The sequence below is a fragment of the Papaver somniferum genome, chromosome 2 (assembly GCF_003573695.1).
Source record: "Papaver somniferum cultivar HN1 chromosome 2, ASM357369v1, whole genome shotgun sequence".
Taxonomy (NCBI): Eukaryota; Viridiplantae; Streptophyta; class Magnoliopsida; order Ranunculales; family Papaveraceae; genus Papaver; species Papaver somniferum.
Window position 1 is genome coordinate 47,171,912 of NC_039359.1, and position 144,179 is coordinate 47,316,090.

At 36.1% G+C, this 144,179-nt stretch overlaps 7 protein-coding genes, 1 long non-coding RNA gene and 3 pseudogenes across 30 annotated transcripts; 4 read left to right on the top strand and 7 right to left on the bottom strand.

Moving 5' to 3' along the window:
* The first annotated feature begins 7,262 nt into the window (after positions 1 to 7,262).
* On the top strand, positions 7,263 to 11,247 carry LOC113353191 (putative potassium transporter 12). Of its 3 annotated transcripts, XM_026596877.1 has the most exons (9): positions 7,263 to 7,769; positions 8,303 to 8,528; positions 8,648 to 8,893; positions 9,148 to 9,198; positions 9,277 to 9,528; positions 9,616 to 9,783; positions 9,867 to 10,121; positions 10,200 to 10,249; positions 10,338 to 10,471. In XM_026596877.1, the coding sequence occupies exons 1-9, from the start codon at positions 7,668 to 7,670 to the stop codon at positions 10,341 to 10,343; spliced, it is 1,356 nt and encodes a 451-aa protein (XP_026452662.1). In that variant the 5' UTR covers positions 7,263 to 7,667; the 3' UTR covers positions 10,344 to 10,471. The 3 variants fall into 3 exon arrangements, with proteins under 3 accessions (XP_026452662.1, XP_026452660.1, XP_026452661.1); XM_026596875.1 differs by having other exon boundaries at positions 10,200 to 11,247; XM_026596876.1 differs by having other exon boundaries at positions 9,885 to 10,121; positions 10,200 to 11,247.
* A 5,889-nt stretch (positions 11,248 to 17,136) lies between these two features.
* On the bottom strand, positions 17,137 to 21,755 carry LOC113347554 (serine/threonine-protein kinase TOR-like). Of its 17 annotated transcripts, none has more exons than XR_003359066.1 (11): positions 21,333 to 21,755; positions 20,923 to 20,962; positions 20,785 to 20,827; positions 20,582 to 20,677; positions 20,354 to 20,506; positions 19,911 to 20,137; positions 18,338 to 18,884; positions 18,164 to 18,233; positions 17,959 to 18,057; positions 17,583 to 17,671; positions 17,137 to 17,438 (listed from the first exon to the last, which is right to left on the bottom strand). XR_003359066.1 is itself a non-coding variant. In XM_026591236.1 (7 exons), exons 2-7 carry the CDS (start codon positions 21,060 to 21,062, stop codon positions 19,947 to 19,949), a joined length of 486 nt encoding a protein of 161 aa, XP_026447021.1. In that variant the 5' UTR covers positions 21,063 to 21,147; positions 21,333 to 21,755; the 3' UTR covers positions 18,896 to 19,946. The 17 variants fall into 17 exon arrangements, 2 of the variants coding, with proteins under 2 accessions (XP_026447021.1, XP_026447020.1); XR_003359063.1 differs by having other exon boundaries at positions 19,911 to 20,268; XR_003359071.1 differs by adding an exon at positions 21,049 to 21,147 and having other exon boundaries at positions 19,911 to 20,506; positions 20,785 to 20,790.
* Positions 21,756 to 23,541: 1,786 nt separating this feature from the next.
* LOC113350930 lies at positions 23,542 to 26,381 on the top strand (annotated as a pseudogene).
* An 8,199-nt stretch (positions 26,382 to 34,580) lies between these two features.
* Positions 34,581 to 38,415, bottom strand: LOC113353192 (potassium transporter 10-like). 3 transcript variants are annotated; one of them, XM_026596878.1, is made up of 8 exons: positions 37,795 to 38,415; positions 37,320 to 37,545; positions 36,971 to 37,216; positions 36,783 to 36,833; positions 36,409 to 36,660; positions 36,150 to 36,317; positions 35,815 to 36,069; positions 34,581 to 35,676 (listed from the first exon to the last, which is right to left on the bottom strand). In XM_026596878.1, the coding sequence occupies exons 1-8, from the start codon at positions 37,930 to 37,932 to the stop codon at positions 34,616 to 34,618; spliced, it is 2,397 nt and encodes a 798-aa protein (XP_026452663.1). In that variant the 5' UTR covers positions 37,933 to 38,415; the 3' UTR covers positions 34,581 to 34,615. The 3 variants fall into 3 exon arrangements, with proteins under 3 accessions (XP_026452663.1, XP_026452664.1, XP_026452665.1); XM_026596879.1 differs by lacking the exon at positions 36,783 to 36,833; XM_026596880.1 differs by lacking the exons at positions 37,320 to 37,545; positions 37,795 to 38,415 and having other exon boundaries at positions 36,808 to 36,833; positions 36,971 to 37,204.
* A 1,851-nt stretch (positions 38,416 to 40,266) lies between these two features.
* On the bottom strand, positions 40,267 to 43,378 carry LOC113353193 (F-box protein At3g59000-like). Of its 3 annotated transcripts, XM_026596883.1 has the most exons (6): positions 43,223 to 43,378; positions 42,375 to 42,530; positions 41,721 to 42,151; positions 41,311 to 41,491; positions 41,060 to 41,215; positions 40,267 to 40,785 (listed from the first exon to the last, which is right to left on the bottom strand). In XM_026596883.1, the coding sequence occupies exons 2-6, from the start codon at positions 42,378 to 42,380 to the stop codon at positions 40,507 to 40,509; spliced, it is 1,053 nt and encodes a 350-aa protein (XP_026452668.1). In that variant the 5' UTR covers positions 42,381 to 42,530; positions 43,223 to 43,378; the 3' UTR covers positions 40,267 to 40,506. The 3 variants fall into 3 exon arrangements, with proteins under 3 accessions (XP_026452668.1, XP_026452666.1, XP_026452667.1); XM_026596881.1 differs by having other exon boundaries at positions 41,721 to 42,530; XM_026596882.1 differs by having other exon boundaries at positions 41,721 to 42,546.
* Positions 43,379 to 47,213: 3,835 nt separating this feature from the next.
* LOC113350931 (cold-responsive protein kinase 1-like) lies at positions 47,214 to 48,435 on the bottom strand. Its single transcript, XM_026595032.1, has 4 exons — positions 48,399 to 48,435; positions 48,084 to 48,312; positions 47,567 to 47,717; positions 47,214 to 47,474 (listed from the first exon to the last, which is right to left on the bottom strand). Exons 1-4 carry the CDS (start codon positions 48,433 to 48,435, stop codon positions 47,214 to 47,216), a joined length of 678 nt encoding a protein of 225 aa, XP_026450817.1.
* Positions 48,436 to 63,400: 14,965 nt separating this feature from the next.
* LOC113353194 (peroxidase 27-like) lies at positions 63,401 to 74,391 on the top strand. The gene is made up of 5 exons (XM_026596884.1): positions 63,401 to 63,423; positions 73,067 to 73,262; positions 73,373 to 73,561; positions 73,671 to 73,836; positions 73,982 to 74,391. The coding sequence occupies exons 1-5, from the start codon at positions 63,401 to 63,403 to the stop codon at positions 74,389 to 74,391; spliced, it is 984 nt and encodes a 327-aa protein (XP_026452669.1).
* On the bottom strand, positions 70,505 to 71,423 carry LOC113353195 (putative germin-like protein 2-1). The gene is made up of 2 exons (XM_026596885.1): positions 71,227 to 71,423; positions 70,505 to 71,103 (listed from the first exon to the last, which is right to left on the bottom strand). The coding sequence occupies exons 1-2, from the start codon at positions 71,348 to 71,350 to the stop codon at positions 70,565 to 70,567; spliced, it is 663 nt and encodes a 220-aa protein (XP_026452670.1). The 5' UTR covers positions 71,351 to 71,423; the 3' UTR covers positions 70,505 to 70,564.
* A 4,229-nt stretch (positions 74,392 to 78,620) lies between the features above and the next one.
* LOC113353196 lies at positions 78,621 to 79,211 on the top strand. Its single transcript, XR_003361138.1, has 3 exons — positions 78,621 to 78,692; positions 79,016 to 79,094; positions 79,186 to 79,211. It is a non-coding gene; the product is annotated as an uncharacterized LOC113353196 (long non-coding RNA).
* A 12,417-nt stretch (positions 79,212 to 91,628) lies between these two features.
* Positions 91,629 to 93,196, bottom strand: LOC113350932 (annotated as a pseudogene).
* Positions 93,197 to 142,072: 48,876 nt separating this feature from the next.
* LOC113347556 overlaps positions 142,073 to 144,179 on the bottom strand; it is a 2,172-nt pseudogene continuing 65 nt past the window's right edge.

The window sequence follows — 144,179 nt, forward strand, 5'->3', positions numbered from 1 at the left end:
CTTCTTAATATCCAATCTATGGCATGCGACAGACGGATCTATTCCTGGAATTTCTTCCATTCTCCACGCGAAGACATCATTATATTCTCTTAAAATGTTTATCGTTCTTTATTCTTCTTCTTTTCCCATCCTAGTTCCGATTTTCAATATTTTTGGTTCTTCATTTGTACCAACATTTGTTTCTTTTGTTGGTTCTGCTGCATTAAAATTTGGTTTTGGATCTCCCATTGGTGTTGACTCTTTTATCTCTTGAATTGGTTCACCTTCTTCTATTGGTATTTCTCTCGGGATTCCTTTTACTTCTTTCGCTCTATTCATGTATATGCGAAATTCTTCTTCCTTCTTTAATTCTTTTTCCCTTATCCAATGATATTTTCGTTTCTTCGCACGCCCTTCATAATTATTTATATCCACTTCATTACAGAGCTTCGCATCTGCAACGTCTCCTTTAATCTCTCCTATTCCACTTGGAATTGGAAACCTTATGCATTGATGTAATGTCGACGCTACATCTTTTACCGCATGCACCCACGGTCTTCCCAGCAACATATTATATGAATCTATGTCAACCACACAGAGTGTCACCTCTGTGTCTATTTTCCCAGTAATATTCTCAGCACAATCTCTCCCTTTGGTTTTGTAATCGCTTATCCAATCCATGTATATTGTAAGTTGAATTCGTCATGTCTTCATCTTTGTATCCCATTGCTTTGAATGTGCGATAAAATAAAATATCAACTGCACTACCTGTATCCACGAATGTTCTATTAATCACCCATTCCTCAAATTTCTTATTTACCCTGCCATGTTCTTTTCGTTCAGCCGTTATTTTAATTACCAATGGATCTATACGTTGTAAATTTTCTTCTGAAATTTCTTCTGCTACAAACGTTATATCCGTTTTTCCCACTCTCGTAACGGAGATTCTTTATCCATCGTCTCCACTTTCTTTCCTTCGTGATCTCGTTTGTGGATTCTTCCCGTTATTCTCTTTTGAAAATCCGCCTCAGAGATTAATTCTTTACTTATGGAATTACATTATATATATCTTCCGCTTCCTTGTATCTTCATAATTCGTAAATTCCTCATAAATTCTATTATTCTTCTTCCTTTGTAATTCTAATAGTTTGGATTTCGATTTCTAAACAAATTCACCAACAGGATTTATCACTCTGAGTTGTTTCTAGCGCCAGATGTAGTTGCAGGAAATCCTACAACCACACAAGTATGAGAATCCAACAATGATTAACCGATCTCAATGTAAATCATCTATTTATTAATCAAAATCACAAGAACAATTAGAAGATAATGCAAACTCTAAGTTTACTCTATCTCTCTCTACAATGTTTCTCTCTCTTGATTTCTTGACCAAGGATTCTAAAGAGAACTCTCCCTTAACATGAACCATCTACTCTTTACATAGGGTATTACATAGTGGATGACATCTAAGAGATCCTTTATTTTCGGAATCCCTGTGCGTTATTATCGCACATGTACATTAGTTATATCCACATACTCTACAAGCTTCGCACAGATCTTCACACATTACTTGTGACTAGGCTGACATCATTCAATACGTCACCACATCTCAGCTGAGCGACGATCTTCGCACACACCTGATTGTCCTTTGCTCGCATATAACACATGTGCGATATTCTATTCCTACATAAATTGTGGCATGTGGGGGTTATTTTTATTACAGTAAAATCTTTTTTTTTTTAAATAGTATTACAATAAATAGTAACTCTCTGTTTACATATTAATATGATAAATTCACCACGGTAGTATTTCGTGGTGAATTTTTGATTAGTGTTCGGCCACAAAGAAGATGTTGAATATTAATATGATAAATTCAAGGTGATTAATAGGGAGTGTTATAAGTATGTTACAAAGTATTTTTGATAGAAAAAACAAATAATTCTAAATAGGGCTTGGGTCCATGGTTTACATACTTATATTTTTCCTTGAAGAAGAGCCGATGCACATTTGCGGTGGCGGTTACAGTAATATCTATGATGGAGGCAACAGTTCTGTCAGTGGCTTTTCCCCGAATATTTGAATTGGATAATTATGTCTTTTGTTTGGCCCGGGCTTGTTGTGGTTTTGTAAGAATGATTTTTAGGGACCATGGTTTTTTTGAGGAGACCATGATTTTATTAGGCCACCTTTCCTATAATTATAAGGGGTGTCCTAAAGCATTGAAATGACTAACCCACTGTCCACCACCGCCGATTACCACCACCACCACCTACGGTTATCACTACCACCAACCACCGATTACCACCACCACCTCCGATTACCACCACCACCAATATATATATATATATAGCTTAATTTAAAACATTAACAAAAATATTCTCACAAACCCATTACTTGTCATTCGTTTTTGGTTGAATAAATGAGAAGTAATCATTAAAATGAGTTGAAAATGGAAGTTGCTCCAACTGCATTGAGTTAATGCGTTGAGTTTTTTGAGGAACGGCTAGTCTTTTCAAAAACTAGCCGTTGGGTCATTTTTTTCTATAAAATGACCCTTCTCCAACTAATAATTTTTGCGAAAACACTCTTTCCCTCTCTCTCCCTCACAATTGTTGCAAAAAAAGGAAGAAACATGGTTACTCCGTACATTACCGAAGAAGATATGGCAATCGTTAGAGCGACGCTCATGGTGAGAAAGCATGACGAAAAGCAAGGAATTAGCGCGGGAGAAAGTGACGATTCTCAATGGAAACGTATATTTATGGTCTTTGTGGCTTAGATGGTAATCAAAATGGAAGATCGATGAACCAAATAAAGGACAGGTTCAAGAAGATCTATCTATAAATGGAAGTTTTTAGGATGCAATTGGCACAGGTAAAGGCGATGAGTCCCAAAATATCCTTTTTCAATAGAGTGAGTATGTGCAAATGTCTTTTAATCAAGTAAGATTTGAATAAAATACTAACTTTTCTTTGATTTATTTTTTAGGTCGACTGGGCTCTTGGTCGTTACCAAGCTATTCGTCGCAAAGAATTTGAGCATGAAGATTGCTATTGGATCACAAGAGAGTTTATTGAGATTTACAACCAATCTTTACTATTTAAGTGTATTACTCCATGTTTTATTTTTTGCATTTAGGTATAACTATTGAACGCGGTCTAGCCAAATTATGTAATGGTAAATGAAAATTTTGATCGAATACGAAAACAAAACTTACACAACCAACCATAGTAACGGATGGGTTTACCGGCCATAAATAACCGTAATTATGGGAATCGCAGTTAACGGCCAGAAGTTCATACTAACCCGACCGTAAAATGGTATTACGGCTAGAAGTTCTTAATTAACGAACTGTAAAGCTCTATAACGGCTGTAACGACATCATTTTTCCAGCCGTAAAAAACTCAGATTTTTTCCAGTTCCTAAATTATTTGAGTCAATCAAAATTTCTAATGGGGGTTGATTATAATGTTTTCTAGACTAGTTTTAGGATAGATTTCATCAGTTTTTCTTCAAAATTTTCAAAAAAGTTCTTCAAAATCATCCTCCTTCTTCTTCTACATCAAAAACAAAAGAAAAAAAAAAGTTTTGGTTCTCAAGAAATTAATCACTAAATTAATATAATCCACTTGGTAATCGTAATTAGTTTACTTAATCACTAAATTATCACTAATCAAATTGAGGGTATATTGGGTATTATGTAAAATGGAGGATAAGGGGTTACCAAAACCACTATTTCATGACCCAATAAACCCACAAAAACCAAGCACCCCTACAGCCTCAACAATAGAGTTCTTGTTTTTTTCTCTATCTTCGATTAATCGTTGTTGGGTTGGGCTTACGTACATATCGGACCAACTTTACAAAAGAACGAAGAGTCCCTTTGGAAGAGTCATATTCCTTGGATTGAACGATTCAAAATTAAACTACAAAGATTTTATGAATAAACACAACCCCATTAGTTGTAACTAACTCTATTCTAGTACACATAATTGGGGGATATCAAAATTAATTGAGGGATATGAATTACTTCCCCCAACCGATAGTGTTTGCTAAGGAGTGTTTTTGAGGGAAATATTAAAATACCCTTTCCTCAAAATAAAAATTAAAAAACTTAAAATCAAAAACAACAACATATCCCCCATTTCCATCTTCACCTCTGATTAATCTCTTTCAGGGTTAGGGCTTTGAAACCTAAATATTCCCCACTTCCTTTCAAATTCTCTTCTCCTTCTTACCGGCTCCTCACTTTGAAAACGATTTTTTTTTTCTTTTAACATATTAGGAAGTGATGAAGACCATGATGGAAGTGATGAAGACCATGCCGGAAGTGATAAATACCATGCTGGGTGTGATGAAGACCATGCCGGAAGTGATGATTTCCATGTCGGGAGTGATGAAAACCATGCCAGTATAGATGAAGACCATGCCGGAAGTGATGAAGACCATGCCGGTAGTGATGAATACCATGTCGGAAATAATTTTTTTTTACATCACCGGAAGTGATGAAGATCATGCCAGAATTGATGAAGACCATACCGGAAAATGGTGCTGGCATGCTTGGTAACTAGCATTCAACGCCGTAACTTAATGCCGGCATGCTCGATAGAAATCTATCAATGCCGGTATTCAAGTGAAAAAAAAAATCAAGTTTTTGTTTATTTTACATCATGTGCCGGCATAAAATTTTTAGCATCATACCATGCCGGTAGCAGTACCGGCATGCTCGAAAATCAACTTATTGTGCCGGCAGTGGACTGAAAACCAGACCCCCTGGATAGCGTGCCGGCATAGTTTTTTGGTTGAATACTATGTCGGCTTCAATTTCAAAATGGGGGATAAGCTCGGTGCCGGCATGGGCATGGTATGAATACCATGCCGGTATGGATGCTTCCGGCATGGTATTCAAACCACGTCCATGCCGGCACCGAGATTTTTTATCGGAAAAAATGGTGGATTCAAAACAAAAATCAAATTTTCAACCTCTTAGCAGCAATTCTCTCTTCACAATCATCCTCCATTTTAACCAAAAAAAGTTCCCTCTCAGATATTTTTTCCCTCCTTCTACTCTCACCTCACTCACGCAAATTCAAATAAAAATACACACTAATCATTTAACAAAAAATCTTAATATTTTACTAATTCTAATTAACCATTAAACCTAATTAGTGATGGGTAGATAAGGAATTAAAAAATAATTAGATAATGGGTGACCCTGATTTGATATTTGAATCCAATTTTTATCTTTTTCTTCTATCCCCAATTAGTTTTGATATCCTCCAATTACGCGTTCCTATTCTACTCAAATTTCAAACAGTCTGTTGGTGGGTTGACAGAATAAACACGTCTATTTTAGGTAGAAAACAGGCCTCTAATTCATTTAAAAAAAAAGCAGGCCTCTAATTTATATGCACCACCTCTTGGTACACATATGAACGTGTATACGCGGCCATTATTAGTTAGACTATTATTTTTGAAACCTATTTTGAGGTATACTGAACTTTTTTGAGGCATACTTATTTATTATCCCATCTAGGGTGGTTTTATAATGGGTGCCTAAAGGTAGTGCAATTACCTATATATCCTTAAACAATCTAATTACTAGAGTGCCATTATCCTCAAAAACCTAAAATCGAAAATCAAAATAACCTTTAAACTTAGACATCTTGGACTCCAATTCAATCAAACAATCAATCAATCAAAGGAAACATGAATTGAAGTGAGCGACATTGGAGTGCGAAACCGAAATCTCAATTGCTCTTATACGTATTTTAGAATGCATTTGTAACAAATCCATATTGTTTTTGATTGATTTTATTTTGTTTGATCAATAAAATATGATTTCAAATATGAAATTAGGTTTTCAGAAGATCAGTTCGTCTGATCTTGGAATATCAATTTTGAGCTGAACCTAGTTTATGATTTAGAGAAACACTATGTTCGGCTAATGCGATTTTGCTAGATTTTGTTCGAATCAACCGAACCTAAATTCGTCATTTACAGAGTGAAGTTCGCTGACAATATATCAGCCGAATCTCTGTTTTTTGAAAATACACATAGTTTCGGCTAACAACGATTTTGTTCAAATCATCTGAACCTAATTTCGTGAGTTACAGAGTAAAGTTCGGCTGATAACTTGTCAGCCGAAACACAGAGGTTTGGCTAACAAGTTATCAGCCGAACTGTTCATATGGTCAGTAGATCTGGGTTTTAAAATTCAAATTTTTGATAGATTCAACTTATAAAAGGATATTAAACCTCTTATAGAAGTCTACTCCTGATTTGAATCACACTTTTTGGTCGCTTCTAATCACTAAAATCTCAAAACCCAAGTTTTTTTTCACTTCTTCTTCTTACTCTCAAAAATTCTAAATCTCTCACATAACTTTGATTTCTTTACTAATTTAACACTAATAATTTAATTTTTAATCAATCTTGAAAATTCCTAATTAATCAAATCTAATCATAATCATTAACACTGATTATGTAAGGGTAGTTATGTCATTATCAAAAAGGATGGATAAAGGGTGATGTTGTTTTTTATTTAGTGATCCTATTTTGGCATTATTTAGTATGCCTCAAAAAAATGCAGTATGCCTCAAAACAGGTTTCTTATTTTTAAGTATAGCCAAATGAATTTTATGTATGTTCTTCTGTGCTTAGACCTATTGTGAGGATAAAACTACCACTTGACACATGATTAGAGAATTCAAATTACTTTCACATGCACCATCAATCTTCAAAATTATTTATTTAATATACTAGTTTTCACATCCTAGTTTTTATTTATTTCTTGATAATCAGAAAGTCTTAATGAAAAAGATAGAAATATGTAGGACATTTATATTGAAAAAAAAACTTTATTTTAATAAGTAAACAAGGACAGAGAATACTATAATCTTTAATTTAAATGAGTGAACCTTCCTATTCCAAAAAAAAATAAAATAAATCAGTGAATAATTACGTAAGATACTGTCTGGGCAGGTGTTACCTAAGCATGGATGTACGACCGCAAAAAATTCTATATTGATAGTATAATCAATTATTCGAGTTGGTTATTCTTCTTGTGAGATCATGGCTAAAGCACACCTAAGCTTGGATCTACCAATGTAATAACTGTTTATTCGTTATTAGTATTACTAATTAAAATTGGATATTAACTAAAGACTATTCAAGTGATATAATGAATAAACTAGTTGGGTTGACTATTTTTATGAGATCATGGCTAAATTCTCTGGCTCGATAACTGATCATTATCAACAAAATTGTTAGTAGTTATTCTATCACAAAACAAAAATAGGAAATAAAATGATGAATTTGTAAGTTACAATTCTTATAATAAATCTTTAAATTCTATGAAAGTTGTCAAGTTTAGAGCCAGAATGGAAAATATTTTGTTCAATCAGTAGTGTACAAGTTTTGATTTTTTTTTTCTTTCCCTCTTAAATCATTCCTTCAAGTTGTAAACCATTAGCACAATCTTGATTTTTTTGGCATTCATTTTTTAGATTTTTTTTTGAGGTCTCTGTTAATGGCGGGAACTCTGTAGTTATCAAAATTTTAACTTTTTAATGTTTGTACTTGTAAATCGATGTTTTATTCCATTTTAAGATGGATCAATTCTTTCCAATCATTCATCAAATCAGTGATTCAATTTGGATCGGGAGGTGAATTTTGAGTTTAGAGTAATGGACACAGCAAATTCAGTTCCACCATGGGATTTAGACCCGAAGATTGATCAACCCATGGAAGAAGAAGCTGGAAATCTCGAGAATATGTACCCAGAAAAGGTATGATCTCACCCCATTTTCTTCTCTTTGTTGTTCTTTGTTAACAAATGTAGATTTCTATTTGATCATTTGTGGACACGTTATATCCATTTTATTTTATTTTTGCTAAGTCGAAGTAATTTTATTTATTCACTTTATCTAATAATACATCTCTTTCAATATTTATTTATTCACAACTCAAAGTCTGTCAAAGATTATAAAAAAATTAAAAGCTTTACATCTTGATAGCTAAGAGTGAACCAAAAATGAATGCAAAGTCGAAGTAATTACTGTTGAAAGCAACTTGATAGGGTCATTGTCTATTGATCAGTAGACTAGGATGCACACTATTAAGTGTAGTCCCACATCTCATAGATTCCCTAGATTTGTGAAGTGTATATAACTTAGGAAACTCGTACATTGGTTTTCAAGGCTAGTTAGGTTCGTGGACTTTAATGCAGACTAGCTAGTTTTAGACTGAGAATTGGGGCTCTAAAACTGGTGCTTAGTTGTTTATTTTAATTTTTTTTTATTTTTTTTTGATGTTTCTGCAGGAATTTTCATCACTGTTAGTATTGAGACTAGCATTTCAGAGTCTTGGAGTGGTTTATGGAGACTTGGGCACATCTCCTTTGTATGTCTTCTATAATACATTTCCTGAAGGAATCAAGGATCCAGAGGATGTCGTTGGAGCATTATCGTTGATAATATATTCACTTACTCTTATTCCACTCATCAAGTATGTATTTATTGTATTAAGGGCGAACGACAATGGTCAAGGTAAATTATATGATCATATATCAAGTACAAACTGTAGTATATCACTGTATGTTTTTCGAAGGAGTCTGGGTTTAGAGTTTCAAAGGTTACGTGAAGATAGCTATGTAACAATGTTGCAGGTGGAACGTTTGCTCTTTGTTCACTACTATATCGACATGCAAAAGTGAATACTATTCCAAACCAACACCCGACAGATGAGCAGTTAACAACGTACAGTCGTCATATAATCCATGAGAAATCTTTTGCAGCTACAACCAAGAGATGGTTAGAAGCGACATCAATAAGGAAAAAATTGCTGTTGATTCTTGTCCTTATTGGGACTTGCATGGTCATTGGAGACGGGATCTTAACTCCAGCTATATCAGGTCTGATTCCCATTCTTCTTTTCACCATTTAACCGTGTTGGAAGTAACATATTTGTGTGTTTGTTTTGATGCCCAGTTATAAGTCATAGTATTACTACTTTCTTAGCTTCCCTTGTGTCAGGAGGTAGATTTTTTGTTTCATAAATCTCTTCAGCGCCATTACTTAGTCAGCCGTATGGCCAGCTTACTTTGGAAACTCTTAGGACAGAAAAATGCAAAAAGATTCTTCATAATAAAACTACTATTTTTTTCAGTTCTTTCGGCTGTTGGAGGGATAGGGGTAGATCACCCAAAGATGAGCGGCGGTACCTTTCTATCCTGATACATGATTTCTATGATGGGAAATTTATATTCCCTCTGATTAACTGTTTTCTTCTATGCAGATGTTGTGGTAGTTGTTTCGGCTGTCATATTAGTCGGTTTGTTCAGCATGCAGCATTATGGAACAGATAGAGTTGGATGGCTCTTTGCTCCAATTGTCCTTATTTGGTTTCTTTTAATTGGAGGCATTGGCGCTTTCAACATATGGAAATATGATAGCTCAGTTCTAAGAGCTTTCTCGCCAATTTATATTTATAGATATTTTAAACGAGGAGGTTGGAGTACCCTTGGAGGAATCATGCTTAGCATCACTGGCAAGCAATCTTAACTTTCTTCGCATTTTTGGATATTGGTTACAGGTAAAACCCAACAGGATTCTGATTACAATGCAATCCTTGCAGGGACAGAAGCGTTATTTGCTGACCTAGCCCATTTCCCTCTATCGGCTGTTCGACTAGCTTTCACGACGATCGTGTTCCCTTGCCTTCTGTTGGCTTATATCGGACAGGCTGCTTACATAGTCCAAAATCAGGATCATGTGATTGATGCATTCTACCGTTCTATACCAGGTCTCTTTCAAACTCCTGTAACTGAAATTTTGCAAGCAATTACCTTCAACAAGTGAAGTTTTTATCTAATTGCTAATTTTCAGAAAGCATATACTGGCCAGTGTTTATTATCGCAACAGGATCGGCTATTATTGCAAGTCAGGCCACCATATCTGCGGCTTTTTCTATAATCAAGCAGGCTCTTGCACTTGGTTGTTTCCCAAATGTGAAAGTGGTTCATACATCAAAGATAATCGTCGGGCAGATATACATACCCGATATTAATTGGATTCTTATGCTTATGTGCATCGCTGTTACTGTAGGATTTAGAAACCAAAGCCAGATCGGAAATGCTTATGGTGAGTTTAAGTGCATTTTTCCGTTCAGTCTCCTGCTTGTTTAGCATATGATTAATATTTCGTTTTGGCTACCAACAGGAACAGCAGTCGTAACAGTTATGCTTGTAACAACTTTTCTTACCATGCTGGTAATGTTACTGGTTTGGCAGACTCACTGGATTCAGGTTGTGACCTTTGCTGTCTTATCATTAATAGTTGAATGCAATTTTTTCTCAGCTGTAATTTTAAAGGTAGACAAAGGTGGTTGGGTTCCTCTTGCCATAGCTGTAGTTTTTTTTGTCATCATGTACGTGTGGCATTATGGAAGAGCAAAGCGTTACGAAGTTGAGTTGCACAGTAAAGTATCAATGTCTTGGATACTCGGTTTGGGACCGAGCTTAGGATTAGTACGAGTTCCAGGTATTGGACTAGTATATACTGAATTAGCAAGTGGAGTTCCTCACATCTTCTCTCACTTGATCACAAATCTCCCTGCTATTCACTCGGTTGTAATTTTCATTTGTGTCAAGCATCTCCCCGTCTACATTGTCCCTGAAGAAGAACGATTCCTTGTAAAGCGAATTGGACCTACAGAGTTCCACATGTTCCGATGCGTTGCCAGGTATGGTTATATGGATATCCGCAAGAAAGACGATGATTTTGAGAAAAAGCTCTTTGAAAACCTTTTCTTGTTTGTTAGACTTGAATCTGCGATGGAAGTATGTTCAGATTCAGAGGATTACAATTTATATGGACAACAAATAGTGAGGTCAGGAGATTCACAGGTAAATGATAATAGAAACATGATAATATCCCTGAATGTGGATACTACTATAGCTTCATCTGGAGACGACGGTGGCATTATACCTGCGAAATCTTCAGACTTAGCAGGGCAGACAAGTCATGAGACGGAGTTGGATGAGATGGAGTACTTAAAAAGATGTAGGGATGCTGGGGTAGCACACATACTTGGGAATACGATATTAAGAGCAGAAAGTGATGCGAAGTTCATTAAGAAGATATCCATCGATTACATTTATGCTTTCCTAAAGAGGGTAAGCAGATATAATAGTGTAAGTGAAAATTTCCATGTACCTCATGAGAGACTGTTGAGTGTCGGCCAGACATTCCTTGTATGATAAAAGTAGAGCTTGATTTGTTCTTGTTCTCCGGATTTTCCAGGGTAACGATTTCATTTTGTTTTTCATGGATTACAAATTACAATTGAGAAAAATCTGTTAATGCCAATGGAGTTACTTGAACTAGGGGTGGAGCCAGCATGGAGCATGCACACCCAGCCCAACTGGCTCCCAAACCCAGTAATAGTTAGTTTTACTTTTACTTTTACATCTTCTTTTTGGTACAAATAGTCTTGCAGGCTCATTTTGCACCCCTAGTATGGGTAAATTTTATTTATGGTATATAAGGATGGGTTTAATGGAGGTTCCCATCCTCTTCCCAGCTCCAAAAATCATTTCCTAAACCATCTCTTTCCGTTGACGTTCGCTACTAGTTAGGAATCGCTGCGAGAGGAGATAACGGATGGATGGACATGTACATTCATTGTTCGTATTCAAAAAGTGAAAAACAAATAATGATTGTCCATTTTACTCGTATAAAACGGTTAATGATTGTTCGTTCCATGGGAACGTCTAAGCATTGTTCATTTTCATTAAATGTTAAACCGACATCCATTAGCCGTTTTTTAACCTTTTTTTTTACAATCGGGTTACAATGATTTTCCCTTCTGAGATTCATTAAGAGCATCTCCGGAACATTGCTCACGTAGTCTTAGGAAGACATTCTCATACAACGTAGCACCAAGAATTCCTTAATGATAGGAGGTTTCACAATTTCGTCTCCAATGGTTAGGGTTAATTAAGGTGATTAACTAAATTAATTATGATTAGTGTATGAATTGGGATTAATAAAACTAATGATTTTCTGAAAATCAAAATTTTATGTTTCTTTTTCTTTTTATTTTTTAGAAGATTGAGAACCTTAGAAGCAAAACGGCTCACCCCAACCCTTAAAATACTCACGAGAACTTTATAATCAACTTCTAATAATAATTTTATCGGATCAAATCATTAAAGAGAAAAATCTGGGTTTTATGAATTGACTACTGTGATATAATGATGACCCAGCCATCATTCGCAGTTACAGGTGGAAATCTAAGAACTCCAAGTCGTAATTCCTTAAAACGGCAGGGTAAACATGAACTCCTGGACGTTTTATCATACAGAATAGCATGTGTCTGTTTTATGGCTAGTAAACCATCAGTGATTGTGGAAACGGCTTAGTTATCTATCTGTAGGTTGAAAAAACGGGTAGGTAACCCATCCATGTTTGATGTCGAGACTCTCAACCGATTCATGTACTGCTTTTGTTTGACTTGGAGCAATATTGTTGAGTTTTCAAAAAAGCTAGTTTTTCAAGAAAATAGTCGTTACATCATTAAACTCTATAAAAAGAAACCCTTTTATCATCTCTTCTAGTTTTAAGCTTTCAAATTCATTCTCATCTATTTTTCACCCCAAAAAATAAGGAAAAACACCGTGGTAACTCCAACCCCCAACACTTACGAATTTTTTTTGTTATTATCATAGCATGGGTGACAGTCAGACAATATGACAAAGATATCGACGTTGATATAGATCAAACATCTATGTCTTTTTTAGAACCGTGAATTCATAGTTTTTATGGTGTTAAATGGAAATCGCAACTCGAAATCTTTGGCACTCGTCAGGAAAAGATTCGAGAAAATCTTCGAAGAATGCGAAGCATTCAAACAAGAAATTAAAGTCGTAAGGGAAGCCCAACCCACTGCACCGTCTGCTATAAAAGTAAGTTTAGAATAATACCTTTCACTAGAAATAGTTTCCTATAATACTATCTAACTTTTAGTTCATTTATTTGTATTTGTAGTGATGTATGACACTAGCCGGATACGAGGCAGTCCGTGAGGAAAAGTTTGAATTTGAATATTTCTACCGTATCTTGGGAAAACACTACCTATGATTTTACCCTATATTATGAACCCTAAAACCTATTATTAAGCAATATTATGAAAGTCGTAGTAGAAAAAAATCCCTATATCTAACGTGCTGAAAGAGTATGTTTGTCTATAATTCGTCCATCAAAAATTGTTTTGAAAAATACTAATTTCTAATTGATTTGTTTTTATAGTGGGAGATGGCAGAAGACGATTATGAGGATGTCCATAGAAAAAAGTTTGACCTTCATGGTTGCTACCGTGTCATGGGAGAGAGTACTTATGCCGATTTCGATCATTATTATTGAGACCCATGTTTGCAACGTACTGATCTTTTCTTTAAGTTTTATGTTATGAAATATGTATACCTTTTTGTTCCAATGAAATGCTATGAAATATGTATGCCTTTTCCCTTTCTGTTTTTTTGCAAAATACAGAACTAGTAAAAACTGCAAAACCTAACCGTTACATGAACTTACGTCTGGGAAACTTGTGTCACTGCTGGTTCACGATTGGGAATTCCTAGCCGAGCCAAAAGAAAAAATCACTTTTTTCAGCAAATACATAACAACTAATGGCTAGGAAAGTGCTAACCGTATTGGGAAACTCACGGCTAGGAGTTCTTAGAGTCTTAACCGTAACTGTCATTTCACGGCTAGGTCGACAAGAACTCCTAGCCATAATCAAACCAGAAGAATTTTTCCTAAACCCTAAATTCATCAATTTTACCTGTTAAACCGATGTAAAGGTAAAATAAAGTGGGGTTTTCGATTCTTAACATTCTGGAGGATTTGCTGGTATTTGGGCAGTTGATGGTGGATTCACCAAAGCTTCAATTTGTGGTTTAACACCTTCATAAACACCAGAATCATAACCAGTAAATGGGGGATTCAGTCTGAATCGCCCTGATCTTGTCATCTTGAGTTTATAGGTTTTTAGAATAGATGAAGATTTGATTAAAGATTTTTCAAAAAATTTGATCATGAGTTTTGTTGTTTGATTGTGAGAAGAAGAAGAGAGAAAGAGGTTGATGAATTAATTTTGATTTTTCAACTAAACCGAAAAAACTGTTTATTGGTCCTACGATATCGTCAAAAATAATCCTTCTGTGATTATGTATGCATTGTTTTTATTGGTTTACCTTTGATTTTAACCGATAAGCTGGTCGTAAAAAAACATTCTAGCTTAAAGCTTCTTTGTGTGTGTCTCGTCTTAATTCTTAGGGGATTTTAATAAAATGTCACGCTTTCAATTTCATATTTAAGAAAGTGTCACCGTTTTTTTTTTCAAAATTTATTTAATGTCACATATTTGACCTTTTCCGTCCTGTTTTTTTCCGAAAAACTATTGACATCAGTTAGCACATAGGTGGAAGTTATCCAGCTTATTAAAAGACATTTACGCCCTCGAATCGTCTCTCTATAACTGAATTAAATCAAGTCATCAAAGCGAGTCATTAACGAGTTAAGTCTTGAGACAGAGTTAAATCAATATAACTCCAACGATAATTACTAACAATGTCCAAAGCCATGAGAACACGTAGTTTCCAATCTATTGCAGGAGGGTTACGTCGAAGTAACCGAAACAAACTCCCGTCGTTGCCGGAGTTATGCATATAAGAGATGCAAAATGCTAACATGAATAGAGAACATACGGATATGCACCAAAGACCATGATACACAGTCGCACATGATCCTGGGAGCCATCAATAAGAAATCAAAGATCGGAAAAACAACTTTAGAAATGAAAAATCATCAAATATAAAACATTTCTAGATCTTGTTGTCCAAAACATTTAATCTACTAACACACACAACAACAGCAAAATACCTCAGTTTAGCTTTAAACACCTTATATTCACTGTTTCCACCAACAACCAGTCATTAGACATATCAATATCTTTCAAACTAAGTCCACTAATAGCTTCATCTATATCACCCGTTCAATACACGTAAAACACCTAATATCTTCACTAAACAATCTACAGAACCGCATCAACAACTTCTTTGTGTCCTTCATCTGTGACCTGAACCTCGTCAACAACTGTTCCCTGTAACTCAATTTTTCCTCCAGAGTCCCATTTCCAAAAAAGATAACAATAATTTTAGGATACCTTAATTCCCAATTTGATTTGCTATAGGAACTAAAATTAAACCCTATACATCCATCCATACCTCAATAAAGAACAAACCCATCACAAATAATTCAGTTTCTAAATCAAGTTCACACAAAATCAGAGTTAATAGAAGAACAGGATTGCTTTTCAACAATCAAGAGAAAATACCATAAAGTACCAAGCCAAGTACAGAAGAAGAACAAATCAAATATATTCCCCGAAGAATGTTGATGGAGAGTGGAAAAACACAAGAGAAGAAATATCTCACATACTGTTGGAACACTTTCAAGAAATAACAACTACTTCAAACCCTGAAAAGAATGAGGATATTATGAAGCTCATAAGCCCAAGCATCTCTGCAGAAGAAAACAGAAGGCTTGCCGAAGTCCCAACTTCTCAGGAAATTAAAAAAAATGTGTTCTAAATAAAATCATGGTCTGCTCCAGGCCTAGATGGATTTCAGGCAGGGTTTTATCAGCAAAATTGGAAGATCATTGGCAGAGATGTTATTCAGATGGTGCAGGAGTTCTTTAAAAATGGTAAACTTCTTAAAGAACTAAATCATACTTTTCAAACCCTCATCCGAAAGCATAACTGTGTTCAAACTCCATCAGATTTCAGACCCATAAGCTTATGTAACATCTCATACAAGATCATCTCAAAAATCATGACAAACATATTAAAACCAATTCTTCATAAAATCATCTCCCCATGGAAAGCTTCCTATGTACCAGGAAGAAACATAATGGAAAATACCATCATTTCTCATGAAACTGTTCAATATATTAAGAACACAAAATCCTACCATGGTGTTGTTGCTGTCAAACTGGATATATCGAAAGCTTTCCACAGGACGGAATGGAGTTTCATCAATGAAATTCTGCTGAAACTTGGTTTCTGTGATAAATGGTGTCAGCTGATCAATCAATGCATATCAACTACTACAATCTCAATTCTTCTAAATGGCTCTCCAATACAATCTATGGTTCCTACAAGAGGTCTAAGACAAGGTGATAATTTATCTCCATATCTCTTCATCATCTGTATGGAAGGCTTTAGCAGGATGATCCAAGCTGAAGTGGAAAAATAGGCCATAGTTCCCATCTACCCTGCAAGATATGGTCCTCCAATCTCTCGATTATTCTTTGCAGATGGCTGCATACTATTTTCCACAGCCAAAAGATCTTCTATAGAAAGTCTGCAAAAGGTCATCTACAACTTCTGTAAAGCTTCAGGACAAATGATCAATCTCAATAAATTCAGCATAAACTTTAGCAAGATATTAAGTGAAGGTACCAAGACTGACATCTGTAACATGATGTGAATGAAAACTATGCCTTTGGATGAGAAGTACTTGGGAATAAACTTATTTATGAGCAGGGGGAGAAATAAATGCTTCAAAAACATCCATGAGAAGATGAAAACAAGAATTCAGCATTGGCAGGATGGTATGGTGAATCAAGCTGGTAGAAGTACACAAATTCAGGCAGTTATTAATTCTATGGCTCAATTCCAAATGGGATGCTTTATTCTTCCTCAACAGACAATAAATCAGCTTGAAGCCTCACAAAGAAAATACTAGTGGAATAAGAACAATGGAAGAGGTTATTACTTCATATCTTGGGGTGCAGTCTCAATACCCAAAAGATGGGGAGGCCTGGCACTACACCAAAACAGCCATTCTGTGGCGTTAATAAACGTTGCACATAACTTGTGCAACGGAAATAAACGTTGGTAAAACGACATTGCGCATTTTTGTCAACGTAGTTGCAAACCGTTGCAGTTATTATTATTTGTGCAACGTATAGTTCAATTTTTGCAACGGTTATTTTATGGATTAACACTTTTGTGGGTCCCGTTCTTATTTTCTGTCAACGTTTTATTAATTTGGTTGCAGTTATATACGTTGCTCATTTCAGGTGATTGTGCAATGGATAATTTTTCCACCTTTATATAAGTTGCAAAATAATTTTCAGTTCAAAAATAAATTACCGCCGGCACAAATTCCGGCAGATTTCTGCTCCTGAATTACAATCGATCAAGAACAATTATTGATCATCACAATCCAATCCATCAAGAACGATTCATACATCATCAGAGTAGCTAGATAGATGAACCATAAACCCATACAATCCATGGTACGTGCTTACCATAATCTCTTAATCTCCTTTGCAATTGTAGGGAACTTTATGCTTGCAGTAGCTTGGGCAGTGGTGATATACGTCCACCTGTATCATCAAAACAAAACTCATGAGCTACAAATCAGAAGTAGCTAGTGCTTACTTATTCAATATCAAACAGAAAGAACAATTACACTCCAATTGCCATCCAGACAAACTGAAATGCAAAGATGGTTGAGCATTTGATATTACCTGTCGGAGCAACAGGTGGGGTCTCGACCAAATCAGGTGCTAGAATCGGAATGTTCTCTTGGCCCCCACGCATAACTTTGCAGACCAACCTATGAAACAACAAACCTCATATTAGTTACAAATCTATCACTGTGTAAGTCTAAACTAAAATTACTATATATGCGCATTTAGGAGCTTATGTTCATAACTTATAGAGAATAATATCAGTAAACGATCGTAAGTACATAGTCATGGTTAGAAACTAAAATTACACAACTGAATTTGAATGTTGGTAATTAAGACAAAGATACATGTACAGAACAATGTCAGTAAACAATCCCAAGTAAAATTACACAACTGAATTTGGATGCTGATATGTTAAGACAAAGACATATACCTGGTTGGCAGTCAGTATTGGCTGCCCTTCAAGGCGCTTGAGACGGTACTTGAAGATTGTATATACAGAAACACCTTTTTCAGCCCAAGATCCAACAACCTGAAAAAATACAACCACCAAACTCATTTATAATACATTTATCCATTGCACAATGAACTTTGTAACGGATATGCACCATATGAAAGCGAAATTTGTAATTATTCACATTGTAAAGACCATCGTGTGTAGACCTTTACACGGATGACTCTTACTGGAACTTTCTGATCTATATTGTTCTGCAAGGTAAAAAAGAGAATTACAATAGCAATATGTTTAGTTCCCATTATAGTCATGTATCTAAGATGAAATTCAGATAGTTTAAAAGAAGATTATCACAAACCTTGAGAGTCAAGTTGCCACGTTTCATTACTTGGTCAGCTATTTGAGATTTGTTTAGTTCCCATTATAACATCATCAGAATTATCTAGATCATCTTCATACTGTCCAGACAACATAATTGAAACTCCGATGGGGAAGGTCCAGTTCTTATATTCAGCCTGTAGCAGTTGAAAAAACGCAAAACTTGATAAAATTGCTAGCATCACATAGTTATTATGATTATACCACAGATACGGAGAGTGAGTAAAATCCCTGAAGTGATTGGCGAAGAACAATTTTATTCAGTGTCCCTGAGTCTAAACTACAGCTTAAGGAAGGTAAGCCATCAGCATATAAGAATGGTAATTAACATTGGGTACTCATAGATTATGCAAACTTAGGTAATTAACATTGGGTACTCAGCTTAAATATGGATTCATCCGCTTTCAAGAGAAGACACTAATGATCCCGTATACACTTAGTCAACAGCCAGGCCATGTTCAAATTGCAGTTGTGGATCTGCCTTTCCAGCAGCTATCATCAGTTCCATTAATGGGGTGGCACCTAATCTGCATTTAGCAAATTAGCTCAAACAGTCAGACAACCTGAAACATGCATATGCAGAAATAAAGCAGTAACACATTACATGCATGGCTCCACATACCAGATTAATAGAAAACTTCGATACACCCAAGCATGTCATATTTTACAAAAATGCAACCACATGAAATGGTGAAAGACGAAAGAAATCTAACCAGAAACTTTTCTTAATTGAAGGTTTTGGAAACCTCAAAAGTGCACAGGTTGTTATATTAGCATCATACAAAGGTGTGCCATTTGAGTAACTTTGTCTTATATTCAAAATTTGATGGAATACATCTAACAAAGCAAATTCCGCAAGCGCCCCATAAAATTAGAAAAGAAGGCGTCACCCGAACTTGGAAATTGGAATCCACCTGATGATGGTTTAGATAGTGCGAAGAGACATCTGATTATTGGCCTACTTAACCATCACTAAAACATACCCTGATCTAAGAATATTCAGCCTATAGACTAATTATATTCACACATCCTAATACACATTTTAGAACCACGCAGGGTCCAGACTGTACATAAATGGTAATGATGTGTTGTCAGTTATTACTGTGTTTTCAAAATAGTAGAGCTAAGATCTGAATGTTGCTTTATGACAACTTAATAGAGTTCAAGTTTAATTTGCGCATATGTACCAATCAGGAGTGTCCTAAACGTGTGATATCATATGCCCAAGCTCACTTACAATAAATTAATAATTCACTTAGAATTCCAAGACCAAGCTCAATTTTCCCTGAGCCCGGACGATCTAGTGTGACTTGTCCAGGCAATGTGAAAATTGACAAAACAACTCCAATTGTTCCAACCAATTCAGAAGCATTTTTTGCTTCAGCAGCAACATAAGCAAGAGCGTAAATAAGACTGCATTTTTCACACGATAACAAGTCCACTAATGAAAAATATGTTACACCCATGCATTTTCGAGAGTGCTACAGTGAACTTGCTTTGACACTAAAAATGAAATGATACGTGTAAATTAATTTTAAACAGAGACTGTCTACCTTGCACCCACTAGCAACTTACAATAATGAGTAAGTTCAATATGTTTTGACACTGTCAATCCGAGACTGTGTGCCTTGCACCCCCGTTGATCGGATATGCTGGCCAGTATCACTGGATGCACGGATAACTTGTCCAGGTGACCACGGCAAGCTTCGCTGATTCCGGTAATGAACATGGAGGTCCACGACACCCATAATCTCTAATAACTGAAGAAGAAATGCAAGAACTATTCCAGCACATCAATAAATAGTTACATCACCAGAAGAACTATTGGAGAAGAAAATGTCATCTCTAAACTAAAAACTAATTGTTTCTGACAAGTTTCATTCAGCTGAGCCCAGCAACTCACGAAACCAGCTGCAAACAGCTCGCGATCAATTGTCAGGACCAAAAGTAGATACACAAATAACAAAACAAATTTTAAACAAAATTCAGGTACCACCTGTGATTGCGCAAGCCTTGCACAAGTTCGAAAAGCTGGGGATATGGATTCTTTGAGAAGCTCAATACTAAAATGTCTCATCCAATATGCCCAATCTTTCTTAATACTCCTATGAGAAGCTGTACCAGCTGTTTTTAATCGACCATCATTGACCTGTAAGGAAAAGAGTTAAGTTATGATAGAAGAAGATGATTCAAGCTCAAATTGTGACTGGAAGGGTAAGAATACCATATAGCATCCAAACTGACATAGGGACTTGTTACCCGAGATGCTTCAACAATGTACGCCTTGAGAGCATCATCCCATAGATGCAGTATTTCATACCTATAGCAAATCCCACAGAACCAGATGATAAGAGTGTCTCCATGAATCACACAATGAGTGCTAAAAACCAGAGATATAGTAAATAAACTATAGTTAAGCCAACAAACCTCTCTCTGCGATGAACAAATTTGGCGCACAATACGTCAAAACCTAAGTAAGCGGAAACAAAAGTAAGAGTTGAACCTTTAGATACGATACAAAAGAAATAGAAAAGCATAGAACCATCTAGAGTGTGATTACCCGACCTATCATCAATTCCCTGGTTTTAGATTGTATTCTAAAACCCTGCATCAAAACACACAAACCATACATTAGAATTTGTTACTCCACACCAACATAGACAACAATGATAACTATAAAGGATTACCCACACTATCTTCTTCATCCAATATAGCAAAATCTCAAACCTTCAAAGAAATGATTCTTCACAAATCAAATCTAAAAAAACTTCAACAGAACAATTCATAAACCTGAAATGAAGATTTACCCATGCTTTGAACTTACAAATAACACAAAAAAAGAAATGCACAATCAAAATCTGTACCAAAAAATATTGCTACCAATATAAAACCACTAATTTTATGAGATATTACAGAATTGGGTCAAAATCAACCAACATCATCAAAAATTGAAAAAAAAAAATTAAGCTTTATACCTGATGGAATCAATCAACTGTTCGTTAGTAGAAGCACAATAACCTATCGGATCGATGGTTTACTTTCGATATCAGGAACAAAATAAATTTTCTAGGGTTCCAAAAAAAATCGATAGATCTAGAATTCTGGTAAATGGGCTTTGATTAGGATGTCAAGGTTTTAAAGAAAAGGTTTTAATTTATGGTTTTCCAGCTGAAATCAACTATGATTTTTTCATAGTTATTATCAATTCAAAAAGAGAGGTTTTGAAAGAGAGATAATGAGAGAAAAAGAAAAGAGCGAAATAAAGCTTAGAAGATCTCGATTGGGATAAAATGATGAAGAGATAAAGCTTTTGATTTCAGGAGTTTTACCAAAAACCTAGCAGATTTCTATCTTCTTCTCTGTTAGAAAAGAGGGTGTGAAAACCGAGGTATGATAGATAAGCTTTTCTCGAGAAAAATAAATATTAAAACCAAATTAGAAAATTAAAACTAAAATATATACCTATATTACCGAAATGCCATTATGTGTACAACGTTTTTTAGTGTTCATAAATAGGGCTGGCAATGGATAACCGATATCCGGGATCCGGTTCTGATTATTCGAAATTCTATAGGATTTTATTCGTTATATCGGATACCGGATATCCGATAACTTGTCGGATATTTCCCCTTAACCTATCGGAATCAGATCGGACTCTACCCATTAGGTTAATATCCGATATCCGATAGTGTAGGGGCGTACATGTAATTTTCCCATACTCAGTCTACTAGTCGAGGAGGAGTCGAGAAGACAGAACTCATTTCCCTTTTAATTTTTTCTTCTCTTCTCAGTTCTCACTTCTCAGTCTCGCTCCCAATAATTTTTCCCTCTCCAATAATTAATCACTCAATCAGGTATTGGTACGCTCCCATCTCTATGTCACTAGTGAAAAATGGATTTTTAACCACTTCCTCGGTTTTACAGAAACTACTGTTGTTGGGCTGTAGTTATGTACGGTGCCGTGACTCCCAGTAGTTTTTCTAGGAAAAAAAATGGAAAACTTAAACATGTTTGTCACACAGTTGTTCTTTAGAGGGGTATTTTTGTAAAAATTCTGAGATTCAAGAACTACTGTGAGGGCCGGATTATTATGTGGAAAGAGAAAAAGTAATCAAACCTTATCTCTGTTATCTCATCTGCATCTATCCTCTTCCATCACTTATCTCTGTCTGTTTCGCTTCATTTTTTTCTGTATCAAAACTTTAGTATTAGGTTTTGCGTCCTCTTCGTCTCTATCATAACAACATTAGATCTTGAGGATTTATTCTGAATCGATGAAAAAGAGGTGATGATGCTTATCAACACCAACTGAAAACCAAGATTCATCTAAGCAAACTGAATTGAAAGGTAAGTATCATCTTTATTTATCGTTTCAGTTCAATCGATTAACTTATCCATCTCCAAATTGAAATTTCAGAAGAAAAAGAAATCGATCTCACTAAACCTAAAAGCTTGATTACATCTCAGTTCTCTTTTCTGATTCGTTATCAGTTTGTGCATTTTTTTCATACTTTTAATCCATTGGTTTCTTTTTCTTAGTTTTGTTTTATTGATGGTGTGTATTCTCTTTGTATTCAGGCACTGAAGAAGTAGAAAACTCCACCACCATCTTCAAATCCAACTAAAACTAATGGAGGTAAACAAAAGAAGAATATCAATTCATGATTAAATTTATAATTGGTTCATCTTTTATGTTGGATTTAGGTCTTTTACTGTACTTTTTATTGATTTTGTTTTTGTTTTGTGTGATTTCTACATAAGTGGAGCTAATGAAAGCAAAATGAGAAGGTTAACAACATGCTCATGTTTGATAAAGATAGGATTTAATCTGTGGTTTTGCTTTGTAAGATCATTACTTCAGCTAGTTTATGAAATATTATGCATATTATACCATTTGAAAAATATGGGTTTTCTTATGTTTCTAAATTAGGATCCTTGTGCTGGGAATTTGTGTTGTTACATCTTCGATTAAAATGGTTTATGTGGTGCATCAGTTATCGCAATCCTTAGTTCACCGCTTTCCAATTTTTTCGTTGTTGACATATTCACCACTGTGAGTCTCGTATCAAATCAAAAAAAAGTATATAGTTTGCTTTTGATGCATTTTTTGTTATAGTTTTGAAAATTTGTGTAATGGGATTCTTGATACAGGACATCAATATGATAAAGTGTGCATTAGCATTAATGAGTCATTTAAATTGGCAAAAACGCCTTGCTTTTGATCATTTCATGCGTAAGCAAAGCCTTTACAATCCTATTTCAGTTTGCTAGCTTGATTTTTGGGTGTATAATATTAGGAATTCTTTATATGTAGTTTCTTTATAATTTCTTATTAGGATGGACGTTAATTGCATCTGTGTTTGTCATCACAATGCTAAAATCTCATTTTGAGGAACTGTAGATGCTTTTAAAGCTTTTATTATTATTATGTTGTTTGTCTGGTGTAGATGGGTTAGCAGGTGCTTTCTGCATGACTAAATGATGGTCAAAATATAAATCTTGCTCTAAATTACAGTATGCAGGGGTTTTAAAAGCGCACGCTTCGTGCAGTAGGACTGAAGCTTTCTTGGCATATTTCTCTGTTATGTTTGAAGTTTGCATCCTATTCACCAGAGGGGTGGTGGCAGTGTGGTGCATATACTGTATACTGCTCATTTGAGGGAGATGCCTCTCTTGATGTGCTGCAGGTGGTCCATTAGCCTGATAAAGCAATTAACTATTTGACATCATCCCTGTTGGAACTAGAGAAGAACACCTCACCCTGTTGTCCTGTTATCCAAATATCAGTTGGCCCCGTTGTGTACATAGATGGAGTAGATGCTGGTAATCACGTGGGAGCACTCAATTTCTTTAGATTTATAGTTTTGAAGAGGTTTCATGTCATAATTTAGTCATTTCTGATGTATTATGTACTTTTTTAAAAAAAAGTCAGGACATGGTGGAAGTAATGGCGTCCATGGATACATGTATTCCCTTGATGCTGCAGTCAATGACTTGGTATGTTTCACATGAACGCTGAAAATAAACGAGAATTTTATCTTGCTCCTTGTGATTCATTTAAACAAAAATTGCTTGAAAATGTAATAATTGATTTGTGTTTTTTGTTGTCTGTTAAATAACAGAAAGCCTTCATTAAGAAGATGTTAGCAGAAAATTGTTTTTTTGTATAGAAATCATGGGATCTGTGACAAAAATCCTTCCGTTGTTGTGCATAGACCAATTACAAGAAAGATTGCTACTCAAATTTCTAACCAAAACCAACCTTGTCAAGTGGTAATACGTTTCTCTTACAACCAAAATGTTGCCCAGTAATCTCTTTGTTTAGATGTGATATACGAAATAGATTGGTTTTCCTTAGGTTTATTCAAATGTTTGCAGGAAACTAAGAAGCCAGTACAGAATTCATCATCGATTATGATTGAAAAAGTATCAAATAAGGTCATTATAGATGTAGATGAATATAGAGCAGATAGTTCCTTCTCCGATCCAGTGTTTGTGAAGCACACTGAAGCAATTCTTGATGAAGTCGAAATCTTTGAGGATATTTACTTAATGGTATGATGACTTTGTGTTTTGTGTTAAGGGTTTGTTCCTTATTTTCTTGTAGTGGAAACAGTGTTAACAGTTCTATAATGTAATGTTGTAGGAAGAGGAAGTTGAGATGGAGGATATTGTTGAAGAACTCATTCTGGATATTGATAGTTGCGACTCAGTTTTAGATTATATCGATGATATATATGCTCACTACAAGAAAACTGAGGTTAGTCTCACTGTTTTCAACTCTTACTTGTTTCAATTTTGGTGTAGCATTGTCTGATTTTCCTACTCCATTTAATCAAAGTGCACATACTCCATTTACTCAAAGTACACATTTGAGAATCAAGTGCTAGTCTTACTTGCTTTAGTGACATTCTTAAATCTGAATACCTTCAAATGCTTTGCCTAACTGTTATAATTGAGAGTGTACTTTACCTTTACTTTCTTTATTGTTGAAATCCCCAAAACTTCAAAAGTAAGAATGCAAAAGTAAGATAGGGTAGACTTGTAAAGCCTGAGGTAACTTGACTGAACCTTGCATGTTTTGCAGAATTCTAGCTGTGTATCTCCCAACTATATGGTTCAGCAATCCGACATCAATGAGAAGATGAGGGTCATCCTAGTGGATTGGTTAATCGAGGTATACGAAATTTTGACATGATTTTCTATCTCCTAGAAAGGGTAAACAAAACATATGCTAAGCATCCTTCTTGGTTTGAATCTTGACAGGTGCATTATAAATTTGAGCTCATGGATGAGACATTATTCCTTATGGTTAACATTATAGACAGATTCTTAGCCCACCAAACTGTGGAACGAAAGAAACTTCAGTTGGTCGGAATTACAGCCATGCTTTTAGCATGCAAGTATGAGGAAGTTTCAGTACCGGTTGTAGATGATCTTACTCTAATTTCTGACAAGGCTTATACAAGGAAGCAAGTTCTTGCTATGGTAAATGTTTCACTTCCAAGGCATATATCTTTTATCAAGTGTGTTTAGTTTTTCCCGGTTTCGACATTGTGATTCTAACACTGCAGAAACATGTTTAGCATCCTTAGTTTTACCCAGTTTTGACATTGTGATTCCAACACTGCATAAACATGTTTGCAAGAGAAATCGATAATAAATACATTGCAATTCAATATGTCAGTTCCAACTTCATATATATTTATGAAAAGATTCCTTAAAACGGCTCAGTATGATAAGAAGGTTTGTATAATTAGTCTTCCATCAGATTAAACTGTTGATCCATAGTATTTTATAACTTTTTATAGCTTGGATACTAACATATTTTCTGCATTTTTAACCAGCTTGAGCTTCTCTCCTTTTTCTTGATCGAGCTATCCTTGGTTGATCAGGACATGCTTAGGTTACCACCATCTCTGTTAGCTGCTGCAGCCATCTACACTGCTTAGTTTACTCTTAACAGGACTAGAGATTGGAGTAAGACCACAGAGTGGCATTCATATTACTCAGAAGATCAATAACAGTAAGTGATAACTTCTTCCTGAACACACCGAATTCCTTGTTTTTGCTTTGGACATTCGACAGGTTGTGCCATTGTTATGAAAGTACACATTTAGTCGACATTTATGATTGTTTTTTTTTACGAGAAGATAGTTAAATGTTCTTAATTTTAATATATTGGGGTTTATCTCATGGTAGACATCGTCCAGATATCAGATTCGTATTTTTTCTCCTAATTGAGAAACCATTTGTACTCCCCACTAAATATATACATTTTTTTTTATCAAAGGATGGTTGCAGGTGGTTCTGGACTCGGAACAGTGATGGAGTGGAACACAAAGACTCCCTTGTAGTGGGATTGGGAGAATTTAGTCATGTTCAGTGGGAAAGTAAATGAAATTCCTAAGGCTTCGCAGCAACCTACTGACTGGGGTGTTGAAGGAGACGGCGGGGGGAATTGATAATGGGTCTTTCTGTTCTCCGCCTGGTGGTGGGAGAGATGGTGCTAGTGGTGGTGGTCATTCTGGGTCTGATTTGGGAAATAGGTCTTCGTCTAAAAGTTCTATATCAGCATCTATTGATTCTTCAGGGAAAGTAGGAAGTAGTAAATCCAAGTTTAACTTTGACACAGTTGAAGATTTGAGATAGTTGAAATTGTAAATTGAATTCACTATTCAATAAATTCACTATTCCATACAAAATGAGTTTAAAGTCGCTATTATATTCAGTTTCGAAGTCATTATTAATTAATTCCCGTTTTTAGTTTTTGATTCAGTTGAATCAGCTTTGGATTCAGTTGAATCAATATCAAGTTTTTTTTATGAAATATCATTAAAAAAAACTATTGTTTCTGTCAGTTTTTGTCGATCTACTGTTAAAGAAAGTAGTTTTTTTAAAGAATTCAACTTTTGCCAGACACAGTCGTTTTGGAAAAAACCACTTCTAGAATGCAGCTGATGGACACAGTCGTTTTTAGTGATATTACTTCATGTCCTGACAGTAGTTTAACTTTCATTTTCCACTAGTGTGTTGTAATTATTTCTCTTTTAATTTGTTCGATTTCTATGTTCGATTCTTATGAAATTAGGGTTTTTCTGTTGCAATAAAAAACTAGGGTTTCTGTATGGATGAAAGATTTGAGATGGGTTTAAACTTAATTAGAACATGTGGTCGAAGAATAACTTAATATTGATAGTTAGGGTTTGATAAAGTGCGATCTCAGCTTGATCTAAATCCTTCCATCTTGTAGGGTTTTCAGTTTCATGGTTTTCATGGTTTTATCATTGTCTTGGACTCTTGTTCATGAAATCTGGGCTAATCTCTTGTTGTTAATGTTTATTGCAGGCTCCCAAGAAAGGTTTTCGGAAACTCCATTAGCAACAAAGAACTCCCCTGTATCTCTAGGAACCTGCACTGCTTCACGACTGCATACATCTGCTTTAGTTTCAGGTCTGCATCCAGTGATTGAATTTGATTATGTTTTAGGGGTATTTTGATTTATGGGTCTGTTTGATTTCTTGTTATTAAGGGGTTTATGTAGAAAATTCATTAAGAACTCCATTAGTTTTGATTATTGAAAGTGAGCCTAGAAGCATGATAAGTAGATGGTGGATACACCAATTTGAAATTGGATCTTTTGATTTTCACAAAGTATTTTTGCTTCTTAGTTCTTGGAATAGGATATATGATCATGTGTGTGCTGATGAAAAATGAAAATTTGTGTGTTCTTAGAATGTCTTAAAGTGAAAGAGCATCCAATAGAGTTGGAACTTCAAGCAGTCAACCCAACTCCGAGCAACCAGAACAAGAAGATCAAAGTGTTGTTTCAACAATTGCTTCAACAACACCTTCTTCGGGTAATAAGAGATCATTAGTAGAAGCAGCAGATGAAAATCATCCACTTGTTATTGCTTTAAGGAAGAAATTGCGCACAACAAGGTCACCGTCATGGGATGAATTCACAAGGAAAATCATTGTAGAGCCTGATAAGGATAATCCGGGTAAGGAAGTGGATGTCCTTTATGGTGAATGTCATCATTGTCATAAGTTGGTACCTGCTTGTAGTGAACAAGGAACTACCTGCTTGGCTCAACATCTAAAAACCTGCCCCGAGAAGCCTGAAAACAAGCCAAGCCAAATGAAGATTACCACTGCAGTTAAAAAAGCATGTACTAACCAAGTTAAATTACTTAATTACAAGTATGATCCTATAGTTACTAGGAACTTCCTTGCTAAAATGATTGCCAAACATGATTATCCACTTAACATGGTTGAGCATTTCTATTTTAGAGAGTTTGTTAAGTCTTGAACCCTGCTGCGAGAATGCCATGTAGGAATACAAGTAAAGCTGATGTGTTGAGGTGTTATGCTGAAATGAAAGATGAATTGCAATTACAATTAGAGAATTTGACTTCCAAATGCAGTCTCACAACTGATATGTAGACTTCCAAACACACTAAAGATGGTTATTGTTGTGTTACATGCCATTTTATATATGATGAGTGGAATTTGATTGCCAAGACCTTAGCTTACATTGTAGTGCCATCACCGCATACAGGAGATGTTCTCTCAGATTTTATCAAAACTTGCACATTGGAATGGAACATTGATAGGAAATTTTTTGCTTTGACTGCTGATAATGCTCCAGCTAATGGGGTTATGATGAGAAATCTTATTAAGTGGATAGATGGTAATAATTGTTTGTTGCTTCAAGGAAAATTGTTTCACATGAGGTGTAGCAACCACATACTGCATTTGATTGTATTGTATGGCATGAAAGTAGTTGCTGAGTTTATAGAGGGTATTAGAGATTGCGTTAAGTATGCAGAGGGTTCACAAGCTAGAAAAGAGAAGTTTGAAACAGCATTGACACAATGTAGATTGTATGGAGAAGTTAGTTTACATGTGGACACAAGGTGGAACTCCACTTTTACGATGCTTAAGAATGCAATCAAACTGCGAGAAGGTTTTGAAAGACTTAGTGAGTTCGATTCTGACTTTGGTATTCTTCCATCAAGTGAGAAGTGGGAACAAGGAATAGAAATTTGTAATTGTTCGGAAGATTTTAATGATATTTCAACTGAGTTTGCAAGGATTAAGTATCCAACTGCAAATCTTTATTATAATGGGGTATATAAAATTAACCAAAGCATCAAAAGTTGGGAAGATAGTACTTTTGGGTATGTCAGAGAAATGGGGTTGAAAATGAAACAAAAGTTTAATGCATACTGGAGTGAATGTAATTTGATTATGAGCATTGGAGTGGTTCTAGATCCAAGGTACAAGGCAAGATGGGTAAGGTTCATGTATAAGATAATTTTTGGGGATAATGAACTTGCAGCAGTTGAGTATGAGAAATTCAGAACAGACTTGACCAAAATCTTCAAGGCATATGAATCTCAAAACAACACTTCAGCTCATGCTTTCTTTAGCAACTTTGTCTCTCGCAAGGATGTAAGAGGCCCAGGTACAAGTAAGTTAAGTAACCCAGATTATGCTACTTTTTTGTTGGAAAATGATGAATATGATGTTCAAAAATTTGAGTTAGAGACATACTTAGAAGAACCAATTCTTCCAACTGTCTCACTCCAAGATGAATACAATTTTGATATATTGAGTTGGTGGACGCTAAGTGCCGCTAAGTACCCAATTCTATCAAAGATAGCAAGGGATGTGTTGGTTGTTCCGGTGACCAGTGTAGCATCAGAGTCCATGTTCAACGATGGTGGAAGGGTTCTAACTATACACAGAACTTCATTAAGTCCAGAACTAGTCCAAGCATTGTTATGCTTAAGTGATTGGCTGCCAGACTTCTTTGATGCAGGTAAATCTTCTTTACCTTTGCTTATTTCTTTTCCTTTTCTTAGTTCTTTGTTAAAAATTGAGACTAGATATCGATTTTTGGAGTGAAAGCCTATGCATTTTGCTTGTTTACAGTCTTCATAGTAGTGGTATATCAGGTGATTCAGTTCCTTGTTGTAGTGAGAATGACCTTAAGGTTCCCATGACTTGGGATTTGCTGTTGCAGAACCCTAAATGTGAAAGCTTGAAAATCTGAACCCCCTAGAATTGACCCTTGGGTAGATTTGAAAGGCATATGCAGTTCATTTTTAACTGGCTAGACCAGATTTTCGGGGTAACAAGCGTTTTACCAGGACCTGCAGTTGCATTTGTCTTATGTGAAACATTGAAAGACATTTTGTAGCAATGTTTGCTCTCATCTGCAACTTTATTATTAAATTTTTGCTCACCTTGTGTTGCATTGTTGCTTATAATGGTTAAGGCTTTGAGAAATGTTGGATGTGAGAATTTGCTTATCAAGTGATTCTTTGTGATTTGTCAATGCAGAAATGGAAATCGTGGACTGAAGTGAAGTTGATGCAATGATACAACATGCTAGGCATCCAATCTAAATCACACTAAGTTACACTACTCACTAGCGTGTTGACATTGTTAGCCTCTGTGACTGTTAGACATTGTTTTTTTTTTTTCTTTCTTGGCTTTGTTGTAGCCTGTTGTGTACTTTATTTTGCATTGACTTGACTGGGAGTAGACTCTTTAACTCTAAACATTGTGCTTGTGTGGGTTTGTACTTCTCACTGAACATTTTGAACTTAAAAAGACAAAGAGTCTGTTTTTCTCAAGCATTTAGTTTTTTCCTAGTTATCGGATTTTAACGGATAAAAATACGATATCCGATAGCTTAACCTTAACCTTATCGAATTGGATTTTTTGATATCCGGATGTTATCGGATATAGGATATCCGATCATCCTTAACCTTAACCTTATCGGAACTTCAAATATCCGCCGGATATCTATCCATTGCCAGCCCTATTCAGAAACGTTGCTCCATTATTTTATTTTTAATAAATAAAAATTATCTATTTGTGCAACGTATTTATCGATTTGCAACGTATATAGACGTTTCAAAATATGCAACGACTATATCCGTTGCACACCTCCGAAATTTAAGCGTTGCTAAAACCAGGATATGGCGTAGTATGGGGTTTAAAAATCTGAAGATCTTCAATGAAGCTATGGTAACAAAACTGGCATGAAGACTAATCAATGAGAAGGATAAAAATGGGCTGCTATTCTAGAAGCAAACTACTTCAGAAATGAGAACATTCTTCATGAGGACATATCTAATAAAGGAACTGCTATTTGGAAAAGCATCAGTAAAGGTATTGAATGGGTCAAAAAGTTTCATACTTGGTTAATTGGAGATGGGAAGTCAGTTTATGCCTTCAGAGACAATTGGATCAATGGCCTCACTGCTCAACAAATACAAGAAAATTTTAGTCAAAATGAAGACATTCCATACCACATGAAAGTTGCTGACTTCATAGACTTGAATACCAGAAATTGGAATGTAGGTCTCCTTCAAAGAATTCTTCACGCAAGACCTAGTTGACAAAATCCTAAATATTATACCTCTTACTCAACATGAAGACAAAATACAATAGTCCTTAACCACCAATGGTATGTTCTCTGTGTATTCCACCTATAAAGCCATCCTTTGCAACAACAATCAAAGTCTCAGAAACAAGGAAGAAGAAGCTAAATTTTGGCTAGGATTATGGCATCTCCAAATTCCTCACAAATGTCAGCTGTTTCTGTGGAAAATTTCTCAAAACATCCTCCTAGTCAACCAAAGGATTAACAGATACAATTAAGATCATGATAGCATCTGCATAAGATGTCAAGAAGAAGAGGAGAATAATACTCACATGCTAATTCACTGCAACTATGCCAGAAGTATTTGGAATGCTATCTTCCCAGATATGGCTCAAGACTTTAGTTATTGAAGATGTTCAGCAGTGGATAAAAACTTGGGACAACAAAGACTCAAGAATAAATTTTGGGAGACATGGAAATGTGAACCTCATTGTTATCACAATGTGGTTTATATGGAAATCCAGATGTGAGCTAGTCTTTGAAGGAAAAAACTGCTCCATTAACAGTTTGAAAGCCAGAGTTTAGTCTTTCTGCAATGAGAACAAAATCCAGACTAATAATCACTTGATTCATCTGCAGGTCTTAAGTCCTAGAAACAATACTAGGGATATTAGAAGAGATACCATGAATAGATGGTCGATCTCCTCTCCTAAGGGGAAGACTAAAAATTAATATAGATGCTTCTGTTTTGACTGGTAATCATTATGTTGGAATTGCTCTAATAAATAGGGATTTTACAAGTCAACTGGTGGAGACATGGACATTGGCAGAGAGGGTGAGGGATGTAACCCACGTTGAAGCTGTTGCAGCGCTTAAATCTCTTCAATGGATCATTCAACTCCAAATCCAGAATGTCATTGTGGAATGTGATAAAAAGAAAGTCATGGACAACATCAATGGCTTGTGTAATATCTCACCCTGGGAAGATGGTAATCTTATTAAAGAGTGTCAGCATCTAGTTAGTTGTTTAGGTAATGTTGTGGTTTGTTTTAGAAATAGTAAGTGTAATCAAGTGGATGATCTTCTAGCTAGGTTTGCTAGGACAAACAATTGTAGTAGGAAATGGAGTATGAACCTCCCTAAGTCTGTTAGAGTCCAGCTTGAAGCTGAAAAAGTTGTTATGTAACTCTCTTGCCGTTTCTATCTTTTAATGATTATCTGAGTGTTTTTCTTTCAATTTTTCTTTTTAAGAAACTCTAAATCCAACCTACCATATTTGCTGAGTTTGAATCAACACACAAATTGACACCACGAAGATCAGCTATCCTGATTCTATTCCATCTCTGAGTCTCAGACTCGTGATCTTCATCTCCATCATCAATTCTCACTGAAACCCTAATCTCACCCATAGAGGAAACACTTTCTTCTTCTCCCTGAGATCAATCAACTACAACTCTATCGTCTTCTCCCTGAGTTCAATCACTGAAATCGTTCACTTTAAATTACTCCTAATATTCATTCTCAGTTAGCAATCTCTGAGGCAGGCATTTTTTTGTTCTGTTTACCGGCTATAAGAATCATAAGATTAGGAATCTGTGATAAGTAGAGGTGTAAAACATGTCGGCCCGTTACATGAAGTCGCGTGCTTCACGTGCCATGTGTCATGCTGTGTTGTGCCAACGATTTAAACGTGATGTGCCATGTTGTGCTTTATTAGTCAAAATCTAGGCACGGCACAGCCCACGGGCACAACACACGAATAAATGTGTTTTGTTGTGCCGTGCTGGCACACGAGCTATAAACAATTTGAAATCACTTAATGTATACATTAAGTCGGACATTATCACGAGAATTTAAATAGACAAATATCATTTGAAATTATTTCAAGTAAAATTAACAAGTTTATTCAATAAAAGGAAATAGCCCATCAAATATGAAATTGGATCATTGTCATGTAAATTAATGTTCTAGTCAAATATAGGTAACGACATTATAACAACGATATTGAAATATATTTTCCAAATATTAAGGTATCATATGTGTTGTTATAAAAATAAGTCAACATAAAATGTCAAAAATTAGTTAGAATAGTGACTCTTTTGTGAAATATACACAAAATGTGATGTATTATGCCTTGTTATATGGTGTACCTGTGCATACTATGACATGCTTTCTTAACGTGCTGGGCTGGGTCGCATGCTTATCCGTGCCGCGTGCTGTGCTACTGTGCTGATTAGGCTAATCCAGCACAGCCCACGAAACTAACGTGCTGGGCCGTGCTGGGATAAATCACGTGCTGGGCTGGGCTAAGATTTTAGCGTGCTGTGCTCGTGCTGGCACAACCCAATTTACACCTCTAATGATAAGTATAAAAGGGTATTCAAGGGCAAACATATAAAATGCGAAACATTTTATTCACCAAGTCAACTAAAAGACCAAACATGTGGGTCTTAACGGTTAAGTTAACGGTAGTGGCATTTAATAAATTTCGAAAAAAACGGTGACACTGTATCAAACCGGAAAATCAAATTAAGTGTGCCATTTTCTTAAAATTCCCGAAATCTTAATCTGATCGGGTACCAAAAACTGACATGGTCGTTTTTTTCGAGTGACTAAGGTGCAATTCAATTATCATGGATCTTCACTGGTTAAGATACCCAACGCGTGCACACACTCTTGAACCTGATAATATGATTTTCATTTACATATGTTGGTTGTGGCGGTGATGGTCAAATTCAAGGTTTGGCTCTAGTTCTCGTCATCGTTTAGTAACTAATGAGATAAAATGAAGTTGTTACCCTAGAAAATCTGGAGAAAGAAAATGAATTTAAGTTCTACGGACTCTGTCATAGAGAATCATACATAGAAAATTTGGCCGACATTCAACAGACTCTCATGAGGTACATGGAATATTACACTATTCTCTCTGCATACCCTCTTTAGGAAAGCATAAACATAATCAATCGATATCTTCTTGATAAATTTTGATTCTCTTCTTGCTCTTACTACCGTATTCCCAAGTATATGAACTACGCCTGCATCCCTACAGCTTTTTAGGTACTCCATCTCATCCAACTCCGTCTGATGACTTGTTTGCCCTGCTGAACTGAAGAAGTTGTTTGGGGATCTTGGTGCAGAAGATTTTGCGGGTAAAATTCCGCCGTCCTCATCTGATGAAGTTACAGTACTGTCAACATTCAGAGATATTGTCATGTTTCTATTATGGGTTAACTGTGAATCCCCTGACCTGACTGTTTGCTGTCCATATGAACTGTACTCCTCTGAATCTGAACATCCTTCCATCATATATTCAAATCTAAGAAACAAGAAAAGGCTTTCAAAGAGCTTTTTCTCAAAATCATCGTCTTTCTTGTGGAGATCCTTATAACCATACCTGGCCACGCATCTGAACATGTGGAATTCTTTAGGTCCAATTCGTTTTACATGGAACCGTTCTTCTTGTGGTACAGTGTAGACGGGAAGATACTTCACGCAGACTAGAATCACAGCTGAGTGAATTGCAGGGAGATTTGTGATCAAATGAGAGAAGATGTGAGGAACTCCACTTGCTAATTCAGTATATACTAGTCCAATACCTGGGACTCGTACTAAACCAAGGTTCGGTCCCAAACCGAGTATCCAAGCCATTGATACTTTGCTATGCAACTCGACTTGGTAACGCTTTGCTCTTCCATAATGCCACACATACATGATGATAAAAAAGACTACAGCTATCACAAGAGGAACCCAACCACCTTGATCTACCTTTAAAAGTACTGCTGAGAAAAAAGTGCATTCCACGATTAATGATAAGACAGTGAAGACCACAACCAGAATCCAGTGACTCCGCCATTCCAGTAACATTATCGGTATCATAAGAAATGTCGTTACAAGCATAACGGTCACAACTGCTGTTCCTGTTGGTAGCCAAAACAAAAGATTAATCATATATATGCTAAACGGTGAAACCTCTGATTCCCACATGGAGGACGCCTCTTGATAAGCAGGAGACTGAATGGGAAAATGCATGGAAAAAAGGCAAAATATAAACTCACCATAAGCATTTCCGATCTGGCTTTGGTTTCTAAAACCTACAGTAACAGCAATGCACATAAGCATAAGAATCCAATTAATATCGGGTATATATATCTTCCCAAGTATTATCTTTGATGTATGAACGACTTTCACCCTTGGGAAACAACCAAGTGCAAGAGCCTGCTTGATTATTGAAAAGGCCGCAGATATAGTGGCCTGACTTGCAACAATAGCTGCTCCTGTTGCGATGATAAACACTGGCCAGTATATACTTTCTGAAAATTACAAATCAGATGTTTATCAGATAAGCACTTGACTTGCTTATGAATTTCAAAAGCAGGAGTTCAAGAGAGACCTGGTATAGAACGATAGAATGCATCAATCACGTGATCCTGATTTTTGACGATGTAAGCAGCCTGTCCTGTATAAGCCAATAAAAGGCAAGGGAACACGAGCATTGTGAAAGCTATTTGAACAGCGGATACAGGAAAATGGGCTATGTCTGCAAAAAGAGCTTCTGTCCCTGCAAGGATTATGTGGACTTTATCAGAATCCTACGGGTTTTAAACTGTAAAAAATATCCAAATATGTGAAGAATGGTTAAGGTTTCTTACCGGTGATGCTAAGCATGATTCCTCCAAGGGTTTTCCAACCTCCTCGTTTGAAGTATCTATAAATATAAATTGGAGAGAAAGCTCTTAGAACTGAGCTGTCGTATTTCCATATGTTATAAGCGCCAATGCCTCCAATTAAAAGAAACCAAAGAAGGACAATTGGAGCAAAGAGCCATCCAACTTTATCTGTTCCATAGTGTTGCATGCTGAACAAACCAACTAATATGATAGTCGAAACAACTAGCACTACATCTGCATATAGAAGAAAACCAAGACTATTACCCATCTAAATGAAGAAAACAGTGGATCAAACGGAATAGAAATTTTTCATCATAAAAATCATGTATAGTCTTTGTATCATGCTAGAAAGGTACCACCGCTCATTTTGGGGTGATCTACCTTGATCCCTCCAACAGCGGAAAGAACTGAAAAGTAATTGGGTAGAAGATATTTTAGTCAAATGTAAAGCTAAAAATGTATTACTAACTGGGCATGAAACCAAACAAATAAATATGTTATTTCTAAAATAGTTAAATTGCTAAAGCAAGAATGGGATTCAAACCTGATATGGCTGGAGTTAAGATCCCGTCTCCAACAACCATGCACGTCCCAACAAGGACAAGAATAAACAGTAAATTTTTCCTTAACGCTGCCGCTTCCAACCATCTCTTGGTCTTAGCCGCAAAAGATTTCTCACGGAATATATGACGACTGTACGTTGTTAACTGCTCATCTGCCGGGTGATGGTTCGGAATCGTATTCACTTTTGCATGTCGACATAGTATTGAATAAAGAGCCAACGTTCCACCTGCAACATAGTTAGATATATAACCATATTCGCGTAATCTTTCAAAGTACACTCTTTCAGAACACAACATCCAGAAGGCTGGATGATATATGATGATATTTACCTTGACCATTGTCGTTCGCCCTTAACACAAGAAAGACATACTTGATGAGTGGAATAAGAGTAAGAGAATATATAATCAATGATAATGCTCCAACAACATCCTCTGGATCCTTGATTCCTTCAGGAAATGTATTGTAGAAGACATACAAAGGAGATGTACCCAAATCTCCATAGACAACTCCAAGACTCTGGAATGCTAATCTCAATACTAATAGCGATGAAAATTTCTGCACAAACATACTAAAAATACTAAGCCCAAGATTTAGACGCCTAAATTCTCTCAGTCTACAACTAATCTGCATCATAATTTACTGATCAACAGAAAAAGATCCTACAACTTGAACTAAAATGGATCAATCAAAATTTGGTGTAATTAGACAAGTTATTGTATTCAATGTCCACAAATAATTAAATAGAAATCTACAGTGGTTAATAAACAACAACAACAAAGAGAAGATAAGGGGGTGAAGGCGGACCTTTTGTCTGGACATATTCTTGAGCTTTCCGGCTTCTTCTTCCATGGGTTGATCAAGTGTCTGGTGTAAATCCCACATACTATCTCTATTCTCGGTACTCTCTTCATCAATTGGTGGTACTGAATTTGTTGTTTCCATCACTCCCAACTAAAACTTCCTTCAAAATCCTAAACTCCAAAATTGAATCACTTATTTGATGCATGAGTTGGAAGAATGGATTCAGCTTAAAATGATATCAATTTTCATATACAAACACTAAAATCTTGGTTCCCGCCATTAACAGAGACCTCAAAAACTTAAAAAAATGAATATCCAAAAGATCAAGATTGGGATGATTTACGACTAGAAAGAGTAATTTAGAGAAAAGAAGATCAAAATTTTGTACTACTAGTAATCGAACAACATCTTTTCTCTGATGTCTCTCTAAATGATCAAAATCGTACTCTATTATTGGATTAAAAGATACATAAGCTTGTTTCTGATGCTGCTTTCATATAAAGTTCGTCAGTCGCTCTTCTTCCGTTGTTATTTCAGGAGATTATGATTATAGTTTCTTAATTTCTTTTTCATTAATTCGAACTTTTTTCTGATGCTGCATATGCATATACATCATATACGGGTTGAAATCATTCTTTTTTCTTTTAATAATAGAAGAGAAAGATGTATTTTAGACGTGTGTATATATATTGAAAGGAATCGACTAGTAAAAGACCAATCTGCGTGGTCGTAACAAGAGAAGTGCTAAATCAAAACAAAGAATTTACTTAAGAAGAGAAGAATTTTCGTATGAAAACGCTTTGGGCTAGCTTTTAGATTTAATTTTTGGCTTTCGGATGAAAGTAACTTGGTTAACTTATACCAGCAACTAACCCTAAAGAGAAGACATTGATGTTGTGGTAGGTTGGCAAAATGAGCATAATATTCCTCCTCTACACGTCTGATCTAGCTAGGTTGGAGTGCAGGCCTCGAATACTAACCACATACGACATACCACCACCACTTGGAAAAATTGGAATATTTATGAACATGTATCCGGCAATTGGTTAGACTTTTATTGTTTAAGTACACCTTAAAATGTTTATGTTTTCTTGTCCTTGTACCTACCGGGAAGGGAGGGATAAATAATATCACTTGATACAAGACATAGTGATTTGTAAATTAACGCTAATTTCGACATAACTTGCTTCTTTTATACAGTATAAATTTAAATTGGAGGGAATACCTTCTTCTTCTATCTTGCTCACTCTTAAAAGATCTGCTCCTTAGTAATGGAGTTTCATATATCACGTACAAGCATCAAATTAGTGACTCGTGGATTGATGTAGGCTTTACCATGCCGAACTGTATTAAATACCGGCATCAGCCTCTCATTTCTTACTTCAATGTATTATTTTACAATTAATCTTGGAACCGTTAAACTAGTTTAGACAACGATGTAAAAAAAATTGACCAAGACTCCACAGGAGTAATTCCAAAAGTGATTGTACTAGTGATTAAATTAAATTCTAATATACATAATCAATAATTTAAATGAGTTTTAACATTAAACACTAAACGAAGATTACGTACAATATTGCTTGTTTTATCTGGGCCGGTGTTACCATACCTAAGCTTGGATGTATGGCTGAAATAATTGTTTATTCGTCATTGATATTATTAATTAAATTTGATATAATTAATTATTTGAGTTGATTATTTTTCTGAGATCAAGGCTAAATTCCCTGGCTCCATAATTGATAATTCTATCACCATCATTTATTAATTAACAAAATTATTCTATAGCGAAAACGAAAATAAATACTAATAAACTGCAGAATTCAAAATTAATATCGTATTTCGAATATATAAAAGTAATAATACACGAAGAGGGCCATGACTAATGTAATAATAATGGTGGGTGAACATGGGCTTAATAAACATGGGTCCCACTAACTGATCAGTGCCGTACTAACGAACCAATTTAGCAACATATGCGGCCTTCTAAGAAATGAAACCCACCCTTACCGGGTGCCGCCATCATTTCTCTCTTTACGTGGCAGCGGCAATCTTCTAGCCTTACATTGGATAATTAGCTAAGCGATGCTTGATCCACAACCTAGAAAAGTTTTAAGACTCATTCTGAAGAACATCTCCTTGCACACAAAAAGTGCTATAACACCAAATCTCATCAAAATCTTCCCTAGTCGGTAAACAATGAACTCGTAGCTAGGAATAATCAACCCTGTCGTAGAAAATTACAACCAGAGATGTGGTAATGACTCTCCAACTGATGAATTTGGATCTGATTGTTCGTCGAGACTACGTATCTGCCCAAGAGGATCATCGCCTTTTCAGATGCCAGCAGCTCAAATATATTTAAGCTGTACACGTAGTTTGGCCGAAATGTGTAAATGAGGCAACATCCAAAATTTGGAAGGAAAAAATATTTACTTAAAGCGTCCACAAGAGATAGTACTTGGCTTCAAACTCAAATGCAGTACTGACAACAGATACAATTTTAGTAAGTCTGACCGGTGGCGCCTGTCTATGGTAAAAGACGGCACAAAAAAGCGGATATATAAACTGCCAACCAAGTACTTACACAACTTAAAGTTGTAAAACCAAAATATCAAAAACTTCAATGTGATTGGTACATAACAAAAACTTGCTAGGTTGCTAAAGCATATAGTGGCACAAAACCAGCGGGAGTTTAATCATATTAAAGCTGGCATGTTATAAGACCTCAATGATGCAACTAGTGGAGCCTCTTGGAAATTTAAGCAACTTCTTCATTACTTCGTTCTGCTCATCTGTCGGTAAATTTGAATCAAACTTGATAATCATCCTCTCTAGAACTCTTGCATACTTCAAAAATATCTGTACAACATTGAGGTCTTCCAAGCACCCATAAAATTCAAAAAAATTGACTGCCTTGAGGTGCAACAACATACACTGAGGCACCATATCTAGCGTCCAACCACCATCAGTGCTCGATAGGTGTTCCACAAAGCCCTAGAGACGGAATTCATTAGAGTTTAGCAAGGTATGAAACTTAACAAAAATTCAAAAGCACAATGAATTGCTAAACATTAAACAAAAATTAACACTGGTAAAAACCTACAAAATACTCAAGTAATCAAACAAGTGTATATTTATTTCTGGATGGTTAAGAATATGTGTTATAACTTACAAGTCTATGCACGCCTAATCACCAAAACTCAAATAAATTTCAGAAGATTATGAAATTATTGAACCCAAGAAGGTATGGATAATGACTTATACTTACTTGAGCAATAATAATTGTTGCTAGGTTAGGTGAGATTCTGAGGAAGTTCAACAATGTTTTATCCTCAGAAAATGAGATCTTTGAAGCCACTTCCAAATAAACCAAGTTATGGAACATGGGCCAATTTATAAAGAGATCGTCTGGAAATAAAAGTTCCTATCACCAAAGAGCATAAGTTTGTATAGCTACTGTGATCAAGTAATTAACCTGGAAAACATTGCATAAGCAAAGTGGAAGATAAGCACGAATACCTCAAAAGTCCCACCAGATATCTTCGAACGTTTTACATTAGAAAGCTTTTTAATAAACTTAGTTGAAATTGGATCTTTCTCTTGTGGCAGAGATCTATATAAACGCTTACAGTCAATTACCGCATTAACGAGTGTTTCAAAGCGATGCAAAATATAATCCTCGGCTGCAAAGTCGGTGTACCTTGTTCACAATGAAATTTAGAGTTTCGGGATAACAATTTGTTTGCAAGTATATTGAGTGAAGATACACACTAACCACGATAAATATAAACATAAAATGTAAATTGAGTTTCCTATACACAGGCATTTGTACTACCCTTTAGTAAAATTGCTTCTAGCGTTCACAAATACCATATCTGCACTAAAAAGTCTTCAATAAATTATAGAGCACTTTAAGATTTTCGACATACCTGAGGGACAGTAGATTTGGTGCGAAAATGTTAATCTTAAATTTTGGAATGGGACCACGAGAAAACGCAGCTTCACTAGGACCAGTAATGAACAGATATTTCAAAGCAGGAGCTGAAATTAATAATTCAGATATGTTCCAGTCACAGTCTCTCAACTCCAATTCTTCGAGAACGGGGAGGTTAGAAAAGAATTGCTGAGTCAGATCTTCAGAATGCATATACAGTGTGGCACTCCTAAGCCGACAAATCTTGAGATTTGGAAAATTTATTGCATCAGGAAGATAAACTGGATCCCATGTACCTAACTCCAATATAGTCAGTGATGCATATGTTCCCCTTGAAGGAAAAAAACCTTCAGGCGAACTTTCTGCATAGAAAACAAACTCTTCAAGACTTTGCCTCGTAAACAAATCAGATACCCATTCTTCGACCTGAAACCTTTGCACATCAAGATTGTCAAGAATAAATTTCTTTATATCCCGTGTCTCATGGTGAAGAGAAAGCTTTTTGTCAACAAAATTCATAAGCCTCTGAAACTACAATGAATATAAATTTTCAACTCTTTCATGCTCCTCATTTGCGTCGAGTAATTTAGCAATTGATGGAAATTCCACATCACAAAGATCAATAACAGGCACTGAGGTCCAAATGTACCTCCATCTTTTAGATAAAACACTTGTAGAAACGACGCATTGGGTTGGAAGAAAACTGAGAATGTGATGAATAAGGGGTTCAGGTAATTCACTAATTATATCCTTTCTTTGTGATCCTCCAGAGTCCTGGTTTATCAGCATCTTGATCTCGAAAAACCTATTCCAAATGCATGCTGTGGATTATAACACCGCATCTTAAGATATACTTTAAATAAAACAAATAAAATGCTTCAAGCTTATTTCTAAATAAGTACATAGTACTTTAGATAAAACTAGTGAAATCGCACGCACTATGCGCCATCCTATAACCATATGGCTGCATACAATGCCATGGTCAGGATAGCTCATGTATAACTTGATCATATAGAGTAGTAACTCGGTTTATGCATGCATCCTTTTCTAATCTACGAAAATAATTGAAAAATGGACTCAACTCTGCTACAACAGGTGCTGATGTTGTGACTACAAGGACTCAGCTAAAATACCAACATGGAGTTGATTAATATGTACAACAAGAACCCTATCAATAGGGTTGATGTATTATCGAAAATTATCATTGTCCCATGAATTTCAATTGAACGAAATCGTATATATTACAATCATATGACAGTAACAACTGAGAAAAGGAAGATTAAAAGTTAAAGATTGGAACCAATCAGTATAAAATCATTGTTAGATGTATCTTAAGTACTATAGTCAAACCAAATAATAAATTTAATCTTTGAAGCATTTCCACAAACAGCTTAAGCTCATAAAACTAGTGTGTGTGATGAACAGTTAAAAATAAAATTCACATTAGGGCTTGGAATTAAACCCATTAAAAACCAAGGGGATTCAGAGGTTTCTTACCAATTCTTCAGAGGAACCAATCTTCGATTAATCGGTTAGCATCCAAAATTCGGGTTTGCCTCAAAATGAAAAATTGGAACTTTCCTTTTTCGCAGTAGTCGTTTGAAATTGACATAATGAGACGAGAGAGAGAAACGAATGACTAGTGTGGAAGGGTTTAAGACTTAAAAGTGCTCAAAGGAACCTTAGTCAGGCGACTCAGACCATTTAACTTCGTCTAGTTAAAAGTAGCTTTTCCACGTCTATAACAAAAAAAAAATTCAAATACGACAATAACTTTCTTCGGGAAAAACTCCCGAAATGAACGAACGAGACGGTGAACAGACTCAAGTACTACACTGATCTGGTGAACAGACGGGACTAATGAGGTCTCTCCTCTCTCCTCTCTCCTGATATTTCCCTGTCGTCGGCCATTTCTAACCGTTACCCCCTATCTTTTTTTCTCAACGGTTCTTTCAACGGTTCTTTCAACGGTTTTTTCCCTCCGGAACTCTAGCCGAAATTTCACCAAATGCTAAGTTTCTTCATCTTCTGAAATTGCATGGCTACATCAAATCACACATGCACATCAGTGTTACTGCAACTGCATCAACCACATCAATCACATTCACAACGCAATCACAGAAGAAGAGATGAAGATCGTCACACTCATCATACATATCACACATAACACAAATTACATTCAAATCACTAATTTAACAAGTATGGAAGCTGGATTTTCCCCTTCCATGAAGAATCTGCAACACCCTTTCTTTATCATAGTTCCAGCCACAGAAACCATTAATCTGGAAACTGGAAAACCCTCTTCCATAAAATTCTTCAATTACAAGGAGCGTAAAAAATTACCCCCTGCAAATCAAACCCCAACTCCCTAAAATCTGCAACAATTACAATGCCTCAAGTACAAAGCCGCCTGATCTAATCCAGCCTGAAGATTGCAATCTCACAAGCTACGGGTCTCAGAAGTTATCTAGTAACAGCAGCAACAACATTTACAAAATTATATCAGTCACTTGCTTAATTTCTTGACATCAGACTAGCTTCAGTTGCAGGATACTAAAAGTCCTTCAATTCTATCCGAAGAAGTTAGGCTACAAGCTTAATTGGATAAGATTTTTGGATACCCTTCTTTACAATCGTGGTATGTCTCTCTCTATAATTCTACCTTATCTCAATTGTTGTTGCCTGTTCATAAATCTAAGCGACTTTCAATTCCTATACTTCTTTATAAGGACCAATATTTTTCTGCTTAGTCTAAATTGCTTTCTTATAAAAACCCTCTACTACCTCAGAATTCCCTATACCAAAAACATTCTTACTAATCTCATTACTATTTTCAGACTTATTAGTTTTGACAGGTCTTCCTGCAAGATTAATTGTAATCCTATTCTAAGCAATCCAGGAAAGCAATGCATTGCCTCCTCTGGCACTTCTTCCCTAAATATTCAATAACAATATCAACATTTACTAGATGAGCACATTATTTCTCAATTTCTATTTCTCCACGAATTAGTTGAACAGGGTTTGTTAATCTTCGTCCAAATTCCCCAATTTTTGTTACTTATATGAGCAAAAACATCAAAGCTTGGACATAAATGCATAGGTTTAACTTCTGTGGTAGTCTGAATAGGTAATTTTATGTTGTTTAACATCAAAGCTCGCTACCATTGGGGTTCTCTTATTATACAGTTGAGTTTAACTTGACCTTCTTTGTGTTATATTTTATACATAATTGAAGTCCTAAAAAGTTAACCATTTTCGGTTTAGAATCATTGCTTTCATGGTTTCACCATGTGAGCATTCTGAAAAATTTCCCGAACCATTACTTATGTATTTCAGAACTTGCTACTTAGGCTACACAAAGTATTACACCCATGCTCACATGATGCACGTATAAACTACTTGGTAGCTTCCTTGCTTTTGTGGGAAGCATCATATATACCTCCAATTTGATGCAGGGCATACTGCATCATTATTCTTTTTAACAGCAAATCATGGCCAAGCAACTTTTGAATTTTGGTTATTGTCAACAACTCTTCTTTGAGTGCGTATAATATATGTTTTATTCTTTGTGTAGTCTCACTTGTAGTATTTTTGTTCGTGTTATTGGCTGGACTTATGTTGGTGTTACTCTCTGGAATTAGAGGGTTGGATCCGTGTTTAATCATGACTAAAATTAAGTGCTCAATTTTGACAGGGATGATAAATTGCAAGCCTATCGTGGAAGTGCGAGGCTGCAAAATAATCCATTTGAACACTTTTCATGTTTCTTAACTGGGTATGCAGTTCCAACGTGTTTCTGGTGCTTGGGATGGTGAACAAATTTAAAAGTATCGGCAACAACAAGAAGAAGCTCTCCTTCCCATTTGGTGGCGAGAACTAATAACCAACAGGCACGAGTTTTTGATGTGAATATCAGACTGACTAGAAAATGACGACAAACAAATTCTATAGAAGTTTTGATCAATAAAAAAAAAAAAAAAACTCTATGAAAGTTTGGTTACTGTTGGGAGATCGATGGTCTATGAATAAAACTTCTTCACTAAAAATCACCCTTGAAAGCATTTTGTAACCGATCGAGAAGATGCAAACTTCATCCTTCAGGTGTGTTTTCCGTTAAAACTTTATACCGTAAACTGGTCGAATCATATGGAATAGAAAATTTCCCATATCTTTTTGTGTGGAAGGCCGTTGTTCCACCCAAAATCAACCTCTTTGTTTGGAGTTTAGTTCACGGCAGGTTAAACACTAAAGATGGCCTCCTGCGTAAGGGAATTGAGCTGGATAATTCATGTGTCCTTTGTGGTGATGATTTAGAATCTCAAAGCCACCTCTTCTTACACTGTAAAGTCGCTTTCAAAGTATGGTCTCAGCTGTTGCCTACCTCTCGATATGCTTGGGTAATTCCTGGATCGGTTATGCAGCTTGCTCTTTGTTGGCACAATACAACCTTTACAAACAGTGAAAACTATATTTGGAATTTGATACCGGCAGCAATCTTCTGGTCTTTATGGAAAGAGCGCAACAGCCGTACCTTTGATTCAAACCATATCTTCAAGACAGATGACGATCTGGTCAATGAAGTTAAGACTTCTATCCTCATATGGGACGCAGCAGCTGGAAACAGAGTTCATATGAACTTCTCTAGTGCTGTGATTAATGATTGGGATAACTTATTCATGTAATATAGCTTTCTTTTCGTTGTTTGTTTCTGCCATCATCGGTAGACTAATGTAAATTCTATTATTCTAATATATCTTCTCTTTTCCAATAAAAAAAAACGATCACCAAATAAAATAAGTTATTGTCAATATTGTGCTTTTTGGCAAGTGCTTTTGTTATTCAAATCCTAATATATTATTCTATTATTCTATTATTCTAATATATCTTCTCTTTTCCGATCAAAAAAAAACGATCACCAAATAAAATAAGTTATTGTCAATATTGTGTTTTTTGGCAAGTGCTTTTGTTATTCAAATCCTTAGGTTCAAGAAGCAGGCTCGTATTGGCGCGTGCTTGCAAATCCGAGAACCGAGAACTGAAACCCATTTTCCAGTAGCAAGTACCGGGTCTGGGTAGGAGACAATAGCTCCCAATTATAGGTCATAGTTTTTACGACAGCCTGACCAAGCCTTGTACAACCCGTAGACAAATCATCCTAGGAAAATGTTATTACGCTAAGCAATTGGTTTAGATGTGGCGAAGACATAAATTTGACGTGCAAAGCACGTGCACTCGACTTGTCTATTTAAATAGAGCGTCCACAATAGAGTTCTGGAAGCATAACAAGAGGTGCCTGTCTATGGTCAAAAAAGAAAATGGCACAAAAGAGAAGGGTGTTCAAGTACCTGCACCACTTTAAAGTTGCAAAACCAGTAGTGTATAACAAAAACTTGCCTAGTTAGCGGCTAGCTAAAGCATTATATTGGCCCTAAACCAGCGATAGTTTAACCATACCAAAGATGCACATTATGAGACCTGAATTTTGCACCTAGGGGAGCCTCTTAGAAATGACCACCTCAGAATTGACTACTGTTGAAGATAGTGGATCGACTCCAGGGGTCTTCATTTTGGTTTTTCCTTCAAGAATATTAACAACTTCCAATAATATGGTAGGCCTCAATTTACCAGTAAAACTAGTGCACATAATTGCCAAATTCAAAATCATAGTAGCTTCTTCAGCTGAATATTGCATATTCAAGTCTCCATCAATCAATTTATAAAGATCGCCCTTCTCTTTTAACTCTTGGGCCTATAATGCCAAACCAAAGCATTTAGTAACATTGCTTTGGAACATAATGCAGAAGGAGGATAAAGAGTAATCATAGTGAGATTTCTACTTACAAATGACACAAGGATGTCGGACTCAGATCTTTTTTCTCTGTATATCGGTCCCTTTCCACTAAATAGTACAAGTATGAGCACTCCAAAACTATAAACATCTGTCTTATCATTTACGGTACCCTGAATAAAATACTCAGGGTCAAAGTATCCACTGCGAAGAAATAAAATAAAAACCATAATGAGCAGCGGTACAAGCCTCCAACATGAGGCATGTTAGGATCTAAAAACGTCCAGGCCCCTTTCGGGCATAACCATAGTATCAAATATCAATACTGTCAGTGCCCACTTAACCAACTAGACCATAGCTTGCGCTTCAGTGTGGGGTTTAATTTTTAAATGCCTTGGTACTATGTTTAACAAAACAGTAGCTTTCCAAAGTGTGTAGCCTATATTTTTAGCTTAGACACTATAGACAGAGAAAACCAAGAAATCATAACCCAGAGAAGACAGATTAGCAAATAGCAATTATATAAGTAAACAACTCCATTGCTGTCCTTACTTACTATGTTCCGATAACCTCTGTGGTGTAGTGTGTATCTTCACCTTCGCAAAGCCTAGCCCCCCAAAACCAGATATTTTGGGATGAAGATACTTATCAAGTAAAATATTTGCAGGTTCAATATATCTGTGGATAATGAGGGGTTTCCATTGATCTTTATGATGTAGAAAAGCAAGACCCTTCGCTATTCCAAGACAAATCTTAACTCTGGTTTTCCAGTTGAGGCTCTTCTTTGAATTCACATCACCTGCATGTAAATCAAAAAATGCCCATCATTTATTATCAGTTTTCTCAACAAGTAATGGCAATTATTGTGGGCCTTGAGCAATAAACTATTAGCAAGTTGGGTATTAGCCCCTCCTTGCGCCATAGTCGAACCAATAAATTAAATGTTTGAACTAGTTACCAAATAAAGCCGTTTGAAGGTCACCGTTCTCCATATGATCATATACTAGTAGAAGATTGACCTTATCTGAATAATGCCCCAACAATCTAATGATATTTTGGTGTCGTAGTGGCAAAACAGAGTCTACTTCGTTTTGAAACTCTACATTTTTCCTTCCTGATTCTAAAATCGGTGAAAAGTGTTTCACTGTGATTGACATCCCATTAGGAAGAACACCCTCCTGTATGATTATTATATATTAGCAATCGGTTTGATTAACAACCAGCAGACAAAAAATATATAATAATTAGAAGCATCACTACAGACCTGGTAAAAACTCCCAGATCATGTTTGCCTTGCGGAATGCTTTTATTTCGAGCTGGTTAAATTGTTCTAAGAAACATTGATGAGCGACTTCAGGGGTCTTGGTGTAAGAATATTTCTACACATAGACATATTTCCTTGGGCCACGTAATAATTTTGGTTAATTATAGAATATTGCTAACTTATGTCGGTTACCATTTCTGGGATTATTTCCTAATATCTCTTTTTTGATGGACGGTCGAGATCTAATGCTATTAATTAAATCCTAGGAACTTGGTCCTCCTTCTACCTATAAGAGGAACACAATAGACATTGGTATTGGGTTTGGAGAATTGATTATCCATAACGTAAGAGGTGAAGAAGGAGAAACCATGACCTCCACAGGGTATTACCGCTGCTACTGAGATCATCGGGGATGTACTACGGATTAACGCTAACAGGTATTCCGTATAAACTATTCTTGTATATAATTATCGTGTGATTATCATGAAATTCAACGATCCTAATCAAGTATCCATAAAATTAAAACTTATAGTTGATATCTAGAGCTTGTGTTTAGAACTCATGGTCGTCCGTTAATCGTATGCAACTTAGAATGATTCATCGTATTCACGTCAATGATAATGATTCTTAATATGTATCATGTAAACACATCTGCTTTATCATATAGGCGTAAAACCAAATTGATACGGTGATAAACTTAGATTTCTGCTGCCACAAAATTTTTTGTTTCTTCTGTTAGTTTGAAATCGGAAGTAAATGACATAATGGAGTTATTTGGAATGTCAACCGATTGATGGAAAGTTTTAATTTAATAGGAAATGAAAGTTATGGAGTATAATATCGAATTGAATACGTTTAGAAATCAAAACGGCAAACATTAAAATGGGTATAACCAGGTCTTAAAGTGGGCCACTAATGTAAAGTAGGTCAAATGAGTCTAACCGATCCAACTCATTTCTAGCAAGAGCCGAACCGGAACCAATTCACTCTGAACCCGTTCAAGTCCTTTGCAAACCGTCCAGTCCGTAAATTTTTCATGCAGTGTCCGTTCCGATTTTATATATGAGTGTATAAAATTAAAGTTCATGTCCGATCTTTGATGTAAGCTTTTTCATTTCAACTAATGGGTCATCCGTTTTCCATAAGTTGACTTCTGGCATATAGTTTAGACCAATCCTTTTCCCACCTGCAACTTAAAATGAACGTGTTTGTTGTTTCTTAAGATCATGCTTGGCTTGTATTCCTCATCATGCCAATTATTGTGCGCTTTTTCTTTTTTTTGGGAGTAACTTTCATGAAAGTCATCGGTGAAATAAACTTTTGACTCTTGGTGTTTACTGTTATTTTTTGAGTTTGATCAAATAAACTTAGTATGTTTAGATATGATCATTATAGAATCAAAAATTATAAATTGATCAGTCAATATTAAAAACTAATTTCTATAATGTTGTTAAGAACTTATAAAGTGGTTTTTATCTAAAGAAATTTGATCCAACTAATATGTTTCCGCTTTATCGAAACACTAAAACGATTTTTATCAAGTTTCATTATAAATTTTATGATCAAAACCATTTTTTGACATCATTAAATTTGTGTGTGCATTATGATATGGTTTGTGTGTGTGCTTGTGCGTTATGATATAGTGTCTCTCGCATTATTGTTTTTCTTTAAATTTTATGGGATTATACTTAAAATTATTATGGGACTCTTTAGTTATCACCACAGTGAAACTAGAGTGTTATATCTCAGTATAATCATAATGTTATTACAAGCATGAATTTGCAAACCGTAAAGTGTAGATTTAGCAGTTATCGACATCATGTGATAATGACATTATTTTAGTTGATTGGCTATCACCACAGTGACGTCAAATCACTTTTGGTCATGATCAAAATTTTTGTCAAATGCTTGTAATCCTGTTTTTCTTAAATATATCAGAACAAAATTACCCACAGGAAATTGGAGTTCATATATTTAAGAAAACACTGATTGATATGATTGTTGATCATATGGATATGAACTGATTTGAATCTTGAGGGTGTCTAGTGTCATTATATTTCACTTTTCTCCCAATGTTAATGATAATTTCAGTTCTACGTATAAAATTATTGTGCTTAAAATTCTTAAGCCATAATTCTTTAGTTATCACCACAATGATACTAGAGTGTTTTGTCTTAAAATAATAATAATTTTATTGTAAGCACGAATACGCGAAGCCGTAAAGGCAAGGTTTAGTAGTTATTATGGCATTATTTTTTGAGTTGTTTGGCAATCACCACAGTGATGTCAAATAATTTTTCCAGTCATAATCGTTATTATGTCAAGTGCTTATAATATTGTTTTTTCTTAATTGTATTGGAACAACAATTACCCACAGGTAATCTGAGTTCACATGTTTAAGATAACATTGAAGTGTACAATATCTGATCATACATTATGGTAATTAAATAATTGGCACATGATTAAACGTTATTTCTTAAAAGTGCATAAAAGAAAATTAACATAAATTAACTCATTATCGAGTTGAGTAACCTATTACGATTTTTTTTTTCTTCATATTTTCATGAATATTTTTATTATGTTGTCCAAAACTTATTGCATCCTCTATGAAATTGAGGTTTTATTTTTGATAAATTTCTTCATATTTCTGAAAATGATACTCGTTGACTATTTACACCTTTCATATTAATTCATCATATATCCGTTATTTATCATGATCTTTAAGTTTGTATCATATTTAAATGAGCGATGCATCAAAGAATTTTTCTTCAACGAAATTTCATTATTGAATTATACTTATAGACTTGCTAAATGCTCGATTTTGTTTTACGAAAAGTTCATTATGCTTGGACATTTCAATTAAAGGGTGTTATTATTATTAAAATTTATGTATGATGACATGCTTTTAAGTAAAGTTTTATGATCAATGTTTTAGGGTTACTCATAATTGTTTATAATCGACTAATTTTATGATCAAATCAAGGATGTCCATATCATTGATTGGGACCATGCAATGTCACAAGAAAAGCTAGTGTGATATTTGTAATTATACATATTTGCTGGATTGTTTAGTTATCGCCACAGTGATGATAAATTCTTATCTTGTAAGTGTTGTATATTTTGAGTCCTCTTAGTTTGATTTAACTATTAGAACAATGCTGCTCACAAGTAGTTTTAGTTCATAAATTTAAACAAGCATTAAGGTTATCTAAATGTTTCATATACATGTGAAATAATAGCCACCCACAACTCACATTATATTAGGTTGAACATATTTAGAATTATTGGAGTTTGTTAATACATGTTAGGACGTGAGTTGCCCACAGGTGATTCTAGTTATGGTATTAAACAAACATAATGTTGTGTGTATGAGAAGGTAAAATATGTAATAATGTTTTTCATGTCTCACATTGTTCCTTGATAAGGTTTTACCCACAGGAGAATCTTATTGAAGGTATGTAACTATTGTAAGATTAATTGTCATTTATCTCTATTATAAATTTCAGCTTTTGTTCTTATTAATTGTAGATTACGATTATTTTGTAGACTTTTAATGGTCCAATTTTTGGAAGATAAAATTATTTATCACCTAATGATTTTTCGCGTTATTATGTAGATCTATCGATTGCATTATGAATCTCAATCCATGGATGTTTTATCGAACATTTATTATTGAAATTGAGAGGCAATTATAGATAAAGTAAAAAATCATAAAGTATGACAAAGGTGGTGAATATTGTGAAAGGTATGACAAAAAAGGATAATATCCTAAATCTTTTGCATGGTATCTTCAAAAGTTCGGAATTGTTTCTCAATACACAATGCCAACTTATCCTTGGCATAATGGTGTATATCAAAGGGCTGAATAATACTTTTATGAAAATGGTTAGAAGTATGATGAACCATGCATAATGGCTACACATTTGTGAATGTTTGTTCTCTCTGTAACTGTGTAATTTAAATAGATTTCCGTTAGAGAAGTTTCAAAGACACACTTTGGACTAGAAAGGCTGGAAACCTAGTTTAAATCACCTTTAATATTCTAACCGAAGTATGGGATTTATTGAAATCGAAAATATAAATTTATTAATGATGGCATAATCAGTGGGAGTACGTGGATATATATGTTCAAGAAATCATGATAATGATCCCTTTATTTAAGATTTCTACAGTTATTGTGAATCTTCTCATTATCAGAATGTTAGATAATGAAAGCCCACAAATTACTGATCCAAAATACTCCATAATATGCCAATAAAGAATTTTTTTGATAACAACATGAACCACCATTAAGAAGGTCTCAACAGAGATTGAAAGAAAGTTATTCATGTTGTTTCAATGATTTTCTTACAAGAATTTATTACATTTTGATATGGAATGGCAAAGACTCGGTTTTAGGTTCACAAATATTATGCGTAATAATTTTGATTAATGGATTGATGCTATGTGAGCAAAAATCATTGGTTGAAAGTCAAGTCTCGGATATTGTTTAATTGCTCGAAAGACACAAATCAATTGTATGAAAGTGGGTCTTTCTGACCTAATACGACTGTAATAGAAATTTTAAACGGTATAAAGCAAGACTTACTGCGAAAGATTTTACTCCGAAACGATGCATTGATTATAAATAAGTTTTTCTCTCGTGTCAAAAAAGACTTATTCAGAATTGTGATAGTATTATTAGTAGCTCAGTATGACCTAAGAGTTGCATTAATTAAATGTGAAAATAGCCTTTATTAATGATAAATTTTAGTCTACAAATTTTAGAAATCAAAGTATGAAATTTAAGCATCCTCCCATAATGGTATATGAAATTCAATAAAACTATAAATGTTTCAAGTTTTGGATGAATTATTACAGATTTATGCATATACCTCAAGATCAGTGGGAGAAATTCATACTCTTGGTCTTGTATTTTAAGACGTACTACCTACGAGTAGTGATCTTGACTTTATGCATATCTCTATAGTTTTTTTAAGTAAAGGATATGAATGAAGCTTACCATGTGATAGTAATATCATATGGATTAATAAAGCTCTCATATAAGGCATATATCGAATATTCAAGAAATTTTGAGATAATAACATATTTAACAGATTTTATTTCATGTTGGATAGAAGATATAAATTTAATCTTCATTACGTCTTAATTATGATATGAAACTTATAACAAGTTGTTGATATGTTAAAGAATCGAAGAACAAATTATAGGAAAGCTATCAAGAATTTTGAGATACTATTTTAACTTCTGTCTTATAATTAGTTAGCAAACCCAACAAGAGTTTATTGGGTTTTTCAAACTTCAATTTTTATGGATGTATGGATTCTATAAAGGAAGAATCCATTAATACTAGTCCCACATTTGAGTTTGAATATTTATGACTGCGATACTTAGATACTTAAGGTTTTTCTCGACATTGCTGAAATTTATCGTCTTAGTTTCGCAGCATTAAAGCACGATATGATACAAAAGGAACAAAACACATGAACCTTGAGTATATATGCGTGAATCAAGAAATTCAGAAACAATAGTTGTTCATGTATCAGTTAAGCACAATTGCATTGAGAGGTGTACTTATTGAACAATTACATTTTAAGACCTCTTAAGAAAAGAATAAAATCTTAGATCTGTGGGAGTAATTGATTATTAAATTCAGCTAATTTATGTGCCTTTTTTTGAAAACTTTATGAGCTCTTATTAATGTCGTTCTGAATTATTTCTGTATCCATGTTTAGTATACACTTATGTAAACGGATGAATGTGAACAAAAATTGTCTTTCTTTTGAAGACATCACCGGACCATTATGATATCCCAATTTAAGGCCTAGTTAAGTAAGTTATTTGTGTTGTGGTACATGGAAGGGAACATGTTGATAACAAGACAACGTGCAACCGCTATGACTCGCATGATCAGCTTAGTTGGCCAAGGTATTCCGTTAACCTTTAAATTTTCTTAGCAATTACGCGCGCCTTATGTTTTTCTATGATTAAACGTTAAATAATCTACACATATAAATATTCCCTTGGGCCACGTAATAATTTTGGTTAATTATAGAATATTGCTAACTTATGTCGGTTACCATTTCTGGGATTATTTCCTAATATCTCTTCTTTGATGGACGGTCGAGATCTAATGCTATTAATTAAATCCTAGGAACTTGGTCCTCCTTCTACCTATAAGAGGAACACAATAGCCATCGGTATTGGGTTCGGAGAATTGATTATTCATAACGTAAGAGGTGAAGAAGGAAAAACCATGACCTCCACAAGGGATTTTCCTTCCTTCTTCTATCTGTATCTGTAGGGATTTTCCTTCCTTCTTCTATCTGTATCTGTAGGGATTTTCCTCACTTGGATTGGTATCTTATTAGGTAGAACACCCTATACAAACAATACGGATACATTTTAAAATTGAGTATTGATCAGCAAAAAGGTAAACAATAACTAGTAAGTGACTACAGCATGAATCCGACTGTACATACCTTATAAATCAGACCTTCACCATGATAACCATATTCTCTGATGACATTAGCTGAGCAGAAATTCTTACTAGCTGCTTTTATTACTTTCAAAGTGAAAAACTCACATTCGAACTCGTCATAAGGGTCTTGGTCTTGTTCAACGAATATACAAGAGAAATTAGTATTTACACTTAAATACAGGCGCCCCAGATACATGAATGACTTCAAACAGCAACGCATATGATGAGACATGTACAATACACTTCGAAAATTGAAAAGATGATAAAATTTCAAACAAAGATATAGATCGTTACCCTGATATCGATCTGCGAAAATTATATTAACCATCTTCTTCTCAATCAAGATTTGGCCAATTTTTAGGGAAAAATTAGAGTGAAGAGAACTAAGAGCCAAGACTTGTTTGTCCTGTTTAAAGTCATCATGAAAGACTTCTTGAAGTCAAAAAGAGATGGCTAGATCTTTCATTTTCACTAATTCTAAAGAAAATTTAAATGTCACTATTTCTTATACTACATCAGTGAATAAACATCTCAAAATGAAAGCAGAAACTAATTTATGCACACACAAATTCCATCCTCCCATCTTAATAGAGTATGGATTGGTGGATCAAAATTAAACATTCAAAATCATCAGTAGGTTCCAAAACCTTACCTTGTAGAGAGGTGAATCATTTCCAAATGGCGCTGCTTGTATGGATTGGTGGATCTGTACCAGCAAAAACTCAATTGTTCATACTGAAAAGATTGAAGAACCACCTTCAATTTTGGTGGCTTTGAGCAATATTGATGCTGCTGGTGCAGATCAAACAACCGTATGTCTTCTTGAAATTGAAGATCTCTGAAATAACTACTCCCTTTGGCCATTCTACTTGGATTTATCCACCTACTGGAATCTCTCCTCTGGTCACCATTTCTTGTTTTTCTGCAGAAGAAGCAGAAATTGGAGCAATAAGGGAGGATGTGAGAACAGAGAAAGGAGCAACAAAATCGTGATTGAACGAAGGAATTATCCAGAAGATTAACCAGAGGAAATTTTGTGGGGATTCGGTGTGTTTTTTTTGGAAATTGAATCCGATAATCCTTGTTTTTTTGTTAACAGCACCTAAAATGGGGTTGCCCATGATATTGTAGCATGGATTTGGTTGGTCATCCCTCTCCAGCTTGGCTTCCGCCAATGTTTGAGTGGTGATAGCTGATAAGCGAGGTTGTCAAATCGTGAATCACGGAGTGATTGTCTTTTTTAATCTGAAGGTGAATTGTAGATTTATGGTCATTTATTTATAATTGAAGGAGAATTTTCAAATGAATGATTTTCATTTACATCAAAAGAGAAGTAGTCTCACAATCTCCAACAGTAGATGCATCACCCGAAATAATGGTAGGGCAGTAATTCCCAGCAGTTGCTGCAATAAAATAGTTAAAATTGAGCACAAAGTCCTTTTGTAATTGATTCTCACAAGATATAAGTTGAAGATCATGAAAACCACTATTGATAAGCTTTATGACAACATGATAGTGCACCTTTTTATGTTCGGACTTGGAGTGAGAAACATGTGTTGGAATATGTGGCGCGATATAAACCATGTATGTATAGTTAGGATAGTCCCACATGGAATAAGAGGAAGTACATGTGGTGTCTAATAAGCTTGGACATCTCCTTACATAGCATCGAAGTCTTTTTGATTAAAATCCCACACCTGCTGCAACAGGTGATAAAGTGAGGACAATATCGGTGTTTTGTGATCGGGCCCAGAAGTAGGATCCGGCGGTCCATGAAGATCCTAACAACATGATTAACAAACAAGTATATTGTCCTAGTATTATCACAATAAAGAGAAACAAGCTGCTCAAGAGAAATATGTAACTCAAAAACAATGAAGCAAGTCATTCTGATTGTGAAGAAGTAACATATAAGAAATCTTATTCTGCTTCGTCAGTAGCTCTTGACACAATGGATGGACCAATAAATTGAAGAATTACCTGTAAAACTACATAACCATAATTTGACATGCTTGTTTCAATATTCATGGCCGCCAAGTACTGTCAAGCGCAACGATGGATATATTTTCAACTAGCTTTGGCCCATAAACCAACTTCAATGTCCGACCATGATGGCTATACAATACCTCGGCCAGCCTTCTCTGACATGTTGCACCATTGTACTTTAATATTGTCCCTTGCAGTATACTCACACAATGCGCCATACTTGGTGCCATATTGGCCATAAGCCAAACAAGAAATGTCGAGAAGCTTTATCTCAAACCGATGACACATCTTTGAGCTTGCATAATACAAAAAGTGCGGGTTTTACAATAATCTTGGACCACTTGGGGCCATATTAGCCATAAGCCAAACAAGAAATTTAGAGAAGCTTTATCTCAACTCGATCACGTATCTTTGAGCATGCACAATAAAGAAAGTGCGGGTGTTCCAAAAAATCTTGGACCATTAGATACTAGAGTATTACATACGTTACATCCAAGCATATCAGACTTGTCTAACAATTCCAATTTATATTTCTTCTGTGTCAACAAACAACTATAATTGTTGTAATAATCCGTCCCTCCATCGATACTGTCCCCACTTAGCCACTGCGGTTATCCGACAGTGTGGGATTTTCAACGGGGCATCGCTATGGTAATCCAGCAGAAACTTCCCGGATGGTCACCCATCCCTAGATTACTCCCGTCCGAGAACTCTTAACTGCAGAGTTTTGTGCTAACTATGGAGCCAATTGTGCTGAAAAGGCATAATCGGGGTATTGCAATGCCACCACATTATATTAGCGCCGTCCTCGGCTCCGGAATATACACACACCCAGATCTCCGATGTTCTCTGCCCCGTATGAGGCAAGCACCTGGACCAACCCGTCCAGGATACACCCTCGGCAGGTGAACCGACGTCGTCTGTGATACCATCTGTAATGACCCGTCCCTCCACCGATGTTATCCCACTCAGCCACTGCGGTTATCCGCAGGGACGGAGCTACATGAAGCTCAAGGGTGCCCCACCCCCCACATTTTTTTTTATTTCATTATAAATCTTTTTAATTTCTTAATAAATATAAGAATTTTTTTTTAATTATCCCCCCTAAATATATTTATTGTGAATTAGCCCCCCTTCTAACGGATTTTTGGCTCCGTTCCTGGTTATCCGGCAGTGTGGGGTTTTCGACGGGCATCCTTGCGATAATCCGGCAGAAACTTCCCGGATAGTCACCCATCCCTGGATTACTCCCGCCTGAACACGCTTAACTGCAGAGTTTTCTGCTATCTATGGAGCCAATTGTGCTGAAAAGGCCTCGGTGTTAGGAAAGGACAAACCATTACCTATATTACATTGAATCGGCGAACCACTGCCGAAACCGGGGTATTTCAATTATTCTGACAGCTTCTACGCTTAAGAGAAGATATAAATCTCATAATTCTTTCATTGGAAATGCATCACTCAAAAACTGGACCAGTTCAACAAGTAAAACAGCTAAAGTGCCAGTTACAAGAATATCATCAACATACAACGATATAACCGTCATTCTGAACCGGCAACATAAACGAACATTCAAGAATTTGGAACAAGATTTGATACCATGAGATTTATGATGATTAAGATTGAAATTCAAGAAGATTTGTTTTGATAGGATAAAGCCGGATCCAGGCCCCTACCTAAATCCATCCAGTTGGACTAGTCCCACTGCTAGACCCAATCCCGCCAAATCCCTCTATACAACTAATTTAAATACAAGCCTCTACTACGGTGGGGATCGAACTCCTGACTTTCTCCTTACTGGAGTTGATGGGATACCACCACTACACCAAATCAAGGATTTCCTTATTGAAAAAAAGCATTACAAAAAAATAGAAGCTAATTTCCCTTACTAAAATAAATGGTTATCGATAGGGAGTAATATAATGTGTGAGAATTTTGCATCACTCTTTTAATCCATTAGGAAAATTAAATAGACTAACACTTTAAGTTCATTACAATATTTATCCTAACTATTTATATTTTACTCTTCATATTTACTTTGTAATGCAAATATCATGTTATAACCGTTGCTAACTCTTTCTATTACTATTAAAATGACCAATAGAAAAATGACATGTGTCTTTTGGTTCTAGACGTTTGTAACATTATTTCTGTTAGAAAATTTGTTAGGTCTGATACCTAACAAATGGCACTTTTCCGTCCTGACAGTTTCCAGTCGCCGGGACTGAAGACGGCTTCCGGTCGCCGGAACTGACGACGGCTTCCGGTCGCCGGGACTGACAATATTCAGTACCCATAAAATTACTTTTTAAGCTACAATTTAAAGAATTGAACACTGGATATATAAAATATATATATTAAGAACCATAATGATTATATACAAGGAGCAGTAGTTACCCAATTACATTACAAATTACAGACTGAAAATTAGATAGGTAGTAAAGAAGTTTTCACTTCACAAAAAGTGTGCTCCTCCAAGCAGGATATGTTTTCACTGCACAAAAAGTAGTTATTGAAGCTTTCATTCATGGGCAGACTCCATAAACTGTTTCCACTTCACAAAAAGTAGTTACTCAAGAAGTTTTCATTCATGGGTAGAATCCACAAACTCGATACGAGACACGGGCCAAATTACTGATTCATTTGCAACATACTCTTTCAAATAAAAGCGATCACCTTGAGGACTGTCAGGTACAGGACAGTTACCATCCTCGATGGTTTCAAGACATACCTTTCTCTCTTCTGGTTGCACTAAGAGTCCCTCACAATGTTCTCCATCTATGCCATACACAACATAACCTGTGGCAACAATTTCCCTTTTTCTGTTGTAAAGGCGCACAAATTGATTTCTATTAGGATCTTCAACACCACCAACAGCTGGGTTTGTGCTGGCAGAATGTTGGTTTTGTTGTTGGTTTGCCATAACTTGCAGCACAACCTATCACAACAGAGAAAACAGTTAATTGCTTGGATAATGACAGCTACAGATATGCAATCATAACTCAAAAAGAACACAGTTTTTTGCAAGGCAGTGAATCCCCTAAATAAGAAAGCACCCCCACCTCTCCTTTAAAGCTTAAGTACGTGCAAGAGTATAAGAGGAAACTTGCATACAAATTTTTTATTAAGTGTTTCAAATATAAGCCTAATTTTTGTGCCCTGGCTCTATTGCTCTAGTGAATGCTAAACAAAAACAGAACTTGTAAATGCTCACATTAGTGATTAGTCCAGTATGCTTTGGCAGTAGAGCCTCAACCATATGATCAGTCCTTGGCGCAGTAATTGTTGGGTTTGTTTTTGCATTCATAACCGCGGTCGCAACACTTGCGTATAAGGCTTGCTTCTTCGAGACAAGTGGAGAACAACCCAACAAACCAGCTCTGCATTTGTCAGGTCCAAAGACTTCAGCAATCTCATCATTCTCAAAGTCTAAAGCGGATACCAATCCTGCATCAATTAACTCCTTCCTCCTAGCTCTAGCGGCCTTTACTTGCTCTTATTAACATACATTGAACAACGTGTGTTAATTTCAGAGTAAATAGGTAAACTACGAGCTTCATTCAACATGGCCAACTATACTCACATATTTCTCAACAGCCGAAGGATTTACTTTTCCATCTTTCCCAACATGGCCATCCATCCAAGCAAGCCCTCGTGCAGCCTCAGCTACCAAACCTTCCTTTACAGCCTGTACATACATTATATGGATAAGTATAAACAATTAACATTAAACTAGTGTCAAAGTGCAATGTGATGTACTTACGAGCTTGTGGATTTTATTTGCATATGACTCTCGACCACATGTGTGATGTATGGTCCTCTTCTTTTGATTTTCTGAATATTTGGCATGTTTTTCCTTAATACCAGGTATGCTCTCATTCTCGACAAAAATTTTCCAACAATCCGAGTCAAAATCAACAGGACGTACATCTAACTTCTCTTGCATAGTGACCTTGCCTAGGAGAAGACCAGTTCTTAGATCATGTTTATATGTCCTGAACTTCTGTGGAAGAGACCCCATAACAATCATCTTGGCTAAATGATTTGGCACATTGAACTCGAATTCTTGCTGAAATAAACAAGTTTCAAGTCAAAAATCAACAAGATTCATCAAGCCATTCGTTCATAAAACCATGATAGAAGAAAAAGAAAGAAACTATAGATTACATACCAACAACTTAAACCACACATCTTCTTTGAAGTTATCCGGAACCTGCCTCCAATCCACATATTTGACTGGACAGTAGGCACGGACAAGTTTGCCATCCCGAGTAGCTAATTTGTCTGCATTGTCACCTACAGGTCTCCCATACAAATTAACCGTTACCATCAACTTTGGCTTAGAAACAACATTAGTTTCAGTCGCTGAAGAAGAATAAGCAGGATCACTAGTTTGTGGTGAAGAAACAGTTGAATGCACACTATTAGAGGCTTCAATAGTATCTATCTGCATTCAACACAGAGAAAAACTATAAGAACATTAAATCGTAGACTTTATTAGTACTAGAAAATATAAGTAAATGAAGGAGAATAAACAGAACATTGAAACCTAAACACAAGCATATCCGTAACAAGAACACAAAATAAACAGAATCACAAAACCAAATTTCCTCAAACACTACCACTAAACAAAATAGACCCATAGGTTCACAAAATTAACTCAATTCATGTAAAGAAGAAACAGAAAAACCAACCAATGTTGCATAACAAAAAACAAACAAACTTCAAATATCACTAAAAACTGTAATAGAAATAGAAATAGAAATAGAGAAAAAACTGTAATAGAAATAGAGAAAAAACAGTAAAAATGTGGGTATTGACAGAAATCCAAAAACAGTAAATCCAAAGATTCAATATGTAATGTGGGTATTGATTGAGATGTCCTCAGTTGTGAGCTTTGAGTAGCGATATTAGTTGATAAATGATAATTCCCCTGAAATATGTAAAGGATTCTCCAAATCTGTTTAGACCGTCACCATACAAACCAATAACTTCTACTCATGCATCAAGAAAGTCTGCAAGAGTTTGGATACTCACAATATGCTCAACGTTTATAGCTTCCAAGAGCTCAAATAGAGAAAGCAACTAATATTCAACATTCATTTATAAACAAGAAAGCATTGTGTACCGTAGTATAAGCAATTAGAGTGTGAAGATGAAAAAAGCAAGAAAGCGTTGTGTATGGTGAAGGAACTCACCGAAAACTCAGCCTCCCTCCCTAATGAATCTCCAAAAAACTGTAATAGAAATAGAGAAAAAAATAGTAAAAATGTGGGTATTGACAGAAAACAAACATAAATCCTAAAATCTTAGTAACAGAACCCAAATCCATTCAAATAAACTGAAACCCTAACATCTTAATAGCAAAACCCAAAACCCAAAACTCAAACAAACTGAAACTGAAATTGAAATTGAAATTAATATAAAACTGAAACTGAAATTGAAATTGAGAATATGAAAAATATTATTATCATGAAATTGATAAAATTAAACTGAAACCCTAATATCAAATCTTCATACCAGAAATTGATGATGTGAAACATAAACAAAAAGAAGGTTTTCATGATATCACCTTAGAGAGCAGCGATTGTGAGAATTGATTTGAAAGATATACAGGCTTAGGAACCCTAAGTTTCTTGGAAAAAATTGAATCAAGTCTAGAGACCGGATTATATAGAAAAGAGAAAAGAGAAAAGAGAAGGGGGGAACTAAAACTAAGATTTGAAATCATTCTAAAATTTCAGAGTGATTTGGCGGAAAATCTTGGTGGGAAACGAAATTTTGGGGATTTTTGGAGCGGGAGAAGAGAGAATGGGGGAAATTTTGGGATTTTTGTGTTTCTCGAACTTTCGGTTTTGGCTAATGAAAAGAGATGTGGTAAAACAAAGAGCCACGTTAGCTATTTGATTACCATTAATTTTACTTCCTTTAATCAATGGTCAATAATCCTCTAACTTCCCTCATACGGATCCAATATGGAATGGAGAGATTACCATTCATTTTACTTCCCTTAATCAATGGTCAATAATCCTCTTATTTCCCTCATACGGATCCAATATGGAATGGAGGGCTAAAGATCATTTTACTTCCCTTAATCAATGGTCAATAATCCTTTTATCTCCCACATACAGATCGAATGAAACAGATGGCTAAAAAATGAAGCTTTTTTCTTCGATTTTGTTATAAACTTTGGATATTTCATTGGATAACAACACAAAGAAGTTGATACTAATCAGAATTAAGTTCACAAAATCAGAAGATTTTGAGTCATTAATCAGTTTCTGAGACAGGAATCCGATTTTGTTAGAAACTTCGGATATTTCGTTGGATAATAACACTAAGTGCACAAAATCGGAAGATTTCGAGTCACTAATCAGTTTCTGAGACACGAATCCGATTTTGTTAGAAACTTCTGATATTTCGTTGGATAATAACACTAAGTGCACAAAATCAGAAGATCTCGAGTCACTAATCAGTTTCTGAGACGGGAATCCAGTTTTCTTAGAAACTTCAGATATTTCGTTGGATAATAACACTAAGTGCACAAAATCAGAAGATCTCGAGTCACTAATCAGTTTCTGAGACAGGAATCCGATTTCGTTAGAAACTTCGGATATTTCGTTGGATAATAACACTAAGTGCACAAAATCAGAAGATTTTGAGTCATTAATCAGTTTCTGAGACATGAATCCGATTTTTTTTGAAACTTCGGATATTTCGTTGGATAATAACACTAAGTGCACAAAATCGGAAGATTTCGAGTCACTAATCAGTTTCTGAGACACGAATCCGATTTTGTTAGAAACTTCAGATATTTCGTTGGATAATAACACTAAGTGCACAAAATCGAAAGATTTCGAGTCACTAATCAGTTTCTGAGACACGAATCCGATTTTGTTAGAAACTTCTGATATTTCGTTGGATAATAACACTAAGTGCACAAAATCAGAAGATCTCGAGTCACTAATCAGTTTCCGAGACAGGAATCCGATTTTGTTAGAAACTTCTGATATTTCGCTGGATAATAACACTAAGTGCACAAAATCAGAAGATCTCGAGTCATTAATCAGTTTCTGAGACAGGAATCCGATTTTCTTAGAAAGTTCGGATATTTCGTTGGATAATAACACTACGTGCACAAAATCAGAAGATCTCGAGTCACTAATCAGTTTCTGAGACAGGAATCCGATTTTCTTAGAAACTTCAGATATTTCGTTGGATAATAACACTAAGTGCACAAAATCAGAAGATTTTGAGTCATTAATCAGTTTCTGAGACAGGAATCCGATTTTCTTAGAAACTTTGGATATTTCGTTGGATAATAACACTAAGTGCACAAAATCGGAAAATTTCGAGTCACTAATCAGTTTCTGAGACACGAATCCGATTTTGTTAGAAACTTCGGATATTTCGTTGGATAATAACACGAACTTGTGTCTAAAGGATGTTATTAGATTGAGATTCACTTGTCTAAACCAAATAGTAAGTTCTAGATAATATAATGTCAATCTTATTTCTATTCAGGAATCCATTTATAAAACGAGATGTGAGGAAATTGAAGTAATTGTACAAAATCGGAAGATTTCGAGTCATTATTCAGTTTCTGAGCCAGAATCTGATTATTCAGTTCACCCGAATGAGAATTCCATCTCCAAATCGAGTACTCATTGAACCTGAGTTTCTGAGACAAATCCGTTTTTTTTGAAGGCGGCAAAGTTGCCACATTTCTTACTTTACCATATTATAATGATAAAATCATAAAGTCCTAACTTTTCAAAATTTCATCAAAATATAATAAATTAATTCCATTAATCAAATATTGGGTTACCTTTCCACAAAATTTATTTACTGAACTCTGTTTGAAGCTCGTTAAACAAAAAATCTGACCTCAAAATGATTTTACAAAACTCTTTTTGGTTACAGTTGGTTCAATCCAAAGGTTACCTGTTCGATGCAATTACACAGTGGCTATTCTCGTCTTCTTGGCACCATTCTTGGCCTCTTGGCACCATAAACATTAAGCAAACAAGCCAAATGGGGTTCATCGACAAGAACATTTTTAAAGCTGCCGGGACTAGGCTTCTCAAGATCGTCTACCTTTATCTTTAGCCCCATTGGTGAAGGAATAAAAACCCAATGATCAGAGCTTTTCAAATCTTTGGAGTAAAAAACCTGGCTTGCCTCTTCCACTAGAATTGCTGGTTCTTCATATATTTTACTGGAACTTCTCATACTGTTCAACTTTACCAAAACCAAATTAGAATCTGGACAAATTTTGATTCCACTGCCTACCTTCACCCAGTCACAGTAGAAGACAGTCTCATGAAAAGTGGTATAGGAGAAAACACAAAACCATTTACACGATATTTTATATACTCTGTCGCTCCTCCAACAGGACCTTGTGCCAATCTCCACAAAACCGAATCTATTTTTTTCTCTTGCACTAGCTATACAAAATGAAAATAACGAAAGTCAACCAAGGCTTAGATTGAAACTAAAGCTTCCATTGGAGAGAAACTAATTTCACGCTTAGCATTTTCAATTTTCCATATAAGGTGTCCACATCTGTATAATCTAAACAAGATACATAGAAGCCATACCTTTTCAACCAACCATGGAATGAACTTTGTTTGTGTTTCTACCTCATCGACAGTGACCTCCTTACCAGTAGAATCTAAGATGGGTAAGAGGGTGTCACAAAACTCCCTACAAGTAACATAAACCATATCAATGTTCAAGCAACATTTTGTTTACTTCTCATTAGTGAATTTGAAGAAAAATATACAGTGCAGCAAAAACATACCTATAATAGGCATCAAGACCTGGAGGGTTTAATCGAAAGAGTACCCACCTACGTATTTGTACAAATTGTACGTTGGTTAGGGTCACTTCCTTATCTTTAACTTTAAGCATAGGACCTACGTTACTGAACTCCGAATCTGGTCTTAAAAAGGCTTCCCAAGTAGCTTTGTGATTTCCAGCGCTTGCATTTGGCATGCACTCCATCGCACCTGTAACAGACTCTTGTAAAAGACGGGACACTGAAATAGACCCTTCAATATATCTTTTGTTATTTGGTATGTTTTTGCAGTCCTTCATTGCCCTGTTTCAGTTGCACATGTATATATCAGCAAAATAAAAGATTAGGTATATACCTAATAACCAATACCACATGACTAAATGAACAATTCACCTTTCAAAAGGATACATCCACCGAAACCTGACGGGTCCACAAATCAAAGCCTCGTCTTCCAAATGAACCATATTGTGGACACTTATATCAAAAAAGGAAGCTGGAAAGTACTTCTCAAGCATACACATTTCCTCTGCAACCATGAATCGAGCCTTTTCGAGATCACTTTTACACAAGATTTTAGAACACAAAATTCTGAAATACAAACTGATTTGGTGAAGTGCTGTTCGCAACTCTTTGTGGCGAGAAAAAGCATGTTGAAGTAGAACTGGCAGCAAATACATCATAATGACATGATAATCGTGGGATTTCAAGCTACTGATACTCAGCGTTTTCATATTCACATTGTTACTAATGTTCGATGAGAAACCAGTAGGAAGTTTTAGATCTTTAAGAATCTTGCAGAAATCAGACTTTTCTTCTTTGCTCAGAACAAACACCGGTGTTGGTTTTACATCAGCTCCAGTAATACGATTTTGTGTAGTCCAAAATGTCCACAATGGAGACCTAGCTTCTTTAACTCTTCCCGTGCATTCCATGAGTTCATAGACTTATTATTATAATCGAAGATTGTCTCCATTATGTGATCCATAACATTTTTTTCGGTGTGCATTACATCAACACAATGCCGTAAATAGAGCATACGATAGACTTCAAGATCCCACCAAATACACTTCTTGTAGAATGCACCAGTGATTTGATTATCTTCAACGTTGTCATTATCAGGATCGTATCTCTTTCTCTTTGCTGTTTTTCTCTTTACTAACTTACCAGGTGTGTAATCCACAAGAGATAATTTTTCTAATGACTCCTCTCCAGTCAGTCGCTTTGGAGCAAAGTTAAACTCATCTTTACTTAGACCGAAGTTCCCACCCTTTTTTCTAAATGGATGGCCAGCCTTAAGGAATATCCTATAATTAGGATAGACCTCCTTATTACCATAAGGCAAATGAACACTTCTTGTCTTGTCGGCACAACAAACACAAGCAAAATAACCATGAGTAGTACATCCGGACAAAACACCTTGTGCTGGCAAGTCATGAATCCCCCACATTAGGCAAGCTCTAAGTAGAAAGTATTCCTTTCGGTGGGCATCATAAACTTTCATTCCATTCTCCCAAAAGTCATTCAGTTCATCTACTAGTGGTGGTAGAAACACATCTATGTCTTGTCCCGGCGACTTTCTCCCTGGGATCAACAACGACATTATTTGAAACTCAGATTTCATGCACAATGAAGGTGGTAGATTATACATCACCAATATCACAGGCCAACAACTCCAGATTAAATTCTGCGTACCATGCGGATTGAACCCATCAGTTGCAATTCCAAACCACACATTTCTGCCCTCCTTTGCAAACTCTGGAAATTTGTTTTTCACTAAAGCCCACTGATGTGAATCTATCGGATGATGCATGTACTCACTAGAAACTTCAGCTCGATCATGCCATGTCATTGCTTCAGATATCCAAGGTGTACCATAATATCTCTTAAATCTTTCTCCAACGGGAAAGTGTCTCAGCACCAGTGAAGGTTCCTTTGTCTTCTTTGGCCCAAATTTCCCTTGTTTGACCTTAAATCTTGGTTCTTTACGTTGCGGACAGCTTGTTGCATCTTCATGCTCCTTATAGTACAAAATACAATGATTTGGGCACGCATGAATATCCTTACATTTCATACCTAGACCCAACATAATCGACTTCATTTCCGTATATCTACTGGGCATCGTGTTTTCTTTTGGTAACCACCCTTTTATCATTTCCAACAATTTGGTCACACAATTACCTGATATTCCAAACTGTTTCTTTAAATTTTGCAGCTCCACGATCGCCGATAGTGTACTAACATTGCCTTCACAAGTAGGATATAATTTATGTTCAGCCAATTCTTTGTACTTTTCGTGTCTCTTTTGCGCATCTGGTTCAAACTCGAATGGTTCCTCAGTATCATCTTGTGTCCCATTAGCATCATCGATAAAAACACCACCACCATTACTTCCATGAACTTCAAATGCAGCATCAATAAAAGGATTCAAATCTGGAAATACATCTTCTCTAACTTGCTCATTAGACACACTCTCTACTGGACGACTCATTACATTATTAACCGGCTGCTTCTCACCATGAAATACCCAAGTTATATACGACTTGTCGATACCATACTCGTACAAATGCTGTTGCACTTCCTTAATATCGAGACGACCCCCATTTAGACATCTAGAACATGGGAAAGGACAAATGGTTTTCCAAGGACCATATGTAGATGCATATTTAATGAAATTTTTTACCCCATCTTTGTATACTTGACCAAACCTATCATTCTCAAACATCCAAGACTTATCCAATTCTCTCCGCATTCTGAAAATCAAGATTAACCACGTTAGCCAGGTCCCCAAATCTTATTTTAGTGCACCAAATTCATCTAATAACGAAAAAGGAACGAATAAGAAACACAAAAGAATTTTACAGAACATGACAAAGAACATTAAGAGCAGTAAGTAACTATATAAAAATTCATGAATTATCGCTAGATGATAGTAAGTTATCCACTGCGATACACGAATACCAATGGCAGCAAACTTCTGACTTCCTAAAGATGAAGTGCAACAGTCAAATCAGAATACCAGTCAGGGGCTAGTAAATATAATTCATACAAGTTTATAAATACTGCTAATTCACTAACTAGTTGATCCCAAACGTTCAATTCGGTGCAACACAATGTAAAAAATAAAAAACCCAATCTCATAAAAACCAAAATTTCAATCCCTAAAATAAAAATGAAACATGAATTAGTCATGGGAACTTTAAGTATTTCAGCTCCATTCAAACAATTTACCAAACATTTTGAGCACAAAACAAACGGTTTTATTTCTTTCTTTTAGCAAAAATTGCAACTTGAACAATGTTATAGAAGAAATTTTTGATCATAGGTTCTTTTCACAACAGAAAATTTGACTAAGAAACCTAAATTTCAATACCCATCTTAAAGTAACAAAAATAAAAGAGGAAGAAAACCAACCTGTAATTGATAACTTTCTAGCAAAATTAGGGTTCTTAATATAGAAGATTGCTGAGATTTAATCCTCTAATTCCTTCAACTATCGTGGTTAGAGCTCTCTTCAACTTGCTCACGGCTCGATCGATCGGAGTTTGGGAGACCAAAATTAAACGCATCTGAGTTCAACTGATAGAAAGAGTTTCGGAGTTTGGAAGAAAGAGTTCTTCGGGTGCGTAATGGGTGGAAGAGTTGTGGCGGTGTGGTTTCGGTCCTTAAGATTTTGGAAAATAGCTAAGTTAGTTTGTGGTTCCCATTATCTACTGGTTCCGGGATATAAGTTATTCTAAGGTTCTAAAACTTAAATTGGTTCCAAACAAAAGATTTATGAAATGTTAAAATTTATATTTTTGCATTTTCAAAATTTTAAAACGAATTATTGTGTTAGCTATGTCAAACTGTGTTACTAATGAAAATGACAAACAGTTATAAAGGTAGGGTGGATTTTGGTATACATGGATTTTGGGTAGAAATATTAGTAATAGTGATTTTGTGTAAATTATGTTAGGCATGTATCACTAATTATCTCACACTTTGAATAGTTATTTAGTTTATATTTGATAATTCCTAAATATGGTAACTATTGCTTAATTTGCTAACCCTTCATATAAGTTACTAGAATTATAATGGATCATTTGGGTTACGAAAATAAAAAGAGTTAGCATATGTATTGTTAGGAAAACCTAGATTTGGTGTAGTGCACTGAGCTATGCTCTTGGACCCAAAATCCAAGAAGATTGAAACAGAGAAGAAGAAGTTATATTTTTTTTGAAGCAAAAAGAAGAAGTTATATCATAGGTAACGTTACAGATAAAAATGCATGTTACAAGACTTGGTCAACAATACTCTATTTTGACTGTTTGACTGTTATACCTATTGAGTTTTAGGATTTGCTAAACATTATCCATGATGCTAATTTATGCCAGGCAATATTTTATAGGTACAATTGCAATTCACATGATTCAGAATCGATATCCAATTTAAACATACTGAGAATGAGGAATATTCCTGGCAATATTTTATAGGTACAAATATATCATTGCAATTCATATAATTCAGAATCGATATCCAATTTAAACACACTGAGAATGAAGTATATCGACCAATTTCTTGTCAACTTGAAAAGCCTTCGTCAAAACGTAATCATCAATGAATGGTTTGGAACCAAAAACAGCGTCCCCTATTCTATTTACACCAGGGTTTTGGCTACTTAAGAAGGAGATAGCAATAGCAGGGGTTTTCCCCACGTTCATTTGATAATGAATGAGTCCCTGAGGGAATACAAACACATCTCCCTTGTAAATCAATTTGGTGAAGAGCTTGTTATCTGGATTTGATGTGACAAATCCAACCCGAAGAGTACCTTCCATTACGGTTAAAACTTCAGTTGCTCTTGGATGTGTATGCGGTGGATTAACTCCCTTTGGTGCATAGTCAACACGAGCCACTGAGAGACCAAGAGTATTAAGTCCAGGAATTATAAAAACATTATCCAATGTAACAATGGATCCTACTGGGTTCGTAATTACTCCAGGTTTATTGAAACGGGAAAGATAGAAATCATCGGCTACAACAAGATTTGGGTCCTTGCAGAATAAACCGTTCACAAAGACTGCATTGAAACAGATTCAGATGTACGTTAAGTAATTATTAACAAAATAATTAATGCTTCCTTAACATGAAAACTATAATAATCATGGCTAAAATCACAGAGCTGAGAAAAAGTTTTCTATACCAGCATGATTTGGGTTTTCAGCTGCGACACAAAAGTCTTGCAGGGAACCTGGATCAGTAGCAAAAGCAAATGAAGAAAACAAAGCCATGAAGACTACAAGTAGATAAAAGGTGAAGCTTTTCATTCTCTTCTTTCACTAAAACAAAAATTTCAATATAATTCAAATTATAAACGCTGCTTCTTCTATTCTTTTTCGATGAGCAACTTACTTATTTGAGGTGACAATTTTTGCAAATTATCTATCAACTGAGTATTTATATAGGAAAAAAAAATGTCTTCAATTAGTCTAGTTTATATAAAAAAATCAAAAAGATCAACGGTTTTCATAAATTTGAAATGGTCGTTAAAAAATTTCAAACAGTGAACTCACATGAGATAAGGGAGTTGGATTTTTTTTAAGCTTCTCATGAAAAGTTTAGCAACTTTGTAGGCTAATGTTTATATCGTAGTAAGAAGCTTTAATTAAACTTCGATTAAGTAATTATAAATTTTGTCGCCGAACAACATGACTAAGTCTGCAAATACATTTTATATTTAGTATGTGGAAAAGATCAAGATATGCTGCCATAGAAGTTTTCTTCACTTCCATGACATGATATAATGATATGTGGTTCTGTTGAGTAATCGCGTTAGTGACGCCGACCATGGCTAAGTCAAATATACATAAGTTTGTGGCAAGACATTATATAGTTGCTAGTGAGAAGTGAGGGAGGGAGGCTATTGAGTTACTATTATAACGGTAGCCGTAGTAGTAATACAATCATAAAACTTTAATGGCGACGATGGAGACCACCACGATCCTATTTTTTGAAACATTTTATCGTCTTTTGGTCATATCATGAAAATAAATGCATCTAAATTGAATATTAATAATACTCGCCAACACCAAATTCTTTCTGGAAATTGGGTCAATTGTCCAAATATTTTTAAAACATGAATTTAATGGATGAGTAAAAATTAGTGTTACTGAAATGGACAACAAAAAAATAGCAAGGATGAATCTGGATTCATCGTGGCTTAAATTTAAAAGATAGCGAGGGTGAAACTGGATGCACCCTGATGTAAATTAAAAATAAGAAAAAGTATTTGAAAATGGGTAGGATAAACAGTTTACATCTGGTTTTCACATACTCGTTCATTTAAACAGTATCAAATTCGGTTAATTGACCAATTTTATGAATTCTTTAAGGATCAAATAAAAAAAATAAATATTAATAATAAAACTTAAGTTGTATATTGTAATAATTTATTATATAAAGAATTGGCTCATCAAAGTGACGCATTTGTAAAGAGAGAAATTATTTTAGTGCATGTATATTTTGCGGAAATTGTTCCTCAAGGACAATTTATGCTTCAACCGAACAATCGTACATAATAATGCCGATTATGCCCATTCTTTATACACTTAATAATCCATCACCTAATTAACGCGCCGAAGTAGCATGTTACTATATGTTGGTGGAACCGATCGAGAGTTGACATAGCAGAAGCTATTATTTGTTATAATGCCAACAAAATCAATCAGAAAAGTTTTAAGTCAACCATTTTCGTTATTGTTAAGGTAGATTTAATGCATGATGTCTTTATACCACTAATAATTGGTTAGTTAATTGAAAAATCAAAGTAATAATTGAAGACAATTGCTTAATCATCCAGAGAACATGCAATGGCAGCCTTTGCGCATTGTGGAAAAACTGGAAGGCAAGGTGAGACGATAGTACACGATTAAGGTTTCCATAACTATATAAACATGTTTCGACGTTGATCATCTTCATGTTCACGACAACCACTTTTCATTTCTTAGTTGAGAGTTTTAATTAATCATGTCTACTATTCTAAGGTTTGTCTCAATTTTAGTTCTTGTTATTGTTATCTTAGACGCGACTAATGGTCAGGGTCTAAAATTAGGATTCTACAAAAAGACATGTCCTGATGCAGAATCAATTATTCGTAAGACAACTGCTTCATTTGTTTCAAAAAATCCTACTCTCGCCGCTGCGTTATTGAGGATGAATTTCCATGATTGTTTCGTCAAGGTATCATTCATTACAGCATTTTACTAGTGTATGCTTGCTTTTTTAGTTAGTTTGTGATTTTTAGCATGTATTAATACGTACTAAAATCTAGGCATGCATCTATACTGCAGGGTTGTGATGGTTCAGTTCTATTAAATTCTACAAGCAGCAACCAAGCTGAGAAATCTGCACCTCCTAATCTATCCCTTAGAGGATTTGGTGTGATTGATGCTGTAAAGGCTTCAGTAGAACAAAAGTGCCCTGGAGTTGTTTCATGTGCAGACATTCTATCGTTGGCAGCTAGAGATGCAGTAGCCACGGTAAATTAACAATTACTAATTGATTATCCATTTGATACGTTTGAACAAATTATCTATATGCACATATGATTTATGAACAAAAATTCTAAACTTTGGATTAATTCTTCAGATTAAGGGACCATATTGGAAGGTAACTACAGGTAGAAGAGATGGACGGGAATCGACCGCTGTAAATGCCTTAACAAATCTACCACCAGGAAGCGCCGACATCAGCTCATTGAAGGCTACATTTGCATCAAAGGATTTGAGTCCAAAAGACCTTGCAGTCCTATCAGGTATATATGCTTATCTGATCGAATTATACGTAAAAAAAAAAAAGTTAAACTATGTCTTCATTTACTTTGGTATCAGTCAAGAAATTAAGATTCAGGAAAATTAATTGTTTAATCATGCATAATATATACTTTTGAATATTTACAGGTGCACACACAATTGGTATTTCCTTCTGCACAAGCTTTACAAACAGACTATACAATTTCACCGGTAAAGGAGATTCAGACCCAACATTGGACAGCGAGTATGTTCCGAGATTAAAGAGCAAATGCAAGCCAAACGATGCAGTTCAGACAGCTGAGATGGATCCTGGGAGTTTCAAATCATTCGACTCAAGTTACTATTCGCTTGTTATTAAGAGAAGGGGATTATTTCAATCTGACTCAGCCCTACTTAACGACGCAGTAACTAAGGCTTACGTCAAAAGACAAGCAACAAAAAGAGGATCACCAACTTTCTTCAAGGATTTTGCTAAATCTATGGAGAAAATGAATGCTATTGAAGTTCTCACTGGTAAAGCCGGTGAAATCAGAAAGCATTGTGCCTTTATCAACTAGATATAGCCAGAGGTTGAGTTAATTTCTTGAAGACGGATATAAAAGTTGAGATCTGAATATGGGACAGAATGGATGTCGTATAAGTTGCATCAACTTGTAGTATAATCAAATTTGTTTGTATTGTCATTTCCTTTTTCTCTTTTTTCTATTACACGCATGAGTATCATTTTGTATTTCCTTTAATGGAAATTGCTCAACGGAGATTTCTTCCTCCAGAGAAAGATTTACTTGGAAAATCATTATTTTCTCTGTCAATTATTCGTAGTTTCCTGGATGAGTTGAATTTTGCATTTTTCCCAGTTGAATTGGCAAATAAGTGACACTAAAATTAAATTTTCAATGTTCCACTCCTGGTGCAATAGTCAATAATTGAAGAATTGAGAAACCTCGTGGAAAAGAAGAGTCCAGTATGTAGCTAAAAAATATAACAAAAACGAATCCCCCGGACTCAGTGCAAGAGAGACCCAATATTATTATTATTTTTTATTAATAAAAAATTTGATGCTGACGTGTTTCAATATGAAGTCACTGATATCATCACCCGTCAACTTCACTACTGTATTACAGTGACAAACATTTTATTAAGAAAACTCGGACGCATTTCATTAATCAAATATAAGTAGCTACTTTAAGCGACCAAAATCCCAGCGAGAGCCCAAAATTTTAGTCACTTTAAGGGTTTAAGCATCCAAAGTTGCAACTGCCGTAAAGTTTGGCGGCTACAAACCTGTGTCATCTAATATCTAGCCACGACCGAATGTGTTTGCTCGCTACATCACTCTTTCAAGTCATCTATAGCAGCTTGAAAAGTGCTCAGGTAGCTATTCACTTTGAGGCACCGACTCCTAGCAACTAAAAAATGAATAGGTTGGTACAACCTCTCTGAGCAACCAAGTTTAAGGCGTTTGAAACCGATAATGATCTCATTTTAATTTCTTATTGGTTAGATTAGTGTCATACGGATCATGGTTGTTATCTTAGTTTACTATTAGGGGTTCACAATGGCATGTCGGTCCGGTTTTTAGGCAAAACCATTGATCAAACCGTATACATCTCGGTTTTCGATTTAAAAACTGCCACTGAACTGTTGATGGATCGGTTGCGTCTGAAACCGATCCGAGTCCGCTCGGTCATTTTTCTGGCTACTACTATTTTAACTGGTTCCAAATGAGAAAAAAAAAACAAAAGAAACCAAAAAACTATCCTACAACATGAAATAAATCTCGGAGCTTTACTGAAACCTTGAAAATTTAAAACTATATCGATAATTCCTCCGGTCAAAAAATCTGTGGAACTTGGTCAATTATGCCGATTAACGCATCAGTTCTCATCTCGGTGAAAAATAGAAATCAGCTTGGCCAAGGTGAAATTTTTGGTCTCGGATAAATTAAGTGAACTAAATGGATATCTGAGTTGACTTAATAGTCAACCATATAAACGCATGGAATCCAAGAAAAATCGAGTAACTATTGAATAAAATTGATTAATAACGGGTGAAATTCGTTTGAAATTAATAGGCAATAATAAAATTATACCCATGGAATCCAAGGAAAATCGTGTGGAGCGCGCGATGTTGGATAAGGTTAATATATAACAGGTGAAATTGACTAAAGAGTATGGACATTCGGATAAAATTATCAATAACATGAGAAGCCGATATAATCCAAGAGAAAGTGGGTGAGGTCGATCTACATAAAGTAAAACTGACAGATAAAATAAATAAATTAAGTGTACTAAATGAAAATTCGATTTAATTTAATAGTTAACCATATAAACCCATTGACTCCAGGAGCAATCGAGTGATGTCGAGTGATATTGAATAAAATTGATTGATAACATGTGAAATTGACTATAGTCAATCGGCGCATACGGTTAAAATGATGAATAATTAGAAGAAAATCGATATATCTGATTGAAAATGAATGCGACAACCAAATTTGGTAAGATTGCACGTACACACACAGGTATGTACACTTTTTGATATGATTTCACAACTGCCAAAGGTACCCATACTCGGTACGCATACCTGGTTGACCTGACATAGTTCGGAAGCGTAAGTGCAAAGGCAAAAGTACATGAAGTACCTAAGGTTAAGCATACTTGTTGTGAAAACCTTGACCATGGCTATAATTCACTTTTGCTATATTTCTCACACACACTTCTAAGAAAAATTGCAAGTTCAAGCTTGTCTTGTTTAAACTCAGGAAATATTTTTCGAAGGAATCTTATCTGTAAATCGATGAATTCATCGTTCGTACGAAGTAGATGGACTTATAGTAGTCCACTCACGTCCAGGTTACGATCTCGGAGCCAAGGCATGTGTACAATATGCCAGAACATGGTTTTTTTAATGTTTCAGGGTATCTTCCGAAGGAATCCTATCTGTAAATGGATGAATTCATCGTTCGTACGAAGTAGATGCACTTACAGTAGTCCATTCATGGCAAGGTTACGATCTCGGATCCAAGGTATGCGTACAATATGCTAGAACATGGTTTATTTAACGTTTCAGGGTATATTCCGAAGGAATCTTACCTGTAAATGAATGAATTCATCGTTCGTACGAAGTAGATGGACTTATAGTAGTCCACTCACGGCCAGGTTACGATCTCGGAGCCAAGGTATGTGTACAATATGCCAGAACATGGTTTGTTTAACGTTTCATGGTATATTCCGAAGGAATCTTACCTGTAAATGGATGAATTCATCGTTCGTACGAAGTAGATGCACTTATAGTAGTCCATTCACGGTCAGGTTACGATCTCGGGCCAAGGTATGCGTACAATATGCCAGAACATGGTTTGTTTAACGTTTCAGGGTATATTCCGAAGGAATCTTACCTGTAAATGGATGAATTCATCGTTCGTACGAAGTAGATGGACTTATAGTAGTCCACTCACGTCCAGGTTACGGTCGTATGCATACAATATGCTAGAACCTTGCCAAAGCTTCTTGGTTCACATTTTGTATTCCGTTATACCACATTTGAAGTTCGAATCAACATCGAGCTTCATATTTATCGATTTAGATGATGTATCATGCTAAGTTTGAAGTCAGAACCCTCCCAGAGCTTCTTGACTCATAGTTTGTATGTTGTTATACTACATTTGAAGTTTGAATCAAAACTGAACTTCATATGTATCGATTTCGATGATGTATAATGCTAAGTTCGAAGTCACAAACCCTCCCGGAGGTTCTTGGCTCAGAGTTTGTATGTTTTTATACCACATTTGGAGTTCGAATCAACACTAAACTTCATATTTATCGATTTCGATGATGTATCATGCTAAGTTTGAAGTCAGAAACCCTCTCATAGGTTCTTGGATCATAGTTTGTATGTTGTTATACCACATTTGGAGTTCGAATCAACATTGAGCTTCATATTTATCGATTTTGATGATGTATCCAGCTAAGTTTGAAGTCTGAACCATCATGAATTTCGTGGTCCATCTCTAGTAATCTTATAACCTGAATTTACCAGTGTGAATTAAAGCTACTTCATGACCTGTATGACTTGTAAAAATTATTTCATGACTAGTCGAAATTCAAACCCGAAGCACAAAGAGAAAGCACAAAAACACAAAGAGAAAGCACAAAGAAACACACCAATTATCGAATTCATTTTTCATTTTCCCGATTCATTCTTATACATTTTTTGGATTTTTTTATATCAAAATGTCGAAAACAATGTTCTAAATTTATTTATATTTTTTTTGGATTTTTTTTCATGTTAAAGGTTGATAATTAAACCGAAAACATGAGTTCGTATTAACACAAAAGAAACACAATGCTTTTCAACCCGCATGAGCATCAAAAATACAATCTCAACCGTCATATTCTTTTCTCAATCCGTATGGCTGGATCCAACGAACTCCGTCCATCATTTTCATTCACCCATCAAACCCTCCCAACCACTCGAACTCTATCTGTTTTACTTGAGAAAATCTAATTCACTCAACCCATCTTTACTCATCATCGCCATCTCCTCTCCCTCTCTTCACCTGATTCACCAAATCTCTTCAAAAACCCTAATTCTTTTACATAAAATCAAACCATTTACTTTCTATGGTTCTCCTAGGTTAGGTTAGGTCTTGGTCGGGAAGAACACAGACTCAGAGTAGACATGAATTGTGCTGCTACCAGTTGCTGGTTCGATGTGGGGTTCTGATTTTAACTTTGATGTCGTGAATTAAATGGGTTTACATTTAAATCAGAGAAGAAGTGAATCAGAAGGAATTAGTGAGGATTTTGTGGAGTTACTCAGCGGAGAAGTGAATCGGAAGGAATTGGTTTACTTATGGGTAGGGTTCCTTTTTTTTCTTTCAATTTTTCTTAAAATCCTTAGATTTATGATCGAGATATCCTTTTTACGACTTAGGTTTTTGTTTTTTTATTTCAATTACGCCATGCAATTCATTTGCTTGTTTTTTCTTATTTTTTCCCAAGATCTGGATTCGATTTGGTTGGATTGTGTGGTTTTCAAACTTTGATTTTGTTAATCTTTGTATGTATATGTTGGATTTTGGGGATTTTTGATTGAATTTATTGGATTGGATTTGGGGTATTTTGATTTTTCACTCTTTCTTTCTTAATCCTTGTACTTGTTTTTGATGTTTTGATTCAGAATTTGATGGGGGTTTGATGTTATGAATGGCTGAGCAGTTAGTGAATATGACTTTTTCTGTTTGCATAATATGCTAGAGGTGATGGTCAAGTCTGATTTCCAGCTTGTGGTGCTCTTATGTTATCAAATTTGAATAAATGAGTAATTCATTTGGTATTTTATTTGAGCAGGTAATTTGCTGTCTGGAGGGAGCTAGAGTTGGCATCCAGTATGAGACACCTTTTGTCATTAAAACCCATCATTTCTAATGTTTATAATTTTGGCACAAGCTTTGAACCATACCAATGGTACACAGAGCTTTGCCAGAAAAGCGTATGAAAGGGTAAATCCTAAGTTCTTTATCCCGCACATTGATTGGCCTTTATCTAAGCTTATCTTATACATGTGACCTACATAGTACGTACACTATTGAGGGTGATAAAAAGGTTCTACTGGTTTACAAATGTCACGTCCTTAGAGTTTTTGTATGCTTTTTTTCTTCTAAACTTGATGTTGTTTGCTAGTGATTATAGTGGTTGTCCCCTGAACTACGTGAAAGTAAGAAATAACTTATTGAAGGTCTAATCAATCTGGATTGAGTGTTCTGCCAATCTTAAATGATGTGATAACATGATATGTATCAATTTGATCTTAATTATTTTTAGTTGTGGTACACTCACAAGTTCTCTTTCGTTAGGCGCGCAAAAATCTCCCAGTTAATCCACTCAGTATGTTCATGGGAACTCACAAGGCTAGTAAGCTGGGTAAACTGTGTGAAGATTGGCAGGTACAAATTTTCCTTGATTCACTACTAATATATTAGAATAATGATTGAGGCTTACTGTAAGTCTAAATGCAAACTAAGCATCCCAACCTACAAGGTACAGATTTGTAGCATGTGTCATTTGTTACTGTTAGTAGTAATTTACTTACAGGCCATAAACTATCTCTGTCCTGTACTACATTTTTCCATTTTGATAAGTTAAGTTCTTTGCTTCTTTTTTTTTTTTTTTACCGTAACACATATTTAGAATTTAATCCATTTTCAATAGATAGTTTCTAGTTGTCTGTTTTTCTTTTATTAGAATTGGGTCTATAGTTAACATGTGTGTTAGTATAATGTTGTTAGTCAATTGACAGTAGCACAAAGTTGTTGACAATGAGTAGCCTACCAAGCTACTTATTTGTAGTTCATAGTTTATATATGTAAAAAAATAATAATTATATGATGATTTCCAGTAACACAGGAATATATGATGATTTCGAATAGTTTTCGGGATCCATTAATTTTTTGTTGGTTGATATCTTAAATGTCCGCATGTTTTTGTGTTGACAAAATATGATTTGTTGTAAACTTTTTTTTTGCAATGAGTTCTTTGATCATACATAGAACCTTAGTTGTTTAAATGTAGTCTTAACATAGTATTTGATCTATCCGTCTTTTGCTTTTTTATGCTAGTTACTACACTTTGAATGAAAATTCTGCTTATAAGACAAGGATATTTTTGTAACTGTTGTGTTGTTTTGTCTTATTTCATGATAGCTGCATGTGTTTGAACTCTAAATTAGTTGCATGTGTTTCACAAAACAAAAAATAACTTATTTGTCTATCCCCTCCAAATCAAATAGCCACTTAGACGGGTATACCACCTCCGCCTGATTGCTTCAATCTATAAGTGAACGTTCTATCTAATTGTAAACGCACTCCGTGATTTAGAGTTACTTGATTTGGGAAACAAAACTCTATCAAGTACTTTTGTAAATATCTTCTATCCCTTGATTCTTTCAGAGATACGTAACAACCACATACATATGTTGCATTTCAAGTCCCTTTGAAATTACCAAGCTAACTAAGTAGCGAAACTCTATAACGTTCATTACAAGAGAAAAATTCCAGGAATTTGTGAGAAACCTCACGCCACAAGGCGAGTCTTTGTACTTTAAGACTACTTTCTTCTCATTATTCTTTGTGACAAATTAATTATGTATGTCCAATAGGCTTTACACTTGGTTGGTTAGCACTACCACACCAAATACCCGTATATTTGCTAAAAAAATAAGTTTTACCTGGATTGTGTAGGCCAAATATGTTATTTATTGAATTAAACAATAAGAAGCATGGTTCGATCTCATTGTGCTCTATTTCCTTGAGAACTATATATAAGAAAAATCATTAATATGCTCGCACGATCTTTCCATTGACTCGTGTATTTTCTCATAATCCTTTATGATTTCATTGTTCTCTGGAATCATTAAACTTCGGAGAGTCCTCCAGTATTGATTCATGGACATAGTCAGAGACGAATGAGATGATTTCATTAATGATACAAATTAGGTTGTGCCTTACTCATCTACTTCCTTTCTAGGTGAGTATTGATCGAACCTGGTGGTCTCTCCATCTTCCTTTATGGAGCCACGACCTCAAGTACACTTCCACCAAGTGTAGTTGCAACACCTTAGTCTATGGTGTACCCCATTCCGAGGATTTCTAACCTTACAGGAATATTTGCAGCTGGTATATGTGATCTTGCCACTTTAGCGACATCAGTTTACATTCTGAAAATTGATTATTCTTTGTCACTTCACATTTACATTTGTGGAGTACAAGAATCAATATGAGACACGGTGGGAACACACCACGATAATTCATGTCGTTCCTTGAGAAAATACTTTTTCTTATCTCCCCTTAACGACAGGAAGAATGTCTCAATAAAGTGATAACCTGCAAATCTAGCAGTAAGAGATCTCCTGCCAAAGTTTTTAAAATTCGAATAATTGTTGAGAGTAAATATCCAACAAAATTACTTAATCATTTTCGTGAACCATCATAGTACTATTTGTACTCGTAATGGCACATATATAGGGAAACCAAAAATGCATAAGAACACAAATATCAGGCTTAAATTCAGTTACCAACTGGTACGCAGAAAAGGTTGACTAATATTTGGTTCTAAATCGAATTAAGTAAAGATGCGCGTAATATTGCATATCCCCAAAGCAATAAAAGGTAGGTTGGTACGCATAACCTAGTCCTTAGACATCATCTATAACCTTTGATGGTAGCCTCTGCGAGACCATTGGGTATAAGATGCTCTATATTGATCCTATTAAACATGCAATATTCATCAAGTCTTTTTGATGTAAATTCTCTAGCATTAACAATGGTGGTTAGCCTTTGCACTTTTCATTGTGTAATATGTGCTAGGAGTTTTCAAACACAAATTTCTTGGGAACTATAACTAGTCCAAAATGTCAAAACATTCACCAGATCCATCAGTCACTTTAATGGTCCGCATTCTGCATGAATATTTTTCTAAATTTCACCTTGTTTACTTTGTAATATGGAAATTTTACCATTTGCATCTTAGGATGGTCTCGATCCTGCTTTACAGAAGACTTTGTAAAAAATGAGTGATATGCTTTCGTACCTAAAAGCATAATGGGAAGGGGGTTTTGCATCTAGTAATTTAGAAAACACTTATTGAGATATATGCCGTCACTTTGCATTCTGTCAAAAAAAAATCTCATTTCCGTTCACTCAAATAAAGTGATATTTGTATGAGTTCTTTCAAAACAATCATCATGTCACAACCAATGTTTCTTTATGGTTATTCCCAAAGCCTGTATGAGTCGGTTTCCAACATTTCATCGTCGGAGTCAATATGGATTCAATAATCCAAATATTATAGCGAATTACATTGCACTAGATTGACTCATTATTTTGTCTAAAATATATTTCCTTCCAAATATATTAGAGACTATAAAAGATGCAATCAGTTACATCCTCATCATTTTGATGTTCCACATGATATCTATTTGCACGAGTTACTTGGAAATTTAACAAGGTGTGATTATCTCTTGGTACATCTAGAGATTTTGCGACGTCTTTGTTCTATCTTGAAAAAATAAATGAGAAGTGCTGCACTCGATAAGATAGGTAATTGGCTAGGAAAAGTTCTTGTTGCCATTAAAGTTGATGTGAAAATTGGTTGTTACTGTGATACACATACACATTACATTGTATATACCAACACCTATAAATAGGTGCATTTCCAACTCTTACATTTATGATGGAAGATAAAATTACATTTTTAGCTTCATCCCATGTTCAATTGATACCTATACTTTGGTGTCATAACTGCTGGGGAAAAAAATGTCTCATGATATATATGTCCCTTTTCACATGCTTTATATGAGTCGCTACGTCTAACTCTCATTACTTTGGGGTTCTTTCCATTTTCATTTTTTCTATATTTAGCGTAATTTGAGAAATTTCTTTATCTCAATAGGCCAAGATAATCTCACTACACATGTCAACCACTTACTTTAGGTTGAATATATCACTAAAAATAATTCTCTTGTTGTCATACTTCAACATATACCGGTTCGTTAGTATTATGGATGAAGTAGAGAAATGAAAATTTTATGACTCATATCATCTTTTGTGAGTTCTTCCACAAAAATTGGAATACATGTGATTTTATTTGCAATTCTTTAGAAACTACCGACTCTTTAAAAAGTCGAGCAAGTAGAATTACATTTCACGGAACATTCAAATTTTGGGAAGAAAATATCATGTAAGCAATGGTGGTGTTCAAGTACTTCTAAACAGAAAATAAGTATATTAGAATTGAGTTGGTACAACCAATTGAAAAAAACACCATTCAACTATAGCCAATATCATATTCAAGAGAACAAAATAACATTTAAGTTGACAGTTTATATGATATGGACTTATCTTAAGACAAAAAATAAATAAAGCTAGGCATGTTCTAAAAACAAATAAATTAGCCTGGCAAGTATTCAATGTAAAGGCTCACATTAGTGTTATAGTTACATACCTTAAACTTTAGTCCCCCTGTATATAGACAGAACCGGAACGCATTTAGCAGCACATATCCCAAAAAGAAAAACACAGGAACAGGATCGGGCTGGACCGGGTCCGTTGAGTGGACCCGACCAGATTGGGTGAGACGATCCTGGTTGGACCGGACCGGACCAGACCGGGTTAGGTGGACCCAGACAGAAAGATTTCCAGGGAACTCTCGGATTTGCTTTCTGTTTGTCTTCTTCTTCCAAAGACTCACGGAGATTTAGGCGTATCTTCTTCTTAGTTGATATTTTAGAAGATAACCAAGCGATTAGATTATGATTATACGACATAACCCATAATCAATCACAACACAGCACATATGTAAAATCAAAATAAAAAAATTGCAAATGTAATTACTCAATTGATTATAGATTTAATAAAATCAAAATCAAAATTAAAACCAAAACAGAAAGAAAATGGATCCAACTTAGCTGATTTAGTTCCACCGATTTCAACATTAGCTTGCGTTGGTGTAACTCATCCATTTAAAAAAAATAAAATAATAATCAATCGTTCCGCGGTATAGCATCGGGCATGATAACGTGTTCAAGGGAAATTTAGGAGAAGATGAAAAGTATGAGAAATGGCAAGAGGGTTCTAATTGATAGCAACAACAACCGTACTACATAGCATACTATGCTTTATATAAAAGTAGGAAGACAACCCTAGATACTATATTGGTCCGCACATACATGGGCTACAAGCCCTACAACACATTGGGCTTTTTTAATAAGTCATTTTTGGTTTTTTTAATAAACCACTGGGTTATCTTGGTAACCCAGCCGGACTTCTTTAATAAGCCATTTTTGGTTTCCTTAATAAACCACGGGGTTACCTTGATAATCCAGTCGGGCTTCTTTAATAAGTCATTTTTGGTTTCCTTAATAAACCATTGGGCCTTTTCAATAAGCCATTTTTGGTTTCCTTAATAAACCACCAGGTTACCTTGATAACCCAACCGGGCTTCTTTAATAAGCCATTTTTGGTTTCCTTAATAAACCACTCGGTTAACTTGATAAACCATCCGGGCTTCTTTAATAAGCCATTTTTGGTTTTCTTAATAAACCACTGGGTTACCCTGATAACCCAGCCGAGCTCCTTTAATAAACCATTTTTGGTTTTGAGGCGCATGTGTACCCCGTACGTACACCATTTTATGATGGTACAAACATCGCCCCTTCTTAATCCTCAATTTGTTGATGGGTTAAGAAAGATGACACCCTCCCTGTGTTAGAAAATGAGAAATGCCATTAATGATTAATCCAAAATAGCCCGTAAGCATGTACTGTTGATTACTGCAAGATAGATTTTGTTTTAGCATGACAATTCCGCATGCTTGTGACCCAGGTATGCAGCCTTTAGCTTGGACTGTAGTGGACCCTTGGATCATCCATTTTTCGTAGTCGACAAAAACACTTGTTGGAGAACACCATTTCATTGTGGAAAAATATAGCCTTACCATGCATCTGGTAGGCTTATACCTGATGCACTTGAATCAAGAGAAAATCTTCTATCCAGCCTTGCATATATTTGATCACCTATTTTGATAAGCTGAGATCAAGCTCAGTTAGCTGGACTTTTCATCTAGTATGCCACTCGTCTTATTTTTGTCTTTGTCATGGTAGGACCAAGTTCAGGCTGTTTTAGCTTGAAATCAGTTGAAGAAAATTCCCTTTACCACGTGTTCATGTCGTCACATGTAGCGTGTCTTGCGTTTTATCCTCACAGACTTGATTAGAGTCGTAACCGCGTGTTTGAAATTTGAATCTTGCTCAGTGAATTTTCTTCTCGTAAAACTCTGTACGTTTTATACATACTGCTAGCTTTCTTCTTTGTTGATCCACGGTCTTCATGTAAGCCGTTGTTTTCTTTTTTCTCCGCTACTTTTGAAGTTTTGACGCACCAGCTCCCATAAACTCCACTTTCTTTCCTTTTTCGTCATAGATAGGCCTTAGTGCAGCCTCTGGCATACTTCATTTGTGCTGAAACAAGGTAACAATTGACACACGGACTTCTTTCATTATCCATCGCCATCGAAATACACCCACTGTGGCATTGCAAGTTGAGATCACAACAATGTACAGATTCTTTAAGGTCAGTTGCACCTCTTGGTATCAAACGTAGTTATCTCCTTTGTGCCATTTGCTTGTGTCAAAATTTCTTCAAGCCATTCGTTGTTGTTTTTCTTATGGTAGTACGACAGTCAACATGGTGAGTCTGTCGATGTGACTTTAGCCAACGTTAATGTTTGCCTCTAGCTGATGGAAGAATTCCTTTCTTACTACAGGAAACCCTTTTATAAATTAGATTCGTACTCTCCATTGGTTCTCATGTTCCGTACCTGCTTGATACGACGTCTTATACTCCGTTTGCTTTTGTCAATCCAGTTGTGGGCACTGTAGTGAAGTTGTGCCGATTACTGATCCATTGCTGCTGATTGTAACTCCAGCTCCTAGCTTTTGCTGCAAGTGTTTGTTGTACTCATGTGGTATAAGTGATTCCTTTTTACTTTTTGGAAGCTGGACGTCCGAAGCTACGCAGCTTTTGAAAATAAAAAATCCACGTCATTTATAAATAGAGAAGATAGCACTGGGTCATGCTTTGCATAATAAACCTGCGTCCTGGACGTATCATGGTGTCGCAATCACCTGTGGTTGGTTCTTGAACTCCATTACCAATATCGACGATCAAGTGTGGATTAGGTTGAGAACTGCTGAGAATTTTATCTCCTCAAATGTGGTGATGTACATTTTGCAACATTGCAGCAGTGGCAAGGAAGCGTTCTTTATTCTCGCTTCTTGGTGTGGTGCTCATGAGTTTAGTCTTACAGCATTAATGGTCCTTTACTGTCCACGATTACGAGCAAAGTGACATGATACTTTGTCGTGGTTCTCGGACCTGAGCATGTTCACCATGTCTCATTGGTATTTTAGTAAAGATGATTGGGCTCAGCCATTCGAACTGGATTGCTGCTTGTACCTCATATTACAGGTCCTCCATGAAAAGTAATTTTATGTAATACTGGTGACTGAGAAATCGCTGTAATCGAGCTTGAATCCAGGGTGCCAGCTCTGTGGCTTTGGTGGTTGATGTTGTTGCCTTTTCATAGCTTACATGTTCAATTAGGTGATGGTCAGTTCCATTTGCTCCTCTAACTCGTGTGAGACTTGGCTCTCTACCGTTGTAGTTACATCCTTGCCTGTTGTCTACACTCTGCAGGTGCAAGGTTTGGGTGCTCACGGAAAGTTTGGCTTTTTCTGAAGTCAAGGTGTGAACATAGAACTTGTGGCTCGGAGAGGCTTTCGCACAGACTTGGTTCTGTTGTAGTGGTTTGGTGTTGTTATGCCTCGAACTCTCTGTATACAAGATTCCCAGATGCTATCACCCCCACTTGCTTTTAGCTTATGTAGTAAATCGGTCTAATATACAGCAGCTTTACAAAATTGCAGAACTTGTAAAAAAGTCATGGATTTGCACTCGCGACACAAACATCGTGTTAGCCCAGAGAAACTCAAGCTTCGTTGTTTTCGTGACAGTGAGACTGATCACTACTGCATTTGAAGTTGGAATGCAGTGATTCCTCTCCTCTTTCTGTTGAACTCTAATGTATAGGTGTATTTGTCCTTAGTGTGGCAAGACGGTCGGCGTAGCGAGTTTGTTGCGCAACTTTGCAGCTATCTTCGATATAGGTGACCATGTCTGCACGTCTCCTGACATCTTGACTATGAACGTGAACTGTGTACGTCAAGCTGGGGTGCGGGATAACTTCTTGCTTGTTGCTGCGAGACTGAAGAGGTGTGTTGTTCTGCAATATATGCTCCCCGAAAATAAAACTTCAGTTGTTACAGAGTAAGGAGTGTTTTTTACTGCGTCTTGATCCAAAAGTTGGAACACATACACATTTGGTGCTGTTGTGTATCCAAAATTACACAGGTTTGGAGCTGTTAATTAGGCCTCATCGTGGATCCATGCCTTGTATCTGCAGGATCTCAGATTCTTCTGATTTCCATACAGCCAGCAAGTACAACACCTCATCAAATTCCGTCGTTGACAACAAGGGGTAATCGTGCTTTAACCAGCACCTAACAGTGGTTGAAAAGAACTTAAAGTTCCCCTGAAATTATATCGCTTGCCTCAACAGATCGAGCACGCCTTTAGATTTGGCGCAAATTCTTTGTTCCCTTAATGTCAAATGCCTTGAAGCTTTTCGTGCTGCTGCTTGGGAGAGGTTTTGATTCACAACCTAGTTGGAACGTGATGGAGGAGATAAATAGCGGATTATTGTTAATCCGCCTGTCTTTGATCTCTGGCCAATTTTGAAGAGACGATCACCGCTTCATGGTTGTCAGACTTTGCTCCATGATTTGACCCCTCCCGATGCGTTTCTCCGATCCCACCATTAGGAATACGAACTAGAAAGGGATACTGACATAATATGAGCCCGTTCAATTCAGGCTGGTGTGACGTGTGACGAGTTGAAGAATACAGACACGAATTCTTCCTCGACCATAATTCCACGCAGGGGCAGAGCTATTAAGGAGGTGGGTGGGTCACTGGACCCACCTAAGTTTTCAGAAAGTATCAAACATGTACTAGTAGTTTAGATAGTCAAGTATCAAACATGTACTAGTAGTTAAGATAGTCTGTGATTTTTACGAGATAAACAATTATTCGAGAATTGCGAACAGGGAAATGATAGTGTATCCACTATCTCGTATATACTAGTCTCATGCTCGGCTTTTGGTGGGTACTCCAACTCGGCTACTGCCTAAACAATCAAGTAATACGAGTCCTATTTCTGTTGGGTTATAATTATCCATTCATTTTAATAAATTAGTTCTTTAAAATAAGACTAATATAAAGATAATTTTGAGTTAAATTGATCACATAAAAGATTATTGTTTCCATCTGATGTTTACATTAAGGTTACTAGTTATTGTTACTTCACATATTTCTTGTCACTCTAAATTAAAATGACTTAGTTCAGAAGTTAATTTCGATTTAATTTTGGGCACATGAGAATAAAAATTACAATGTTTTTTAATAGGTACGGAGAGGTATATATTACAAAGAATTAGGAGATACGTTTCTTTTATTTTTAAAATTCTTCTTATTTTTAATATTTTGTTTTCTTTTACTGTTTGATGCAAACTAAAGGTGCGAATTCTTTTATTATTGTGCCCCACCCAACCAAAGATCCTGGCTCCGCTGTGGAATTTTCACGTTTTTATTATAGTTTTTCATTGGAAGAACACCATTATCTTTTCTCGATTCTCCTTGGTCGGCGCCAAAAGATGTTGGTGCAAAAATGTTTACCCCAACACTCCTCGAGATGTGTGTAAGATGATTGAATTTCTGCCGTTACTTTATTTCTCCAGAAATTGTAGATGAAAATTGAGGGGTACCTGCAAAGACACTCCGATGCTTAAGTCAGAGAGCTCTAGACAGGTTTTTTTAGAGGAGAAAAGTAATTGTGATTGTGTCCCTTTTGAGTTGGATTTCAGCCTCTATTTATAGGCAGAAAACAAATCCGATTGTTATGCTTTGTAGTTATCTCGAATAACCACCAAGATTTACCTTTATCTTATAAGATTTGTAGTTATCTTGGATAACCACTTAGATTTGTACTTATCTCCCCAATATTTGCATATATCCTGGAGGATTCATGTTTATCTTCATCATATTTGTACACATCTTAAAAGATCCATGTCTTGTCAAGATTTGCATTTATCCAAGAAGATCTATATTTATCTTGTCAAGATTTGCATTTATCCAAGAAGATCTATATTTATCTTTACAGATCTGGATATATCTTGAAAGATTAAAATCTATCTTCCCCAGATTCATGATTATCTCAAAAGATCTATGTTTATCCCTTTGAGATTTGTATTTATTAATGGTTTCCATAATAACCATTGGGCTTTTTTAATAAGCCATTTTTGGTTTCCTTAATAAACCACTGGGTTAGCTTAGTAAGTCATTTTTGGTTTCCTTAATAAACCACTGGGCCTTTTTAATAAGCCATTTCTGGTTCCCTTAATAAACCAATGGGTTACCTTGACAACCCAGCCGGGCTTCTTTAACAAGTCATTTTTTGTTTCCTTAATAAACCACTCGGTTAACTTGATAATTCAGCCGGGCTTCTTTAATAAGCCATTTTTTATTTTGAGGCGCATGTGTGCCCCATACCTACACCATTTTATGATGGTACAGACAATCCACTTGTTGATAAAGTTAGTGTTGGATAGAAGTGAAAACCATTCCTTTGAAACACACTTAAACTTGAAGCTCAAATTTAAAGGAACAAAAACAAAGATTTCAAACCAGATATCTTCGAGGTTAGTATATTTGCAGCATTCAGATGATGGCAGTTCACACAATCTCCAAATTAATGAACTAAAGAAATAGAAGAATAACTCAACTCCCGCCTCTCGTTAATCATCTTTGGAATAAAGCAAAATACAAAAGAGAGAAACTAAAGAAGCCAGGAAAAGGGTTTAGAATTGAGAAGAATAATTATAATCAGAGTTTGCGCAATATATAGATACTGCCATATATATGTTTACCACAAAATTTGCAATTTTATAATATGCTAGGATTGCTAAGTTTATTCACGTACGGCACGTTAAATACTTAAAAGAGTGTCATTCAAGACATCCACCTAATGCTACAATAGTTAATTTTTTTGGATCACCCCCTCTTTACGTCACCAAGTATTTCTTCCTTACTCCTCCAAAAACTTTCTCATCTAGAAACAAAAACAGCCCACTATTTTCTCCAAGTTTTCCATTACCACTAACTATGACCCAAGGATTAAGTGATTTCGCACATCAAAACCCGAAATATGTTGTTACCACACAAATAATCTCATAATTAACATTCTTAATCCAATGTTCTGAAAACCGGTCCGGACATCAAGCGGAAAAGGTTACCGGATCAGGGTCCAACGGTTCAACCAATGGTTCAACTCGGATTCACTGGATCACATATGTAACGTTTTTTGTTCATGCATTGTTGTTTAAATCGATTATATATTATTTATATGCATAGTTATCATCAAAAAACAATTGTCGTAGTGGTTAGGGGCATACTAAAGGAGTAATAAATCATGAGATCGACTCCCCCTATTCACTTAAAATCTTTCTACCAAATAAAAACGAGTCAACCCATTTGGAAATCATACAGACTCGACTGGATCACGTTTACTCGGCTACCGGCCGGGCCGGTTTTCAGAACAATGAATATTTTATTTTATATCTTCATTAAATACCACATTTTGGTTTTGAGATGGTGGTCACCACATAGCCTAGACATTGGCCACGGCCGGCGCTTGACACTTATGACAATCTGAAGTTAATTAATTTGTAAAGATTCGGAATCTTTTACCTAATTTATGTTATAACAAAATCTAAACCAGCTACAGAACATATTACAGCACCAGTAGTAATATATACTTTCGAGCTCCTGAAGAAGCTATTAACATTGCTTTCGGAGGAAATGGGTATGAAGTGCATATTAAAGGAGGTACGTGGAACTAGTGTTGGTCTTTGTTACAATGCATGAGTTATATATATTGCCATGTAAGTAGGCAGATTTTGTAATCAATCACTAAAAAAAAGCACAAGTAAAATAAGTTCAAACGCTTTTATTATTGCGAGATTACAGAAAACAGGGGATCCAACCCTCCCTAGTGGGAGTCGACCCCCTACCTCTCGCCCGCTTTATGGACGAAAGGGGTGAGCGGGTATTACAGTGGCATCATCAGGCATTTGCAACACTTGGAATGCTTTGTTCGTTTCTAAAGAAATTTGAAGGATCAACTTTAGTCTTCACACGAACTAATCTGTCATAGTTATTCTTGAAGTAGTTTCCACCCCAGACTTTAGCTTGCAAGTAAGTTGCTGTACCGTTTGTACTTTGACCTATATCAACATCTCTATAATTCACATATGCTGTCCTAGGATTTTTAGATACATAAGGTGCCATATATGCATAGAGTCTTCTCATCCAGCTTACTCGTTCTTCATTTTCTGCGAAACCTCCCCAATGTGTTAGATACAGGATTTGGTATATATTTCCTTCTCTATGTGGGAAAGGAATTGATGATTCAGAAATGTCATCCATTTTTCCACCGTAAGGAACGAAAATCAAAAGAGGGTAATCTTGTTCCAATAATCTTTTCCAAATTCCATCTAATCCCACCATTGGAATGGGTACCTTCACGTAATCAGATTTTCCTTTGAAAAAGAACTTGGCTTGATTTCTATTGAGTAGATTTTCAAGAGGACCATTAACGGGTAACCCGTAAAAATATAGAGTCGATTGAACCCAACTCATTTCGGTACAATCATTACTCGTCAAGCCTAACTCAGGAAATCTTTGTTGCATTAGACTTAATAGGTTTTCCTTACTTCCAAGATATAAGGAGTTGAATGAAGCTCGTGCGATTCTACCGCCATTTTGATTAACAACGTCCAATAAAACTCTGATGAAGAGTTCCTCAGGAAGATTATATGCGACGTCTTGCCACTTATACGCAAGTGCAGTTACACCTTGCGGTATGGTTTTGAAGATTGTAAAAACAGTAACAGTAGGTGGAACCGGGACCAATTTAACCTTCCAAGAAAGAACGATTCCAAAACTTCCCCCACCACCTCCTCTAATGGCCCAGAACAAGTCTTCTCCCATAGTTGTTTTATCGAGAATTTGACCATCGACATTGACTATACGTGCATCAATAACTTGATCAGCTGCGAGGCCATATGATCTTAACAGGGTACCATAACCACCTCCACTGAAGTGGCCACCAACACCGACAGTCGAGCAAATACCTCCAGGAAACCCAAGTGTTCGACTTTTTGCTGCGATGTTATAGTAGACTTCTCCCAGAGTTGCACCGGATTGAATCCAGGCAGTTTCGCTTTGTACATCGACAGCAACTGATCGAAGTTTGTTTAAATCAACTACCACGAATGGAACGTCAGATAAGTAAGATAGACCTTCATAATCGTGTCCACCACTACGAGTTTTGATCTGGATATTGTTCTTTCTCGAACAAATTACAGATGCTTGAACATGAGATTCAAGCAAAGGTGTAACTATAAGATAGGGTTTTGGGGTTGTGGGTGATAATAATCTTAGGTTTGTATAGTGGACTCTAAGAGAGTTGTGTAATTCCCATTGTTTGGTGTATAAACTGGTATAGAAGTTCCAGGAGATTGTTGTGAAAGACATTGAAGAAAGTCACTCTCAAATGAAGAGCTTCCCAATGAAATGTAGAAAGCAAGAAGAGAAAGTATAATGAAATGAGAGCTTGCATAAGTTGTCATGTTTATATTTCTCAAGTGGTTTTTGTTTGTAAGAAGATGCAAAATGATTTGGCTATTTATAGGGCAGATATTTGATGACCCCCTGCCTCCACTTGCCTGTAACAAGTTGGCCATTGACAAATTCATCACGTTGGAACCCTTGCTTACCACGAATATAAATAAATAAAAATTTATCGTCTCAATCCGCACTCTTACATCCACTTCTGTGTTCCTTCGGGGACACCCGATTAAATTTGAACTTCCACTTGTATGTAATCAGCTGGGATGTCCAGACCCAAACTCGGCGCAACACAGAGACGGAGGCGCGGCAATGTCTCAAAAAATCTGGATGAAACGTTATGAAATCAGCAGTATTTCACACTAATTTGGGAATAAATAAACATGTATCTACTAGTGTATTACCTTTTATGCTAAAAAAAACTCAGACATTATTAGCATACAATTAAACTAAAACTCTGTGTGACAGATCATAGTCCGATATCACTAACAAGTAAGACGATTGGGCATGCGACACTAACCATTCCAAAGACGTCTGTCCGTTTTACAAAGGTAACAAATTACCACCAACAAATGCTTCTGAAAATGCATTAAGAATTTGGTGTCGATAAGTTTCGAACTCAGGTTATAACCTTCATCACCTAATAATTTAATCACTTTGTTTTATTACGGACTACTTTATTAATAAAATGGCGCTTTAATGATATTGAAAAATTAAAAAAATTGCAAAAAATAACAAATAAATTGGACGGCTTGGAGCCCGCTTTTGCATCAATATGTGCAAGCTTTTACCATGAAAATTCACCCCCAACAGAACAAATTTCTGGCTAGGTCACTCATTGAGTTAGCATTAATAACAACAGTAATTCATTTGTGCATCCCATAAGAGATTTCTGCAAGAGGGCTACTCACATGTTGGTTGCATATTACTTTAGTATTAAATAGTTAGAAAAGGATAAGATTGGATAATGTAATTTTGTTTATTGTTTGTATAAATTCCGACAAATAAAATTGGAGAAGGCACTTGAGAGTAAAAATAAACAAAAAAGTATATATAAGCCAAGAAGTGTCCTTTCAGAAATAAAAGATCTGGCATGCAACTTGTGAGTGTTCAGCCACTAAGTGGGAACTGGGAACCCTACATTCCCACAGAGTTGGTGCAATTTTCTATTTGTGTATCAGGTAAGAATAGAAAAGGAAAAGATCCACTCTTTCAAGGAAAAAAGCAGGAGCAAAAAGCAGACGTATTAGTCGAATTTTATTTTTGGTTTCTTGAGGTACAATCAAATCCCGACGTTAGCAAGAGCCTGGCGCTTACTTGACTGTGTGATTTAATTTTCATTTTCACTTATAATATGACAGTGACTAAACACAACCCATAATAATGTTAAATGCAACCTACAACCGAAAGTGAAAATATTTGTGAATTTATATTACGTGGGTTATTAAAAACCTCCGTTATCACCATCATCATCTTCCTTATCTCTTGATTAACACTTTCAGAAGAACAAAACTGTTGAAAAATAGTTGTAAGCTGGAGTCAAATCGTCCATACACACCTTGATCATCTTACCATGTTAACACAAACATATCGAATTTCAAGTCAAAATCATTAAATTTGTTATCAAAATTGAAATCAGGGTTTATTTAAATACAAAGTATGAAGTAAACAAGGATCAAGAGAAACCATGGAAATTAAACATAAAAACTCATGTAATAGTTATAATAAAAATCATCATCTGGCTGTTCAGGGAATATGAACCCAATCCAAATCACATTGTTTACCTGGAAGGTGTTTTAGTTAGTCATGTTCAGTACACAATCATATTCCTAAAACTTCGCAGAGGAATACAACCCTATTTATCACTGTTCATAGTGGTCTAACATGAACCTACGATTCTCACCATTAATGTTGTTAAATCAAATCAGTTTTAAGAACAGGAAAAATGGCGATGATTATGGTGGGTTTTCGTTACCTACGTAACTCAGGTCGACAAATATCTAGCTTTTTATTTGTGGATTGTACGTAACTCTAGTGTGGTTGCATTTAGTCACCGCCTATAACATACCTAGATTTTTGATAAATATAGGAATGTCTTTTGGGGGCATCCGGGATTAGTAAAAATAAAATTTATAGGAAAATTCACGTACCACGGCGAGAAAACCGGTGAGCACCACCGGTGTAAAACAAGGAGCTGTTATACGGTGGAGTCCACGCTCTTTTGTCTCTACGCTAGGATAATCTCAGCGTACATCTAGAATTATTTTAATTTATATGTTAATGGGTCAAACTATTTCTGTTAAATTGATACTATCTTAAGAAAATTGCTAAGGATAAAGAAAAAGTAGATTATAATTTGAAGTCACTTGTAAAGAATAATCAACCGATCCCAAAGTGTAACCGAATGGATTTCAAATTTTCTCTCAAATTAAAGAAAACAGGAAGTGCATTTGTGTTGTAGGCTTATATGATTTTTTTTTTTGAAGCATGAGTTTATTAAGAGGGAATAAGCTACAATTTCCCGTGGAACAGAGTCAAGGATTTCGTCAGTTGCATGATTGGCCATGCCATCTGCTTCATGGTCTTCTTCTATGTAGTTGTGTTGGATAACAGCTTGCAGGATCTACCGCATTCTATTCTTTATTTCTTCAATCATCTCGGAGATGTACCAACGTGGGGTAGTTGGCGAGGTGATGAATCGGAGGAGGATTTCTGAATCCGTTGCGATTTTTGTTTGGCCATTGCGTTTTCGTGGCGGTTCTGGATTCGAAAAAACAGTGCTCATGTTACAGCTGGCAGTCGTAATTCATAGTGATTACGCCAAAGCCATCACAATTTGAGCCTCAGAGTCCCTGCATATGAATCCTACACCTGCAAAATCTGGGTGGCCTCTGGCAGTTCCATCAGTGTTGGTTTATCCAGTTCAGGTTTGGGGTGGACCATCCCATAATCTACCATTCCACCAAGATTGTCGATATTTTTCTCATGGTTTAAAAGTGGTTAGATACCGGAGCGTAGCCTAGTAGCACATGAGTTAGCATTTTTAAAGCTTCAGAATACTCTTGTTGTTGTTTCTGAGCCCATGCTACAATTTTCGTTGATGTTGTGTGTTTTTGACGGTATACTAGCTCATTTTTAGATAACCATGAGGTCCATAGCATAAAGCAACATGATGAGATGAGTGAAATTGGTGTTGATTGTTGTAAGAGTTTGGAAATGGTTGTTTGAGGAGTTATAGCAAGTGTGTATATATGATTGGAATTTGATGTGGTTGAGAGCAGCGTAATAAATGTGTTTCAAGATGAACCCTCTATTGCGCAATGAAGCAGAATGTGATTCGCAGATTCTGGATCATTGTTGCATTTGAGGCAAATGTTGGAGTTGATTAGATGGATAAGATTGAGGATAGCGAAGGGTGGTAATCGTTCATTGATTGCTTTCCACAAGAAAAACTGAATTTTGGTGGACACGATAATGGCTATAAAAAAAATTGAATTTATTGAAAATTACTTGATTATAAAGCATATTAATATAGTTTCTTGGTCTCAGACAAAAAATACAATGTTTATTAGTTGGAAAGAGGTCATAATTTTGATTATTTGACGCATACTCCAGTGGTCATTACAAATCCATTTGGTTATCTAATAGATCGCAAAAACGGTAAGCCTTCCAGCTTTCACATGAATTTAACTAGAACGATTTTTTTAGGGACCATGCTTTTTTTGGGGAACCATGGTCTTATTAGGCCAACCTCACTATAGTTATAAGGGGTGTCCTAAAGTTAAGTAAATACATATTTATCCTTTACTTTATTTTATTTTAAATTAAAACTAACCTAATAACTATATAATCATATACATCTAATCTAACTGACTATTAACCAAAATCAAAATCAAAATCAAAAACAAATATAGGAGGGGAATCGAAATTTTTTGGTTTTGAAAAAAAAATATTCTCTTCTTCTTCTCTCTTTCCTTGACGTTTCTCGTTCGATTGAATAACCCATAAATCGTTTTTAATTCATTTTTTGATGGGGTAAATTGAGTAGAAATCATCAAATGATTGGGTAAGTTGAGTAAAAATCATCAAAATATGATTTAAATGGAAGAGTTAAAGTGGCATGTTCGGTTAGGAATAGTTTAAAAAAAAATAGTTTTGTAACCGAACATTCTGAAACCAAGAACACGAAGAACACTTCGGTTATTACGAATTTATTTATTCGTAACCAAACTCCGAGTTCGGTTGGTTCGCAAAAAATAGTTTTAACCGAACTCCTCATTGAAAACCAATATATTGTGTTCGGTTGGTTCGAAAAAAAAAATTTGATAATCAAACCCTCTTTTGAAAATCAATATGTCGAGTTCAATTGGTTCGTAAAAAAAAACATTGCTAGCCGAACTCTACTATGCAAACACATATGTTGGCATGCTCGGTTAGATATGTTGTTGGGTTAAAGTTTGTGAACCAACCAAACTTCTTACACTTGGTATAATCTTACTTTACGTAAAGTTCGGTTAGATAGTTGGTTGGTATGAAGTTTGCGAACCAACAGAACTTTGTACACTTGGTAGAATCTTATTTTACAACAGAACTTCTAGACCCTAAAGTTCGGCAACATTGCGGGAAAACCGAACATTACTCTGTAAATCCAATAAATAAAGTTCGGTAACATGTCTGTTAACCGAACGACTAAAAACCTCCATTAAGAGCGAGTTTGGTAACCTACGTGTTTGGAAAAAGTAACCGAACTACACTTTCAGATATGTTCGGTTACCTGTTCTTCACATAAGGTAACCGAACAAGCCCAAATCTACTTTAAAAAATTACATTTTTTTTGAAAATTTGGAGCAATTCAACCAACATTATCTAAATTTGAAGCATACCTGGGTACCTGTATACTCTTCCTCCGGTTTTGGTTGGTAAAATCCATCGTTTTCATCTTGAGATTGTGTTTGGGGAAGAATACAATCACCATCTAACAAATAACTCATATCCGGATCATTGTGAAGATTAACAAATACTCTAGGAGAGGAAGGAGATGAAGATTCAGATGAGCTATCATCAATTTAATCATCACTTGAATACTCAAACTTAGTGAACTCAAAAACCCAATTACTCTCTCAATAATTCTACTTCTTTTTAAAAAAAAACATCTGATTTTTTTATCTCACTAATCATCTTTAACTTAATCATTTCACTAATCATTACACTAACTATTATTAACACTAATTAATTATTACCCAAAATTAATCAGGAGGGTAATTTAGATATTATAATAAATATCTAGATAAGGGGTGACTTAGATTTACTTCTAATGTCTTACTCAAAATAAAATCATGATCCCAAAAAATGGTTCTTTGACTAGTCATAACTTATTCACTATGGGTACTCATTCGTCATGGGCCGTGTTTACGGTTTATACTCTTGACGATGTTTATTTGTTTTCCCAGATTTAAAAATTAAAACACTATATGGAACACATAAAACATATTGTTAGAAGGTTGTTGGTACTTCCGTACTTGGTCAGGTATATCGTCGTTATCATTTTTCACATTCTCCAATATTGGTACAAATCATTGCTCCAACTTGTGTTTTGTCTCTAAAAGGTGATGGAAGTACTGGCTTCCAAAGTTCCAATGCACTAATGCAGTAACTAAGGACTGGCTGCCAATGCACTAATAAAGTTATTAAAAATCCAGTGGCACTTGTATCTAATGGTAGAATACTTGTATAGTTAAAAGAAAAAAGAACTACTAATATCAGAAAATTTTATTTTACCCCGGGATAAAAATGTGTCTAGCTCCGTCACTGCCAGTATCTTTACATCAACCACAAGCTTTACCCAAAACCAAAATCAGTCATGGGCTCATAGCGATTACAATTGGTCATTATTACTTAACACTGGTTCCTTCATCTCGTGATAAATATCCTACATTGGGGTCCCAAATCTATCACCATAACACAAACTTAAGGCACGAATAATACACAATTCGTTTTGTAGAAAATTTTTTTCCCAGTGATTGTATTCAATTATAAACTCACCATGACTCAAATTTGCAACAGTACCAACGGCCCAGCTAGCCCCCTACCCAGCCCAACGAGCTCCCTAGCTTAATATTTTCGATATCGTTCATTTCTATCTAACTTGATCTGTGTTTAAGGTTCTTAAATATTTAGGTTTGAAAACATTAGTTAGGGATGTTTGGACTTCACGGTACACATACCAAGTATGCATAACATCATTTAAAACCAAAATCCAGGGGTTTAAGTTCGCAAACCCCGTCTGCATACTGCTCCAGGATACAAAAATTCGTTTGCAAACCCGTATGCATACTTGACGTCGATATTCAGTAAACTTGTTTTGGACGTAACTTCTTCGTCCGAAGTCGGATTGACCTCATTCTTTTTGCACTCTCTTCCTATTTGAATTCGCTTAAAAATAGAGATGAGAAACTTTGAATTTGGATGAGTTAAGATTGGTATTTGTCCTGTCTCTTGTTTTTGAGTATTTTGCTCCATTTCGTTGCACTTGTTCCACTTCTCTTGAACTTGGGCACTTGGATTCTTGGAGTACTACTCTTCTAAGCTCATTTGTAGCTATTAAAAGAATGTTGTTGGTTAATCACAAAGAAGGAAGATCAAGAATGGGCAGTAACACGCATTACTATGGGATTCTTGAATGTTCACAATTATTTTTATGTGAATTATGGTGCATAGTCGTTAATGACTGTATATGTTCTTCTTTGTTAAGAAAATCTTTTTATACGCCTTTGGTAACTATTCTTGGTGTAAATCCGGGCGAAAAATATTGATTTTACCCTCTATGGAAAAATGATCTTATATGTGCATTACGAGGTTGTCTTGATTCCTAAGAAACTTCTTATGAGAATTTATTCTTGTTTTCTGAGAAGGTTTACTAAAGTTTGGAATAACAATTATTGTGAGTACACATAGCTATGTATAACGTTTTCATCTTCATGTTTTTAGATTTATGGTTTAAATTCTAAATTTGTTTAGAAGATGATTTTTGCAGTATTAATCTTTATGGTTTTATGTATTGCAATATTGTTATGGGATATGTGTATTTACGTCCGTGAAGTTGATTGTCCCATACTTTGTCAAAAGTAAAGTCGTTCGTGAGTTGATATGTATGTATTGATGAAAGAATGAATTGACTATTGACAAATACAAAAGTTAAGCCTATTATGTCAATTTTTGATGGAAGATAGGTTAAAATATTTTTTTTCAAAGATTATGTCTATTGGATGTTATTGTGCAAATGGTGATGGAAAAATAGAATGAATCCTTGTGTATTCCGTAGTATTGATCATCCCTGATCCATATTTTATGTATTACTGTGAGGCTCCGTAATATATCTTATGTTGAGCACTATAGAACCAATTTGATTTTTTAATTTAGTTGTTGTTCCGTGAGATATTTTATGTCGAGCATATTGAACTAAATTAATCATCTTGTTTGGTTATTTAGTTATTGCTATGTAAGTTTTCTCATGTCGAGCAAAACAAATGATAATTAAATTGATTACTTTTGTGATTAGTTTGGTTGTGTATTCCAATTAGATTAATTATGGGTTCTCTTGTAATTAATCTAGTTGAGTATTTTCGTGTCTTCATAAATTTTCTTATGCTGAGCACAATCAATTGAATTGATCACCTCTTGTGTTAATTTGATTACGTATTTCGATTAAATTAATCATGGGTTTGCTTGTGATTAATTTGATTGAGTTTTTGGATATAGAAAATCATTCTTATGGTTTTTGGTGTCCAATAAAAATCCTTCTTTTCTTTCGAAATTAAGGTCGCTCTTGTTGTTCTTTCGGGAATGACATCAAATGGGGGGAGAGTTCTTTTGAACTTGTGCTTAATGGCCATATCTTGAGGGGTGTGCGGCTGTGGAATTTTAGAGGGGTTATCTTGTATCTTTAAACTCCTTGATGAATGCATTTAGCTTCGGTTTATGATTGCATTTAAATTAGTTGGTATGTATTTTTTTCCTTTTGTCATGAAATGTCTCTCTCGGAAATTTCATTATGATCCCGTTCTTATACCTTTGCCAATTTTATTGACAAAAATGGGGAGAATTAATATGTAGTTCATACTACAAATACATATGGTTTTAGGATCATTGTGTAAGGGGGAGTGGTTTCCATGTGATATGGAGTATTGACTAAGGGGGAGTGATACATATCACCATAGTATTATTGTTGAAGTTGTGATACAATTGAACTTTGACACTGTGTAATAGTACTATGACACTGTATAACAATGATCGAGAATTATATTTTCTCATTGTTATATCTACGGATTTTCAACAACGGTGATACTAAACTTATAACCTTTGGGATCATTGGAGTACTTGGAAGTGACAAAGATTTCGAGGAATGTTGAAGATTATATATGTGGAATAGGAGCTACTAAAGTTTCTTTATCTTTTATGTATTCCATATGTATTGATAGTTTTGTCACTAAAATTGACAAAGGGAGAGATTGTTAGAGCATTGCTCGGTCGAACTCGCATGCGTTGATATCTCAAGCATGTTTGTCAATGTTAGTGATCAAAACTATAAGTCTTGATTTCTAGTATATTATATGTAAGTCTCGGATTAGGATAGAAAGTGTAGTTGAGCTCAAGGACTTCATGGAGATTCATCATACAAGTAGAAGAACTACTCAAGGAATCGGTGGAACTTCTCGACAAAAAGGTATGTGAAGACTTGAACTTATCTATCACTCAAAAGTATATCTACTCTATCTCCTACTCTTTGAGACAAGAAGTCGTATGCTATATATATAGACTTGGATTATACACATTTGGTATTTCGAGCCGAGTATACCTCGCCTATGTATATCTCGAAATATGTGTTGGTAAGATTTTCGCTTCGATCAAGTTTATCTTTACCATGTGACGAAAGTCATGATATGTTTCAATCATCTTGAAAATTGCTTTGACGAGAAATGGTGTAACAACTATATAACGTCCTCTAAGAATGTTTCAATGATTGAAATGAGAGTTTAGATTACATAACCAATAGTGGACATAAGCATTTTTGTGGAAACACATTTATGTATAAGTCTTATTCCTTGAACCAAAGTTTGTGAACTTTGTTGATCAAGAGAACCGGAAGAATGGCATGAGCCAATCCGCGAACTTCCGAAGTTCTCAAACCCGAGAATTTCTGCTGGAGTTGACAAACTACTTGCGTGAAGCTAAGTCCGTGAACTCAGTCCGCGAACCGGCGAAGTTCTCATACCCGAGAATTTTTGCTGGAGTTTATAAACTCTGCCCGGTAACTTAAGTCCGCGAACTGGTAGGCCCGGAGGAGTGTATAAAATTAAGCGTAATCAAAAGCGGGCCTACAGTAATACCGCAAGTGCACGGTCGTCAGTTGTAGCTCGTGCAAGTACGGGTCGATCCACAGAGACTGGGTGTGTTTGAAGTGTTCTAGCTATTTTGGGCTCCTAAATTGTCGTTGGTTAACTTATGAAGCCTTTTTGGGTTTTGGGCTTAGGGGGTTTGTTTGTAATGATGAGAACTGTTTTGGGCCTTTGAATGATTTTGAAATGGATTGAACTGAGCTTGGGCTCAGAAATGTGGACTATGGGCTTTAGGTCTTAAACCTTGTTTTGGGCTTTTGGGCCTTGGGCTAACAGTGACTGTGAATTGAGAATTGGAGAGGAAGCAGCAGCAGCAGGGTAGCAGACAGCTGCAAGGGAAGTGGAGTGGCAGCAACAGCTGCAGAAACTCAGATGCAGGAGAAGGGAGGAAAAGGCAGCTGTAGCACAAGGCAGTGAAGAAAACAGTGTAAACAAGGTAATGAGTAACAAAACAGTGAACAAAATGGAACAAAGTGAAAGTGACACAAAGGCAATTAGCCTAAGGCAGGGAAGATGGTGAAACTAACAGTGATAACAATGCAAGTAGTAGCAGTGGCTCTAGGCATACCTAAGGAATGGGAGGAGAATTAGCTTGCTATGAGCACTAATTCCTCCCATTGCTCAATCACAACAATGCAATAGAGTTAAGCATACAAATGGAGTGGGAAGAAAACTAGCTTGCTCATTGTCACTAGTGAGCACTAGTTTCTCCCCACTGCTCAATCAAAACAGTGTACTGAAAGCTCTAACCTAGCATACCATCACTTCTTGACAATGAATTGAAACACAGTACATCACAAGAACATGAAACAACTGAAATTAAAGGCACAAACATCACACCAAACAGAACATGAACTGAAATTGAAAAGTGAACTAAAATTGAACTGAAATTAAAATTTAACAGAACTTGAAAGTTCTGGACACTGGCTAGTCCAGCATGAATCTCTCTTCACCTAATAGTTCCCCTTTTATACCCAAATTATCAAATTAGGGTTTACACCCATTTTCCCCAAAAATCTCCAATCGACAGTACAATTAGGGTTTCCCCTTTTTCTAGTGTTCTGGGTCTAATTTTTCCCATAACCCTACTCTCATCCTCTCCTAAGCAGTTCTATTACATTAATTGGGGTTTTCTAGAAAAACTCTAAATTATAAAGAAAATTAGGGTTTTCAGACTTGGGAGAAAATTACCATACTCTTCTGATTTCGTTGTCCCCTCTGCGATTAAGCTCATACCCATGCTTCCACTTGCATATGCGCTCTTGAAACACGCCTCAATGTTGTCTTCTGATGGAACCCTAGTTCTGTCTTTCTAGGTTTTAGCGTCTGATGGAGAAGCTATAACCGAGGAAGAGAGAAGTTGAGGTTATGGTCGAGGCGGTCGGTTTTGGGAAGGTGGTGGTGGCAGTGGAAATGGAGGTGAAGTGAAGGCTGGTACGGTGGAGGCAGGAGTTGCAGTTGCAGCTCTCTGCAACTGTCGGGTGAAGGAGAAGGAAAAGAAAGAGAAGGGAAGAGGAAGAATGAGGTTGGTTCGATAGTTTTAGGGTATGGGATGTTCTGGTGTGAGGCGGGTCCATCAAGAGGTGATGTTTCGTGAGATGGGCCGTGGGATGTGAAGCTGGTAGGTGGATCGGATGGTTCCTCCTGAAGAGGCTGGTAGCGACCGTCAGATTTTTTGATACAACGAAGTTAACGGCTATAGATGGTGTTAGGTGTTGTAGTGTTAAGCGGAAGTATAGGGATTTGATGAACAGCAAGGGAGCGACCGTTGGATTCAACTACCATCTAATCTGAAGGCTTGGAATTTCAGCGCTGTGGTGTTTGGCAGAGACTTCAGATTTTGATGCTCTATGAAGGAGCGACCATCGGATGCTTCTGAGAACTGATCTGATGGCTGAGAACGGAGGCGTTTTTGTGTGTAGAAAATGAGGTTGTGCGCACCATTCTTCGCGGCTTCCTTGCGTGATTTCTCCCGGCTTTTCACTACTTTTCTGCTCTTTTCCGCTCCGCAAGTCATCCAGACTTTATTTATTACCTAAAAATGAAAAATTAAGTAAGAAAAATATTTATTCTTGAAAACAATGAAAATACAGAATATGGGATAAAATGTAGAATTAATGATCAAAAGATGAGTTAAATGCCAACAAAAAGGGATAAATATATACAATATTTGGCACTCATCAAATACCCCCAAACCTGAATTTTACTTGTCCTCAAGTAAAACAAAACTAAGGAAATCCTAACTATACCACTGTCGCTGGTCTCTCGAATGCATTTAGCGTATGCACTAAGCCTTTTAAACCACTAAGTGTCCCTAGTGGACGAGTTGAAGTCTCGTGAAGGTTTACCAGAGATGTGCCTACAAAACCTAAGGACAAAATATAAGCTCATATTCCATCAAATGTGACATGTGCAAAACAGTTTAAGCTCACAGCAAAATGGAGATGTCAATCTAGCTATTGAAGGCACAATCCTAGCACTGATAACAAAAAAAGACATGTGATAAGAGTGTAAAGTGTATCTACACATGTGTAAAGAAAGATCTGAAGTTATGACTACTAATCACCAAGAGATAGTTTCTCAGGCTAAGAACTGAGGTCGAAATCTAGCTAGCTGTCCGGACTTTACGAGAATTGTGAATGAGTTGGAGGTATTTCACAATTACTCGCGTTGTACATCAATGGCATACACCCTCCTTGCTTATTACAACGAAACAACAAAAATAACTCTTTACATGACTCTTATTTACATTGACTATTCTCTTTTTATTTTTGGAACAAGAGATGATGGAATTGATAAATACTTGATTTTTTTTTTTTTTTTTTTTTTTTTTTTTTTTTTTTTTTTTTTTTTTTTTTTTTTTTTTTTTTTTTTTTTTTTTTTTTTTTTTTTTTTTTTTTTTTTTTTTTTTTTTTTTTTTTTTTTTTTTTTTTTTGAACAAGGAAACACTTTTGATACATAACAAGAAGAAACAAAAAATTACATGACACTTTGCAAGAGGTAGCCCTTTTTGATGCACCCAGTTAAATTCGATGGTTGTCTTTCTTAATGTAACCTCCACCTTCTATCCCAACCAACCAAAGAACAAGCTAGTCAAGTTTCGTTCAGTATTCTAAAGTGATTGGCAATCGTAACTTCCTATCCAACACCTTGAAGATCGAGGCCATACATGTATTGGTAGATCGTGCGCGTGCAAATTTCTTATCACTATGTGAATTGTGCTAGAATCAGGGTGCCTAAATATCTAGACTAAGACTCCTAATAAAATACATATTTGCACAAGAGTCAACATTTCAAGGTAAATGAGCTCCATTTTTATGATTTTTTTTCAATTTTTTAATTTTTTTTTTGAATTTTGATTTTTTAATTTTTTTGGAATTTTTCAATTTTTTCAAAAAGAAGAAGGAGTTCGTTTTCAATTATGGCATATTATCGTGGTATCTACTCTATACCCCCAAACCTAAACTAAACATTGTCCTCAATGTTTCAAAATATGAAAAGAATTAAAATGCAACATATGGAAAGGGACATGCTGAGTAGAGTAAAAGGAGAGAGAATACCCGATTGTACGGCGAAAGCAGAATTAAAACTCCGTTATTCAAGGCAAAAATCCAACATATTTCAGCCGAGATCATATTGGATTAGCAAAATATATACAAAAGGAACAAAAGGGTTTTTAAGAAATTTTATCTACTGGATTATATACAAAAAAATTCACCATATACCAAAAGTCTAAAGAGTTGAGGATCAACCCAAAAGAAAAAGTGTAGAGACATAGAAAGTTTCAAAACACTAAAATTGGACTTAAATGGGAGTGAGAGTGAAAAACCGAATGAATCACCCCTAAACCTAAATTGTTCAACAGGTTTACTTTTAAGCACAAAATCTAACAATTTTAGGGGTTCAGGATTTAAAAGGTCTAACTCATAATGGACTGTTTTCGGGATGGGCAAAGAAATGCATTCCAACTGTGGCTCTTTAAAAGTGTTATATTTTGAAGCAAAATAGTCCAAGAGGACTTGGGAAGCACACAGTTCCAATCCTAGATTAGGAATTTTCAGAAAAATCGGTTTGACAATATGGGTACAAACCAAATCTAGGTTGGGTGGAAGACCATCAGATTGTGACTTAGGTAGAAGAATAGGCACGTCATTATTAATCAAATCAAAATCTTCTAACTCATCTACACATGTCACATCATGCTCACAATCATCAATCACATTGGCAAGATTACAATCAGAATTATCAACATCATCAACAGATTTATTTTCATGTATCGGCACATCAGGGGAAACATCACATGGAATACTAGAAGAAATATCATGCATTAAGGTCGGGGCAGAGAAGCCTAATGTATTTGAACCCAAAGGTTCCATAACATTTTCAGTATAGACATGTTCTTCTAACATAACATCATAATCATCATCATCATCATGATAGGCATTTTGCAATCTAGGATAATTTTCAATCCTAAGGTCGGAGCTATTACAAGAATAAAACTCTAATTCATGAGGGTGACTCATATCATGTGGTGTTGTTCCTGTTTCCCTAACGGATTCCCATTGATGGGTTTTTTTTGCAATCTCGGCTAAAAAATTCCATGCATCATCCACAGATTTATCAATAAACTCACCATTACACATAGACTCAACCATGGTTCGAGATTTAAAGTCTAGTCCCTCATAGAGGATGACGACAAGTCTCCACTTCTCAATTCCATGGTGCGGACATTCACTCAACAAATCATTAAAACGTTCGAAATAGTGAAAAACAGTTTCCTCATCCAATTGGACAAAACAATTGATATTTTGACGAATAGCGATGGTCCTATGGTGTGGAAAAAATTTTTGGAAAAATTGATTAGTGAGTTGTTCCCAAGTGGTGATTGATTGTGGTCTCAAACTGTAAAACCATGTTTTGGCCCTTTCCTTTAAAGAAAATGTAAACAAACGCAATTTCAGAGAGTCTTCGGACAAATGATCAGGTTGCATAGTCCGACAAATTTGTTCAAACTCTCTTACATGAGTATAGGGGTTCTCAGAGTCGAACCCTCGAAATATAGGAAGTATTTGTATCATGCTTGCATTTATTTTAAAAGGGTTATTGGTTTGAGGTAAGACAATACATGATAATGGAATTTGTATTGATGGATACATGTATTCATGGAGAGCACGAGGTTGGCCCATTTTGAAATGACACAAAGCCCACTATTTGGTTTTAATGGGTTTTAAAAAAATTTGGTTTTTGATGGGTTTGGATTTTTGGGAAAAATTTGGTTTTGGTGGGATATAAAAGAAATTTGGTTTAAAATTGGGAGCAAAAGAATTTTTTTTTTTTTTTTTTGAACCAAAACTGAAATTTAACTGAGCTTGCAAATTTAACATTTAACAGAACTTGAAAGTTCTGGATGCAGGCTAATCCAAACATAGTTTTTACAACAATCCCACAATACATATTTATACCCACAGACAATTATGGTTCTACCCAATTTTCCCAAAATAACAGTAGGCTAGGGTTGGTGATTACTCACCTAATTTGATGTAGCAACATCAAATTGAACTCGACCCATGCTTTGTAATTGCTCCTACTCCATTCCCATGCTCTAATTGCAACTCTAGGTTACCTAATTTATCAATTTTTTCACGCCTAGGGTTTCAGGCAGAGAAGCGTGAAAAAATGAGAAAATAGGGAACTAGAGGGCTAGGGGGGAGATGGGTTTTGGTTGTTGGGTGATAGGGTGATGATGGTGGAGGTGTGGTGGTGGCAGTGAAGGTGAAGAAGGTGGTGGTACGGTTGCAGGGGAAGGTGATGGTGGTTCTCTGCTGTGGAGAAGTGAGGGAGGAGAGGTCGACTGTTTTGGGAAGGAGGGTATTAGGTATTTGGGTGTTAGGCGGGCGTATCGAGTTTGATGTTCTGCGACGCTGAGTCACTGGATGCGAAGCTGGAAGGTGGATCGGATGGTTCCTCCTGATGAGGTTGGTATCGACCGTCAGATTTTTTGATACAACGAAGTTAACGGCTCTAGATGGGGTTAGGTGTTGTAGTGTAAGGCGGAGATATCAAACGTTGATGAACAGCAAGGGAGCGACCGTTGGATTCAACTACCATCTAATCTGAAGGCTTGGAATTTCAGCGCTGTGGTGCTTGGCAGAGACTTCAGATTTTGATGCTCTATGCAGGAGCGACCGTCGGATGCTTCTGAGAACTGATCTGATGGCTGAGAACGGAGGCGCTTTTGTGTGTAGAAAATGAGGTTGTGCGCACCATTCTTCGCGGCTTCCTTGCGTAATTCCTCCCGGCTTTTCACTACTTTTCTGCTCTTTTCGCTCCACGACTCATCCGAACTTTATTTATTACCTAAAAATGCAAAATTAATTAATAAAAATATTTATTCTTGAAAACAATGAAAATACAGAATATGGGATAAAATGTAGAACTAATGCACAAAAGATGAGTTAAATGCCAACAAAAAGGGATAAATAAATACAATATTTGGCACTCATCAAATACCCCCAAACCTGAATTTTACTTGTCCTCAAGTAAAACAAAACTAAGGAAATCCTAACTATACCACTGTCGCTGGTCTCTCGAATGCATTTAGCGTATGCACTAAGCCTTTTAAACCACTAAGTGTCCCTAGTGGACGAGTTGAAGTCTCGTGAAGGTTTACCAGAGGTGTGCCTACAAAACCTAAGGACAAAATATAAGCTCATATTCCATCAAATGTGACATGTGCAAAACAGTTTAAGCTCACAGCAAAATGGAGATGTCAATCTAGCTATCGAAGGCACAATCCTAGCACTGATAACAAAAAAAGACATGTGATAAGAGTGTAAAGTGTATCTACACATGTGTAAAGAAAGATCTGAAGTTATGACTACTAATCACCAAGAGATAGTTTCTCAGGCTAAGAACTGAGGTCGAAATCTAGCTAGCTGTCCGGACTTTACGAGAATTGTGAATGAGTTGGAGGTATTTCACAATTACTCGCGTTGTACATCAATGGCATACACCCTCCTTGCTTATTACAAAAAAAACAACAAAAGATGACTCTTTACATGACTCTTATTTACATTGACTATTCTCTTTTTATTTTTGCAACAAGAGAGGATGGAATTGATAAATACTTGATTTTTTTGGTATTTTTCTGATATTTTTTTCTCTGAATATATACATCGATTTTTTTTTTTTTTTTAATTCAATGAAACACTTTTGATACAAATACAAAAAGAAACAAAAGATTACATGACACTTTGCAAGAGGTAGCCCTTTTTGATGCACCCAGTTAAATTCGATGGTTGTCTTTCTTAATGTAACCTCCACCTTCTATCCCAACCAACCAAAGAACAAGCTAGTCAAGTTTCGTTCAGTATTCTAAAGTGATTGGCAATCGTAACTTCCTATCCAACACCTTGAAGATCGAGGCCATACATGTATTGGTAGATCGTGCGCGTGCAAATTTCTTATCACTATGTGAATTGTGCTAGAATCAGGGTGCCTAAATATCTAGACTAAGACTCCTAATAATTATACATATTTGCACAAGAGTCAACATTTCAAGGTAAATGAGCTTCATTTTTTATGATTTTTCATTTTTTTAATTTTTTTGAATTTTGATTTTTCAATTTTTTTGGAATTTTTCAATTTTTTCAAAAAGAAGAAGGAGTTCGTTTTCAATTATGGCAAATTATCATGGTATCTACTCTATACCCCCAAACCTAAACTAAACATTGTCCTCAATGTTTCAAAATATGGAAAGAATTAAAATGCAACATATAGAAAGGGACATGCTGAGTAGAGTAAAAGGAGAGAGAATACCCGATTTCGGCGAAAGCAAAATTAAAACTCCGTTATTCAAGGCAAAAATCCAACATATTTCAGCCGAGATCATATTGGATTAGCAAAATATATACAAAAGGAAAAAAGGTTTTTAAAATTTATCTACTTGATTATATACAAAAAATTCACCATACACCAAAAGTCTAAAGAGTTGAGGATCAACCCAAAAGAAAAAGTGTAGAGGTTTCAACAACTTCACACATATATAACAGGAAAGAAACGCGAGTGAAACTGTGAAACAAAATGAGCTACTCCCAAACCTGGATTTTACAGAAGATATAATTTTGAAAACAAAATCGCGCAGTTTCGGGGGTTCATCATGCAAAAGGTCTAGCTCGAAATGAACTGTGCTAGGGACGGGCAAACATGCTAATTCCAACTGTGGTTCCTCAAATGTATTATACTTAGAAGCAAAATAGTTCAAGAGGACTTGGGAAGCACACAGTTCCAAACCTAGATTAGGGACTCTTAGAAAAGTCGGTTTGACAATATGGGTACAAACCAAACCTAGGTTGGGTGGAAGGCCAACAGATTGTGACTTATGTAGAAGAATAGGCACATCATTATCAATCAAATCAAAATCTCCTAAATCATCTACACATATCACATCATGCTTACAATCATCAATCACATTAGCAAGATCACAATCAGAGTCATCAACATCATTAACAGATTTATCCTCGTGTATCGGCTCATCAGGGGAAACATCACATGGAATACTAGAAGACATATCATGCATTAAGGTCGGGGCAGAGAAGCCTAATGTATTTGAACCCAAAGGTTCCATAACATTTTCAGTATAGACATGTTCTTCTAACATAACATCATAATCATCATCATCATCATGATAGGGATTTTGCAATCTAGGATAATTTTCAATCCTAAGGTCGGAGCTATTACAAGAATAAAACTCTAATTCATGGGGGTGACTCATATCATGTGGTGTTGTTCCTGTTTCCCTAACGGATTCCCATTGATGGGTTTTCTCTGCAATCTCGGCTAAAAAATTCCATGCATCATCCACATATTTATCAATAAACTCACCATTACACATAGACTCAACCATGGTTCGAGATTTAAAGTCTAGTCCCTCATAGAGGATGACGACACGTCTCCACTTCTCAATTCCATGGTGCGGACATTCACTCAACAAATCATTAAAACGTTCAAAATAGTGAAAAACAGTTTCCTCATCCAATTGGACAAAACAATTGATACTTTGACGAATAGCGATGGTCCTATGATGTGGAAAGAATTTTTTGAAAAATAGATCTGTGAGTTGGTCCCAAGTGTTGATTGATTGTGGTCTCAAACCGTAAAACCATGTTTTGGCCCTTTCCTTTAAAGAATATGTAAACAAACGCAATTTCAGAGAGTCTTCGGACATATGATCAGGTTGCATAGTCCGACAAATTTGTTCAAACTCTCTTACATGAGTATAGGGGTTCTCAGAATCGAACCCTCGAAATATAGGAAGTATTTGTATCATGCTTGCATTTATTTTAAAAGGGTTATTGGTTTGAGGTAATACAATACATGATAATGGGATTTTTATTGACGGATACATGTATTCATGGAGAGCACGAGGTTGGCCCATTTTGAAAAGACACAAAGCCCACTATTTGGTTTTAATGGGTTTTCAAAAATTTGGTTTTTAATGGGTTTGGATTTTTGGGAAAATTTTGGTTTTGATGGGATATATTTGAAAAAGAAAATTTGATTTAAAAATGGGAGCAAAGTAGAAATTTGGTTTTAAAACTGGGAGCAAAAGAAAATTTTGGTTTTTAAAATCTGGGAGCAAGTAAAATTCTTTTTTTTTTATTTTTTATTTTTTTTTTTTTTTTTAAAGAAAATAAAATTTGGTTTTTGAAATGGGAGCACGCCCACTGTTTGTCCTCTAATGAAATGGAAGGAAGGCTGCGGCCCACGAAACACTAAGTTTTAACTTTGAAAGTTTAATTTGGCCCAGTTGGTTAAGGCCCGACGTTTGTTTTAAAACTTTGGTTTCGAGGTCTACTCTTGAGTGGAAGCAAGCCCACAATCGGTTACAAGCTCAGCTGGGTTTAAACCCAGAGTCCAAAATACAAGTCCAATAAAAGAATTTAAACAAGCCCACAAATTAAACAAACAAGCCCACAAATAAATTATTACAAACCCAACAGAAAATAAGAGAAGCCGAAAAATTGGCTTTAATATTACAAGCCCACAATTAAAAAATTGGAAGCCCACAATTCGGGTTCTCTTAAATGGGTTACCTTTTAAGCACAGCCCAGCTGCTCTGATATTGTTGCAAAAACCCAGTTGGGCTTTGGTTCTTTTCCTTGGTGGCGTCCCAGCAGAGGAAGAACAGGTTCAGAACAGCAGGTCCAACAACAAATGAAGTGAAGCAGATGCAAATGCTATGCAGTGAAATGCAAAAATAGCTAATAAAACTACTAGAAAAACACAACACCAATCCCCGGCAGCGGCGCCAAAAACTTGGTAGGCCCGGAGGAGTGTATAAAATTAAGCGTAATCAAAAGCGGGCCTACAGTAATACCGCAAGTGCACGGTCGTCAGTTGTAGCTCGTGCAAGTACGGGTCGATCCACAGAGACTGGGTGTGTTTGAAGTGTTCTAGCTATTTTGGGCTCCTAAATTGTCGTTGGTTAACTTATGAAGCCTTTTTGGGTTTTGGGCTTAGGGGGTTTGTTTGTAATGATGAGAACTGTTTTGGGCCTTTGAATGATTTTGAAATGGATTGAACTGAGCTTGGGCTCAGAAATGTGGACTATGGGCTTTAGGTCTTAAACCTTGTTTTGGGCTTTTGGGCCTTGGGCTAACAGTGACTGTGAATTGAGAATTGGAGAGGAAGCAGCAGCAGCAGGGTAGCAGACAACTGCAAGGGAAGTGGAGTGGCAGCAACAGCTGCAGAAACTCAGATGCAGGAGAAGGGAGGAAAAGGCAGCTGCAGCACAAGGCAGTGAAGAAAACAGTGTAAACAAGGTAATGAGTAACAAAACAGTGAACAAAATGGAACAAAGTGAAAGTGACACAAAGGCAATTAGCCTAAGGCAGGGAAGATGGTGAAACTAACAGTGATAACAATGCAAGTAGTAGCAGTGGCTCTAGGCATACCTAAGGAATGGGAGGATAATTAGCTTGCTATGAGCACTAATTCCTCCCATTGCTCAATCACAACAATGCAATAGAGTTAAGCATACAAATGGAGTGGGAAGAAAACTAGCTTGCTCATTGTCACTAGTGAGCACTAGTTTCTCCCCACTGCTCAATCAAAACAGTGTACTGAAAGCTCTAACCTAGCATACCATCACTTCTTGACAATGAATTGAAACACAGTACATCACAAGAACATGAAACAACTGAAATTAAAGGCACAAACATCACACCAAACAGAACATGAACTGAAATTGAAAAGTGAACTAAAATTGAACTGAAATTAAAATTTAACAGAACTTGAAAGTTCTGGACACTGGCTAGTCCAGCATGACTTTACAACAACACCCACAATTCCCTTTTATACCCAATACATCAAATTAGGGTTATCACCCATTTTCCCAAAATCCCAAAATAAAACAGTACAATTAGGTTTACTGTTTTTCTAGTGTTCTGGGTCTAATTTTTCCCATAACCCTACTCTCATCCTCTCCTAAGCAGTTCTATTACATCAATTGGGGTTTTCTAGAAAAACCATAAATTATAAAGAAAATTAGGGTTTTCAGACTTGGGAGAAAATTACCATACTCTTCTGATTTCGTTGTCCCCTCTGCGATTAAGCTCATACCCATGCTTCCACTTGCATATGCGCTCTTGAAACACGCCTCAATGTTGTCTTCTGATGGAACCCTAGTTCTGTCTTTCTAGGTTTTAGCGTCTGATGGAGAAGCTATAACCGAGGAAGAGAGAAGTTGAGGTTATGGTCGAGGCGGTCGGTTTTGGGAAGGTGGTGGTGGCAGTGGAAATGGAGGTGAAGTGAAGGCTGGTACGGTGGAGGCAGGAGTTGCAGTTGCAGCTCTGCAACTGTCGGTGAAGGAGAAGGAAAAGAAAGAGAAGGGAAGAGGAAGAATGAGGTTGGTTCGATAGTTTTAGGGTATGGGATGTTCTGGTGTGAGGCGGGAGTATCGGGATTTGATGAACAGCAAGAAAGCGACCGTTGGATTCAACTACCCTCTAATCTGAAGGCTTGGAATTTCAGAGCTGTGGTGCTTGGCAGAGACTTCAGATTTTGATGCTCTATGAAGGAGCGACCATCGGATGCTTCTGAGAACTGATCTGATGGCTGAGAACGGAGGCATTTTTGTGTGTAGAAAATGAGGTTGTGCGCACCATTCTTCGCGGCTTCCTTGCGTGATTTCTCCCGGCTTTTCACTACTTTTCTGCTCTTTTTGCTCCGCAAGTCATCCAGACTTTATTTATTACCTAAAAATGCAAAATTAAGTAAGAAAAATATTTATTCTTGAAAACAATGAAAATACAGAATATGGGATAAAATGTAGAATTAATGCACAAAAGATGAGTTAAATGCCAACAAAAAGGGATAAATATATACAATATTTGGCACTCATCAAATACCCCCAAACCTGAATTTTACTTGTCCTCAAGTAAAACAAAACTAAGGAAATCCTAACTATACCACTGTCGCTGGTCTCTCGAATGCATTTAGCGTATGCACTAAGCCTTTTAAACCACTAAGTGTCCCTAGTGGACGAGTTGAAGTCTCGTGAAGGTTTGCTTAGAACGTACCTACAAAGTTCTAGGTCAAAATATAAGCTCATATTCCATCAAATGTGACATGTGCAAGTCAGTTTAAGCTCACAACAAAATGGAGATGTCAATCTAGCTATCAAAGGCACAATCCTAGCACTGATAATAAATAAAGACATGTGATAAGAGTGTAAAGTGTATCTACACATGTGTAAAGAAAGATCTGAAGTTATGACTACTAATCACCAAGAGATAGTTTCTCAGGCTAAGAACCAAGGTCGAAATCTAGCTAGCTGTCCGGACTTTACGAGAATTGTGAATGAGTTGGAGGTATTTCACAATTACTCGCGTTGTACATCAATGGCATACACCCTCCTTGCTTATTACAATGAAACAACAAAATGACTATTTACATGACTCTTATTTACATTGACTATTCTCTTTTTATTTTTGGAACAAGAGATGATGGAATTGATAAATACTTGATTTTTTTGTATTTTTCTGATATATATATATATATATATTTTTTTTTTTTTTAAGGAGACACTTTTGATACATATACAAAAGGAAACAAAAGATTACATGACACTTTGCAAGAGGTAGCCCTTTTTGATGCACCCAGTTAAATTCGATGGTTGTCTTTCTTAATGTAACCTCCACCTTCTATCCCAACCAACCAAAGAACAAGCTAGTCAAGTTTCGTTCAGTATTCTAAAGTGATTGGCAATCGTAACTTCCTATCAAACACCTTGAAGATCGAGGCCATACATGTATTGGTAGATCGTGCGCGTGCAAATTTCTTATCACTATGTGAATTGTGCTAGAATCAGGGTGCCTAAATATCTAGACTAAGACTCCTAATAATTATACATATTTGCACAAGAGTCAACATTTCAAGGTAAATGAGCTTCATTTTTTATGATTTTTCATTTTTTTAATTTTTTTGAATTTTGATTTTTCAATTTTTTTGGAATTTTTCAATTTTTTCAAAAAGAAGAAGGAGTTCGTTTTCAATTATGGCAAATTATCATGGTATCTACTCTATACCCCCAAACCTAAACTAAACATTGTCCTCAATGTTTCAAAATATGGAAAGAATTAAAATGCAACATATGAAAAGGGACATGCTGAGTAGAGTAAAAGGAGAGAGAATACCCGATTTCGGCGAAAGCAGAATTAAAACTCCGTTATTCAAGGCAAAAATCCAACATATTTCAGCCGAGGTCATATTGGATTAGAAAAATATATACAAAATGAAATTTAACTAACACATTATCTACAAGAAAATTTGGTTTAAAAATGGGAGCAAAGTAGAAATTTGGTTTTTGAATTGGGAGCACGCCCACTGTTGTCCTCTAATGGAATGGAATGAAGGCTGCGGCCTACGAAAATCCAAGTTTTAATTTTGAAAGTTTAATTTGGCCCAGTTGGTTAAGGCCCGACGTTTGTTTTAAAACTTTGGTTTCGAGGTCCACTTTCGAGTGGAATACAAGTCCAATTGATGCTTACAAGCTCAGCTGGGTTTAAACCCAGAGTTCAAAATACAAGTCCAATGAAAGAATTTAAACAAGCCCACAAAAAATAAATACAAGCCCACAAATAAATTATTACAAACCCAAAATAGAAAAATAAAAAGCCCAAAAAATTGGGTTAATTATTACAAGCCCACAATTAAATAAATTTGGAAGCCCACAGGTTGGGTTCTCTCAATGAATGGGTTTAGGCTTACCTTTTTAGCACAGCCCAGCTGCTCTGATATTGTTGCAAAAACCCAGTTGGGTTTTGGTTCTTTTCCTTGGTGGCGTCCCAGCAGAGGAAAAACAGGTTCAAAACAGCAGGTCCAACAGCAAATGAAGTGAAGCAGATGCAGATGCAAATGCTATGCAGTGAAATGCAAAAATAGCTAATAAAACAACAAGAAAAACACAGCACCAATCCCCGGCAGCGGCGCCAAAAACTTGGTAGGCTTCTAAAAGGTCCTAAAAATTATCCCCGGCCAAAAACTTGGTGGGCCCGGAGATATGTATAAAATTAAGCGCAATGAAACGCGGGCCTACAGTAATACCGCAAGTGCACGGTCGTCGGTTGTAGCTCGTGCAAGTACGGGTCGATCCACAGAGATTGGGTGTGTTTTGTAGTTTTCTAGCTAATTGGGTTCCTAAATTGCTATTGTTGGGCTTTGGGTACCAATGGATTTTGGTAACCAATGGGTTATGATTGTGCTTTGGGCCTTTGAGTTCTTTGGGAATGAATTGGGCTTTAGCTTTAGCCTATCAGTACACTAGGCTTTGGCCTTAAACTTAGGCTTGGGCTGAACTGGGCCTCAGAGGCTTTTGGGAGCTAGGCCTTTTCTTGTTCTGAACCTATTTCTGGGCCTATGTGAACTAAACCTTGGGCTTTGTACCTTTGGAATTGCACTGGGCCTTGGGCTTTAAACTTTTGGTTTCAATGAACTGAATTGGGCTCAGCTTTTGAAGTGAGCTTTGGGGAGGAAGCAGCAACAGCAGTGGTAGCAGGGCAGCTGCAAGGGAAGTGGAGTGGCAGCAACAGCTGCAGAAACTCAGATGCAGGAGAAGGGAGGAAAAGGCAGCTGCAGCAACAGCAGCAGCAGTGCAAAGAAAGCAGCAGTAGGGGAAGCAGTAGCAAGGAATAACAAGTAGCAGCAGCACAAGGCAGTGAAGAAAATGCACAGCAGGAGAAAATAGCAAACAAAAGCAACAAGAAAACAAGTAGCAGCAGCACAAGGCAGTGAAGAAAACAGTGTAAACAAGGTAATGAGTAACAAAACAGTGAACAAAATGGAACAAAGTGAAAGTGACACAAAGGCAATTAGCCTAAGGCAGGGAAGATGGTGAAACTAACAGTGATAACAATGCAAGTAGTAGCAGTGGCTCTAGGCATACCTAAGGAATGGGAGGAGAATTAGCTTGCTATGAGCACTAATTCCTCCCATTGCTCAATCACAACAATGCAATAGAGTTAAGCATACAAATGGAGTGGGAAGAAAACTAGCTTGCTCATTGTCACTAGTGAGCACTAGTTTCTCCCCACTGCTCAATCAAAACAGTGTACTGAAAGCTCTAACCTAGCATACCATCACTTCTTGACAATGAATTGAAACACAGTACATCACAAGAACATGAAACAACTGAAATTAAAGGCACAAACATCACACCAAACAGAACATGAACTGAAATTGAAAAGTGAACTAAAATTGAACTGAAATTAAAATTTAACAGAACTTGAAAGTTCTGGACACTGGCTAGTCCAGCATGAATCTCTCTTCACCTAATAGTTCCCCTTTTATACCCAAATTATCAAATTAGGGTTTACACCCATTTTCCCCAAAAATCTCCAATCGACAGTACAATTAGGGTTTCCCCTTTTTCTAGTGTTCTGGGTCTAATTTTTCCCATAACCCTACTCTCATCCTCTCCTAAGCAGTTCTATTACATCAATTGGGGTTTTCTAGAAAAACTCTAAATTATAAAGAAAATTAGGGTTTTCAGACTTGGGAGAAAATTACCATACTCTTCTGATTTCGTTGTCCCCTCTGCGATTAAGCTCATACCCATGCTTTATCTTCTTCTTCTGCTCCTGTCTCTTCAAGTTTTGTCCCCTCTTTCGATTGTGTAACCCTAGCTTCTCACTGTTCTAGCTTGTAGCACCTAGTTTGATGCTAAAAACGAGACAAGGGAGAAACTTGGGATGGGGTGGTGATGTACGGTGTGGTGTGGTGTCTGTTGCGACAAGGAAGAGAGGCAGGAGCTCGAGTTGCAGAGCTCTGCAACTGTCGGGTGAAGGAGAAGGAAAAGAAAGAGAAAGGAAGAGGAAGAATGAGGTTGGTTCGATAGTTTTAGGGTATGGGATGTTCTGGTGTGAGGCGGGTCCATCAAGAGGTGATGTTTCGTGAGATGGGCCGTGGGATGTGAAGCTGGTAGGTGGATCGGATGGTTCCTCCTGAAGAGGCTGGTAGCGACCATCATATTTTTTGATACAACGAAGTTAACGGCTCTAGATGGGGTTAGGTGTTGTAGTGTAAGGCGGAGATATCAAACTTTGATGAACAGCAAGGGAGCGACCGTTGGATTCAACTACCATCTAATCTGAAGGCTTGGAATTTCAGCGCTGTGGTGCTTGGCAGAGACTTCAGATTTTGATGCTCTATGAAGGAGCGACCATCGGATGCTTCTGAGAACTGATCTGATGGCTGAGAACGGATGCGTTTTTGTGTGTAGAAAATGAGGTTGTGCGCACCATTCTTCGCGGCTTCCTTGCGTGATTTCTCCCGGCTTTTCACTACTTTTCTGCTCTTTTCCGCTCCGCAAGTCATCCAGACTTTATTTATTACCTAAAAATGCAAAATTAAGTAAGAAAAATATTTATTCTTGAAAACAATGAAAATACAGAATATGGGATAAAATGTAGAATTAATGCATAAAAGATGAGTTAAATGCCAACAAAAAGGGATAAATATATACAATATTTGGCACTCATCAAATACCCCCAAACCTGAATTTTACTTGTCCTCAAGTAAAACAAAACAAAGGAAATCCTACCTATACCACTGTCGCTGGTCTCTCGAATGCATTTAGCGTATGCACTAAGCCTTTTAAACCACTAAGTGTCCCTAGTGGACGAGTTGAAGTCTCGTGAAGGTTTACCAGAGGTGTGCCTACAAAACCTAAGGACAAAATATAATCTCAGATTCCATCAAACGTGACATGTGCAAAACAGTTTAAGCTCACAGCAAAATGGAGATGTCAATCTAGCTATCGAAGGCACAATCCTAGCACTGATAACAAAAAAAGACATGTGATAAGAGTGTAAAGTGTATCTACACATGTGTAAAGAAAGATCTGAAGTTATGACTACTAATCACCAAGAGATAGTTTCTCAGGCTAAGAACTGAGGTCGAAATCTAGCTAGCTGTCCGGACTTTACGAGAATTGTGAATGAGTTGGCAGGCCCGGGAAAACGTATAGAATTGAAGCGAAATGAAACGCGGGCCTACAGTAATACCGCAAGTGCACGGTCGTCGGTTGTAGCTCGTGCAAGTACGGGTCGATCCACAGAGATTGGGAGTGTTTTGTAGTGTTTCTAGCTATTTTGGGTTCTAGTTGCTATTGTTGGGCTTTGGATACCAATGGATTTTGGTAACCAATGGGTTATGATTGTACTTTGGGCCTTTGAGTTCTTTGGGAATGAACTGGGCTTTAGCTTTAGCCTATCAGTACACTAGGCTTTTGGAGAGAACTGTGGACTGGGCCTTATTAATGAACTTGGGCTTTTGGATTAAGTAAACTGAACTTGGGCTCAGTGTTGAAGTGAGCTTTGGGTTCAGTTGCAGCAGCAGCAGCAGTGGAAGGGAGGCAATGCAGCAATGCAAAGGAAAGCAGCAACAGCAGGGTTGCAGGGCAGATGGGTTGCAGCAGCAGCTGCACAAGCAGTGCACAGCAGCACAAGGCCAAGAAAACAGCAGCAACAGCAGTAGGAAGAAAAAAAACAGCTGCAGCAACAGCAAGGCAGTGGAAGCAGAAGCAAGGAAGAAAACAGGGCAAAACAAGGCAATAAAGCAAAGGCAATGTAGTAAATAAAACAAGACAATGACTAACAGCAAAGAACTAAACAACAACAATAGAAATGAACCAAGGCCTAAGCCAAGGGCAGGGGAGATGGTGAAACTGAAATGGTGACAATGCAAGGCCAAGGGAAGAATACAGGCATACAAATAGAATGGGAAGAGAATTAGCTTGCTATGAGCACTAATTTCTCCCAATGCTCAATCAACACATTGCATCCTAAGCATACAAAAATGGAATGGCAAGATAATCAGCTTGCTATGAGCACTGATTTCTTCCATTACTCAATCAATTCAGTGGATGTAGCCTAGAAACTAAGACTTCATCTCAACCTATCATTTGACATAACTAACGAAACATAAACAGGGACAGAACAAGACAGAACAGGAAGAACAAAGGGGCAGTGATACAAACTGAGCATGGAGATTAACAGGGACATTACATGGGCATTTACTTGACACTAAACAGAAGCATTTACAAAACAGGAGCATTTTACATACAAAAGAAACATGAACAAGAATAGCACAAAACAGTTAAGAACAATAGAGAAAACATGACATAAAATTGAACTTTTACAGAACTCACAGTTCTGGACACACTGGATAATCCAGGCATAATCTCTCTTCACCTAATAGTTCCCCTTTTATACCTAAATTATCAAATTAGGGTTTACACCCATTTTCCCCAAAAATCTCCAATCGACAGTACAATTAGGGTTTCCCCTTTTTCTAGTGTTCTGGGTCTAATTTTTCCCATAACCCTACTCTCATCCTCTCCTAAGCAGTTCTATTACATCAATTGGGGTTTTCTAGAAAAACCCTAAATTATAAAGAAAATTAGGGTTTTCAGACTTGGGAGAAAATTACCATACTCTTCTGATTTCGTTGTCCCCTCTGCGATTAAGCTCATACCCATGCTTCCACTTGCATATGCGCTCTTGAAACACGCCTCAATGTTGTCTTCTGATGGAACCCTAGTTCTGTCTTTCTAGGTTTTAGCGTCTGATGGAGAAGCTATAACCGAGGAAGAGAGAAGTTGAGGTTATGGTCGAGGCGGTCGGTTTTGGGAAGGTGGTGGTGGCAGTGGAAATGGAGGTGAAGTGAAGGCTGGTACGGTGGAGGCAGGAGTTGCAGTTGCAGCTCTCTGCAACTGTCGGGTGAAGGAGAAGGAAAAGAAAGAGAAGGGAAGAGGAAGAATGAGGTTGGTTCGATAGTTTTAGGGTATGGGATGTTCTGGTGTGAGGCGGGTCCATCAAGAGGTGATGTTTCGTGAGATGGGCCGTGGGATGTGAAGCTGGTAGGTGGATCGGATGGTTCCTCCTGAAGAGGCTGGTAGCGACCGTCAGATTTTTTGATACAACGAAGTTAACGGCTATAAATGGGGTTAGGTGTTGTAGTGTTAAGCGGAAGTATCGGGATTTGATGAACAGCAAGGGAGCGACCGTTGGATTCAACTACCATCTAATCTGAAGGCTTGGAATTTCAGCGCTGTGGTGTTTGGCAGAGACTTCAGATTTTGATGCTCTATGAAGGAGCGACCATCGGATGCTTCTGAGAACTGATCTGATGGCTGAGAACGGAGGCGTTTTTGTGTGTAGAAAATGAGGTTGTGCGCACCATTCTTCGCGGCTTCCTTGCGTGATTTCTCCCGGCTTTTCACTACTTTTCTGCTCTTTTCCGCTCCGCAAGTCATCCAGACTTTATTTATTACCTAAAAATGAAAAATTAAGTAAGAAAAATATTTATTCTTGAAAACAATGAAAATACAGAATATGGGATAAAATGTAGAATTAATGATCAAAAGATGAGTTAAATGCCAACAAAAAGGGATAAATATATACAATATTTGGCACTCATCACGAACCTAGTCTGCGAACTTGAGAAGGTTATATATCTGAAGATGATTTCTGAACTTAAAATTAAAAAGACTAAGGAATGCAGTTTGCAAATCATGGCTATAAAAGTTCATGAACCAATTCAAGTGAATCAAATCATCTTTGCTTCAATTGTGTCTTGTGTAGTACATAAGATTTCCTTGCAATTGAAAAACTCTCTAACTAGTTCATTTGAAGTCATTTGAACTAGTTTTGGTGAAGAAGAACATGGTTGATATGAAATGCTCATATGGATAGCCATTTGGTTAACTATTGTTGAACCAAAAAGTGCATAGGTTTGGGTACGGTTAACAAACCTATAAGCGTGCATTATCAAGTGTGTGTAACAAGCTAATTTTTCGATCTAACGGTTGAGAAATATTAGCTTGAATCTAAATCAGGTTTTCATCTGACGGTGAATATTGAATGCTTTGTTACTAAGCTAACATTGATTGCAAACCCTGATTTGAAATACTATATAAAGGAGACATCTAGTATTGTGCAAAACTAATCCCCACACCTTACGTGTGATACTAGTTTGCGTGCTAGAGTCGATTCTCCTTTAACCTTTGGTTTTATTCTTCTAAAACCAGGTTAACGACTTAAATACTTCATTGGGATTGTGAATCCAGAACGATACTACTTTTATCGTAGTTGTGTGATCTGATCTTGCATCTTCTATCGTACGGGTAAAATCAGATTGATTGGCTTGAGATTGATATCTCCGATAGGCAAGATATAAAAAGTAGTCACAAACATCTTCGTCTCATTGTTTGTGATTCCGCAACATCTTGTTTCGCTACCATACGATTAAGATTGTTATGAAGTGAATTGATAACTCTAGGCTGTTCTTCGGTAATATAAGACCGGATTATCAATTGGTTCCTGTTCATCTTGATTATTATCAAAAGACGGAAGAAAAACCTTTAGGGTTTATCTGTGGGAGACAGATTGATCCTTTGATACACTTTTCTGTGTGAGACATATTTTGTTTATTGTCGAAGCCTGCGATTTTGGGTCGTAAAAAATCTTAGTTGTGGGTGAGATCATCTAAGGGGATCAAGTGCGCAGTATCCTGCTGGGATCAGAGGCATAGGGAGTACAACTGTACCTTGGATCAGTGGGAGACTGATTGGGGTTTAACTACAGTACAGTCGGAAGTTATCTTGGAGTAGGATAGTGTCTGTAGCCGCTTAATACAATAATGTGTGCTCAATCTGGACTAGGTCCCAGGTGTTTTCTGCATTTGCGGTTTCCTCGTTAACAAAATTTCTGGTGTCTATGTTATTTCAATTTCCGCATTATATTGTTTTATCTTTATAATTGAAATAATACAGGTTTTGTGTTAGATCATCAATTAGAGTAATCCAACCTTTGGTTGTTGATTTCCATTGATTGATCCTTGGATAGTGGTCTTTAGTACCATCCAAGTTATTCCTTGTATTTGATTAGAACTCGCAGTTCCTGCTTGAATAAATCAAATCAAGAGAGAGATATAAACTCGTTGATATACTTTTAATTGATTGAGTCTTGTTGATTCTCTTAAAAGTATATTCGAGTTTGTCCATACAGATTGCTAAGCGAAATATTGGGTGGTGTTCTTAGACCCCCGCTTTTTCAGTTTTTGATACTAAAAAAACGAGTCTTCTTCTCCATCTTAACTTCTGCAGATAGTGATTCGATTAGTTTGAGTTTTTTCAGATTCTGGAATTGGGGTTTTGTTCTGATAATAATCTCTTCTAATTCTTCATCTTGTTGTGGAAAATTCAGAGTTGAGATAATCTTCTGATCCTATCTTCTTTTAGTTCCATGTACTGTGTTTATGTAATTCATGTCATGTCTTATAATGTTTTTAGATTGGCGATGTTTCACTGCTCAATGACCAAAGTTGATGATTAAGTCATTTTGCAAGTTAATTGCTGATGTTGGTCTATGATAGTAGTAATAATCTGATGGATTTTGTTTTCTTTTCTTGTCCAAGTTATTTTCCCTTGTTGGTTTGAATTCTTTGAGTGTTTTGTTATTGAGGTGTTTGTTTGATTCTTCATTCTTTAATTGGCTTTGATTTCCTCCTCTGTCTCTGAATCATATTGAATAATTGATCATTATGATTGCTTAACCATTGTCTTAGGGGTTGTTTCACTATGGACATAATAATTTCATTATGTGAAGAAAGAAGAAGGAAAGTCATGTATTGTCTTGTCATTTTTTCCTCTGTTTACTGGCTATAATTTACTAGCTATAGTTTGTCTTGTCTATTTGGCTATACTAGTTTAGTAATCATTGCAGTCTGCTTTGGTTGTGCATTATGTCATTTCATACTGCATTTGGTTGTGCATTTTGTAACCATACAAAATTACAGATTATTGTATGATCATGAAGTGTGACCGTCAAGTAAGTAATATTGATTTTTGAGTCTTTTCCCTATCCTTTGTGGCTCCATCCAGATTTCAGGATGTCAAGTGTACAAGAACAAACTCATTACAATGATGTTATGAGTAGTGAGTCTAGTGACGCTGAGGATGATGATGTTGGGATGGTAGATCCTTTGAATGACTCTACAATTGTTGGTTGTGCACCTGCACCAGTTTCAGGTGAAAAGGAACATAAACTTAGATCTGATGTTTGGGAATATTTTAATATCGTTAAATATGAAGATGGAACAAAGAAGGGAGTGTGCAAGGCTTGTAAAGTGGGATATAAATATGTTAGCCAGAAAGGTGGAACCTCATCCATGGAAAGTCATAAGTGTCGTGAGCGCCATTCTCAGGACATAGGGCCAATGATTTTATATGCAAAGAAAGGCCTGCTGTCTTCCCGCGTACGCAAAGTTGATCAGATGAACTTTCAGGATCTTATTTCAACATTACTCATTGCAAGAAATGTCCCATTGGCTTTGGTGGAGTGGAAATAATTTAGGAACATATGTTCTTATTTAAATGAAGATGATAAACCAATAGCAAGGAATACTGGAAAGCCGACATTGTCAAAAAACATAATGCACGAAAAGAAGGTATTCGAAACATATTGAAGCTTGCTCCAGGTATAATGCTAAACCATATGTTTTTTTTTATGCTTTTATCAATGTGTAATTGATTATGATAATATGTGCTGATGTGTATGACTTATCCTTACAGGTAGGATGTGTCTAACATCAGACATGTGGACCTATGTTACGGCTACATGGTATATAAGCTTAAATGTGCACTTTCTTAATCAAAATTGGGAATTAAAGAAGTATCTTCTGAATTTTTGTGAACTTCCACCACCTCATTCAGGTGAAGCACTTACTTGAGTCTTTAGATCTTTTATTTATGTGCATGTGATATTTTAGTCACCGCCTCATACATGTGAAGTACTTAAGTGGGAGTTCAACTTTTCCCCTTTCCACTACCTCATACAGGTGAAAGCCTTTCTTCCAAGCTATTTTCAATGATAGAAGATTGGGGAATTAAAGAAAAAGTATCCAACATCACCTTGGATAATGCTGCAAATAACAGAGCTTGTGCTAGAATTATGCAAAGTAGACTTGTTGCAAAGAAGATCCTGTTTAACAAGAAAATACTTTCACGTGCGTTGTTGTGCTCAAATCTTAGCTCTTATTGTAAAAGATGGACTTGTGAAGATTGATCCAGCTGTGCTTAAGATAACACAGTCAGTGAAGTCCCTTAAAAACAAAAGTTTTTGGACATTGTTGATACTTTAGGAATATCTGAAATAAGAAGGGGTATTCGTCAACATGTGAAAACAAGGTGGGTTTCCACTTTTATTTTTTTATAAATTTAAAGAATTGTATTATTGTTTATAATATACTCACTGAATGTTTGTTACTTTGTTTTATACAGATGGAATTCAACTTATCTTATGTTAGATAGTTGTCTTGTGTATAAAAGTGATTTCGCTCACTTGAAGGAGGTGGATTCAAACTATAAAGACTGTCTAACTGATGAAGAATGGGACCAAATTGAAGTAGTCACAAAGTCTATCAAGACGTTTTATGATATCACTACTTTATTTTCCGGTAGTAAGTATCCTACTTCCAATCTATATTTTGAAAGAGTTTGTCAAGTTCAGGTGTTATTCAAAAAAGAAAGCACAAATGAAATTAAATTCATTAAGGACATGGTAAAACAGATGCAAAAAAAAAATTGACAGCTATTGGGAGAACTTAAGTCCTATATTGGCTATGGAGGTTGTTTTAGATCCTAGATTAAAAATGCAGTATCTAAACTTTACTTACTCCAAGTTGTATCCTAATGTTAGAAAATTAGAAATTAAAGTTGATATTGTGCGTGAAGATATGAAAAAACTTTATAATGAGTATTACACCTTGTCAAATTCAAGGGCTTCTGGCAGTGGAACTCAGAATTTGGGTATTCAAACTGGTGGGAATTCTTCCCATCAAGGAAGTCAGTGGATCCAGGTAAGTTTAAAGCTTACTTATTTCAGTACAAGTGGTATTGTATTATTTTATGTTTTAACCAAACAAAGTGCATTTATGAAGTTGTACTTGTATTCTATGTTCTCATTCTCATAGAAGATAACTGGTATTTGCACTCACTTATTGCTTGTTTCATGCAGGAATATGTTGCAGCACAAGAAGGTGGTGGTGATCTGCAATCTGACTTGTCAGAGTTGGATCAATATCTTGGCGAGAAATATGGATCTGTAAATCAACCGCTCGATATCCTAATGTATTGGAAATCCTAGGAACAACGATTTCCAGTACTTTCAAGAATGGCAGGGGATATTTTGTCAATTCCTATTTCAACCTTCGCTTCGGAATCTTCATTTAGCATTGGTGGAAGGGTAACTGATCGATTTCGCAGTTCTTTATTACCTGAAAATGCAGAGGCGTTGATAACAACTCGTGATTGGAACCATGGAGTTGGTATGTGTGCCTAAGTGGCGCCGCGCATATAAGTCAGTAATATTTCATTTAGTTGAATGTGTAAATTTCATATATAACTTGATTGTTTTTATCCATATAGGAAAAGAAGATTTGGATGAAGACAATGGGATTATTGGAGAAGATGTATTAGGATTTGAACTTGGTGCAGTGGAGGACGGGGAAATAAGTTCTTATGCGTCTAATTAGTATGCGTACTTCTTCAATATAAATTGTGGTAATTATGCAAATTGCATATTTTTCACTTGAATATAAAGCGGAGTAAGTTCCGACTCAGAATTATTTAATTAAGGATGAAACCTATGTTTGGTATGTGTTAAATGTTTCTCTAATATATTCTCATCATGTTCAAGAACATATGGTAAAGGATGTATCATCAAACCAGATCTCAAGCTAAAATTCTGAAAGTCTTGAGTTGAATGACTTCTAAGGAAACTATTCATCTTGATGATCTCTTCAAGAAATATGGTTGTGCAGATAAAGAAAATGAAAAGGAAGATATAAATCATCTCCTTGTCCAAAATAGTTTGGATGCTAAGATTGACATTATCAATCTAAGAAAAGTCCTCCTCAGTACTATCGAAACACATCATAGACAGGAAGCACTACTAAGAACTGTTATCTGTAACGGTTCATCGCCCGTCTGGTACGGGAGGTAAGACTCTATCCACCCACGAATCCCCTATCAGTGGGTTTTATTTTGTGTTAAGAATGTCGAAATGGTATTATAATAGCCAATACAACGAATATCCGACTGAACAAAATGGACATTACTACTTTGACCATAGTGTGAATAGTGATTGGGAACATCAACCTATTGAAGGTTGCTCATACCATGGTGAGCCCAATTACTATTCGCACTTTCCCGGGTTATACGAGCAAAACGATCTTCCTATTTCTCTAAAAGAGTCTCTCAAGAGTTTCAATGAGTCAACATAAAAGTTTCACTTATTTATGAAGGAGACTTATAATATTCCGCTTCCAGAAGAGTCCGTAGATCAGTCGACTAAGATGTCTCTAGAAGAGTCCCTCAAGCAATTTACTGAGAGTACAAATAGGATTGTGGAAAAATTTGCTCAAGATAGTCTTAAATTCCAATATAGTGTTCCCAATACCACCCTTTAAAATAAGGATAGTTTTTATTCACATAATCAAGATGACGAGGTTAGAATTGGTAACACTACTTGTTTAGATGAGGTTCGATCATTTTCATAGAATGATGATTATGATGAGGATATTATTGATGAAGAATCTGAAATATGTAGGCATAGTGATCTGGAATTTGTTACTCCGGTTGAGCTTTATAATGATAATGTTATTTCTAGTAAAAATCCAAATAATTTTAATAATTATTCACCTATTCAAAAGGACGAGGATTTGACTAGGAATATCCTCGTTTTAGACGATGTAGTATTTCCTTTTCACGAAGCCAACGAAGGTTTATAGGAACGAGTTTATTTTGAGTCTAGCGATTTAGAAACTATAGTCTTAGACAAAGAAAGTGAACTCGTAGAGATGAATGAGGATGAACCTGACTTTGAAGAATCAATTGACCATTTCCAGGAATCTGATGACCTAGAAATTAGGGAAGTTATGACTAGTCTTTCTAGAGACACTGAAAACTCTAAGTTTGGGAGTGATTATCATTCTCCGTGTGCTTTAACTCTTATAAAGGTCCCTCACTTGGGACTTGATATATGTGCCTCAACCATTGTGCCAGATGACCGCCATATTAGCTCTCCCGAGCCTAATAATATCAAGGAAGAAGTTCAGTTATTAGAAACCCATCCTCTGTTTGATGTGGTTTACCCAGGCTATGATACCCAGATTGATTTTGTTTTCCCACCAAAAACTTTGATTCCAATTGTGGGAACGTTTGAATTTGAAATGTGTCAATTATTGAGTTTTGAGACTAAGCCTAATTACTTTAGGAGATTAGGGTCGATACATTTGTTTAAGGAAGACTACCACTCTCATCGTGGTCATATATGTGAGTCAAATATGATTGACTTAGAGGATCCCCAGTTATTCAGGTTATTATTATGTGCTTCTAAGTTTTTATTTGAGTTTTTCCGGGCTCTAGAACCTGAACATTCGGATCTAACTTATGAGGAAATGCAACCCATGGAAATATTTTATCTAGACCCTATTAAATAACTTGAACCTGAACCACGGCTAGATGTAGTTGTCTTAAACAGGAAACTAGAAAAGGTTGTGCTTTATTTGTTAATTTTCTTGGCATGTTGCAGATTCCTTTTACTTGTGATAGCTCTATTTGGTTTTGGTGATCCGCAGTTATTCCAGGTATTACTTTATGATTCTATAAGGTGACTGATCCTTTCTTGGTCTGGCTGAAGACGTTAAACTTAGCACTTCTTGGGAGGTAACCCAATATCATGCAATACGGTAATATCTTTCCTTAACTCTTTTGATTCAAATGGTAACAGTTTCTCCTTGTTCATATGCTTTTAATTTTACCTTTAGAACACTGGACAATGTTAGATTTAAGTTTGGGGGTATGTGAGAAACTTTTTAGTTACAATAAATAAACTCCAGAGCCTAGAAATTTATGTTCATTAAGGATGACACTAACCAATCTAAGTGGATGGAAACATCTTGGTTATAGCAGTTGAGGAACCAATCTGATTAGATGGAAACATCTAAAGAGTCTATTCATAAAAGCACAAAGCTCAGGTGTTAGAATTAAAAAAAAAAACATGGTAGTTTCGCCATATCTCCTTCTGTTTTTATTTTCTTATAAGTGATTGAGATACCAAAAAAAAAAAAAGACCAGACCATTAGACCAACCGGAATAAATTCAATAAAGTCGACCACTGGAGCCCTTGTATAAGCTAGTTGTGTTAATCTAGAGTTAGGATTATCACCTGTTGGTTCCCTTGTATATGCCAGCTGTGTTGATATTAGTCAGACCGGTATCTCAGTCTATTAGGATAGGTTCACCTTAGTCAACATCAAAACCATCTACGTTTTTCTCTACGCCCATCTTCTTAATCTTTCCATGTGATTGGTTGACTCCGGTTATGATGTATAGAAACTATATGAGTAGAGCTCTGTCACTTATATGAATTTTAGTATGCTTGGGTGCAAACTCGTGTACAACAATTGGAATTTCGCATCAGGGTACTTCCTCATGTAGTCAATGAGAGTATGCCAACCAAGGATATTCTTTAGTTCCTTCCAAGGTTTTGCGCAGATATCTAGGGTCTAGAGTAAAGGTTTTGTGGGTACACCTCTAGTAAACCCTCCGGAGACAACACTCCGCCGCTAGGGCCACCTAACGGTTTAACGGCTTGATGCACGTGCTAAGTGTAGTCATTTTTATTTTTCTAGGTTAGATTTGCTCGAGTACTAGCAAATAATAAGTTTGGGGGTATTTGATAGACACATTTTTTGTCCGAATTGTCCTCAGTGTCTCTATTGTTAGTGCTTGATTTTGTACTTATTATGGTGTTTTTATGTTTGTGTAGGTGTTTTTGGGAAATAAACATTTTTGGAATATTCGGCTCGAAAAGGTGATTTTGGCACCAGGAGGACACTTGATATTCGGACTCCCTCTTTGGATAAGGGGCAACCTAATTTCTATGGGGCATCCCAGTGCTACTTGCACCCCACACCTGGATAGGGAGACGCCACTTTTTCTTCACGAAAACAGAAAAGTGGCGGGAATTTATCAGTTCAAATATCTATTCGGCGTAACTTCTGGCAGAGAATTTGGAAGGGATTTATTGATATTCAATGACCGGATTTAATTGATATCACCCTGTTTCGATTAAACAGGGACGGTAATGTGTTTTGTTTCGTCAAGAAAGGGCTAGATTATCGGCTTGAGATCAAACGTGTGTTGGAGTGATTCTAGAGATTCTTGTTTAGATATTTGGAGTATTTGCGCAGAGTTTAAATCTTTCTGGATTACGTATTCAACATGTTCAGCCTGAGTAACAGGGTCCACAAGAATATCGGGTTTTCAATTATGTTTTCCGGTGTTTGTTGTGATATATACGGTGGATGGACTGAGTATTTATCTAACTGAACGTGAACATTACATGTTGGGTGTGTGTCGACATCAGCTGACACTTAAAGAAGGAATAAAATCTTCGCAGAGAAGGAAATTATCCCGTGGAGAATAAAAAAAATAATAGAGAAGATACGGGAATTAAACTCGAGTTATGTTGATCCTATGAGTATATATAGCGTGCTGGGGACTCAGAGAAGACTTATGGAGAGTTAGGGGTGAAAATAGAGGTGATTGGTGAGCTGCAGAGAAGAATTTAGAGGTTGCAGAGTCGTTTCTGCTGCTGCTGCACCTCAAGAACACGAAGAACATCAGACCGCAGAAGACAGTCGTTTTGCTACAGTGCCAGCGACACATCATATTTATGTTCTCTGTAACAGTTCGGTTTGTAAAAAATATAATTGTTACAAACCCGGTTTTCAATATTTTTTCCATTTTCACCTCTTGTAAAAACTTTTGAGTAATGAAAAATTATTCTGAGTGTGTTTCCAATATGCGGAGCTAGACCCCAACACTGAGATGACGGAGGAAGAATTTCATACATGGGTAAAATTATTTAATTCTTTTAATACTTTTGCATTAATTTTAATTGAAATATGATTTGAATTAATTGGTTGTCATTTAATTTGATGAGGTATACTTAGCTTAAATGTTTTGATACATCATGCTTAGGATTTACAACTAATCTTTTGAGAATCTACCTTGGAAAAATCAGAGTCCATGTTAATTTTATTTATTGAGATTTAATTTTTGAGAATAAATAAATTGAACCCTATGTTATGAATTCGACGAAATCCTAGTCCCAGTAACTCTCTTCATCCTGTGACAATATTTTGTATATATTTTTCTTTTATTTTAGTTTGGTAATCTTTAAAATCAATCCCAACAAATTCCGAGTGAACGACAAATCTATTTACCACTATACAAAATAACATCAATTTTTTGATTAGATCGACATCAATATATTGTCTTTGTGACTCAGAAATATTGACTGCAAAATCTAAACCCAACTACTTTCGTAGTTATATTTTTAGATAGATCTCGGACCCGACAAAGGAGTTTATTGGTTAAACGAAATAGCCTTTGTCAAACTCATATCACGTTGTTTCGAAAGAGTTGTTACCGAACAGATTTGTTGTTCCTTCACTGTTTGGAATACGAACGAAAGGAATTGTTCCAAGTGCATGACTTATTACAAGTTGGAGGCTCATGGATACTTAGGGAACTAGCTGAACTATAGGTTTAGTTTCTTGGTCTCAACTATACGAAGTTGGTCTAATTTTGCATAGCGGCTTAATTCTGAGAGTATTCAATTCTGGACTAGGTCCCGGGGGTTTTATGCATTTGCGGTTTCCTCGTTAACAAAATCTTGCTGTATCATTTACTTTTATTTTCCGCAATTATAATTGTCTTATTATAATTTAAAGTAAATTACACAAACATTAATTCCTAATTACTTGATAGCAATCCTATAGTGTTTGGTTAAGTCCGAACCTATTATCAAGTGATCATACTTCGTTGTTGTATTGTCTCGATCTTTAATCCATAGTCAATTACACAAGTTATCTTGTTGTCGTATTGTCTCGTTCTCGTATCCATAGACGATCACACTAAGTGTAAACCGATTAGTTGTATTGTCTCGAATCAGTCCATAGACAATCACTTTTGGATAAAGGACTTATAGGTGGAAAAGTTTTAGATTGAGGTATATTTGGGTACCCTCATATTTTCACAAACTGTAATGTATCTAGACATGGGTTTTACCTCTTAACTCCCATTTCAATCATTGAAACATTCTTAGAAGACGACAATGGATGTCTCACACACACCATTAGCTAATAAGAAATTTTCAAGTGATCGAATGATCAGTACGAAACTTTCCAAGTCGACATCAAATGACTGTCTCACACAAATCATGTAAGATGTTTCAAGGCAATTTCCACATGATCATCTTTTGACATAAAGTCAATATTAATGATGGATGTAGCTAAGACAAAAAGCTACCAACACGTATTTTTAGAAATAGATAAGCGAGTTATACTTAGATCGAAATATCAAATGTGTATGATACGAAAGACTATATCGTATACGAATTTTGTCTCAATAGGTGACAAGTAAGAATATAATATATAGACTTCTGAGAATAGATAAGTTTTAGTCTCCACATAACTTTTGTTGATGAAGTTCCTCCGAGTTCTTCAGTAGATCTTCGTCTTCAATTGTAAGTGCCGTGAAGTATAAAGATTAACTACACATTCTATCATAGTCCGGAACTCCTATACGTAGACTAGAAATCAAGACTTACAGTTTTGGAAACTAAACTTGACAAACAAGCTTGAGATAGAAACGCTTGCGAGTTCGACCGAGCAGTGCTCTAACAATCTCCCCTTTTGTCCATTTTAGTGACAAAACTGAAAAAACGGGGGTCTAACAACCTCACCCAATATTTCGCTTAGCAATTTGTATGGACAAACTCCAATATACTTTCTAGAGAATCAACTAGACATTTAGACTCAATCAATAGAAAAATATATGAAAGAGTTTATATCTCAATCTCTGGATTTGATCTATACTCAAGCAAATAGAAATCAACGAGTCTTTATCAAAGAGAGATAACTTGGATGGTACCAATGACCAATATCCAAGTATCAATCAATTTAAATCAACAACCAAAAGGTCGGATATTCTCATTGATTGAACAACGCACAACCTGTATTATTTCAATTATATAAACAAATATAATGCGGAAAAGAAATAACACAGACACCAGAATTTTGTTAATGAGGAAACCGCAAATGCAGAAAAACTCCGGGACCTAGTCCAGATTGAACACACACTGTATTAATCCGCTACATACACTAGCCTACTCCAAACTAATTTCGGTCTGGACTGTAATTGAACCCAAACCAATCTCACACTGATCCAAGGTACAGTTATGCTCCTACGTCTCTGATCCCAGCAGGATGCTACATACTTGATTCCCTTAACTGATCTCACCCACAACTAAGAGTTTCTACGACCCAAATTCGAAAACTTTAATAAGCAAATATGTATCACACAGAAAAGTCTATGATAATAGATAAATATGTCTCCCACGAATATACCTATGAGTTTTGTTCCGTCTTTTGATAAATCAAGGTGAACAGGAACCAATTGATAATCCAGACTTATATTCCCGAAGAACAGCCTAGTATTATCAATCACCTCACAATAGTCTTAATCGACGCAGCGAAAAAAGATATCGTGGAATCACAAACGATGAGACGAAGATGTTTGTGATTACTTTTTATCTTGCCTATCGGAGATAGAAATCTCAAGCCAATTATTACAATTGTACTCGTACGATAGAAACAGCAAGATCAGATCTTACAACTACAAGAAAAGTAGTATCGGTCTGGCTTCACAATCCCAATGAAGTCTTTAAGTCGTTAACCTGTTTTAGAAGAAAAAACCAAAGGTTAAAGGAGAATCGACTCTAGCTTAGCACAACTAGTATCACACATAATGTGTGGGGATTAGGTTTCCCAGTTGCTAGAATTCTCCCTTATATAGTCTTTCAAATCAGGGTTTGCAATCAATGTTAGCTTAGTAACAAAGCATTCAATATTCACCGTTAGATTAAAACCTGATTATATTCAAGATAATATTTATCAACTGTTAGATCGAAAACATAGCTTGTTATACACAAATGAAATGCACGTTCCTGGACTTGTGTAACCGTACCCAAACTTGTACATTAGTTGGTTCAACAATAGTTAACCAAATGGTTAGCCATATGATCACTTTCATATCAACCATATTCTTCTTCACCATAACTAGTTCAAAGGACTCAAATGAACTAGTTAGAGAGTTGTTAAATTGCAAGGATATCTTATGTACTACACAAGACACAATTGAAGCAAAAATGATTTGATTCACATGAATCGGTTCATGAACTCTATATCCACGGTTTGCAATTGCATTCCTTAGTTTATAAAGATAAGTTCACTAAACATCGTTTTTAGACATAACCTAATCAAGTTCGCGGACTGGGTTCGCGTACTTAAGTTCTCGGATGGAGTTTACAAACTCCAGCAGAAATTCTCGGGTTTGAGAACTTTGCCAGTTCGCGGACTGGGTTAGCGGACTTAGCTCACGCGCTACTCTGGTTCACTTGATCAACAAAGTTCGCAAACTTCAGTTCAAGCAATAAGGACTTATACATATATGTGTTTCCACAACAATGCTCATATCCTCCAAATGGTTATATAGTCTAAACTCTCATTTCAATCATTGAAACATTCTCAGAGGACGTTATATAGCTGTATTCACAAACCATTTCTCGTCAGAGCAATTTTCAAAGTGATTGAAACATAACATGACTTTCGTCACTAGGTAAAGATGAACTTGGCTAAAGCGAAAGCTTTACCAACACATATTTCGAGAAATAGATAGGTGAGGTAAACTCCGCTCGAAATACCAAATGTGTATAATCTAAGTCTATATAGCAAAACGACTTTTGTCTCAAGATAGGAGATAAATATACTTTTGAGTGATAGATAAGTTCAAGTCTCCACATACCTTTTAGTCGATGAAGATCCACCAGTTCCTTGTGTAGTCCTTCGTCTTGTATAATGATTTCCATGGAGTTCTTGAGCTCAACTACACTTTCTATCCTAGTCCGAGACCTTAGCTATAGTAGACTAGAAATCAAAACTTATAGTTTTGATCACTAACATTGACAAACATGCTTGAGATAGCAACGCATGCGAGTTCGACCGATCAATGCTCTAATAAAAACTATTAATACATATGGATTACAAAATAAATAAGACTTTGTAGATTCTCATCTATCATGCTTGATTTCCTGGGTTCTTAATTCAACAATACATGAATTCTTTGCCGCTTCAAGTATTCTAGTAACTCTAAATGTGTTCGACCCAGCATCATTTTTGTTGAACATCCGTAACTATAACAATAATCAACAAGATTGTTTTCATATTGTTACACAATGTCATAGAATTATTACACATCATCAAATTTCAATTGTACCACAACTTTGACAACAATACTATGGTGATATGTATCACTCCCCTTAGTCAATACTTCATCTCACAATGAAAACCACTTCCCCTTACATAATGATCCGTACACCATATGTATGTAATGTGAACTACAAAATAATTCTCCCCCCTTTTGTCAATATAAATTGGCAAAGGTACGAAAATTAGCGGGATCATAATGAAATTCTCATAGAGACACTTCATGACTAAAAGAGAACATATCAACTTTGTTTCGATGATTTCACATAGTCGAAACTTAGTGTATTCACCAAGGAGTTAATAAATGTACAAGATAACTCCTTCAATATTCCACAACCGCACTCCCCACAAAGATTTGGCAATTAAGCACAAGTTTAATTAAGAACTCTCCCCCATAAAATGTCATTCCCAAAAGGAACAACAAGAGCGACCATACTTTTACAAGAAAAGAAGGATTTCTTTGGACATTAAAAAAATCACATGAAACATGAATTTGTATCCAGAAAACTCGAATAAATTAATCCATAAGATAAACTCATAGATTAATTCAATCGGAAATGCTCATCATAATAAAAACTTATGGAGCAATACAGTACTTTCACATAAAGTGGATCAGGGAAAGATGTTTTCCTGAAGAAGTTTTAACGAGGCAATTAACTTAGACTAATCGGTCATTGAAGACCCTATTTCATGTGATGAACTACATGTAAAGTACGAGATAACATGTGAAGTACTACATGTGAAGAGTTGTACCAAGATTTTGTCACACTGGGTTTTTCCTTGTCAAAGTTTTAAAGAGGCAATTGATTTTGACACAAGTCATCAAGGAGAGGGCGACATTTGAATAACTACATTCGAAACACTATATATGAAATTCTATTGGACTGCACAAAGGGAGTGTTGTAGGGCCTATACCCCATAGATACGCGACCCAACTAGATACCTAGGGTTTACCTTTCCATGTATATATAGGATATTTGTATCCATGTAACTCTACTACTGTGATGAATAATAAACTCTCTACCTCTTTCTGTTTTTCTTTGATTCCACACAACAAATTACCCTTATGCAAATATTATCTGAACGGCAGAAAATACGCTTTCTAATTAAGTTAGTGTAAGGGCTGGTTGAATAGCTAATTGATGATTAGTGTAAGATTAAATCAATAAGTTGTTTTTTTTTTTAAAAAATTATTAAGAGAGAAGAAGGATAATAAGAGTTTTGGAAAAAGAAAAAAAAAATTAATCCAAACCTTCAAACTACTCAGGCATACTTCAAATTTAGTCTTTTGTTGCTTGAATTGAACAAAATTTCCTGAAAATGAGAAATTTTATAGCCTTATTTGGGCCATCCAAAACAAGTTCGGCTACAAGATCTAAAGAACATGTAGCCGAACTAATCTGCAAATGTGGTTTGACTAATATTTCTGAAAGCACAAGTAGTCGAACTTAGTTTTAATGGAGTTTTCGTTTTGTTCGTCTATCAGATTTCCTGGACATGAAACAGAACTTTTATCATGGGTTATGCAAAGGAATGTTCAGCTTAGTTGAGTCCACCATTTTTGTAGCCGAACTTTCAGTTCAAAAGAGGAAAACATGAGTTTGGTTAATAGAAAGCATTGCGATGTAATCGAACTCAATATATAGGTTTTCTGAGAAAAGTTCGGTTAGGATAAAGAGATTGCGACATAATCGAACTCAACATATAGGTTCTCAAAGAAAAGTTCAGTTAGGGAAAAAAATTGCGATGTAATAGAATTCAGCATATAGGTTTTCAAAAAAGAAATCGGTTAGGAGAGAAAAAATTCACTTGATCGAACTCAGCATATTTTTCTTCCGGACTAAAGTTTGGTTAAGAGAAAAAAAATATTGACTTGATCGAACACAATGCTGTACCTAAATCAAAATTTCGACCTAACTTTTTCATTTTTTGCTTTCTCATACAATGGAAAAATGAAGAAAAAAATTTAGAAACAAATTTAGAGAAAAATTTAAAACTAAAAAGCTGAAAAATGAAAAAAGAGTAATTAATAAAAATAATGGCGGGCCTAATAGCTTAATGGTCCCAAAAAAAAAAAACCATGATGCCAAAAAAAAATTGTTCATAACAAGAGTTTGGTTCCCCATAACAGGATTTCTAGCTCTGCCGCTGCTGACCCCGAATCCAGCATGAAAGAAAATAAATTTGGGATTACAATGTTGTTGTGGATCTTGTGATGGGAGCCATCCGCAATTTGGTAGTCCACAAAACAAAAAATGGAATTGGCAGGAATTTGACATTCCCTCAGAAGTTCTCCTTGAATTTTATCTGGGTAGCACACACCAGGTTAACTTCACATGATTTGGGAAATTTTGAGTTACGTAGACGTTGGGTCAGGATTTCAAGTTGCATGTTACAAATTACGGGCATAAAATAAATTTTCAGTCATGTTCAAGATTGTTTGGCTATGAGCCTATAGTACATGTAACATGTCGTGTCTACTTCATATGCTCCGGCTAGACTACTGCATTACAAAGTTCCGGTGCAGGGATTGGAGCTAAAGGATGGTTCAATAAAGAATAAAAAATAAAAACATAAGAGAGCACCATAACAAAGCAAGCCTTCCGACTCCCTTCCAAGATATTGATTACCGCAACTATCATATCGAGTCTATCGACTATAATACGAACCGTTATCTTCTAACTCATGATCACATTCGTAAGCCAAGTTTATCAACCTACATTGGTTACCACCAGTTCTCCGTTCACTGAAATTGTAAGCTAGGATTCTATTTCTGCTGTCAACCCAAAACAAAACATCATTATGGAAAACTAAATTATTATACACAGGGAATCGCCAAGTGACATCTTGTGGGCATAAATTTTCACGTATCTTCCATTCATTAAGTTCAGATTCAGTGTTAAATTTGTTCGTCAACGGATTTCCAAACTTCGGAACACGCACAACCTTGTAACAACTTGCGGAATCCTGCCTTGATGAAGACCCATACTCACACATGAAAATGCACTGGCTATGAAGGTGGAGGAAGTGATGCCCAATTCCCAGTTATTACATTGCAAACATAATATGTCTCCTGGAAATATACGCTCCTTATTGTCGTACATATAAGCAGGCCATTACTTGAACCTAAAAGGCATAGCTGTGTAGTTTTTAGCCGATAATGCCAATCTAGTTTCGGATCTAAGAACTTCATATAGAACCATCGTGACCAAAAACCAATTGTGAATAAAAATCAATAGAGGAAGCAGTACTTGCAGACGTTTTTGCCACGGTGTTATCCGGAAGGTGATGTGTCGGAAAACCAATGCCGCAGTTTAGGGTCAAGGGAGAGTTTTTCTTAATCCGTTGAGTTGAACCCACTTATGCATGAATAATGGGTTAGATAGAAGTGAATGACATGCTTTTGAAACACATTTGAACTTAAAGATCAATTTCAGGGGAAGATAAAGAAATATTTCAAACCAGACAATATCTGCTACATCCATATTTGTGTTCGACAAGTCGTGTTGTTTTTGATGCGAACTAGAAGAAGACGAATGCATCTCAATCATCGTCAGTGTATCTGTTGTTCTCTTAAGAGGAAAAATATAGGGTTTTAGTTTTCATAACCCTAGTTCACCTGGTTGAACCCGATTTTAAAACTACTCAAAATCCAACCCAAAAATTATCAAACGGGCTAGAGTTTTGGGGTTTTGAAAATACCCATAATTGTGTCCAAAAGTCATAAACCTAAAATGAAGATTTTCTAGAGCAAGCATTGCTTAAAGCTACAAAACATTACTAGCAGTCAACAACAAAATGAAAGGCATAACATAATTGAACCCCGGATGATTATACATGGATAGTAGAAACAACTTAGCAGACATCTAAAAGCTAATTAAACAATGAGTTTCCAACCGAAAAAAAGAAAATGGAGGCAAATCCTTAGTAACCAGTTTTGTTGTTAATATTCGAGACACAAGACATGAAACGTCTAACATCGATTGAAGTTCCACGAGGGTGGTGGAAGTGTAGTTTCTCTAGGCTTTAAAACAAATGGTAACTTGGCAACGCCATCATCTGATAAATTAATGCTAGGCAGGAAAGAAGGATGTGAGAGCTTGTCAGAATTTCTTGTGAGGATGTTGAATGCCCCAAATACCTTTGCAGTCACCTAAGAAAACCACATTTCGATCTACTGGATTGAAACCTAAGATACGCATTGGATTGATATTCCAGTAACAAGAAACCCAACAAGACTGTGGCATCATTTCTTTGATGATATCTTGTAAAGGGATATCCTTATGCAGCAAATGCCATTCATTTTGAAGAACCCAAACATTCAAGGTTTGCCACTCCTCGACTACTGCGGCATAACATATGTTTCCTTCTGATTCCCCAAGACATTGATGTTGACAAAAACGATTAGCACCCCGGACCTCATCCTTGTCAGGCAAGTCGATCAGCATATATTGATGATAACCACTAGTAACACAGTTATCAACATCGTACACTACAATTTTCTGTTTGCCATCGGTCCAATACAAAACTCCATTAACAGTAACTGCACCACTGAATAAAGAACTTCTCACGGTAAAATTGTCAGAACATGGAACTTCATAGGTAACTCATTTACCCAAATCAGAAGAAAAGATTTCGACATTATTATTGTTCGCTTCTCTGAACTCTGCTGGTATACGAACAACCTTATAACTCGTCGAAATTAGTGATGATGAAGAACATTCATTACATATGAAACCAGTCATAACCAAATGATTTGAGAGTTGTGTTGGTGGAGGAAGTAAAACACATTTCTGGGTTAGTGGATTAGAAACATAATAAGTCATCTGAATAGCTATGCATGTTGTGCTGAGAAACAAACCGTTACTTGATCCTAACAGAAACAATTTTTGCCCCACTTCATTTGCATTTAGGAACACAAAGGAAAACCCATTTTGATGATTATATACAAATTTGGAATGCAAATCTGGATATGCAATGCCAAACATTCTTAAATCAAACCTTAAACTGCCTAATAAGCCATGGTCTTTGATTGAAGACATACTGTAAACTAACATCCATGGAAGAAATGGGTGGAGTTCATTCCAATTGTTCATGAAACGAGAGCTACAGAGAATAGAAAACCATGATTTTGAGACACACCTGAACTTGAAGATGGACTTAAGAGGAAGATGAAGAAAAATCTCAACCAATACATCCTCTGTTAAACCCTTTTGATGACCAAGTCTTTCAATTGTTGTCTTAGAAGAGGAAAATGAAGAACCCATGATTTGGTTTTCTAGCTTGAATGTAAATGTGTTGTTTGGGTGCGAGTGTGACTGATTTATAGCATTTAAGATACTGTTGTAATCTTGGTAACCAAGTCTGTAGACACTTGGGTTCTAAGTATTTCATTGGGAACTGGGATGTGATATTGCTGATGCTCTATACATACTCATTGGGAAAAGTAAAAGATTAAGATGTGTAAAACCTATTTCTTAGATTAAAGATACCAACTATTGCAGATAATGAATAACACCCATCTCAATTGCAAATACTTTCTTCTTTTTTCCAAGAAGGCATACTACTAATATAATATGATGAAACACTGGTGGAAATACATATAATGATGATAATAAGGAATTAAAGCGCGTGGCAAGCTTGATTGATCGGAATCGATGAGTCTGACATGGAACCATTTATAATGTACTTAGCAATCCAGTGGTTAGCTGCCTCTGAATAATGTATACCATCCCAACTAATATGTGCCTCTGGATTAGCACAAGGCTTGCCATATACCGTCCCATTTACTGTAACCATTTCACCGCAGCCAACATGAATGCCGTAATAGCTCCCACAGCAAAAGTCAAGGGGGTCAACAAAACCTGCAGTCATTATCAGTATCCAACAACCAAACCACTGTAAATAAACTACACCATTTAACAATTAATCGGCGATCTATTTTGCTGATAAAAGTAGACTGCTATGTTGTGGTTCATAATTAGATTGGAAGTTCCTTACCTTTACTCTCGGCAGAGTTGATTAGGTTGTACTTTGCTGAATAAGCATCAACCTAAGTGAAGGCTGCATGTGTGAGGTTGGCTTTAAGTTGAACTAACTTGGACTTGAGTTGCTTATTGAATTCTTGAGCTATCTCATTCATTGGTATCACACACCCATTCTTGTCCAAATTACCTGATTTCTTGGGATAATAAATGCTGCTGTAAGGTAAACATCCAACAGGTCCTGTGTTGTGTACCCAAAACACTCTTGCCCCATCATTGTAAAGTTGCTGTAAGAATAAAAAAGAGTTTTAAGTTCATATCTTGACATGAATTAGACTCTTAAATTGTCATCAACAACAGATTAATGACACAGTGTAAGCTACTTTTTCATGTACTATTAGGTACTTAAAAACCTGTAAAACTTCAGAGAATTTATTAAGGATTCTGGGAATTGAAGCACGTGTTTCCCTTTCTGATGTTTGTTGAAGTCCGAATGAGATATCGTTCTGTCCAATGTCAAATGTGTACAGGGCTTCGGAGAAATCCTCTGGTTTCGGTAGATTGACTTCACCTGAAGATAGGAAATGTCAATATGGCTGCGAAACTAGATCAGGGAGACAGGGACCAATTAATAAACTAGAATGCTTTTTGAACAGCATTATCAACAGCATGTTTCGGTTCTTATATCTTCTCAGGGTCCATAGTTGTTGGTAATGCTGGACTGATTGCACGGCTGAACTATAAAAATTTAAGAATGTCAAAATGATGTAGGGGCACAATTTTTGCTCACCTTGTTGCTGATCAGTGTAGTTATAACTGCCAATGATTCGGGATTTAAATTGTCGGAATTGTGAAACCTGAACAGATAGATCAAAGACGCTGTAACCTCGTTTTTCGACGGATGATCCTCCCGTTCCAAAATTGGCTCCGTTGTTAAACGTACCTGGTCCAAGGGGGTCCAGATATGCTCGCAAGTAGGGTAAACCCAACTCCATGGCTGCACCACCATACAGCAAAATTTCAAACGTCCGATAACATTAGCAATAAATATCATTAGGTAACCAAATTGCAGTCATCATGTAACTAATTTAACCCAGTTACTATGTCCTAAGTTGTAACTATCTGGTACAGGCAATCAACATTTCGTAGAATGACTGGTTTTTTTTTTTTTGTTGTTGTTGTTTGTAACATTTCATAGTATCACTGGTGATTCTGTGGAAACCCTTTTTAATTTAGTTATGTAAATTTATAAATTCAAGAAGAGCGTTAATACCACTTACCTATGTAATCAATGATAAGACGACCATCACAGAACCTCCCAGAAGGTTTTCCAGAGATAGTTTGTTCAATAGGAGGAGGAGGCATCTGACCATACGCTGCTGATATAGCTCCAGTATCCCAGTTTGAATCTCCAAAACTGAAAACCGCAGGGAAATTGCATTTCTCCCCTGTCAATGAACCATCACTTCCGTCAACCTTATGCACCACCAAGAAACCTCCTACTCCTCCAGTACTCAAATTAAGAACCAAGAGTAAGAAAAAGCAGAGCAACTCAAACATCTGAATAACTTTCACAAAAGCCTTATGTCGTAATGGAATCTTAGAAGCTGTAGCAGTACTTAAGTAGCTAGGCTCTTTACTTCCTA

Bases quoted from the DNA above. Each gene is read 5' to 3' on its own strand.
- LOC113353191 (XM_026596875.1), top strand. From the start codon at position 7,668: ATGGACACAGCAAATTCAGTTCCACCATGGGATTTAGACCCGAAGATT. The intron at 8,529-8,647 runs GTAAATTATATG...ACAATGTTGCAG, and splicing joins GGCGAACGACAATGGTCAAG to GTGGAACGTTTGCTCTTTGT. The intron at 9,199-9,276 runs GTACCTTTCTAT...TCTTCTATGCAG, and splicing joins TCACCCAAAGATGAGCGGCG to ATGTTGTGGTAGTTGTTTCG.
- LOC113347554 (XM_026591235.1), bottom strand. The intron at 20,678-20,784 runs GTTTGTTGGCTT...GATTTGCTATAG, and splicing joins TTTGTTCATCGCAGAGAGAG to GTATGAAATACTGCATCTAT. The intron at 20,507-20,616 runs GTAACAAGTCCC...TTTTCCTTACAG, and splicing joins ACATTGTTGAAGCATCTCGG to GTCAATGATGGTCGATTAAA.
- LOC113353192 (XM_026596878.1), bottom strand. From the start codon at position 37,932: ATGGAAACAACAAATTCAGTACCACCAATTGATGAAGAGAGTACCGAG. The intron at 36,834-36,970 runs GTTTGAATCCCA...ATTACTTTTCAG, and splicing joins CTTAACTCCAGCCATATCAG to TTCTTTCCGCTGTTGGAGGG. The intron at 36,661-36,782 runs GTACCTTTCTAG...TTCTATATGCAG, and splicing joins TCACCCCAAAATGAGCGGTG to ATGTAGTGCTAGTTGTTTCG.
- LOC113353193 (XM_026596881.1), bottom strand. From the start codon at position 42,244: ATGAATTTTGTTGACAAAAAGCTTTCTCTTCACCATGAGACACGGGAT. The intron at 41,492-41,720 runs GTATGTCGAAAA...ATTGTGAACAAG, and splicing joins CCAAATCTACTGTCCCTCAG to GTACACCGACTTTGCAGCCG. The intron at 40,786-41,059 runs GTAAGTATAAGT...TTCCGTCTCTAG, and splicing joins CAACAATTATTATTGCTCAA to GGCTTTGTGGAACACCTATC.
- LOC113350931 (XM_026595032.1), bottom strand. From the start codon at position 48,435: ATGGCGCAAGGAGGGGCTAATACCCAACTTGCTAATA. The intron at 48,313-48,398 runs GTTTATTGCTCA...ATTTACATGCAG, and splicing joins TAATACCCAACTTGCTAATA to GTGATGTGAATTCAAAGAAG. The intron at 47,718-48,083 runs GTTATCGGAACA...ATTTCTTCGCAG, and splicing joins ATACACACTACACCACAGAG to TGGATACTTTGACCCTGAGT.
- LOC113353194 (XM_026596884.1), top strand. From the start codon at position 63,401: ATGAAGCTTTTTTCTTCGATTTT. The intron at 63,424-73,066 runs GTTATAAACTTT...TACTATTCTAAG, and splicing joins AAGCTTTTTTCTTCGATTTT to GTTTGTCTCAATTTTAGTTC. The intron at 73,263-73,372 runs GTATCATTCATT...TCTATACTGCAG, and splicing joins TCCATGATTGTTTCGTCAAG to GGTTGTGATGGTTCAGTTCT.
- LOC113353195 (XM_026596885.1), bottom strand. From the start codon at position 71,350: ATGAAAAGCTTCACCTTTTATCTACTTGTAGTCTTCATGGCTTTGTTT. The intron at 71,104-71,226 runs GTATAGAAAACT...GTTTCAATGCAG, and splicing joins TGAAAACCCAAATCATGCTG to TCTTTGTGAACGGTTTATTC.